General features: G+C 48.5%; 4 protein-coding genes and 2 long non-coding RNA genes across 36 annotated transcripts; 4 read left to right on the top strand and 2 right to left on the bottom strand.

The window, feature by feature from the left end:
* Positions 1-24,577: 24,577 nt before the first annotated feature.
* LOC116661779 lies at positions 24,578-28,521 on the top strand. 4 transcript variants are annotated; one of them, XM_032474325.1, is made up of 6 exons: positions 24,578-24,690; positions 24,775-25,060; positions 25,491-25,806; positions 27,126-27,175; positions 27,712-27,759; positions 28,037-28,521. In XM_032474325.1, the coding sequence occupies exons 2-6, from the start codon at positions 24,893-24,895 to the stop codon at positions 28,334-28,336; spliced, it is 882 nt and encodes a 293-aa protein (XP_032330216.1). In that variant the 5' UTR covers positions 24,578-24,690; positions 24,775-24,892; the 3' UTR covers positions 28,337-28,521. The 4 variants fall into 4 exon arrangements, 2 of the variants coding, with proteins under 2 accessions (XP_032330216.1, XP_032330215.1); XM_032474324.1 differs by having other exon boundaries at positions 24,649-25,060; XR_004317744.1 differs by having other exon boundaries at positions 24,649-25,060; positions 25,685-25,806; positions 26,963-28,521.
* An 11-nt stretch (positions 28,522-28,532) lies between these two features.
* LOC116661778 lies at positions 28,533-36,344 on the top strand. 8 transcript variants are annotated; one of them, XR_004317742.1, is made up of 6 exons: positions 28,533-29,190; positions 33,253-34,067; positions 34,348-34,425; positions 34,664-34,712; positions 34,816-35,720; positions 36,114-36,344. XR_004317742.1 is itself a non-coding variant. In XM_032474318.1 (5 exons), the coding sequence occupies exons 1-4, from the start codon at positions 28,879-28,881 to the stop codon at positions 34,683-34,685; spliced, it is 1,227 nt and encodes a 408-aa protein (XP_032330209.1). In that variant the 5' UTR covers positions 28,533-28,878; the 3' UTR covers positions 34,686-34,712; positions 34,816-36,344. The 8 variants fall into 8 exon arrangements, 5 of the variants coding, with proteins under 5 accessions (XP_032330209.1, XP_032330210.1, XP_032330214.1 ...); XR_004317741.1 differs by having other exon boundaries at positions 34,816-35,540; positions 35,658-36,344; XM_032474318.1 differs by having other exon boundaries at positions 34,816-36,344.
* A 7,151-nt stretch (positions 36,345-43,495) lies between these two features.
* Positions 43,496-45,216, bottom strand: POU3F3 (POU class 3 homeobox 3). Its single transcript, XM_032474294.1, has one exon. The coding sequence runs from the start codon at positions 45,125-45,127 to the stop codon at positions 43,625-43,627; it is 1,503 nt and encodes a 500-aa protein (XP_032330185.1). The 5' UTR covers positions 45,128-45,216; the 3' UTR covers positions 43,496-43,624.
* Positions 45,217-45,257: 41 nt separating this feature from the next.
* Positions 45,258-47,710, bottom strand: LOC116661780. Its single transcript, XR_004317746.1, has 3 exons — positions 47,025-47,710; positions 46,758-46,816; positions 45,258-46,153 (listed from the first exon to the last, which is right to left on the bottom strand). It is a non-coding gene; the product is annotated as an uncharacterized LOC116661780 (long non-coding RNA).
* On the top strand, positions 47,030-103,590 carry LOC106729897 (translation initiation factor IF-2-like). Of its 21 annotated transcripts, none has more exons than XM_032474300.1 (11): positions 47,030-48,179; positions 48,727-49,160; positions 70,000-70,319; positions 74,598-74,685; positions 77,297-77,357; positions 77,690-77,900; positions 78,488-81,485; positions 83,092-83,966; positions 88,611-93,626; positions 94,822-94,960; positions 95,334-95,518. In XM_032474300.1, exons 1-2 carry the CDS (start codon positions 47,035-47,037, stop codon positions 48,836-48,838), a joined length of 1,257 nt encoding a protein of 418 aa, XP_032330191.1. In that variant the 5' UTR covers positions 47,030-47,034; the 3' UTR covers positions 48,839-49,160; positions 70,000-70,319; positions 74,598-74,685; positions 77,297-77,357; positions 77,690-77,900; positions 78,488-81,485; positions 83,092-83,966; positions 88,611-93,626; positions 94,822-94,960; positions 95,334-95,518. The 21 variants fall into 21 exon arrangements, with proteins under 21 accessions (XP_032330191.1, XP_032330193.1, XP_032330194.1 ...); XM_032474302.1 differs by lacking the exon at positions 70,000-70,319 and having other exon boundaries at positions 88,611-93,146; positions 93,248-93,626; XM_032474303.1 differs by lacking the exon at positions 70,000-70,319 and having other exon boundaries at positions 88,611-90,293; positions 90,881-93,626.
* Positions 103,591-127,678: 24,088 nt separating this feature from the next.
* On the top strand, positions 127,679-135,904 carry LOC116661709. The gene is made up of 3 exons (XR_004317613.1): positions 127,679-127,829; positions 132,601-132,608; positions 135,860-135,904. It is a non-coding gene; the product is annotated as an uncharacterized LOC116661709 (long non-coding RNA).
* Positions 135,905-140,765: the final 4,861 nt, after the last annotated feature.

Here is a 140,765-nt window from a genome sequence, read left to right on the forward strand (position 1 = left end):
TCTCCCTTCTCTCCCTCAGCTTCACTTCTAGAGATATTCTTGTTCCCAAGTTCATCAATTACAGCCCTAGGCGGTGAACAGTGTGCGAGTAAACACTTACATGTAGGGGCACTCATGGTTATCGCTGCAAAGATCCTGAATAAAATATTGGCAAAGGGAAATGGCAGTATATTAAAAAGAGAGCTCATAGCGGGGAGGGTGTAGCTCAGTGATAGAGAGCATGCCTAGCACACACGAGGGCCTAGGTTCGATCCTCAGTACCTCCATTAAAAAACAATAAATAAACATAATTACCTCTCCTAAAAAAAAAAAAAAAAAAGAAAAGAAAAGATAAAAAGAAAGACCAAATGGAGTTAATTCCCGAATGCAATAGCAGTTCCATGATAAGAAATCAGTTAATATAATTCACCACTCTGCTAAGTTAATCACCAATCATTTGTTGATCTGAATAAAGGCTAAAACACGTCTGAAAGATGATATCCAATCCTGAGTTATAAAAACGCCTTCCTGTATTGAGTCTAGATCTATACTTTCTTAACATGATCAAACTGCACACGTGCACACATACACATATATTCGTTCCAGCATCTGTGTCATAGAATGCTGCTTTGCGGTAAAACCCCCAAAGAGAACTATTTCTCTGAAAGTCGGTACCAGGTCAAGAGTCCCCATTATCATCAATGTTGTTTATTTTGTTCTAGAAGTAACATACAACTGTACACAATTGTACTTCAATTTTTAAAATATCATATTGTAAAATAAATGCATACATGAATAAAAAATTATAATTTAAAAAATGTTCCAGAAGTACGAGTCAAAGGAAATACAACGACAAGAAAAGAGCTGTAAGTAGTGGAAAGAAGGAGGCAACACTTTTATTATTTGCAGATGATATGATGTGATTTGATAGAATGATAAGATGAGATGATATAATTTGCAGATTGATATGATATGATATGACCTGGGAAACATCATGAGAGTTAAATAAAATCTTATTTAAAAGCAAAAGAAATAGGTGGCCACTCACAAAAGAAAAAATTAATAGTGTTTTTTCATACAAACATAAGAGAGAGTGGGGGGAAGAGGGGAGGCAACACTTTATTTGTTCAACACACTTTTTCTTGAGAGCCTTTAGTGCTGAGCACCGGGGACAAAGACGTCCTCATTCAGGATCTTGTTCTCTGAGAAGCTGCCCTGCCATTAGAGGGAAGACGCAAAACAGAAATATAAATGTATAAATAAAGACTTTCAGACGGTGGCAAGGGCCGTGATGGAATTCAAGAGGGGAAAGTGATGGGACCCTGGAGTTAGAGAGGCGGGGGCCGGTGGTTGGGGGAGCCCCCTGTGACCCAGAGGGGTTTGGGAAGGCGTCTCCTAGGAGATAAGATCTGAGCTGGGACAGGAGGAGTGAGATGCAGCTCACCAGCAAAGAGCCAGGGGGAGGAGCCTGAGGGAAGGAGCTGGGCGCCTTATAGGGGCGGTGAGGAGGCAGGTGGGAGGGCTGGACCTGGGCAGCATCACACAGAAGGCCCGCCTGCGGGAGATGGAGACGTGCTCAGGGCTTCAAGGGGCAGCACTGCTGATGGGACTTAATGTACTGCCGAAACAGGTAACTCCAGCGGATACGCAGAGACGGGACTGCGGGACCTGTGGGTGGAGAGAGTCCTCTTCCACCCAGGTGAGGGGGCGCGGGGGGCTGGCAACCGGGAGGCGAGTCGGTTTGACACATATTCCAGATTCGGGAAGAACCACCAGGGCTCCAACAGATTGATGTGGGAGATGAGTAGGAGGAGAAACGGGTGTAACCCGGAGATTCCGCTCACAACAGAAAACAAACAAAAACGGGAAATGTCTAAAAATAAATTAGACAAGAAACATCAAAAACCTATGTGAAGAAAACGATAAAAATCTGCCGAGGGATCGCTGAAAAAAGGAAAGCAGATCTGAAAGTGGGGACACTTAGAGAGGGAAACACGGCAGCCGTTCAAATTGCTTCTCCCCTCGGCCAGCCCAACACTTTTTTTTTTTTTTTTGATGTGACAAAATGACACCAAGTTCATCCAGAGGTGTGAACAGTTATGCTGGGAATAGCCACTGGGAGAGAAAACAGAGTCACCGCAGAAAACAGTCTCTACCAGCTACAAAAATGCAAATAAAATGACAGCGACGAGGGGGCGGGTGTAGCTCAAGGGGTAGAGCGTGTGCTTGCTTTACACAGGAGGTCCTGGGTTCAATCCCCAGTACCTCCTCTAAAGATGAATAAATGAATAAACCTCCTATCACCAAAAAAATAAAATAAAATAAAATGGGGGAGGAACAACAGTAATGAAAACGGGGAGACACTGTTCTGTCAAAGGACCCAACGGGCAGTGAAGAAACAGACTGACATATATGCAAATATTTTCTACATTATGAAAGTGGCAAATCCATGCAGAAAAGTTGGACTAAAAACATATAGTTGGGCTAGTCGACCAGCCCTTTGAAAAGAGGAAGCCGAATCATTCTTTCTCTCCTCACCCAGATAAATTCAAATGAATCAAGGATATAAAGGGGAAGAAATGAACACCTTGTAATCTTGGAGTGAGGAGGACTTTCTTAGGCATATTACGAATATTTGAATCCAGGTGAGGAATAAGGGCCAACTCAGACTCCAGAAATAGAAAAAATTGTTTGTGTGCTGAAGAAGCAAGCAAGCAAGCAAGCAAAGGAAACCCCCAAACGTAATAAAATTGAACTCATTCCGTTCTGGGGGTTTAAATCCTATTTGCTCCTGACTTTGAAAGGATATATCCAGCCAAATATTTCCACACTGTTGTGGGTTGCAGTGTGTCCCTTCAAAAGATCTGCTCGAGTCCTAACCCCAGGAACCTTTGAACGTGACCGTATTTGGAAATAGGACCCTTGCAGGTGTAATCAAATTAGGAATGAGGTCATACTGGATGGAGGGGGGAGCCTAATTCAATAACTGGTGTCCTTATAAGAAGAGGAAAATTTAGACACAGACACACAAAAGGAAGCCGGCCCGTGAAGACAGAGGTAGAACTTGGTGTGCTGAAGCTATCATCTAAATGTCAAGGATTGCTGGAAGCCACCAGAAGCCAGGAGAGAGACGCGGGGCAAATTGTTCCCTATGGCTCTCTCAACACCTTGACCGTGAACTTCTGGCCTCCAGCGCTGTGAGAGAGAAAATTGCTGCTGTTTCAAGCCCCCTGATGTGTAATGTGTAATTTGTTATTGCAGCTCTAAGAAACTAAAAGACACACGAATGTCTAATATTAGGGCACATTGAATGTAATTTTGTTAGAACAAAACTCTTCGTCAGTTACATATTGACACATACATAAATACAAAATTGGGAATAACATACATCAAGCAGTAACCGTGGATAACTCTGGAGAGTCAGAATGAAAGGACTTGTGCTTTACCCATATTTGTATGGTCTGAATATTTCACAAGCTGCATGTATTGCTTTTATAATAGAATGAAAGTTTCCAAGAAAGAAAAGGTACAGTGAAAGCCTTCCATAATTCCATCAGCTTGATGGAATCCCAAACCTTCAACTGTATGAAATGAAAGGTCGTGGTGTTGGGGGTGACCACGGGCAGCTAGCCAGCTCAGAGCGCCAGGTGTCTGGCTGCTCATTTCCAGACCCATCTTGGTCCCAGTCTGGCCTTGTGGCCGTGATGCTGGTTGTCTGTGCTGGTTAAATATCCCTGGGGTTGATTCCAGGTCTAGGGGCTGGCTAGGATTCCTGGGATCATGGCTCCCTTCCCAGAATCTCCCAGTTACTTGGCATCCTGTTTCACGGGTCCAGCTGGAGAGACTGGGCTTGAGGAATTTGGCCAACGCCGAGATCTGGCCTCTACCTCTCGCCTCCCCAAACTGCACGGCTACTGCCGCCTGTCTGCCTGGCTTCCCAGTCCCTCTCCAGAACCGTATGCCCCATGGTCTTAAGAACTTCAGAGTCTCCCCTTTGGGAACTTGGAATCATAAAAGTCAGGGACCGTGAGCCAATCTCAGTGCACATCAGAGTTTGAATTTCTGCAGGGTGTACCAGGACACGTGTGCAGTGTGTTGTATACTGTACCCTGACTTGTATAAGGAATAGTGTAAATGAATAACGAATGATTACATCTCCGGTCCCACTCTTCTAATGTTTGAGACTCGCTTTCCACGATGTATTGGTTATTAACTGGATTAATTCCACTGTACTGCTACTTGCCTTACATGCTTATTAAAACTTTACCTTTTTTGGGTACATTTTTATACATAAATCCAAAATCTTTGCTTTATCTATTTAAATTCTTCTTAATGTAACCTCACACTGGGCCTGTCGGTGGCATCTGATCCACTACACCGCAGCGGGCTCAGATAGTTGTTCAACCTCCGCTCAGCAGCCCCAAGTAGCTGACCTTCTAACAGCCCCTCACCAGCAACAGAATAGTAGGTGTGACTTTCATAAGCCACATTAGGCTCCCTAAAACACGGGGAATTCCAACTCTGGACAGCTCACTCTTTCCAACAGAAATACTGGTTTCATAAAGCTTTGTAAATGCTTTCCTACAGTTTCCCGCCACACCCTATTTCATATCCCAGCCTCCGCTCCCCCCCCCACCGGAATCTTCTCCATCCCAGAAAAGCTAAGGCTTTTGTGATGGTTAATTTTATGTGTCAATTGGACTGGGCTAAGGGAGGCCCAGATAGCTGGGAAAACATTATTTCTGGATGTGTCCATGATGGTGTTCTTGCATGAGATTAGCAACTGAGTTGCTGGACTGAAGGAGGTAACTGGCCCTCCCTGGTGTCGGTGGACTTCATCCAATCTCCTGGGGGCATGAATAGAACCCAAAGGTAGAAGAAGGGAGAATCCACGCTCTCCTCTGCCTGATGACTTGAGTTGTGACATCAGTCTTGTCCTGCCCTCGGACTGACACCACTGGCTTCCCTGGCTCTCAGGCCTTGGGACTTGGGTGGGAAAGTGACACCATTTGTTTTCCTGGCCTCTAGCTTGCAGACAGGAGGTCGTGGGACTTCTCAGCCTCCGTAATTGCATGAGCCAATTCCTTATAATACATCTTTATATACATGTATATGTGTCCCACTGGTCCTGTTTCTCTGGAGAACCTGACTTATACACCATTCCACAGCCACGGGCTGAATCCTCCCCAAGACTGTCAGTTGCTCCAACCCACCGCAGCCTTTCTGCCAAGTCCTTGAGCAAGAGGGATGCAGAAGTATTCTGTCATTCACTGGAGTATCAGTGCAAAATCAGAACCACCAAAACATCTCCACGGAGCTGACACAAGGGGCAAGGTGCAGAATGGAAAATCCTGCCCTGAGACCCTCAGAGCCCCCGACAGACAACTGGTTTCCCAGCAGCGAGATTACAGAAAGGAGAGGTGGGATTTATTAGCCATTTCCTTGGCCTGCTGCAACTGACTACTTTTGGGCTCAGCAGACTGCGTTAGGCGCCAGACGTATCTGCACGCTGCCATTTGCGTGTCTGTGTTAAAGTTGACTTAATTAGGAGAGTTTGCCTCAAATAAATGCTTAAACGAATTCTCTTAGTGGAGCAACATTTTTGCCAAGTGTGTATCCTTGTGGCTGGAAAAGGACAGGACATGTGAAGCGTGCAGCTGCTATGAAGTCATGTTTACACGCATTGATGTGCAGCAGGAAAGGAAGACGGGACTGGGGTCGAGCGAACTCCTGTAGGATAAATAGAGATAAATAATTCAGATTCTCATTAGAATAGAGGCGCAGAGCCGCGGTGCGTGGGGGCGCCCTGCCTTTGTGCGAATTGGTATGCAGTGGCCGTGCGGAAGCCGTAGCACGTAATCTAGCATTAATATTAACATAAATCAGAGGCAGGAATTAGCAATATTTCTATAGTCTTATAGGCTAACTGGATTCGCACTATAGTGTTCCGTCCTCCTGGGCATTTTGGTAATCGTGTAATAGAAATGTTGAGGTAGTTGAGAGATTCTTTATATTACTCAGTGAAAGGATCTTTAACACAATGTCTTTAGTAGACAGTTTTGATAGAATGCGTTGAACAAAAAGAAATATGCCTATTTTGGTAATACGGGTATGTTTCATTAGCTCAGCCTGCAGCGATGTGACATTACATTCTGAAAGGAATACAATTAATAACAATGAGAGATTTTGAGCTCTCAGAGAGTCGCTGGAGGAGCTAAGCGCGGTGTCAGGGCAATTAAGCGGAGGCACGGCGTTACCTTTGTCTGCACACCCTGAACATCCCCGTGTCAATGTGTTGAATAGTTATTTCTCTAGTGTAGAATTTGTAATTTGTTTTGATGGTTCCCATAATTCAGACCAGTGTTATAAAAAGTGATTTTTTTCCTCTTTTTTATGCAGGTAAGAACAAAAAAATCTTTTAAAATAACTGGCCAGTAGAAATGAACATTTCTTTGGGTGGGCACAGCTTCCATCATTCTGTAAGGGGACAGGTGACCGCGAGAGAGGCACACCTGGTAATTGTTCGGGACAAAACCGAGCTGAACTATCCCATTGGTGTGGCATAAAGGTATCTTAAAATCCTCAGAAGAGTGCATCGTCCATGCCTTCGAGAACCGCAATCCAGGGGGAAACTGCTGTACTTTGAGACTATTAAAATAATCAGCCAGGATATTATTTTATTCAGTGTTAACCTTTATGTTTTATGTTAAATGACAGTGAAGGTTCTGGAACACGATGATTCCCCTGAGTCCCAGGAGCTGAGATTTTTTTATCTCGAAAGAGGTTTCATTTCACTCTGCAGTGTGGAAACAGCGCCTGGCTCCCTTCACTGGTCAGTTTTCATAGGCAGAGTGAAAGATAAAAATGGTTGGAAACATACAAACCCTGGTTTTGAAAAACAGATGATGCAGAGGCTGCTGGAAAATCCCATTGGTGTGAGTCCTCCCTGTGCCAAGCTTTCTGAGTTCTGGATCCGCTTGGGAAAGAGGGAGGTCACAGGTGATAGGCAGTGAGGAGAAGGTGGGGAGGGAGGGAGAGGACCCCAGACAGACCCCCACCCGCTATTCCCGCTGCCCCAAATTTATCCTGACGGGCTCTTCCTGGCCAGCATCCAAAGCCCATGTGCTGGCGTCTAGCTACAGAGACTCAGCCTGGGAGGAGTGAAGGCCGACTCCATTTCCACTCATGAGTAATGTATTAAAATTTTGTAGCTAATAAATTCTTAATCTGAGAGGCTGCAGGGTACTTCTTACTTACACGGCGGTTAATGTAACACCAGCCTGGCCGTCGCTCAGGCCGCCTGCTCTTTCCTGGGCTCTTTTCCCAAGGCTTCCGAACACAGTCGGCCAGACCGCCGACTCCCTCTTCCTGTAACCACCGCTGAGTCCCTGCATATATGCAGAAGCACACACCTCTTCAGACAATTAAATCACACCAAACTGCTCAGGGACTGAGACCTGCGAGGGTTCTGTGGGCTGCCCCCCTCCCCAGCTAAGTATTATTGACAAATCCATCAAAGGCAGTGATGCATTGGTTTCCACCTTACCTAGAAGGACATGAGGGCAGTGGTGACATGCTGTCACCGTGGTAACTGCGGCTGAAGTGAACAGCCTGTTAGGATGGGTGACCTCTGTTGGCAGGGAGCCTGGAGATGTAGCACTCGACCGGCTGCTATGTCACGGGGACCCCAAGGAGCGGCCTGGTGCCCTCAGATTGATTCATTAGGCCCTAAACATATCGATCGCTCCAATTTGCAGGAATTTATTATATTGATATTGGACTGATTAACATTTTGTGCCAGACTGGTTCGATATGTGCTTGTAACAGCTTTTAATGATTAATTGACTTTTATGATTCTATCTCAGGGCTGTCAGTGAGCTGTGAACTGTGGGCAGGCTCGCTTCTGGGCTGTCTCTCAAGTGGTCCAGGGCAGTGATTGAATACCTAGGAAATTAGTGTCCTTGCTGTCTCATTTTATGAAAGATAAATGCTATGACATTTAATGCAGACCTTAGTTTAGAACAGAACGAAGCCGATCATTTTGCAATTTCATCATAAACAGGTAAATATCAAAACTTGTTTAGCATTTTTACAAGTTAAGCACACAGGAACCAGAGGCAAGGTGGGGCAGTCAGCGGGGAGCCGGCAAAAGGCAAAATGAAATAATACGGGCTGGACCGCGCCACATTTTAATCATCACGTAATTTACCAGGGCCGACATCCGAGCCCATTTTTCAGCCCAGAATATACTGCTCTCATTCACTCGGTGCTGAGCCCGGGGCATGCCCGTTTGGCACCGGCCGAAAAGTTAGCATTTACCTTCCCGGCCGCAGGCAGCCCTGCAATATTGCCTGGTGGAGTCGAGGAAAATACATTGACTGATTTGCCAGGAAGGTAAATAGCAGAGGAAGCACGGGCTCTCGTCTAATATGTGCCCCTGACGTGTAATAGGGGGGATATCGCACCCCGCACGGTTTACGTGTTACCGAAAACAACCGTAAACATTATGAAAAAACAGTGGGAGAAGATGAGAGTTTATTGTGCTCTCAAGTGACGGAGCACGGGGCAGGCGGGCTGCGGCTGCCAGCTCACACCTTCCCGCATTCATATTTAAAGCATCCTTCCTTCCTTTCATTTTAATTAAAAGACTTAAGTTAGGGAGAAACTGTCTAAACATCATGTCAAATTATTCATGTTTGTACATAGAAGGAAAGAAATGAAAAGGTTCTCCTGCACACAGCTCTTTCTTCTTTACTCATTCCGGGTTTTCCTATCAGGTGTGCGGAGAATAAGGACACTTTTTTTTTTGATGTGCAGTTGTCAGTTGCTAATGTGTAACCCAACGTTGCGGATACATATTTTATGGCTTTTCGTCTGGGATACGCTCAAACCATGGCGTTTTTATTTTATCGAGCCCTCCGCAGGTGCAAAGTCCGGGGGTCACTGAGTCAGGTGGAACAAAGACCATCCGGCTGCTTTGCTTACGTCGGGCCAACGCCCGGGCCCCTCTCGACCTCGGCTTGTAGACAAACTACCTAATTCCGTCCCCGCTTGTGTGTGGACCCATGGCTTTGGTTTTGTGATTCTTTCGTCCATTGGAAAGCAGAACTTGATTGGCATCTTTTTAAAAATTTTATTTTTAGAATATTTTTTGTCTTGCTTTGCTATTTTTGGGGGGGTAATTAGTTTATTAATTAATGAATTTGATGGAGGGACTGGGGATCAAACCCAGGACCTCATGCACGCTAAGCACATGCTCTACCACTCAGCTATACCCTCCCCAGACTGGCCTCTTATATGTGGGTATCCACAAACATGCACGCGTGCGCACGCGCGCGCGCGCACACACACACACACACAGAAACACACGGGCAGTCTTTGAATGTCACCTGCAAGGTCTGGAGTGCCTTCTCCTCACCCAAATTCCCAATATCCAAGCCTTGCTTGGCACTGGTTGCCGTCGGCTGCGGCGTCATCGCCCCCGCCCTGCCGGGCGCACAGAGCGTAGAAGGGGCAAGAGCGTCAGACACCCTCCAAGGGCCTCTCTCCTGTTTGGAAACTGAGAAAGCAGAAACGTACCTGCTTTTGTTGGATCACAATCCTGAATAGCAAAGGGCGTCTTTAAACATCTGCCCTTCCTTGATTGGCTTTGCACCTTTGTACCTTTTTGGCTACCGTTCACTATTCTGCATTATATTCGTTACTGAGAAGTCTTTTCCAAGCCAATATTTTCCTATGCTGAAGGCTGACTTGGATTCGGGTAGTTAATCGAATCCAGCCCCACGCAAACCCATAATAGACTGTGACACGCCACACAGAGATACCTTCTATGGAGAGGGCTGTGTTTTGTGCCTACGGATCTGATTCTCTCCATCGTGCCGAAAATACCGGGTCCCCAGGCATGGAGGAGGGAGATGGGTCTTTTCCCAGTTTCTCCCTTTTAATAGGAAGGGAAGAACCAGGCCCCATCCCGAAAAGCCTGCCCGGGTTCCTGCTGCGGGGCTGGGGCAGAGTTTCCTCTAAGTGCAAACACACACACACTCAGGCACACACATCGATACCTTGGACCCACAGGTTGTGCGTCGGTTTCTCCAGTTCCCTCCCATCGAGGAGAGGTCCATCTACGGCCTCTCATCAGCATCAGATGCTCACGTGTTACGATTCCAATTTCTTCACCTGGACAGAACCGTTGCTTTCACCCCCCTGCATTTGCTCTGCAAGGAGAATTTTCAGGAGTCACTGAAAGCTCTCTTGCCTCTTTCCTTCCAATCACTAATTGAATAACTTTCTGTATCTGTTTTATCTTGTGACTCTGCTTTCAGGTACCTGTCATACTATTAGCAGGAATTCCATGAAAAATTTAACAGGAAAAAAAATGTTGATTCTCCCAAGTGGACTCCTGGAATGCATTCTCTCCACACCCTGTGGTTATTCACCTTCAAAATGCTTGCCTTTTAGTGAGAATTTTAACTGAGGCAGAGAAAGGTACACAAAGTGTGGGAAATGGTCTTATCCTAAATCTAACACCTGAGGAAAACATTCAAAAGTTCATGTAGAAAAAAGTCAAAATTTCTCATTTTCTAAAAATATTTTTTATCTGTACCTTTTATTAGCAAGATCTACGTGAAGAATCACTAGCACATGCTTTATTTTATTGGAGTAAAATATGCCAGCCATCTGTGTTAGACTACCTCCATATCATAGAGGTTGTAGTACTAAATATGTAACGTTTTTGATACTAGAATTTCTACTATGTATTGAAATGTTACTTAACAAATCCTGCCTTTAAAATTGACGGCATAATCTATCACAATGGTATGAAGATTTATTATTTTACAATCATATTTGGATGTCTCTAGTCTAAACAGCAATATTTTCAGGCTGCCGTCCGGGTTGCCTCAGGCCAGCTTCCCACTGCATCCTCACTTGATGGGAAGATGCGAAGGGTGCGGGCTAGCTCTCAGTCCTCATCCCACGAGGGCACTGATTCCATCATGAGGGCTCCACCACCATCACCTGTCACCTCCTGGAGGCCCCACCTCCACTTTCCGTCACACTGGGGGATACAGAGCTGGGCTACAACCAGTTGGTCCGTGATGAAGGAAGACATGCATGTTCTCAGACTTTTCAGTAGCCACATGGGTCAGAGTTTTAAATCCAGCCACTTTCTGTCTTTGTCCATCTTCTTAAGGCCTCAGAAGGGGAGCTTTTATCGGCTTCTGTGCTTGTCCTTTGCCGGGATGCTGAAATGTCAGTTCATGTCCAGTGTTCTCAAATATTAAGCAGTGGCTGAAATGCATTCAAAACATCTGACGTGAGGTGGGGGTTCACTTTTATCTCAGTGTTCCGGCAGAGTGCAGAAAAAAAGGCTGTCTTCGGAGTCTTCACTGCCTGATCCTCGGTGTTTTTCTAGAGCCCGAGACCACGGAATATCTGTGACCTCTGGGTTGGCAGGGCCAGGCCGGCTCTGGGTGGGTTCTGGCCTTTCAGGGGAGTTTGAGGCTCTCTCCACCACGTGGTCCGTGGACTGACTGCAGGTTCTCAGGGGCTGGTTTGGTGGTTGTGTGGTGGCTGCCCAGGTCGAAATGGGGGAGCAGAGAGGGAAACGGAGAAGAGCCTCTTTTTTCTCTCCCAGGTGTGGTTCTACTAAAATGAGTAGCTCCCAGCACCTGCTGGTTCTGGGAGCCAAGGCCCCGGTCTCCAGTCCTGGGCGAAGGAGCTCCCAGCAGCTTCTGTAGAAACAGAGACTCAGAACGGCAGAGGGTCCAGGCTTTCGGTCCCACTCTTACCAGCAGTGTGATCTCAGGCCACCCTGTTCCCTTGCTGGTTCCCTTCTCTTCAGCATCCAGTGAAGTCCTTCCAACCCCACAACCCTCTGGGTGTTAGCCCTGCTTCTGTCTCCATCTCAGTCTCCTCTGAAGTTCCCATCACAGGTGTGCTGGGATTTTAATGGTGAGTTTGTAAGGAGAGAGGAAGAAACAGGGATGTTTGGGGTGGGGGGCTGGTCCAGGCGCTGGATTCGTGGGCAATGCCCGTGGTCAGGTGTGAGGTTGTCATAAATCCAGCCAGGTTCATCTTGGTTGAAACAGGCACCTTCCAGGAGATTCTGGGCAGGGAGCAGTGAACAGGCTTCAGCCAGGTCTAAGGAGGGACGAGGAGGAGGGCAGGGGCTGCGCAGGGGGCTGGCATCTCCTGGGTCTCCCCGCTCAGCCAGGCTCTGAGCCAGGGATGCAGGCACAAGCTCATTGTCCCTAAGGGGTGTTTCTTGGGTCACTGATGGATGAGGCTGTGAGATGATTTTAAAAACTAAGGAAAATACATTCAATGCAAAGAGCTGGTGACTGATGCAGATGTCATGTAGCGGATTGGACTGTGAGACACAGCGCTATCTCGTGTAACCTTCATCACAAGCTGCCGGGGTCACGGGGCCCTTGTCCTGGAGTCACACAGAGCTCCTTCATCCAGCTGGACTCGGACCCGGTCTGGCCTTAAACCTCTGGACTGTGCCATGCTGCCTGGGGAACGTACCAGCCTGAGAGAACTCGTGGGTGGGGAGGGTGTGCCGGAGACGCGGACCAGCTGTGCCACCAGTCACAGGGCGAGGCCGCCCTCTCCAGCCAGGTTTCGGTCTAACCTGCATGAGGACACAGGAGGGCTGGGAGACACCCAGCTGGAAAGTCAGAGTCCTGAGATCCCTGAGGCCCCGGCCCGCCCCCGCCCCTACATAGCACCTCAGCACTTGCTCCCGCCTCACTCTGGGACTCTGGCCTCTCGCCTCTGCTCTCGAGCTCCCTGCTGCTCAGGCCTCCTGATGCTGACCGTCCACCTCCCAAGCCCCTCTCCCTGAATATCTGTCCCTGCGACGACCTGGCAGCATACACTCAGCTGCCCACCTGCGGGTCAGAGCTGCTCCGTCTCTGGGGGACTGTTCTGAGAACTTCCTAGAGAGGCAGCTGTGCTCCCCGGCCTTTGGCCCTGTGTCTTGGACCAGAGGCTTCAGTGCCTGGTGATGCTCTTTTTGGACACAGCAAACCCTATGTGGTTACGAAAATGCTCCAAACCCCGCAATAGACAAGCTTTCTCTCCAGTGTGTTTATCCTCTGGACCCAACCTTTACTTCCGAGGACCACTGGGCACAGGAAGCGGCAGGTGACACAGAGGCGGGAGCAGGGTGGCAGGACTCAAGCTTCTTTGTCTCCTGCGGCTCTGCTGTTTTCCCGTGTGTTTGGGTAACTGGGCCTGAATTCCTCGAACTGCATGTTAATTACCATGTCCGTGGCTTCCGTAGTATCCGACGTTTTCAGGAAACATTACAGGAACAATTTCCAGCTTAATAAAACTGCAGGCAAATTTGACCCAGTAGATGTAATTTACTGTACTTTTCAGAAAGCTTCTGATAAGACCCCTCATGAAAGGCTATTAAGGAAAATAAACAACCAGAAAGTAGAGAGTAAAATCCTGTGAACTGCAGCATGAAAAGGAGCGGAACCAGGGAAGAGATGTGCGGGGACCCGGCTGCTTGTGCTGTTCCCCCAAATACGTGGGCAACTGGAAGTGAAGACGTTTTTAGGAAGAATAACCCTTGAGTTTCCACCCAGTCTGACTGGCTCTGAAATGGTCAAAACCCTGCAGAGAAAAAGGCAAAACCGGGCGTCTGAGATGTGGTGGCCAGTGATGGGGGAGACCCTGGAGTGAGGGGCTGCGGAGGACTCACCATGGGCCGGGCCAGTGGGTCTAACTGATTGACTGGGATTTTGGGGTCAAGTTCTAGACAGAGTCCCTCCAGAAAACAGCACTTGTAGGGGGAGAGGTGGGCACATGACCAGAAATAAAGGAAACCCCAAGGCCACGAAGAGACCCAGCAGCTCTGGGGGAGGCTTGGGAGCCCCGGTGTCCTGCTCCTCCAGCCTCCTGGGGTGGGGGTGGGGGTGGGGGCATGCGGCTCCTGGATGACACCCGGTGGGGGGAAAGGCCAGCTCCCCGCAGCCTGCCTGCTGTCCGGCCCTGGGGCCTTTGTCTCTGTAGATGTTCCAGACACTGCTTTTCACTGAAATGGCCAGATGCTCTCATGAAAGTAACTCGCCTTATCTACCTGTATGTTAATTCCATCCTGAAGAACTCGGCCCAGCTCGCAGCCAGCTCCCTGGGCCCTGCGTAAAGGGATAACTTGGGCTGACTGCGGTGGACGAAGGTGCTGTCCTTGCCCCTGGTGGATGCAGACCCAGGGGTGGGCCACGCGGGGTGCAGACCAGGAGGGAACTGTCACCATGAGTTGTCCGACCATGAACTCACTGGAACTCACAGGCCCGAGTTTTCACCTGTCATTGAAAATTCCTGGCCTGGATACCTCCAGAGGATCATGAGAAAAAAATAAATGAATCATCTCAGAGAAGTGTATAAAAGCAGTTTGTTTTTAAGTTTATTTTTGACTGATGTGTAGTTGATTTACAATGCTAGTTTCAGATATATAGCAAAGCAATTCAGCTAATATACATATATATACATGTACATATATTTTCAGATTCTTTTCCATTATAACTTATTACAAGAAATTGACTATAGTTCCCTGTGCTGTCCAGTAGGTCCTTGTTTTTTTAATTTTATTTTTCATAAAAGCAGCTTTAAAAGTGAAGTCATTAGATGAAAGCAATCTGACAATATGGTGAATGCAGCTGAGGAGGAGTCCTTGTCGAATTATTAATTTACTAACAATGCGGAACATGCATTGGGTGCTTGCTGGGTGCTAGGTATTTATTGCTCACTGCCTGCACACATCTGATCTCCTTTAACCCTCACAAAAACTTTCGCAAAACCACATTGGACACACAAGGATGATGAGGCAGAAGGATGCTGAGAGATGGGCTGAAGGCTGCGGAGCTAATTCGCAGGAAAAGATTTTCAGTTCGGACAGTCAGATCTGGAGTCCACCGGTGACCCACCATCCTCCACCACAAACATTTAGCACAGTCAATATGCTAGTACCTACAACCATGTCATTTCATATAATACATTGATATGTTGTCTCTAGAACCACGAGAGCTAAGATGATCTAAGCATCATTCATTTACCTCCTTGGTGTAAATTCCTTCCCACACACTACATCTTCCAGTCCTCATTCAGTTTGGTAATTATCATCCTTGTTGAAAGCTGTGCAGACTGTCTGTAGGGATAATTTTGGCCCAAGGTACCAAGCAGAGGTCGGCCGTTGCTCTCTGCAGGTTACCCCAGGGCGGCTGGATTTCCCTGGGGCACCTCACCCCAGCGGCTCTGTCCTAGGTGGACTGTCTTCTCTCCGGTCCAAAGAGCTGATCTGAACAGCTCTCTCTTCGGGGTGATGACCCAACTTTTTCAGGATAAAATCAGACCCAGAGTGAGCCAGCCACCCCACCAATGACAGACACACTCCTGGGGACCATAAATATTTTAGGGATGTTTCTAATTCATCTTTGCCAACATGTGTTCACTTCATTCTCAAAAGGCAAGGGTGAACCTGGCATCGCTGAGTGACTCAGAGGGTCATGAAATTCAGACTGTATGCTGGTGTGTATATACATTGTCCATTGCCTGTAAAACCTAATTCTTCAGAGCCACCCTGTCCTTATGCATTTGGAGTTTTCTGTGAATAAGCGAGCCATTCTAGTTTAAGGTAATAGCATTAATGTTGATGGCCTGAATCTGACCGCAGAGTGCAGGTTATATGTGCAGCCAAACCCCTCTGAGAAGACTGTCCTCTTTGACCTCCATCACTCACTCACCTGCCATCCTGTCAATCTAAAGCTTGCATCTCTGAGATGGTCAGGTCTTCACCGCTGAGATTATTAAGCACTCAAATGACCTGAAATGCTCAAAAGCTGCAGCTCCTCTAATTCTGCCTCTAAGAAGACAAAGCACCTGTGGAGGCAGGTTGAGCAGGAAGTGGGCTGTTCTTGGTGCCAGGGGAAGTGAGCAGACGTTTCTAAGTCGTCCCTCTCTCGGGGGAACCACCTTCATCACTGAACCTGATGATGACAAAATGATGGAGTCAGAACGTCGAAGGTCCGACCACTCCGTCTAGTCCTGCCATCTGGTCAGCGAAGAGTCCGTGGTCCCAATCACAGGGGGGCCTCCCGTCCAGGCCCCCACCTCACCTCGGAGCCTGGGCTCACGTCATCCGTGGGTTTCCTCTGATTTCAGGCGCGCACTTGAGTCGCCTGATGGGAAAGTCTTGCCCGTGATGTTTTTCTCTTCGTTCCTCAGGAAGGCTGCATTCCTCACGAGCTCTGTGCACGATGTGCTTTTGGCTGTGTCTGAAGGATGTTTTTCTCAAACCCTGGAGTGAAAAATTTTGGTGGTTTGTACCAGATTTTTGTATATTTAGAAACAGCTGGTTGATTGACTGAATTTTTAATTTTTCACAGAAATGTTTGATGTTGGGGAGGCTGCACCATTAAAGTACTCTGAGGAAACAAAAGATTTGTATCAAGTTTCTTTTCCCATAAATATGTTATAGTTTACTGAATGACTCTGAGCAGAAACTCTGCTTGACGAGACAATCTTTCCCCACAAGCCAGCTAGAGGTTCGTTTCCCAAAGTCATGACACACCCTCCCACTCTGGGGGTCTGCCCCGAAATCCTTCAGAATCCAGTTGTCACCAAACCCTTCCATCACATTTTGGAATCGGTTTTCAAATACATCTATGATAGTTTGCTACCATATTTTTTTTTAAAGTATTTTTTATGGGGTGGGGGGAGGTGGGCAGGGATTAGGTTTATTTATTTATTTACTTTAATGGACGGACCAGGGATTGAACCCAGGACCTGGTGTATGCCAAGCGCGTGCTCTACCAGCCCTGCTGCCACAGTTTGAAGTAAACAGTCCTGAACATTCTGTCAAATTGCTTCAGTTACCTGAGCGGCAAACAACAGGCCATTTCCTGTCTTCATGCCCTGCATGTGGTAGACACCCAGCCTTTATTCATTAGTGTATATTCAGTCCTTAGAAAATACGGAGTAATTTTCAACACACTAAAATATTAACCTGCAATATGTTACAAAGTAAAGTAATAGTCGTCTAAAATAATAAATAACTAATAAGATAAAATATATTAAATGGGGTTGAATGACATCCCTCAGGGCAAGCGCATACGGGGAAGGAAGATGAGTCAGCCCCACAGGGCCCAGCCTGCAACGGGGATAGGCTCACGGGACGCACCGCAGACGCTAAATGCTCCACAAACGGTCTCATCTGAGCTTTGCAAAAACCTCGAGGGTGGAGGTTCTCCAGCTTACAGGGTGGGACACTCGAGTTCAGAGAGGGGGAGGAACTCCCTTGAGGCTGCACAGCTGGAGGCTGCAGGGGCCTGGGAGTGAACTGAGCCGGTCTGGCTCCGCCCACCCCGTCTCTTCTTTACCCTCTTAGGCGCCCTTGAACCTGTTCTCTCACAGCCCCCAGCAGTCGCAGCTGCCCTGCTCTGGAAATTCCACTGCAGGCTCCTCGGCCTGGCCTCCGGGACACGGGCCCGGTGGCCTGAGGATGGAACGGGTGGGGTGGGCATCTCTGCCTTTGCACCTGGGCACGGAGGAGCACGTCGGGCGCGGAGGAGCAGGGTGGATGCGGAGGAGCACGTTGGCTGCGCTGGCTGTGTCCCACCAGGCACACGCACCCAGACCCAGACGTTGGAACCGACAAATGGACACTTCCCAGAGTAACTGAAAGGCAGGAGACCCAGCACAGCCAGAGAGCGAGAAGAGAGAAACCCCAGGTGCCTTCCACTGGGCACTTACGAGCTTAGAAATAGTCCTGGGTGGCACTGTGTCCTTTCCACGGGTGCTTGGTGTCACTTCCTGTCTCTCATCAAACTCAGGCTGTTCCAGACACGGAGTTTGGCTAATGAGGTCCCTCCTCTCTGATATTCGATTGTGGTCACGAGAGGAAAGGGAGGGAGGGAGGGAGGGTGATCTTGAGGGGTGAGAGCCACAAGAATCGGCCACCAGGGTACCATGGGGCAGGGGTGTCCCTGGAGAAACAGGGGCGTACCTGGCCCAGGCGAGGAGGGCAGGCACCATCACAAACCAGCTCCCGATCACACCCAGCAGGCCGCCCAGGCCGGCTTGGCACCTTCGCTTTGGATCCTGATAAGTCAGTGAGTAAACAGCAAGGCTCGGGATGGCCTGATAACACGCTTGCTGTGAGTTCGGAGCCTCTGTTCACTAGCCACGGTGGGCTTCTTCACACGAAGGACTTAAGAGCTTTGCAAAAGTTGAAAACTAATTCGACTTCACAAGCCTTTCCCAGGTGCTTGCTCCGGGTCCTGCACGGCGCTGGCCGGAAACACTGAGCGGAGGAAGGCAGTTACCTGCTGGGCAGGTGAACCAGGATGGCGGCCCTTTCAGTGTGGGTCTCGGGCTCAGAATCGTGGTTCATCTGAGCCGAGGCCTTTACAGGAGGGGGGGGGTCCACGTGAGGAGAGGGTCCAGGCTTGGAAGGTATAGGCCCCAGGGATGAGCTGGGAGCCCTCCACCAAGTTACCAAATTCCTCTGACCTTCCCTTTTCTTATTTATAAAGTACATACTCTCTCTCGCTCTTTTTTTAATGCACATTTGAGGATTCAACAAGATTGTCACGATCGTGCGTGGAAAACATTTAGTAGCAGTGGAGTCTCTGCTCCTAGGAGCTGCTAGTGTTACAACTGCAGCCAGGAAGGTGGGGCCCTGCTACCTCTCACACCGAGTTCCACACTGTCAGGCAGAGAGAGTCCCCCACGTGCTCACTAGGAGCTGGGTGCAGCTTATGTTGAAAAGCACCGTCACTGTTTGATGATGGTCACTGAGTAGGACCGCTGCAAACAAGCATTTTAGGGCTTTGCAGTATTGATGCAGAAAGTTTTTCCCCTCTCTTCAGCAGCGTGACTTGGGAGGCGCTGACTCCCAGTGTTTGGATGGTGAGAAGGAGGCAGGCGATGAAGCAGAAACGAGGGAGGGCCCTGGGCCAGGGTTTGCAGGCGGTAAACGGAAACCCCAAACTGGTGACTGAGACTCTCCAGAGGTGGAGAGGGTGGACGGCTGGGGAAGCAGCGGCAAAATCGAGCTGGAAACCCCCGGCTCCATCCGATGATGCTCAGCACATCTCCCCTCCGTGTTTTCTTCCTTCTCCTGGGGGTGATATTCACATACGCATTTTCTGGAGTCCAGATAACAAAACCATGCTTTGAGAGACACTTCACTCCTTCTGCTCATAATCAGGACCCGTCCCTTCCAAGATGCAGAAATCCTTGAGCAACAACACACAATGTGCTCACCATGCTCAGAAAGCTTCTCAGATCACAGCGCAGGGAAGGAGGCGGAGACGCCAACATGCTGCCCGCCTGGGGTCCCAGGTGCCCTTCCCCCTGGAGTGTTTTTCTCCCGTATTAGCCCTTTGATTTCTCGCACAACAGGAAACACTCATTTTGTTCCTCGCAAACCTTCACACTTTGCAGAGTGTTTCAGGCTTGCCCTCTCAGAGACTGTAGAAATATGCCCATTTTGCACACGGAGCTAGGCTGCCCCCGGGAAGACCCAGGGGTGCGCTTTTCAGAGGAAAACGTGTCTTTCTCAAGAGCGGGGGTGTTTATACAGAAGGCACAGGACGTCGCAAACGGGTACTCTTTGGTAGGAAGCGAGTGATGGTGAACTGAAATCCACACGTTTTCTTACATGGGACCCATCTTTCTCCATCTCTGGTTGTTTCCATCCTCCAGTTACTCTGCATTTGTTCCCAGTGGATTTCTTTGATTTTGCCCTCCAAACAAGCGTGTTTGGGTTTTCACCACTATTCCAAACTAGTTTCGAGTTGACTTGTGTGCCATCCTTTGGACTCAACCCTTCCTGTGGTCCCTTCCACAGCCCCCTCCCCACCGATCTGACGGGGGTCATCTTGAACGTAACAAGCATGGTCTCTCTTCTTCTCAGTCCCCACAGGTAACAGCGTGTCCGTGTCACCTGCGTGGATTTGAAAGGTGTCACTGAGGAGTCACCCAGGGAAGGCGTCCTTTCCACCCTCCTCCCGCCCCGCCCCTTTCCTAGTTCTGACCATAAGCCTGATGGCCAGCCTTGCAATTCTGAGAAAGTCTCCCTAGGAACAGGGCTCCCCTCAACCCCAAGTGTGTCCTGACTTTCTGTTGCTGGAGGGACAAACAGCCCCCCCCCCCACTACCGTCCATAACCTTCTCTGTGGTCAGAACCCTAAGGATATTTGTTCCGAAACTTTTGCATCTTTACAAGACGACATGCTGATTTTCTGACATCAAACATACGATTGGGATGGGAGGGTCCTGGAAATGTGTTTTCCCCTCTGTTCTGGGAGTGGAGACTTGAAATTGTCAGTCTCCCAGATGCTGGAAGGAGAGAGCTGGGCTGAGAGCGGAGGGGGCTGGACAGAATCCAAAGCTGCTGTGCGATGGCTCCAGCTGTCCTCTGCCAGACCTTCCGCGAGTGACGGTGCACGACACGAGCTCCCACCGCGGGAAGATGGCCCGCTCCAGCCCTGCCTGAAGACTGAGCAACGTGCCTTCATGCCCAATTTGAAGAAAAAAAAAAAAGATGCTGTCAGTGTGCAGCTCCTATGGCCCAGAGCTAATCCAGAGTCTTAAACTGCTTCACAGAGTCCCAAGGCCAAGGCTATACCACAGGTCGGTCGGGGGCAGGTGCTGCTTGCCTGGTGCCGCGTGGCTCGGGCGTCACCCGCCAGGGCGTCCCGCCCCTCCAACACCCTGGCCACCAGGGGCGGGCCTCTCACCTCTCGAGGGTCAGAAAACACAAGCTCTTTTCCTCCAGTGCCTCCCCTTAATCCATTTAGGGGTAACCCCTGTAATTCTCCACAGGAAAGACCTGCTTTCCACGAGGAGGACGCCACGCTGGCCATCCCTCCTCTCTGAGTGGCATTGCCCTGGAAACGGGTGGGGGCTAATATCCCCCCCAGGCCCTCTCCAGGCACAGAATTACATTTGAATGCTGTTATTTTCTGATACTTACCATTCTTGCTTTCTGCTCCCTGTCATTTTCACCTGTTGTTCTGGTAGTCAATTCTTACCCTAAATACACTTTGCAAAGCTTTCATTTTATTCTGTGATATGTCTCCATGGTTCTGTCCTAGAGGAAGAAAGTTAAGTTGAAATTTAAAAAGAGGAGAGGAGAATCCTGGGCAAAGGTTTACACAACTTGGAGTGTGAGTTTGTTTCTGAAGTCGGACGTTGAGTGTTTCGGTCACACGATGCCAGGCGGGGGTGGGGGAACTTACAGGGTTACTCGGACCATCAGCATGCGGGATCTCAAAAATCAGGGCGAACACCGTTTTAGTTCTAACATCTACTCCACGGAGAGACTGGGGAGGCTGAAGGAAGAAAAGGATAAATAAAAACATGCAGGTCTTCCTTCCTCCCATGGAGTGTGCTGATTAAGTCAGACCAGTATCTGAAATTTTAAACTCAGATAAGACGGGAAAACCATACAAAGAAGGAAACCCTGTGATTTCTTAGATACCCGTTCCCTGGCAGTCGATTTCATCGGCTCTCCTAATCTCTCAGTGAGTCCACATCCACCAACGAGGCAACAAGCAAGATATCAACCTGCTTCATTATTTTCCCCATAAATGTGGGTTTTATTTCTTCTTCTTCTCTCATTTCCAAAGAAGGAAGAAAAAAAAAAAAAAAAAGCAACCTGGAGATTCGGTGGAGGGGAGGGGACAGTGGTGGTGTTGTGACAGATATTCCAGCTATAAGACAGCTTTTAGGGCAGGCCCACCCGGCATCGGCCACGCGTCAGAGGAGCTCGGGGAGCCCCCATGCCCAGCCGCCCAGCCAATCACTATCGCCCAGAAGTTGAATCAAGTTTATTTTACTGAATTCGGGAAAATGTATTGATTTTTTTGGTCATGCCTCAGGCTCTATATCAGTAGAAAGTCAAGGCATCCTGTGGAAGAGCCAGTTTGAGAAACTGCTATAAAATATTATATTTGTTCAGACTGTACCCTGACGTGTGGGTACCAGAGAGACACATGTGAGAGAGAAACAGACAGAGAGAGACAGACAGACACAGAGAGGGCACAGTGAACTTCAGTGTGATCTTTGTACAGGAGAAAAAGAGGGTTGGATGTGAATGAAAGAAGACGGTAAGTGGAAGACACTAGACGGGAAATTAAAAGGTTATATGTGACATAAACTAGCTGTCTTCACCCTCTAAGAGTCTAAAACCTCTAGGAAACAAAACTTTCGCCTTGTTCGTGGAATATGTTGTTTTTGATACACTGTCTGTTCCTCATTGACTTTTCAGAGCATTTGCATGACCACCTGAGTCTAATTTCACCATCTCTGCTCAGGGCAAAGGGCAGCTTGTCTTCATTTCTCTAGTGGAACAAAGCACCCACCCCACCCCTGCCCAGAACAGACAGACCCTCTGCCAAGCACATGGCTGTGGGAAGAGGTGGGTTCTGTGTGCACGGGCATCGCTTGGGAGCACAGGGATGGCTGCAGCTTTCAGGGGACTGAGCCAGCCCAGCGCATCCTGATCCTCAGGAGAAAAGAGGAAAGCAGGGGAAAAGGTTTTCTTTCTTCTCTGGGTGCTGCCTCCATCCCTTGGTGTGGGGAGGCGAACACATCAGAAAGAAATGGGTGTCACTGCCCAAAAGAACAAGAGGAGATGTACGTGGACGTGTATGAAGGGGAGGAATCAGTGGCATCAGCAGTGACTACAAACACGGCCACACATCGCAGCAGGGAGCGTGGTCGGGTGCAGAGCACACCCTGGAGCAGGCAGGGGACATGGAGGTACAGGGGGCCTCTGGGCTGTGTCCCTTGGGACCTGGTGCCCCTCCAGCCAGTCCCATGGGTTAATGGTTGCACAGACCACACGCCGTCCAAGCCCGAACCTGGAAGTGGAGCCAAGGGCGTGTTCTCCTCCCGTCATGCTGGAGGGCATTGTTGCAGACTCCGCGGGATGGAGGCAAGGATCTGGCAGCAGGAATCTTCCATCCTCCTGGCTGAGGAGTGAACAGGTGGCCCCAAATCTGTCTATGTGGTGGGGGGTGGAGGTGGGTGGGGAGAGGATGAATCTTAAAATATAATGTCCTGAAACTTAAATTCTCAACCACGTAAAGGAGGGGGAAGATGCTATAAGGCAGAATTCTCAAAAATTTCCACCAAAATACCACTAATGTCAGAAGAAACCGCATGTGCTTGGAGGAGAAGGGCCAGGTATTGGTCCAAAGCCATCGGCTCCAATCACCAAATGCATCTGAAGTCTGGGTTTTTGTTTTTAAATTATATGATGATTTTGTGTGCTATTGGAGGATAGATTCATGCTTGTGTTTCTACAAAGATAGAGTTTGAGCTTATCGGTTAAATTACTTAGCTTGTCCCCTAAAGAATCACGTGGTGCTCTGATGCTCCAGGAAGACAGGCCATACTCATCCTGTGATGCGGCCACATCACCTGCACCCTCGGCAGGTGCAAAGGGAACCCTGGCAGCTTGGGAACAGGATCTCTGCCTGAAGTCAAAGCACTGAGGCTGCAGGGACAGGAGGAGGTCCTAGGGAGAGGAAGGACTCGGTGCCCTTGGTCCCAGGGCACCTCTCACCCCACGACCGCTGCCCTGTCCCGCTCGCCAAAGCACTAGGCAGCGATCTTTAAGTGTTCCGGCCCAAATGTGGGAAGCACTTTGAGCACTGAAGCTCAAACAGAGCTCAAGTCTGTCTCTGCTGCCCACCCCAGAACCCTCCCCCCACCCCAGCAGTGCGAGCTGAGAAGTCTGCTTTTCTTTAGTGGTTGGTCAGGTTGGGATGAGGGGCAGACGAAGTAATCCCAGCCCTTAGACGAGATGCCAGCTCCTATAGCCGGCACCCGCGGCAGTCCTGTGTCCTGTAAGTGTAAGAGGGCGCTAGACTCAGCAAACACCACCCTCACGTCGGGATGCTAGCTGCGGAACAGCACGGGCGCAGCCTGAGCACAGCAGCACAAGAGCACGGAGCTTCCGCTGAGAACGTGGCAGAGGCGGAAGCTGGTCTGATTGAATTATTTCATTAGCCTACCCCGTGGTACAGGCAGGGAGACGTGTTTATATCACAACATCGATGATATACCTTATGCTTTCTCCATAGCACGAGGGAGAAACTGGCTGAGAGGACGCAGAATCCACCTAGTTGGAAATAATTAATCCTTCTTTCCAGACCAAGCCTTACAACCGAATTCAGTCTCTGAAATGTGGGTAAATGGCATGATTTTATTTTCACTGCGACCTTTGGAGTCGGGCTGATTCCCGGTGGGCTGACCTCCCACTAAACTGACCTACTCAAACCCAGCCAGTTCAGCCAGGTGACCAGCTACTAATCAGCCAGAATCTGGTTAATCTTTACTGCTTATGGGTTTCCAGAATTTTCAACTGCCTGCACTCAGGTGCAGGAAGGAGCCTTTTCTGTTCTTTTTGTCCTGTCCTGTGAGGACAGGAAGGACAGTCTTCTGTGGGACACACAGCAAAGAATCAGCGATGGCACGTGAGCCCTGAGGCTGTGGCCTCCCCGTCAAGCCACGTGCAGACGGCACAGCCCAGGCCCGCCTCTGCCACGCCGGGTCCCCCTTCTCTCTCTCCGCTGGGACTGGGATGGAACGGGAAACACGGGTGGCATCGATGACATCGCACCATCGGCGGAGATGCTCGTTGCCGACTATAAAAAGAAGATCCCAGCGTTAAGCACGAGTCCTGTGGGTGGGCCTCTGGGTGTGGGGGAAGGACGTGCTGCAGGCTAACTGTGTGTTCAGGACACACTTTGGCTCTCTCCCCGGCAGGGTCATTGGCGGGAGAGCTAATCGCTCAGTAAACAGAGAAGAGAGATGCTTATACTTAATAAGCCATTGCAAATGGAAAAGGCAAGCTCCTACCCAATGTGATTCTCTCTAGAAGCAAATGGCTTGGATCCAAACACTACAAAGCCGTTTCAGAATGCTGAGAGGCCTCCCAGTCTCAGCGCCCCTGGAACGTAACCCTCTGGCATCTTCTCTCTCACCTGGAAGTCGCTCTAACAAGGGAAGAGGGAAGGGTGGCACCATCGCGATTGTGTTCTTTTGTCTTAAGGTAAGGAGCTCCTGATGTGCAGTGCAGCCTCCTCTCTGGGGATCCCCCGCAGCAATTAAAGGGGAAGGCTGGGCCCCACGGAGCCGAGATGCGGGGAGGTGCCTCCGAAACCTCCTCCCTCCACGCCCCCCCCCCACCCCGAAGCACCGCAGAGCTTCCGCGGCGCAGCAAGTGGCAGACTTGGCCCGGCAGCAGAAGGGAGGTCGAGGTCTCTGCCAAGGCTGGCTGCTCTGGTTTCTCTCATCTGTGTCCGGTGCCAGCCCTCCTGTCAGATGAAAGCAGCAGTGTGGTCCAGTGGCCAAGGCCAAGTTGGGGCTAGGAGCTTGGGTGCAACCCTGGCACCACAGTCTTTTCCCTTGATTATCTTGTGCCCACTCTAGACGTTTTCACTTAAAATGTGGGCAATAAAAACACTGACCTGTCTCCGCAGGCTGTAATATTAAAAAGAAGAGGAAAGGATAACGGAGTGCTCTGGAAATCCACCACAAGTGACTCCTCACAAGGCTGGCTGAGCTCACCAGCAGCTGAGGCCGCGGGAGGGAGCAGAGGGGTGCTCAGCAGTGAGACGGCTCCCAGCCGGAGTGGGACGGCCGCCCTTCCGCTCGCACACTTGCTGTTTCTCAGCTCTTTTCTAGGAAAAAGGACTTCAGAGAGTCCCACCAGTCCATACACACTGCCAACGTTGGGGACACTAGCATCTCTTCCAAATGGAGTAAATCAAAGAATCCAGGCAGAAGACAAGCACGGTATATATTTTTTTCCCTTCTCTTCTCTCTTCCCAAGAGATGTTGAATCTCTGGTCTCCTTCTGGCAGCAAAGACAGGAACAGGGCTGGTTAATATGAAAGCGTTTCAATTTTCCAGCTTGTGATTAGAAAGAGGCCAAAAACAGGACCATCAAACAGTGTTAGGTCTGTGTGCCCCCTCCTCAATCGTTTCTCTTCTCCCCCTTTGGTAGGACTGGGCTCAAAAATTAAAGAGCAGAGATTTGAAATAATCACCAGGATGTTCCCCCTCTACTGAGACCCATCCCCACTTTGCCTTCTTAGTGTTACTCCATTACGTTTGTAAATTTACACTTAAAACGTTTCATAACTACAATTGGGTACCACCTCACACCCCTTATGATGGCTGTCATTTAAGAAGCCAAAACCGAAAATAACAAGTGTTGGTGAGGATGTAGAGAAATCGGAACTCTCATGCACTGTTGGTGGGAACATAAAATGATGCAGCTGCCATGGAGAAAGGTAATGCAGGCTTTCCCCAGATTAAATGTAGAATCACTATGCAATCCAGTACACACCCCAAAGAATCGAAAGTAAGATCTCCAAGAGATAGGTGTACACTCACTTTCAAAGCAGCATGATTCACAGTCACCAAAAGCTGATCACAGCCAGGCGTCCTTCAGCAGATGAATGGATGAATGAAACGTGGTCTATACATATGATGGAATAGGATTCAGTCCTAAAAAGGAAGGAAATTCTGACACATGCTATAACACGGACTTTACGTTAAGTGAAATAAGCCAGTCACAAAAGGACAAATGCAGTCTGATTCCATTTATATAAGGGACGCAAAGGAATCAAGTTCATAGAGACAAAGGAGAATGGTGGGTGCCAGAGGCTGGGGGAGGGGAGTGAGGAGTTAGTGCTGAATGGATACAGAGTTCCAGTTTGGGAAGATGAAAATGTTTTGTGGATGGTGGTGGATTATAGTTGGACAAAAGTGGAAATGTGCTTAATGCCACTGAACTGTAGGCTTAAAAATGGTTAAGATGGTAAATCGTATGTATGCATGTTTTACCACAATAAAAACCATTTGTCCACCTGACATCATGCTCTACTCTCATGGCATACTTGAGAGAGGAACAGGCATTCTGATCTCTGTCCTACCCACCCAGCAGGGCAGGGCCTGAGACTCTCAGTCCCTCACCAGCTCTGTGCCTGGACTGGGAGCTCCACCGCTCTCCCTGAGTTAAGACTCCAGCCGCGAGTTGCATCCTCAGGGCCAGTACCTGGTGTCTCCGGCTGCCCACCGGCCTCCTGCCTCTGGTCCTTTGTTTGCAGGCACGGAGACAGGTCACCCACTCTTCAAAGCATCAGGACGGACAGCAGCTGTGAGATCTGGGGAGGGTGGGTGGTTAGGGCCTTGATCAGCACCTCTCCTCCCTTCTGGTCCTCCTTTCACAGCTGGTCGGGGTGCCAGCCCTTCTAACTTCCCAGCTCTGCAGAAATCCCCTGAGCTGACAGGAGCACATGGCACCATGTGCATCGCCCGTGGTCCCTGGCCCTCATGGTGGCCTGGAACCCTGGGAAGGCCTAAGCACCCTCAGGCTGCAGCCTACCTCTGGGGTGCTGGGTCCCTCCTTCCATCCTTTCCTGGGCCCTGCTTCCTTTGCCTCCCCTTAGGCCCCAGCTGGGCTTCCCCTCTCCTCAGGCTCCTGCAAATAGCAGACCCTGAAGCTCTCCCAAATCCCGTCAGGACCAAATCTGTCTCCACTGGCACTTTTTTGTTTTGTTACCATTATCCTCTTTCATTGCCTTTCCCCATCCCTCTCGAAGATTCTTTGGCTGCACACCCCTTCATTATGTGGCTGATCCTTTCGGAAAACAGGTGCTCCCGCTCAGGACTTCTTGGTAATTTCCATCGCAGGCCAAAAGGAAAAAGGGAGCGCTTGCAGGACACCAGGGTCCCATTAAGGCAGGTGCAAGACGATCTTTTTTCCCCCGCGGCCTGGGGGCATGCGGAAGGGAGGAGAGGGCAGGGGCGCAGGGGGCGGACGCAGGCGGGCAGGCGGGCGCCGCATCACTCCCGTCCCCTCCCCGGGAAGGTAGGCTCCGCGGATTCCCGAGGGTGTGCGTGGTGCGCGCGTTGGGGGTGGCGTCCAGCCGGTGTGGGAGGAGATGCGCAGGACCCGCCCGGCCCGCGCGGCCCGTCCTAACCTACACCCGGCGTCAGCTTTTGCTGCTCCCGTTAGATGGCGCTCGAGACTTTCCGACCACTCGCCAAAGTGCGCCGGGCCGGGAACACAAAGCCCCCGGGCCGGGAGCGGACGGAGCCGGCCTGTCGGGGCGCGCGAGGCCGGCCCAATGGGGCGCTCCCTGGAGGCCTCGGCACGCCGGCCGCCGCTGCCATCTCTTCGCCCCCCGCCCCACACCCACTCGGGTCAGCCCCGGGCCCGGCCGCGCTGCTGGGATCGGAGGAGCCAGGGCGCAGACACGCGTCTCCAAACCGCACCCGGCCGCTGTTCCCGCGCCGGCCGCCCGGCTCTGCATAAGCCGGGTCTCTGCTTTGCAGGGAAGCGGGCAGGTGCGGGTTTTGTTGTTTTAACAGTTTCACTGAAATTGTTGTTCGTTGCAAGGTTTTAATAAACTTGGTCCGCGCGCTCACGTTTCCACCAACACACTCCAAACTTTCTTGCTGCCCCCGATGCCGGTGGAGTTCGAATGAAAGTCAAGCGGCCTCCTTAAAAAGAAAAGAAAAAAGAAAAAAAGGAAAAAAAGCTCGTGAGGATTCTAGGCCGTCAGATGCGAGGGCTTATTTCTAAATAACCGTTCAGCGATCAGGGAGCGAGCTTTCCTTCCGCCACCAAGTTCAGCTCTCCTTCCTCTCTCTCCAAGGAAAGTGACTCGATAAGGCGCTCCCGTTCCCCAGTCCCCTCCTTAGTGTGGCCTGCGCGGGCCCCGCCGCTGAGAGGGGTGCGCCTCCCGGACCTCAAACCCGCAGCAGCGAGCCCTTCCTTTGTGCCTGCCCTTGGCTGTGAACTTTCCCGCGCGGTGGGTTCTCCTTTAAGAAAGTAGCGATCTCTATGAATATTTAATGCCGGGCGCCGGCCGCCCGGGCGGAGGGGAGCCCCGCGCCCGGGTCCCCGCAGCCAGGACAGGAACCGCGGGCCGGGGCGCGCGGCCTGCCGCGTTCATTTCCATAAGAAAGCCGGCCGCGCGGCTGGAGGGAGGATTCGCGCCCGGCCGCCCTCCCCCGGACCCCCGGCTTTCTGCTAGAAGCGGGCTCGGGAGCTCAGAGCCCCAAGTGTGCGCTCGTCTCCGATGGTATCGACAAAGTGTGGTTTCAAATGTTGCCCCGACTGAGGCCGGTTTCCTGTCTGTGTGCGGAGTGGAAGGACCGCGCCGGGTAAGTTCGGGGCGCCGGGGAGCGGGCCGCAGGCCGGGGCCGGAGAGGGAGGGCCGCCGGTGCTCCCGCCGGCAGGGCTCTGGGAAGGGGAGCCAGGCGGAACGAAGACCCCAGCACAGAGCAGCGAGTGTGTGCGCTCGAGTGTGTGTGTGTGTGTGTTAGGGACCAGGGGGTGATGAGGGGCCAGGGGCCGCTGGTGGGAAGGTCTGACCCGCCTCGCGATGTCCCTGTTCAAAGACCCGGGGCAACTTGCCCTCGCCGCCGCGCACCCTCTTCCTGCGAAGGAATAAAGTGAACTTGCTTAGTTACTCGATTCGGCTGGCGGTTCAGTTCTTTCCGCTTCAGTATTGAGTTTCTTCCTTCCTTTCAGTGTGAGCAGCCTTGTGTCCTCAATTCCATAGTATGTGTGTGTGTGTGTGTGTGTGTGTGTATAATCTCCTAGGTACTTTATGATTCCATCTGGATAAATTAAAACCCAGATCTGTAATGTTTATTCTTAGTTTACAAAAGACAGGGGGAAATATGTGAGACACATGTCTACAAATATAACAGAAGTACTTTCCCTTTTGCTTGAAAAAGTTGCAAATGGCCTCCCTCCACTGATCCCGGACCACCTGTACCTCCGGGTGAAACTAAATCAGGTCAGGAATAAAGCACCAATCAGATCAAGCAATTAAATACCAATTATGACTATTAAAGACTTTATTACTAATGATTGGAGTTTAGGACTCCAAACCCGCTCCAGGTGATCACGCTCTTTCAAAATTCTGCTGCGTTGGATTTTTACAGCACTCCACCCCAGTAAAGGGGGTGGGAAGACAGAGGTGATGTTTTCAGAGGGCCAGTAGGTATCCCATGGTCAAAGTTGCATTTATTTCTTTCAGTGAAGTTTATTTCTACTTCTGGTAAATAACGGAGTCTTCATTTCTGGCCGTGTCAAGTTATGCAAAGTGTAATTGATGGTGGTGGCTATTTGGCTTGGATGCAGAATTGAGTGGCTCAAGGCGGGGTGTGTTCTCTCTCCAGTTACTCTGGTAATGCTGAAAGCCCTGGAAGAGTTTAAGAAACAAGTGCTTTAAATCTTTAAGATGGGGTGATGGAGACTGGGATGGCTGGGAGTTGAGGAGGTGAGGGTTGGTGAACTCAGGGAGCAGAGGAGAAATAAGTAACTTGGTCTGGGTTTTAAATTTTCTTTTTGCTCTTGAGTTCAGATGGTTTCGGCCTGTCATAAGCTGAGCAACTGTTCAAAAGAGGAGGTTAGTGAGACTTGTGTCTGTTGGTGTAAAGGTTACTGTGGCTGAAGGTGGTTCACCACCCCTCCTTGTCTCTTTGGTGGTACCCCTTCTCATCCCAAATGGAAATCCATGCTCAGCTTTGGGATGGGAGGAGGTGGCATGGAGGGAAGGAGGGAGGGAATAAATTGCTTTTGGGAATCCACAGCAAGAAAAAAGGAGAGGGCAGCTTGCGGGAGCCCTGGACAGCCACCGTGATGCAGTCAGGCTAAGCAACCGGGCAAGTTGGAGGTGTCCCCTCTGCTCATTCCCCAGAGCTCAGCCCTCCCGACCAGCCTATCAGGACTGTGGGTGAGCCGAGCCGGGGCAGCGAATGTGTTCGGAATGTCTCCCCAGCACCTCGGCTGGCTCTTGGTGGAAGCCCAGGGCAGTAGCACACATCTGGATCTGATGTATTTACCAGGCTGGTATGGAAGTGCCCAGGCTGAACAGCAGAAACCTGAGCTACTTGCGACCAGCAAACTCCTCTGCTCAGCGGTGGAAAAGTTTGCATGGGTTCAGAGTGCTGGGTGGCCGCTGCTCTCACCGGGAAGCACGTGACCCCGCCCCATTCCAGTCTGTTGGAGTTAATTGCCCTGCAGTGAGGGCATCTCACACCTCAGCCAAGGAATACAGCAGAGAAGGGAATCTTCCAAATTGGATGGGGCGGGATCATCTTGGACACCTGAGGGGTCCAAAAACCTCGCCTGAATGAGATGGGCCTGGCTTCTGCTTCCACCAGAGGCCCCTGAGGCAGGGTCAGGGTTTCAGCAGCCCCAGAAGACCCTATAATCCTGCGGGTTAAAGCTCACAGCTCCTTTGAGTGGGCAGCTGACCCCAGAGACAGATCTTAACACAGCAGCTCCATACTCGGCAACAAATTCCCTGCTGACCCTGAGACTCCCAGGAAAGAGGGCACTAGAGGCCAGTACATAGCTCCGGTAACTCAGGGCAGTGGGAGCCCTGCCTACCCCAGAGTCTGGCAGCAGGGAGAGAGCCAGGGCTGGGGAACAGGGCTCCGAAAATCTGTTGTCCCCCTTCCTTGGGTCAGCTGCAGACAAACCTGAGACAACACATGGCTGTGAAGAGGGGCAGGAGTGGAGGCTGGAGCTGGCCCTGGGTCCTACCAGGCTCCGTGCTGGAAGAAAGCTCCCCAGTGAACCCTACCAGGCCGCCTGGGGCAGACACCAGAGGTCGTGTGGTCCTTCCCCTTTCCTTACCGAAGGCCCCCATCATCCCTGAGAAGACTTGCTTTCTTGGAAACCCGGTGGGGAATCTGGTGAGCCTTGGAGGCAAGTTTCCTCAATTTCCTTACAACTTGTTTGGAAATTGACATATGAAGAGGACATGCTCCCAGCTGGAGCCTCTGCGGTGTCAGAAAACCTTTCCCCTCCCAATGAGTCCCCCAACCCTCCCCCCAAGTGGCCCCTTAGATGTTAGGTTAGCCGGAGAAGGAGTCTGGTCTCTCCCCTACACCCAAGTAAATACAAATGAATTTTGTTCTTGAAAAGAAACTTACAATTTGAAACTTTTCCCAGTTAGATTCACCCGGTTCCACCAGGGTCTCTTACCAGCCGCCATAACCCACCCCCACCTCTTTCTCCTTCCTTCTTTGTGGCTTAAAGTTGCATTTGAGGAGGGTTTATATCATGTTGTTCATGTCAGCAATTCTCTGTCTCTACTCTCACCCATCTCCCTGTATGGAATTGGAGTTGGAAACCACACACACACACACACACACACACACACACACACACACACACACACACACAAATTCTCTTTAAAATCTTCCGCTATTCTTCCCGACTGGAGGAGTTGACAAGACGTAGACACATTAAGTTGCAGAAAATACAGTGGACTGATCAGCCAAAATGCATCTCATTTACACTTGTATGTCGCCAGGGGTAGGAGCTAGTGTCACTCAGGGCCTCCAGCCCTCTTGCCATGCTGGGCTGACTGGCTGGAATTTCCAAGCCGGGGCCCCTGGTGGGGTCGCAGGCCCAGCCCAGCTCAGGCCAGCAGGGATGGGGGTGGGGGAGTCAGCGGCGTCTGGAGGCCTGGCCTGAGGGCCGGGGCCAGCCTGGGCAAGTCTTCCACTCTGGGCAGCTCAGGAGCTGGGAGGCCCAGTGGGGTGGACGCTGGCAGCTGGAAGCCCAGGTCAGCAGCCATTCCCAGAGGCCTCCCCGGGATTGAAACAGAGAAAGGGGACACTGCCAAGTAGAGAATCACGGACCACACTTTAGACCTACTTCCACTGCTCTCCCAAGGTTTTGTCCTTGTCACCCACTTTGTCACCGGCGGAGGGTCACCTCGGCCTGATGGGTTCTTCCACCTACCCCTGGTCCTGAACTTGGACCCTAGCTTCTCGCTTCCTGCTGGCCTCACTGAGTCCCACTTCTGGGCCTCCAGCTCCCAGGGAAACTGGGAAAGGCAGGTGGGAGCTGCACTGGGAAACTTGGAACCCAGTGGGAGCGTGAGGGTGAAGTCACAGGTCTCTCTGGGGTTCCCGATCCCCACTCCCTCTCCCTCCTGTGCTGGTCTCAACCCTTCCCGACCCCGACCTCTGTGTTAGGGCACCAATTCCTAGCCGCCAATTGCTACACAGCAGCTGGAGGCCGAGGCTGCGCTGGAGCTCAGGGTCAACGCCAGGGCTCCGTGGCAGCGGGTCTAGGGTGCAGGATGGAGGGCCCAGGCGGAGGCCTTGGGGCTGCCCACCTGCTTCGGCCAGCGACCCAGCATCGCGTCGTGGGAGGCGTCCTTTCCACTGTCTCCTGCTTGCTTTCTTGCCAAGGCCCTGGTGACTCAGATGCCCGCCAGCCCCGCGAGCTCCCTTCTCCAGTGCGCTCGCTCTCGCCCAGCAGGGATGCGCGGGGAGTCCTCAGGGCCGCACCACCAGGCATCGCCAGGCCAGATCGCCGCCCACCACCTTCCCCGGGGCCAACCGAGGGTGACCCGTGTGGCCCAACCAGACCAGCGCCTCCCTGGGCTGCCCGGGGCCGGGGCCCAGCCACCCACCCTTGCCCACGGGGGCCTGCAGGAGCGCGGGGCGCGGCTGCGAAGCAACACCACACCATTGACAGCCCGGGCACGTCCGCGGAGCCCGGGGAACAATCAACGGACTCTCTGTCCTGGGGAGCTGGGGACACGCCTGGAAGGTGTGCGATCCTGTAAAGATCCGTGGTACCACTTTCGTTGGAATCCTTTGTTACAGCTTTGTCAGCTGGCGCGCCTTCCTGGCCCCCCACTCCCAATCACCACCCCCTGCGGAGGGGGCCTGTCGCTGGGGATCTGCTGGGACCCACCGCCCAGCTCCAGATCCCCTCCTGCAAAATGCTTGTCCTTTGGCTTCATCTCCCCTTCACGCTGGGGGCAAAAGAACACGGTTTGCAACGCCTGCGCCTTTGGGGCGAAGTTCTCCCAGAAGAACAGGTTTCTTGAATGTGACCTCGGGCTGCTGCAGCGGCGCCCTCCTCCTCCTGCTGCTGGTGAAAGGACAGCTCTCCTGCCTCAGGCCGGGGTGGCTGGGGTGTGCACAGCAGGGCCTTGGCCAGGGGGTGGCCTGCCCCCCCACAGTGAGGATTTGAGGATTCTGACAGAAAGAGCAAGGTGAGGAAAAGGTGTTCACTAACTTGGTTCCTACAGGGCAACCAGGGCCCAGTATTCCTGGATAGGATTGCCCTCCTCAACCCCCAAGTTAGGTACCACTCCTCTTTAGCCAAATACAGCTAGAGGCAGGATGTTTAAAGATGCCCAGGGCCCAGACAGGATGTACCAGTAAGTGGCTGTTCACATGTGCCTCAGCTTGCATGCATCGGCGTATATGGCCACACAAGTCCCATTTCCCCATGGTTTTTCTATTTAACTTGTCCTTATTCCTTCTTTCTAGTCCCTTCTGCCTGCACGTAGTCATTTGGAGAAAAATCAAGGCTGAGCCCCTCTCCCTGCAGAAAATTCTATATATTAGGTAACACTCACACAGGAATTCCTCGAGTTTACCCATTTGCTCCAAATCAGCCAGCACTTGGTTTCCTGGCTGGGGTGGGGCCATGGTGGGGGTGTCGGGGTAATGCACACAGAGGCTTCATTCCTGGGAGGCTGTTTTTTCCCCTCCTGGAACCCCCAGTCCAAGGCCCAGAACAAAGGGGATAGTTAAGTGACCTGTCTTTTGGTCTCTCCCTTTACTTCCACCCCCTCACCTGCAGGCCCTCCTCTTTGATACACTGAGGAAAACCTGTGGGACCAGGGACACAGGTAAGCAGTGCTGCCCTGTGAGGCCCCCTCATGGAAAATCAGAAACCCTGTTTTAAGTGCGGGCTGCTCAGTGCCTTGAATATCCACACCTCCACTCCCGCAGATGTCACTGGACCTGCCTAGCATCCCTCTCGCATAAAAAACCTCCAGGACAACTCTTAAACAGATCTTGGAAGAGTCAGACATCTCTCAGGTCTGAAACATTTTTAAAGCCCTGTTTGGAAGAAATCTTGGAGGAGCACGAGTTACAATCAGTAGGATTGCCTGAGCAAGTGATGCTGTCCTTTCTGACTGGACCTATTTAATTAATTTTTAAAAATTCTACTGGAGAGTTTTCAACCTTGGAGATGTCAATGAAAAATAGACTCTCTCTCTCTGAGATTCTTACAGGGGCTGAATGGAAGCACCATGCCTGGTTCCCCTTCACTCCTCTAAGTGGTCCTGCCTGAAACTGGGTGGGCTGAGGGTGGTAGGTTTGGGCATCTTTTATTTCAGGGCTGGTGCAAGGCGAGCTCTTTGAAATGAATATCTATTCTATTTCAGTGTGCAAATTTCCAGCCTACTAAATGGGCTTGCCTTGTGCCGGGAGGGAGGCAGCCCTGCAGGACAGAACTAATGTGCGATTTCTCAGGAAGCTCTTCGTCAGAACATCCCTTGTCCTTTTGTTTTTGTTTTTGAATTAAAAAAAGATGTGTTTGCTTTCCTCTCAGTGTTCATCCTGCTACTTTGTAGCTCCAACAATGAAACATAGACAACAGTTAGTGTTCCTTTTGTCCTTTGTAAACTCTGCTCCTTTGGGGACTTCACAAGGCTCTAAACATACCTCAGGTGTGTCCTGTGCGTTTGATGTTTACTCATTTTGGGTCACCCAGAGACTCATACTTGATTCTACCTTCCCCTGGATGTGACCTCTCTCCCAAACAATGCACTTCTCCCAACTCGCAGAGGCAGGGGACTCACTTCAAGAAAACTTCCCAAGTTAATAAGGACCAGACTCAAGTTCTCCAGGTAAGTGATACTGGCTTACTGGTAATGGGGAAGCCAAGAGCCTGCATCACCCCAGGTGTGACTCAGGAAACGGGGGGGGGGGGGGGGGCAGCAGGCACATTGCCACAGACATTTCTAAAACGGTGGCAATGAAGTGAGTTTTACGATAAAATTTTGCTGTGTTCCCAGCCAGCTCAAGTCATTTAAATTTTAGTTTTGTTCACATGCACGCACACGCTCTCCAACTAGGGTTATGTTACCAGTGCAATTTCACTGGGTAACTCTGGGGACAGCAACGACTACCAACAAACTTATTTTCTGAAGAGTAAAAAAGAAAAAAGAAAAAACCCAAAAAACACAAAACCTCTCAATATCTTTTAAATGGTTATTTTATACTGTTTAACGTCCCCACAGGCAGGAATTGGCCAGACACCACTGCTTCTTTTTCTAGGAACAGGTAAATTAGCCACTCTCCTCCCCTGCCCCCAAGACCCAGATATTTTTAAAAGCTAAAATTTCCCTTTCCAACGGGAAGAAAAGGAACGAATTCCATTAATGAATTACGGACATGGAATGTGGCTTGTCTAGAGCAATTGTATTTGTAAATAAATGGCTTCCTGTTTATTATGTAGGTTTTCCTGAGAACTCCGGTGCCTCTGAGCATTTAATGTGGCAAACATTCAACTTCTGGTTTAATATCCACTGTTTTGGGTTTTTGGTTTTGGTTATTCTCTGCAAAGAAACCGAGTTAAATTGAGTCAGTTGGGGGCTTCAGGGTCTTCACGCAGCCAGGCTGACCTGGGGGGAAAGTAACCTCTGAAGTTCTGGCAGGTTTGCCAGAGTGGGAGGAAGGGGCTCGGCTGCCGGGGGGGACGCTGTTGGAACCAATCTAGGGAGTTTCACTTTGGCCCCGCATCTTTCTAAAGCTGACCGCGGCCTCCTCGGGCAGCTTCAGAGGCGGTGCACGCGCAGTCCTCTGGCGGGTGGCCTGGGCACCCCTGCCTCCCCTGCCGCCGCGCTCGCCCACCGCCCGCTCAGTGTCGCCCGGGAGGGGACCGCGACGCGGCCGGGCACACGCGGCCGACCCCAGCGTCCGTGGGGGCGCCCCAGTTCTCCAGCCCGGGCCGGTGGCGGGGCCTGGTGCCCGAAACTCCACCGAGCGCCGGCCTCCCGCCGCCCTGCCCCCGCTCGCAACCCGCTCCGGCCTCGGCGCGCTGAGAACAATGCGAGCGAGCCGCGCACCAGGCCGGGCCCCGCTGACCCCTGCACCCCCGCCCGCGGCCTGCAGCCCAGGGCTGGGCCCTGTTCCGACTCAGTGCGTCCCCTCCCTGCGCGGCACCCTGCGGGAAGGGACACACAGCGTTCCCGATGGAAACCCCAGGCCCTGACCTTGGAGACCCGTGGCTCCAGCTCCACCTGCGTTCTTCCTCCAGGGCCCTCGGGCGTGGGGCCCAGAGACAGTCGGCCAGCAGGTCCGGGGCTCAGCCCTCTCCACTCCATCGTCCGCACGGGGAGGCGGCGACCAAATTCCCGGCAGAGGAGGCCAGGCCCAGGACGGAAAATCCGCAAACGTGGAGCAGAGGGCGATTGCCCTTTCTCCCCTGTGCCCTCCAAGAAGTTGTCTCTGGACGCCCGGAGCCTGAGCCGCTCAGGCGACCTCTCAGCCTCCCCACGAAACTCCCACAAGTCCTCAAGTCCTTAGGTTTTTTTTCCAGCCACGGGCCTTGTCGATTGCTGTGCCAACTGTCCTTTAAGTTCCAGGGCTCCCGAGGCCCGAGCTGTTCCAGAATCAGGGCAGTAATTGTAATTATTAGGCTGTGAACGGAGCGCAGGGTCAGAGGCTGTGGGCTGAAGGATTGAGCATTAATGACGAAGGGGGAAATTTCAACCTGTTTCCAAAAGTTTCAGTTGACAATTATCAGTAACCCCGATAGACAACTCCATTAAAAAAAAGAAGAAGAATTTACTAGTGCTCTTGAAAAGCCGTTATTTTTTACATCGCTTTTAGGAAGATAGATGAACAAAACATCGCGTTTCAAGCCATTCTGATCTGTAATTAAATGGCAGGACCGGTTTGTATTCTCCTACGGCTTTTACAGAAGTTGCAGTGATCCAAAGTCGGGTTGCTGTGTCAGAGTGGCATTTTTATTAATGAGAATACAAAAAGCTTGCATATTCTCAGCCCTGCTTGAATTTAGTTGCTAAGCAACCGGTGTATGGTAATTCATCCGCGAAATTTAAATCTTTGAGAAAGGATCGTGCGTTTTGCTGAATGGTCGCCACGAGGAAAACAGCTTGTGGGACTGTCCGCAGCTGTTCCGGCCCGGCTGCCGGGCAGAGCTGGGCCGGGCAGGGTCGGGACACCCCCATTCCCGCCCCCTTGACAGCTACCGCCCCACCTGGGCGCCCGGCCTCGCGCGGCACCCCGGGGGGAAGCTGGGCTTCGGACGCCGGCGGCCCGCGCCGGCACCCTCCTCCTCCGCTCCTCCGATCCCCCACCTCCACCTGGGCCGGGCCCTGCACCTGAGCCAGCCGCCGGCACCCAGGGGTGCAGAGGCCCGGCCGCGACTCTGCGCGGCGCCCTCCTCGCGCCCGCATCCACGGGCACGCGGCGCGCGCGCACCCAGCCGCCGCGAGAAGGCCAGTTGCCCTCTTCCCAGACCCCTCTGAGGTCACTTCCAGAACGACTCTTCCTCGAGGAAGACCCGACTCATCAAGAACGCAGCCCACGGCCCTCCAGAAGGCCAGGCGGCCGCCGCTGGCCGGCAGTGACATCATAGCGCTCGCCACGCTCGCGCCCACATTTTAGGAGACAGGAACAAACACGGATGTGAAATCAAGAATGAAAGAGAGAGTAATCTAATTAATAGGCCATGAGCCAGGCTAACAAAATCAAAGAATCTGATTACACAAGTATCCTTGCCATCTCCGCCGCCCCCACCCCCACCCATCCCTTCCAGCCTCCGCACTGTTTCCTTTCCTAGACTGGAAAGTTCAGGAGGCAAACCCAGAGCCCTCTGATTTCCTTATTGAAATCAAGATCAAGCCCACGGTGGGGCTCTAGCAGCCAGGAGGTCACGTGGGTGACCTTCAGGCCCCCGGAACAGCCGCCCTGAGAAACGGAGATGACCAAGTGACCTACAGAACTTGGAAAGCTGGAGAGGTGACCCCCACACTTCCTACACGTATCACTCTTACAACAACCGCCACCACCACAACCACACCTGTACAGATTGCTCCTGCCTTCGGTAACAGGAAGAGGAGAAATTGGGTCTTCACTCAGGGACATTTTTAGAGGATCTTTTTTTTTTTTTTTTTTTTTTAAACATCACACAACTCTTTTTCCTACATCACCTTGCTTCTGGGTCACTGATAACCTCAAAGTCTTAACTCTCCTTCAACACCCTTTCCCACCACAGACGTCTGAGCATAGCCAGGTACGGGGTTTTATCACTGATACCTTAGCATCTAGTCTAATCAGTCCAGCCAGCCAGCCACGTGCAATTCATGAAAGAAGTGAATTCTTTCATTTCTATCCTTCTGCCTTGAAAAAAACCAGGTCCACCTCCTAAATAATTAATTTCAAGTCTGCATCCAGTGCTAATACTTGTTGCATCCATTTTAGAGTTTGATTAATTACCCTGGAACTTGGGCAAACTAAACTCCATGTGGAGAGAATGTTTCTTCCTTCAATTTAGTTCTGAAAGCTACAAGTTATTGATGGATCCTCCTCTATTTACATACAAATTGGTGCAAATAGGCCCATCTCTTAAAATGCATTTTGTATACATATATAAAAGTGTCATTTTTGATTTAGCTTGAAGAGGTTGATCATTTATTACAAAAATAAATGAATAAATACAACAATATATTGTTGCTTCCAACAGGATAAATACTTTACAAATATATAATTTAAAAAACAAATTTAATTGTTAAAATTATTTAAAATATTACACTTATCGATAAAACTATCCATAGCATAGACTGCATTTAATTTTAGAACCAAGTATTCTCTGAATGTTGAAAACCATTCATACAAAACAGATTATGGATGTGGTAATACGCAAACACTGAGGCTACAGGGAAAGCAGAAGGAATCTCTAAGATTAATAATGAATAGTTCTGTTTTGGAACGAAGAAGTAGTCCTTGGCTAAGTCCTTAAAAAAAAAAAAAAGCAGATCAACAACAGCAAAGTGACTATTTTAAATACACCTTGAATGATTTATCGCCCAGACTTGCAGGGGAAGAGGGTTGGGTGAATGAGATGGCTGTGGCTTGGACAACTGGTCAGGGGCCACAGGAGACTGCAGATTATAAATGGGCCTAGTTTGGGATTAGCCAGATTGATGGAACAGAACTTTGTCACTGGGTTGGGAGGGGAGGAGGAGGGTGGGCCGAAATGGAGGGAACAAATGGACACTTGACGAAGCACAAGACACTTGCGCTGCAAAGGAACACAATGACCAAATTCATTAAAAAGATCTGGTGATATATAACAATATTTTCATTATTTACATGTGTAACAATATAAGCCTTTGCACAAAACCTCTCAGTTATCTCTGCCCTCTTTTGTTTTCCAGCCATGACTTTCATTTTGTAAATACATTCAAAGGGCTGATTTAAAAAAAAAAAAAATGGAGTGCAAGCCTTAGCTCACTTTCAAAAATACAAAATAATGAAAGAAAGTGGGCCAGCTCTCCCAGCTTCTCGAACTAAGTTACTCTGCTACCCCCAAATCAGGGCTTCTTCCAGAGTAATCAGCAAAGGTTCCTTTTTAATAGAAAACAGTGTGAAATCCAATGTCAGTTCTTTTGTTGTCAGCCAAATAGGTAAGCAGATACCTCCTAAAATGTGAAATAGACCCATTCCCTGTCTGATCAACCACTGCCAGTCCCATAGGGAAAACAATATTTCATCTCACGTGCCAGGAGCGTCCACCATATTAAAGCAACCACACCCAATCCCCAGCTTTCCAATAGGGCCTTCTGTGCTTGCCCCTGCGGACCCTGGAAAAATGATGAAGTTGGTCCCCACCCCCCACTCCAGGTTGTAAATTTGCTGGGCAAAGAGATTACAATAGCAAGAGAAACAGAACACAAGGAGGCAAAGAAAAGTAAATTGTGGTTTCTTGTTTTCATTTTTTCCCCCTGCTCTCTGTTTAATAAATATGGCCTTTTTCAGATTTCACAAATCAAAATGATTGTGATTTTTAGTACGGTTTGGTGTTTAAAATAATGCAACCCAATACATGGCCATCTGGCTGGGCTTGATTTATGAAAGTGGCACAGGGTCTGTCTGGAAGAAATAACTGTTCCTTGTTGCTCTCACAGTTTTCTGGGTTTTTTAACCCCTGCATCGATATCACAGAGAGAGGGAGTGAAGATGAGAGAAGATGCGAAAAGTGAGTGACAGCTCGATGAGATTGGGGGAAATTAATCTGCAAAATCATTGCTTTCTCACTCCAAAAGCTTTTTTTTTTTTTTTTTTAAAGTAGAATACCAACGGACCCAACTAAGCAGAGCCTCTTGCGTCTTGCTGTCTTGTTACTTACAACCTGAGGCATGACACTTTCACTTTCCCACATTGTAAATATTGATACATTAACTTGATAAATGTGACCGCTCTGCAGGGTGTGTCTAAAGAGTGATCAAAAAGCAAAAAACCCCAGCACCAGGAAAGAAGATCTAGAATCATACTGGGGAGAGACCGAAACACAGAAACCTAGAAGCTTAAGTCTGAACTGGTAATCACACTGACAGAAAGCAGTGTGGGCCATAATCAGGATTTTAGAACTACTTTCATGATAGGAAAAACAACCTCCCCCCCCAAAAAAAACAGCTTAATAACTTAAACTTAATTACAGATAATTATTCACCAGAAGTAATTGATATAAAAATATTTCATCGACTTGTAAGCTGTTCTTTACAAGTATTAATCTTCAGAAGAAGAGGAAAGAGACGAAGTGATATGGCGGAGGTGGGGGATGAGAGGAAAAAGAGAGGCTAAACTTTGGGGGGCACTCTGTATTAACCATTAATAATCAGTTGGCATGTTTTTTTTACTGGTGATGTAGTCCAACTTTCTGATAAAGATGATGAAAGGACACAGGTATTTCTGAGGAAAAGACTAGCATTGAGATAATCTCACTGAAAAATACTAAAAACACCCACTAAAATTAAGGGAGAGAAGAATATAGTGAAATTAATGGACTAACAAGGAGTGACTATTTATGTCAATTACTAGCGGTTTCTGTCATTGACCTTTACTCTAGGTTTGCAAATATATCTTAGGTGGAGCAGGGTCCTACTTCCTCACTTAGCACTATCCCTTAAGGATTTGTATTAGTAAAAAAATATTTTCTAGAGGACTCTTTTTCTTCCCACACAGTGTTTATGCATCAGACACAGACTATTTCATTCTAACAAATTTATTTTCTCGATCAGCTCTTACGGAATCACTACTCAAATTAAATTACAATCAAATGATCACATCAAAAGATACCCTTATTACCTAACAACTGTCCATATTTTTTCATTTCATTTTGATTTGTGCTCGTCTGAAAAAAACACGTAATACAAGATCTGGGGAAAAATAAATTACCGTTTTGCAGCAGTTCATAAGTATTCTGAATAAAATATTAAAAGAAGTCATTTAATGAAAATATAAAGCAAATATTTTTAGATCAACAACGGATCTAACAATTCTATATTGCCGTCTTTTGAAAAGTCTGTTTATTAAAACCTACCAAAAACACTGCTTGGAAAGGGCAGTATTATATAATCACTTCCACAGCACCCATTCGATCAAAGTTGGCAACGGATTGAGGAGAGGAGTCCGGAGAAGTGCTGTCTTTCTAACTCCCTTGATCTGAGTCAGTCCAGAAATAAAAAATAAAAAATATTAATAAAAAAAATATTAGCGGTGGCATCTCTAGGCGTCGTCCGCCCGAGCGGCCGCAGATGAGCCGGGGTTGGCAGCCGGGCCTTGTTCCACGCCCAGTCCGCCTGCCCGTGCCTGGACTGGCCGGGGCCTCCCTCACTCGCCGGTGGACGTCCCCTGCTCCCTCGCCCATCCCTCTGCTCTTTCGTGATGCTTTTTATTTCCAAGGTTACGTTGAGGATACGTATTCTTTTTCTTTTGGCTTTGCTATCAGTCTGTTAATTTCAGAAGCTGTGAGTATATATATATATATTTCTTGTTTTCTGGAAACTGTTCTTTTTTCTCCTTCCCGTTTCACAGTCAATTTGTCCCCAAGTGACTTTAACATGGACAAGAATAAGCAGGGTTCGGGAGCGCAGAGTCACCCCTGATTGAACCCAGTGCCTCTGCTTGCTTTCAGGTCGCTCCCAGGAAACAAAGTTTCGGTGGCTCTCTGGCTCTCTGGAGGCGGGGGCCCTTTGGAGGGAGGGGGTGGAAGTGAGGAGGATGCTTTTCTTTATAAAGAAAAAAAATCTTTTTTTTCTTTCAATTTTTAAGAGGAGAAGACGAGGCAGGTGCTAGGTTCTATCCACCGTCGCCATGTAGGATTTCTCAGGGTGGGAAAAACCTCACGAGTGCAGTTTTGGTGCGCTAGGCATCTTCACCCTTCTTTAGAAAGCAAAACAAAAACGAACCACCACCACGGTATAAACGAGATCGCATGATCGCCCCCTTTTCTCTTCTGGTTTTGTCATGTACGCGTATATAAAACAGTCTGGGCATTTGTGATGCTTTGTTTGTTGGTTTGTTTGCTTGCCCCTCCTTCCTTGGACTTCAAACCACGTCTCCTCGGTGCGTCCCTCTCCGTTCCTCCCAGGGCGGGCATGCCTGTCTTTGGGCGGAGGAGAGGGCGGCCCGGCCCGGCCCGATGCGGCGGCGGCGGGGGCGGCGGCGGGATGACAGCGGTGGTGGCGGCGGCGGCCCGCTCCGCGCGGCGCCCGTGCCTTCACTGCACGCTCGTCTGCAGCCCGTGGTGCGGCGGCGGCGTGTCGGCGCTCACGGTGCCCACCTGCGAGTAGACGTCGTCGGGCGTCTGCTGCTGGATCCCCGGCGGCGTCATGCGCTTCTCCTTCTGGCGCCGGTTGCAGAACCAGACCCGCACCACCTCCTTCTCGAGCTGCAGGCTGTCTGCCAGGTTGGTGATCTCCTGCGCCGAGGGCTTGGGGCACTTGAGGAAGTGGCTCTCGAGCGCGCCCTTGACGCTCACCTCGATGGAGGTCCGCTTCTTGCGCTTGCGGCCCTGCGCCGCGATCTTGTCGATGCTCGTGGGGCTGCCGGTGCTCGAGTCCGCCTCCTCCAGCCACTTGTTCAGCAGCGGCTTGAGCTTGCACATGTTCTTGAAGCTCAGCTGCAGGGCCTCGAAGCGGCAGATGGTGGTCTGCGAGAACACGTTGCCGTACAGCGTGCCCAGTGCCAGCCCCACGTCGGCTTGCGTGAAGCCCAGCTTGATGCGCCGCTGCTTGAACTGCTTGGCGAACTGCTCCAGGTCGTCCGACGTCGGCGTGTCCTCGTCCGAGTGCGGGTCGTGGCTGTTGAGTCCCGGCCCCGCGCCGCCGCCGCCGTGGTGCGGAGGCCCCTGCGCGTGGTGCGGGTGCGGCGGGTGCGGGTGCGCGTGGTGGTGGTGGTGATGGTGGTGATCGGCCAGCTCGGGCGTGTCCCCGCGCACCAGCCCCGGGTGTACCAGGCTCTGGGCGCCGCCGCCCGCGCCGCCGCCGCCGCCGCCCGGCCCCGGGGGTGCGCTCAGCATGCCGTTCACTGTGAAGCCCCCAGGCTGCGAGTAGAGCAAACTCTGCGGCGGTGGCTGCTGGCCCCCGGCCATGGACGGGAGGTGCGCAGCGGCTGCGGCGGCGGCGGCCGCGGCGGCGGCGGCGGCAGCGGCCCCCCAGCCCCCGGGGTGGCCCTGGTGCGGCGGCGGCGGCGGTGGCCCGAGGTGCGGCGGCCCGCGATGGTGCAGCGCGGTGCCCGCGTGCAGGTCGTCGCGCCCGGCGCCGCCCTTCACGTCGGGGCCCTGCGGCGGCGGCGGCGGCGGCTGCGGCGGCTGCTGGGGGCTGCCGGCCATGCCCACGGCGCTGCCGGACCACGGCGAGCTCGCCTCCACGGCGGCGGCGGCGGCGGCCGCGGCGGCGGCGGCGGCGTGGGGCAGGGCCGTGACCCACTGGTGCGCGTGGCTCAGCATATGGCCGCCGTTGCTGGCGGCCATGGCCCCCTGCATGAAGTCGCTCTGCACCATCTTGACGGAGGCCGGGTCCCCCCGGTAGGCGCCCGAGGTCACGGCGGCGCTGCCGGGCTGCATGCCGCCCCCGCCGCCCCCCGCGCCGCCGCCGCCGCCGCCACCGCCCCCGCCGCCGCCGCCGCCGCCGCCGGCCCCTGCCGCGTCCGAGTGGACGATGGAGCCGGCCGCCAGCAGGCCGTTCCCCGGCAGGTAGGGGTTAGAAGCCGCCGTGGCCATGCCGCTCCGCTCCCGCCACCCCACCGCCGCCACCACCGCCGCCGCCGCAGCAGCGGCCGCGGCCGCCGCCGCCGCCGCCGCCGCCGCGCCCCCCCGCCTCCCGCCGCCTCCCCCCGCTCCGCCCCCGCCCCCGCCCCGGGCCCCCGCCGGCCCCGCCGCCTCCGCCGCCGCCGCCTCCGCCCCCGCCGCCGCCGCCGCCGCCGGCTGCAGCTGCAAGGCCGCTGGGCAGGGCGCGGGGGTCGCCGGCCGGCCTTGGTCAGCAGCAGCAGCAGCAGCCGCAGCAGGAGCCGCGCTCTGGGGAGGGGGTCTCGCTTCTCGGGGCGCGCTCCGTGGCCGCCCCCCTCAGGGGGGGTCGTGGCCGCCCCCCAGCCCCGGCGCGATCGGCTCGCTCCAGCGGGGCTCGCCGGGCGGGGCGCGGGCCTGCGCTGGGGCTCCGGGCCGGGCGCGCTGGCTCGCGCTCCTCCTCCTCCTGTCCGCGGCCAAGCGCGGACTCGGCCCGGGCCCGGGGCTCGGTCCACCTGCTAAGTGGAGATTTCACGGGAAACACAAAGAAAGAAGCCGCTCCTTTCTTCTTAACCAAACCGTGGACGACCAGCGGCTGGCCGCTCCGTGCCTCCTCCCCAGGAACGCAGCTCACTGGGCTCCCCTCAGAGTAGGAAAACTTTTCCCGTCCTTGAAGGCGTGGTGATGCTGGCTGCTCGCGTGCCGAGAGGAGAGGCTGGCTCCTGCTCTCCCCCTCTGGTCCTCTCCTTTCAAGTTTTGTTGTGTCCTAGGAAAACTTCTTTCGATGGTGCATTTCTCTGAAGTTGCTATTGCTGGAGCTCTTGGCTGCCTCTGAAACAAGAGTCCTTTTTCATTCTCCTCGCAACAGTCACAGCCTGATGCGACATCTTTCCTTTTGGGCAGAAATTAGGAAACAAATATAACAAGGAAAAAAATTGAACAGGAGAAAAACGAGGTTGAGTTTCTCTGTTACCTTGCTGCTGACGGTTGGGGTTGGTGTTTTATTTTTTTCCCAGCAGAGGTCTGGAGGAGGAGGAGGAAGAAGAGTGCATTGGTGGAGGTGTGTGTGTGCATATATGGGATCCTTGATACACAACCAACTCCAGTGGGCACCGTGCGCGGCTTGGAGGGTGCACCGACGGCGCTGGCGCTGGCCGTGCCGGAGCGGAGTTGCCGCGGGAGCTCGCTCTCCGCCCTGGTTCGCGCGCTCGCCCTCTCTCTTTCCCTCTCCCTCCCTCTTTCTCTCTCTCTCTCCCTCTCTCGCCCGCCCGATCCGCTCGGATCTGACAGTTCGCTCTCTGTCCCTCCCTCTCAGAGCGGGGACTGTCGAATGTTTACCCTCCGCCGCGAGCGCGCACCCACCACCACACTTTCCCAAATACAAGGAAGTCGAGCACCAGGGCCCCCGCTGATTGGCTACCCGCTGGGTGATTGGCAGGCCCGGAATGACTGGCTTAGGACGCGCGGCCCCCCTTCCGGCCGTTCCGATTGGTTGCTTTTTAATTTAGGCAGAGCGTCGTAGAAGCTGGAAATCTGTCGCCCCCCCCCCCAACCCCTACGCCTCCCTCCCGCTCGCCACTTTCTCCTCCCCGCCCCTCCCCCGCCACCCCCTCCGCCACATCTTAACTCTTAGTGTCCGGCCGAGACGTTGGTGTTCCCTTCGTGGCGCTGGGCATCGCAATAGGTCTGGGAAGGGGGAAAGAAAGGGGAGAGAAAGGGAGTGGGGTGGGAAGAAGGAGGGGGGGTCAGCAGGAGAACATAGAGGGAAAATCATGAAAAATAGCGACCTACCCACTCCACCTGGTACTGCGTTGTGTCGCCGCCCTCCCCGCCCCCCACCCCATCCCAGAGATTTGTAACGCGCGCGGCACGGATGCGCCATTCACGCTAATACCTATAGGCAGATGTGTCCCCAGTGGTTTCAAAGTTTCCTTGTTCCTTCGCCAGACGGCCCCCGTCCCTGCCTCGGCGGGGGTGGGAAGGGGGAGCTCGCGGCGCCCAGAGCTCGGGTAGCGGCCACGCTCCTTGGAAATCCGCCACCGCAACTTTCCTCAGCCGCTTCGCGCCGGCGGCGGCCCCCTTTGTTTAAGTTCTCGGATGCCATCGTCTGGGAAACCTGCAGCCTGGGACCAGCGCGGTGCCCGCGCGTGCGAGACGGACCGCGGGCTGCCGCGAGCTCCCCACCCCCGCCTCTCCCTCCTCCCGCCCCCTCCGCTGGGATTCCGGCGAGGAGCGTGCTTGCCCTGGCGAGTCCCGGGATGCCGGGCGGCGGAGCCATCGGCCGACCTTCCCCCATAGACACACCGCAAGTGTGTCCACCCCAAAGGCGTCAGGAAGCCCGCCGCCGCGGGAGCGGCCTAAGGAACCGGATCCGCCAGCCGCGCCCTCCGCCGCTCACATTGTGTGCGGGTGCGGGTGTGTATTTATTTATTTCGGTGCGGTTGGTATTGGTGGCGTTTCGCCGGCTCGCTATTCTTAGGCACGGTGGTGCTTTTCCTTTCTTTCCTGCCTCAGCTGGTTTGCGGAGTGGATGGGGCCGGCGGCGCCGAGCGGGTTCTCAGCCGGGCCCGGCGGAAAGAGTTAAGGGGACCGGGAGGGGGAGCGCGCGGGGTGGGCGGGAGGAGCGGGGGTGGGGGACGCGGCCGAGCGGAAACGCGGCACAGAGGAGCCTCAGCGAACCAAGAAAAAAGAGAAAGTGGCAACGAAAACAAGGGCAAATTGAACCCTCCTCGGGGATTTCCAATGAACTAACCCGACTCGGACATTCAATAAATACATCGTCCCTAATGAGTGTGCATGTGCGTGTGCGTGCGCCCCGCACCCGGCCGCGGGGCGCCCGCCCTGCCCGCTGCCCGGGCCTCGGCTCCGGCGGGCGGTCCCGGGCTCCCGCCTCGCTCGCCAACCCCGGACGCAGACGCGGAGCCGCCGGGGTGCTCGGGGCCGCCCTTCTCCCGCGAATGATTCCTCTGCCAAGCGCAGCTAGGGGCACTCGGTTAGAGCCGGAGCTCTGCAGCCCAGCCGCTGTGCCCAGCCCTGGCGAGATCTCCAGGTTAGCGGCAGACGCGTAGCGTTCGTGTAGGATCCGGGGCAGCTCCGGCGTGCGGGCTGAGAGATGCCCTGGTTGGGTAGGTTTTAGCCAAGCCATTACTGCTAAGATACAGACCCGAAGGGCAGCGGTAACCAAACCCCAGCTAGAACTGGTTTTTCCCTCTGCGTCCCCCTTCCAAGGTTCCTTTTTATATTTATGTACGCGTATATGTATAGATGAAAGATGGAACACAGATTTCATTGAATAAATCCGAGATCTCCAGGTGTAGACGTTTGAGTCGTCGGTGCCAACACCCCGTGTTTTCCTTTCCTGCCGATTTTGCTTGGATCCGGCTCAAAAACCGGGAGAGTCTCGTGGTTTTGTTTACACTGAATGGGGAGGATAGGAACAGAGCCATGGGGCCCTTTCATTAATATACAGTGAGGATTTTGTCTAAATTACTGCTATGAATTTCACAGTACACGCTTTCAAAAACAGCCTCAGGTGGCCTGGTGAAACGTGATACAGCGCCTCTGTAGACACATTCACTTTCTTTCTTTCTTTTCAGGGAGGGTGTATGCGCGTCCGGGAAGCCCCCCAAAACGCCGTGCTCCTCGAAATCAGAAATATCCTTCTGTTCCGAGGTCTGTCCCCTTCGTCCTCCCCCTCCGCATACTTAGTTCTCCACTCGCTCCCCAGCCCCACCCATCCGCCCCCTCCCTTTGCAGAGTGTGATTGTTTTGTCTGGAAAAAAAAATCCAAAGTATATAACAAGGGGAGAACAGTTAGTGCTGATTTTCATTTGCATACATTTTCATATATTTTGGTGAAAATAATAGACCAGCGGAGAGCTAGGCTTCGAGGAGTCAGTGTAAGGGGAAGACTAAGGCGGCGGCGTTCTGGTTCTGGGGAGTTGAGACCATGCCTTCCCCCTCAGTCATCTTATTTAAAAAAACAATAAAACATCATTTATTTTAAAGTATAACCCTGGAAGTTTGCTCGGTAAGTGTTTTACATTTTCTTTCCCTGCTTTCTCTTTTCTCCCCCTCCTTTCTGGTTTATTTATGCTCTTGTAGGTTTGGGAGCTTATTTTCCTGGCTTGGGACAAGACAGGATTCACAGAGCAACTGTTTTGAAGGAAGGAAGGGAAAGAGCGTTGGGGGGAGAGTAAAAAAACCCAGCTCTGCTAAAATATTACATAAAAAGATGGACTCATTCCAAAGCTCTCCACAGCAAGGCACTTATTTTTTTGGCGGGGTTGGGTGGAGGGGTGAAGACAGTGCTATTAATTTTAATTGTTGATGGTCAGGGAAATATAAAAGCCCTAGAAAAGAAGTGATTATGAAGCACTGTTATAAATATTTCTTGCTTTTGGATTTCTTTCTTTCTTTTTCTGGAGAATCAGGGCTAGAGGGAAAGAAACCCCCTTTCTGTAGCCAGGGCTGATGTGAACTGTGTGTGCCTGCCTGGAGTTGGGGTGGGGGATTCCTGCTGGGAGCAGGGGGATGGAGGGAGGGAGGGAGGGAGGGGGCTTGGCAAAGGGAGGGCAGAGAGCGGGAGAAGAAGGAAGGAGGGGAGGAGGAAGAGGCAGGAAGTCGGAGCACCCCTGGTTAATGCGGTGTCTGGGGAGCAGGCGGTTGGCTGCAGCCTCCCAGCTCGATAGGGAAAGTCTGTCAGAAAGAGGGTGATCAATCAAAACTAACCAGGACATCCTACACTTTATTCCCAAAGGAGGCTGGGGCTTTAGCATAGCAAACTGCTTTACTTTGTTTCCTATTTTTGACAGCCGCCCTGCCCCCCCACCCAACCCTCACCCTTCCTTGCCACCGTCCCTGGGTTTTGTACAAATTAAGGGTGCAGTTGCTTGCTAGGGGAAGTTAATTGGAGGAATATGGGTGGAGGAAATAGCTAGGCCACGTCCAAGCCCGTGTGAGCACCTTACTTTCGTGCAACGGGGCTGGAGAGGATTCTCAAAGGTTCTTGGTTTTGTTCTTTTTAAAGGAAGTCGCGTCTGGGGCGCCGAGGGGGTAGAATCAAATGGCTGGGATATGATTGCCCTTTTGTATCCAGAACACCTTGCGATTTAAAATTTGTAATTTCTTTGGAAACAGTTGATGCCAAATCAATGAAATGGCTTGTCAGGAGGGAGGAAGAGGTTTTGGTCGGGGGGGGGGTGGGTGGGTGGTAAGAATCGCCGGTTTTCCACTCCTTGTTTGCGTGCTTGGCAGCGTCGCTTTTGACTGAGGTTAACTCTCTGTGCTCCATTGGACCAGATGCCATATAGAGCCGCTCCCTGAAGATCATTTGTTTCCTTGATGGGGAACATTTCTGAGCAGAGCATATTGGTTGCCATAGAGAAAGAAAGAAAAGGAAGAACACTAGTCACATTAAGCTATATGTTTGTGCACTGGGCTTTAGATAAAAGGACCTTGGTTCAGCCAAAGAGAAGAAGCCAAGCTAGAGATTTCTAGCGCCCCCAAAACTAGCTTTATTTTGTTTTGGACTTTTACAGTTGAAACATATAAGCTAATTTTATTGGTTGTTGTTAATTTTATATGACACGGTTTACTGAACAAAATAAACTTTGGAAGTGCCCAGGAGTCGCACTCTTGACTTGTCAGCAGGGGGCGCACTGACTCGTCTTAGCAGGTACTGAGTAAAATGTAGCCGTTTCAAAAGCAAATCTGCTCTCCCAAACTTGCCAAAGGAACAAATGCCCCTACCTTTCTATGCATATTCAGCTCGAGGAGTGAATTCATTGCATAACACAGGGCCTTAAAATAGGAGGACAATGCCCTCCCCATCTCCCACCCAGCCCCTTCTGTGAAATGGCCCTGAAAGAAAAACCGTCCCCAAAAGTGTTCCTCCATTTCTTTCCGTGCACTGTATAGAAGTCTGGAAAACAGTTAGGCTGTGAAAGCAAAAACGCTTTCAAAAAAATCATTAAGGTTATGTAGTTAGCTACTTCAGAAGCTACCTTGCAGGTTGTTGTTGTTTTGGAAACAGTCAAGAAGATAAAATCCACCCTAAAGGTATTATCTGTTAAATAGTGAACGCTTTTCAATTCAATGCATGCTTTGACTTTTCAGTAACACTCATGCTCCTGCACATTTAGCCCGGCATCTTGGACCTCTCTTTTACTCCATTTGATATTTAGTGGTTCCTTTCATTCTTGGTACCTGCTCTGGTTGTAGAAGGATTTTGGACTTATCCTTGAAAGGCTTGTTAGGGAAAAGGAAATACAAACCGGCCATGGTGTAGAGGTAACTGTGGGCTGGAAACTTTTTAGCACAATGTGACTTAACACGGTTGAAGAAAAGTTTTGAGAGAGCACTGGGTTTCTGCCTCAGAGATTTTTAGATGCTGCCAAGGAAGACTGAACTTGATTGTGGCGAAGGATGAAAAGCTATGTGGAAAGCTTCCTAAAATAGTGAAGGGCAAATCCTTCCTGGTTCTGAGGAATTAGTCTGTTTGTCACTCACAATTTTCCCAAGGAGATTTAGAGAGCCTGACTAAGAGAAGCCGGGAGAGGCTGGGAGGGAGAAACCGACTTCGTGGATCAGCAGCTCCCTGCACCTGCGAGTGTGTCCCAGCACCTGCTGGGAAGGGCCCAGGGCTGGAGGCTCCGCTAGTCCTCTGGAGGAGGGGGAAAGACACCTTATTCTTTCCAACTCGACTCCAAGCCAGCCAGAAGTTTTTCTTTGAAACTAACTTGAAAAAGACAAGGTTTGCATTTAAATGGTATTTCATCTAGGAGGGTGGAAAGATTATTAGAGTAACATAAGCAAAGGAGACTTTGAAAACCATTCTCACTCCGTGATTTTTGTCCACGAGCTCTCACATCCAGAGTCGGGAAGTGTAACTGTCAGGTTTGTGCTAATGAAACAAAGTGGAAAATGGAAGAAACTATGTAATTTGAGTCCAAACATCACTTTTTCTTCAGCTCTCTGGATGTTTCGGACAAAAGACTTCTGGGGGAGGTCCGCATGCACTGGACCAGTGCCTCAAAGCTCTAGGTTAGTCTGCATGCCCCGAGCTGCTAAATGCATTTAAAAATTATGAAGAAGAAGAGGAACTTTTCAATTTAGGCAGGCATTTTGCAAAGCATAGCTGAGTACATATATAGAGCATCATTTTTGGTATCACTTTTCATGAGATCTGGGATTGTTACTATCTTGGCTGCTACGTACGTACGTTCCTTATTTGCAAAGTTACTTTAAAAAAAACAACCCTGAAGTAAAAAAAAAAAAAAAACAGTGTGCTTCTCTTGATATCTACAGTCTTAGGTTATCGAAAGTAAAGAAAACCAAAAAGAATAATTCTGGGTAAAGCAACAAGTTAATTTCAGGACTGACATTATTATAGAGAGCGAGTTAGCATATTCTATAATGATTTGGAGGTGGAAATAATCAAGCTGGGTATGAATTAAGATCCAGAGAGCTGGGCAAAGCTACAGACTTTTAATTGTTGGGGATGGTGAAATTGCTTTTGCCAAATGAGAGAATGAAGAACATTACCTGGGTCAAATGCACAAAATACGAAGTGGGTATTTCTTCATTTGCGTCCATTTGAGAACGAGAAGGTGCTGTGTCTGATACTGTAGCAGCTCAGCTCAGATTTGCTGTTCGCATTTACAAATGGAAGTGTTTGGCATACTCACAACCCACTGTGTGCTGGGTACACTCTCTAATCTCTGTGCTATGTGACCACTATCCATGGGGCTATATAATCACTGTAGGCCATACACAAAGGAAAGGGCTCGTGCACGGTAGCTTTTGGGTGGAAATGAGAATTTGTTGCTTTGGCAGTGGATAAGTTGTTTTTAAGTCTCGCGAAGTTTTCTGAAGCGTACCGGTGGTTCCTCCCAATTCTTTGTATCACTTTGATAACTGGTTTATCTGATCTGTAGGAGAGGAGCGAGCCCTTCGTTGTCTTAGATGGGCTTGAAGGAGCAATTATAAATTCAGACAGCTGCGACTTCTCACCCGAAAGTAAGAAGCTTTACATCTGATGCTTAGAGGGCAGCTTTAAACCACAGGCCATTTCAGATTGTGGAGTCTTGAGTTAAGAAAGCCCGATAAGTTGGTCATCAAGTGGACGCTTTAAAAACGACCCATTTCCAAGTCTGCCCACGGTAGCTGCATCTGTACACCCGACAAGTCTGGTAATGAGAGCTACCAATCGCTGGGGAAGTCGTGGCTGGCACAACCGATGAACTATTCTTGCCTGCTCCCCTCACCCCCCACCAACACAATGGTCTTCTTGGAATTTAAATTCACAGGACGAGGTAACTGAGAACCCGGCTGATTGACCAGAGGGATGATGATGATTTATTAACAAAAACATGTGGGTATGTCTAGCTAGACAAATATTCCAAGGTCAACTTGGTGTTTTTGCATCTGTGTTTTTAAAAACAAAATATTAACTCAGCTTTGCCAGAGGGGTGGTTGGATTTTCCAAGCTCATGGCCCTAACAGAATTAACTCTCCTTTCTACCTGGGAGGACACCCTCCTGCTCCAAACCCCCAAATTCTCTATACAGCTTCTCCTTTCTGGATTGGAACTGGCTAGTCTCCTGATAGAGAAGAGCCTTTGTTGCAGACCTCTGTTTTTTTTTATTAATTATTATTATTATTAGATTTTTGACACTTGAACTTAGCTATTGTCAGAGGAACAGGGTTCAGATTGCAGCTCAGGCTGAAGGCTGCTCTTTTTTGGGTATTTTTTTCCCAAATGATGCTCCTGTGCTGTCTTTTCTCCTGTGAATACTGAAGCTCCCACTTCACTTTCCAGCTTCCTCCCTAGGCCCATCCTGGACCAGCAGCCCAGAGTTGGGGGTGGGGTGGTCTTGAAGAAAATGTGGCTATTTTGTTCACTTTGAAAATTCAGTACCAATATTCACTGATATTTGATACCTCAACTACTCCATGGTTTGCAGCAATAGAATTTCAGCACTAAAATATCTGGCAAAGAGATTTTGGTGGTTGAACCAAGTGACCTTGCTCACTGTAACTTCATGCAACTGGGGCTTGTTTGCCCCAAGTTAAAAGTTACGTGTCCACTCACACCCTCCTCCTGAATTTCCCATAGGGAGCCTGGTTACTCAGTGAAGCCCAAGGGGAGGATCTCAGGCTTACAGTGGTGCTGGGCAGACGTCAAATCTTAATTTCATGTATGTCAGGGTGCAAAAAATCTCCAGAAGTGCAGGCATGTATTGTCCAAATGGCACAGGCCGTGCTCCCTCTTTTTGAAATTCACATCGCAAAAATTAAACAGATAAAACTTTACTAGGAAAACTACGGACTATCCAAGTAAGCATCTGAAATTCGGAGGCACTATGATTTCAGGGCTAGGGTCTGGCAAGCGATTCCTTTCCAGGGTTAGGAAATGAGGTTTGGAACTTTCCCTGGAAAGGTTGCACTGGGGGTCTCATTTCTGCAGCGGTGGGGTCTCCCTGCCCACCTCTCCTGTGATTTGTGGTCCCCAGAAGCAGCTTCTCCCAACTAGGCGGTGGCTTGTGGAGGTCCCAGGGCCGGACTCCCCTTCCTTAGACCGCATTTTATTTTACAGAGAGTACAGTTTGCATAATAAAATTAAGAGGCGTCCATTACTCTGCTTTTTCCCGTCCGCACTGCCCTGCAAGGCTTCCGAGCTGTTAATCTGAACACCCAGAGCGGCCTTCAGAATTCGAATTAGCATTGCTTTTCTATAGAAAAGAAAAATGGGAAGAGATTAAAAAAAAAAAAAAAAAAAAGGCCAGGGGAGAAGGAGTAACGTAGAGCGAGTGAGGTGGAGAAAGCAGGGAAGAGAGCGGGGCCGGAGGCACCGGAGAGATGGAGACAGGGGTGCGGGACGAAGCACGAGGTAGACGCTGAGTCACCCTAACAGGTCACCCGGGACGCAGCAGCGAGATGCCGCCGCCCGGGAAAACCCGGTACAAGTTGCACCCCATCTTCTAGGCCTCCTTCCCGCCCGCCGCCGCCTCCGGAGCGCGGACGTGGAGCTCGGCGCCGCCGCCTCGCCATTGTCACCGGCTCGGTGCGCGGCCGCGGGCTCCCGCGGTGGGCTTTGTTCTGGCGGAGCAGGGCAGGACCCCTCGCACCGCCGCGTCCCCGCCCTCCCCGAGCTGGGGACGGTGGGGGTGGGGACTGGGGACCAGAGGAGCGTCGGCGGGCGCCTCGGAGCCTGGGATTTCCTTTCTGCGCTCCTTTTCGTAATGGAGCTGCTCTCCTTCGGGGAGGGGGCCGGGCTGTGCGGGAGGAGGGAGAGCGGGAAGGGGGCTCCCGCTCTCAGCCCGCAGCAGGGGCGAGCGCAGCTCTCGGGGCCTGCGCCGGCGGATCTGTATTGTGTGCACGGCTGGGTGGGTGCATGCATCTATGCATGAGGAGAGCCCTTGAATTTGGCCCTGCGTTCTAGCTTCCAGGCCGAGGTTGAGGCAGCTGCGGGGCGCCTCGGGTCGGTGCCTAGTTCTCCCCTAAGATCTGCTCTCGAGGTGCTTTGGGGCCACGCGTGGGCGCTGTGGACGCGCCCTGGGTACGGGGGCTGCCCCCGGGGAGCGCGCAGATCTCCGTCGCCGAGGCCTGTGGCGAGGGACAAAGAGACAGACCGCCTGAGCGAGCAGAGGGCAGGCGCGCACAGGCACCCACGCGGGCCCGCGCCCGGGGGCCCTCCCCGTGAGCCCCCGCGCCTCGGGGCCCAGGACTCTGCGTCTGGAAAGTTCATCCCTTGCAGAGCCCGCTCCCTCTACTCACCCTTGCATTTAGCAAACGGCGTGTGATCGTGTGTCACCCTCTTTCCAGCCACCCCCCGAAGGTGTGGGCAGATTGCAAGAGTTGCTGCTCTGTTATTGTTTGTCAAACAGGCCCCTTTCTCTTGGGAGAGGGGCGAGGGGCATGTGGCGGATCCCGGGCCAGGATTACATTAATCAAAGCATTATTTCCCTAGAGAAGCCAAGCACAAATGAGAGTAAATCCTAATAAAATTGAATCGCGGAGAAATGGTACGCTTTAAGTAATCTGTGCGGCCTGATAAAAATCTCACACTTACACGATGTGAGTCTTAAAAAAAAAATCTGCACACCTCTGGCCTTGGGTGCTGGGTCCAGATCAGGACGGGGGACAGTCACCAACCCAAGCTCAGCTGAACTTCTGGAGTGAGAAAGGGACGTTGAATCACCCCAGAGTCCGAGGTTCTACTCCAAACGCACTTTCGGCCCCGGCGCCCTCCTGGAGGATTTGCAGAGGCCCTGGGCGGGACCGAGCCCCCTAGGTGCCCCCAGAGGACGCAAACTCCATTCCTATGGGATCGCGGCCCCCATCGTCCTCCTCTAGAGACGCCGCAGGGCGGGCAATCCCCGCGGGTGGAGGCGCCGAGCCCACTGGGCGGGCGGCGGACTCCCAGGTCTCCGCGGCCCCCGGCCCAGGGCCTGCGGCGTCCACGGGGCCGCTCGGCCAGGGGGGGCGGTGACTGCTGGGGAAGCCGGGAGCGCGGCTGGCCGGCGACACTTCGGGTACTTTCGGGTCGTCCCGGCCTGGAAGCAGGCTCGCACTTCGTCCGCCTCCGTCCCCCAAGTGGTAGGAAACTTTCCGACGCCGGGTGCGGCGGTGCGAGAGCGAGAAGAAAAGCCCCCCTCCCCACCCGGAGTACCGAGCGGGAAGGCAAGGCCACCGGCCAGGAGGCGCCCTCCCTCGGCCAGTTCCCGAATCCCTCCGGCCGCGGGGCCCGACTAGTTGGTGACAAGTGTGAAAACGCCGTCCCCGTCCGGCGAGCGAGCATCGGCCTCCGGGATCCACGCGACCTTCCGGAGATGCGCGGCCGAACGCGCTTCGGTGCCGGCCTCCTCGGCCCCTCCTCCGCGTCTCGGGGCCCCGCGAGCGCCGCGCCCCCTGCAGGCCGGCGCCGGAGGAGCCAGCGCGCCGCCCGCGCGCGGCCCGGCCCGGGTGGCTTCCCCGCGCTGCCCACGGCCGCGCCCGGCCCGCGCGCACGCGCACAGCCGGCGCCCCCTCCGCGCGCGAGCTGCCGGCCGTGGCGCAGGAGGGGGAGGGAGAGCGCGCGGGAGGAGGCGCGGGGGCGCGGCCGGTCCCCCCTCCCCGGCCCTTCCGCCTCGCTCGCGTCCCTCTCCGGCCGGCGTCGGGCCGCCCCCGCTGGAGCCGGCGGACGCGCGCCTCCTTCCCGCGAGCGGGCGGGCTCCGGAGGCCCCAGAACCGCGCTGTCCGCTCGCGGGGCAGTGCCGGGCGCGGGGAGGGGCTCGGCCGCCTCACCTCCCTCCGGCGCGTCTGGCGAGGAGAGCGGCTTGGAGCGGGGTGCGCGTGCGGTGTGTGTGCGTCCGGGTGTGTGCATGTGCGGTGTTTGGGTCCGGGTGTGTGTGTGCAGGTGTGCGCGCATGTGCGGGTGTGTGTGTGTGTGTGTGTGTGTGTGTGTGAGGTGTGTACGTGGGAGTGCGGTGTGCGCGCGCAGGGCAGGGCGGGAGGCGGTGAGGGATGCTCTGGTGCAGCCTTGAGATCTAAATCGGCCACCTAGAGTTCCCCCGCCCCCCACGCGGGAGTCTCGTTCCTTCGCCTTCATCCCATCTGCGTCCCAGAGAGATCCCTCTGTGGCCCAAGGATGTTCGGCGAACACCCGGACTCACGTGAGCGAGGGTGAGCCGAGAGGGACAATGTTCGCTGACAGATGCGCCCGAGAGCATTTTTCTAGCCACCAGTCTGCCCTGGAGACTGGATTCCACCCACCGGGAAGCCACGTTTCTGGGGCTTATGTATCTGCTACTTCTCTGTCCTGGCCTTTAAAATGGCCTGCGTGGAGGTTGTTTTTTAGTTTGGGAGGCGTCGGGTGGAGATAGGAATCAATTGAAAAACCACTTTTTGGGTCTCTTTAGCTGACCAGCCAGCCAGTTTACTGGCTCCTTTCCAGTGATGGGAAATTTGTGGGGAGGGGGCCGAATGAAGACACTCGCACCTTTTCAGTTCTGAAATAATGACTCCCCTTTCTCCCAGTCTGTGATTTCCATAATTTCATACAAAACAGGGCTGTCAGTTATCTCTTATTTGAAAAAGAAAAGCAGACTAGCAGAAGAAAACTTGGACCGAATGAAATCCCTCCTCACAACATGAACCAGTCTCATCCAGACCGTTCAACGCTGGAGGGGAGAACAGGGCAGAGGGAATTCAGAAAAAGGCTAAACATTTCTCTCCATCACAGAATATGAACCCAATCGCCCAACTGTATTTTTGATGGCATGAGTTTCGGAGGATCCTAAAAATAAACTTTATCAATACTGTTAGTTGTCCTCCTTTTGCCCTAATGTTTGCATCTGAGAGCTTTCAATAACTTGGGAAGCCCAGTGGTACACATATTTTTTGTTTCTTGGATTTAGATGGACATCAGATGGTTTTACTGTTAGCCATGATCCTTTATAAGCTCTTCTGTGCTGGCGAAAGGCTCTAAGTGAAATTTATACACACTCACCTCAAGAGACCCTCACCAGCCAGTGTCTTCAGACTCTTTCAGAATCACTCCTTTTCATAAGATAATGTATAGACAGCTAAATCTTAGTAAAGAATGTTAATGGTAAAATGTTAATGTTTAACCAGATGAGCTTTTGTTTTTGGAATCAAAGTTTAGCTTTTCTTTGAATTATTTATCAAGCTATTTGCCCATAGGCCTTCCTAAGAGAAGGACAAGGTGAAGGCGAGGGCATTACTAATTTATTTAAAGCATATGTTGACATAAGATGATAAAACTAGCCTTTTGGAAAACAGGAATAACTAAACCACGTCTATACACGCCCACCTTTGGGACTGTGAAAAAAGAAAGAAAAAAGAAAACCTAGTTACTTTCATAGAAAACAGCCCTCAGTTAACAGTTAACTAAAATATTGTATGGCAGTCCCTAGAAACTCCTCCTCTTCAGTATAGGACCCTTTGGTAATATGCACATATTTACGCATGATGTAAATATGCATATGCACGAGGGTAGATGTTTATGTACATAACGTAACAAAATATATACATACCCCACTGAATACATTTGCATGTGACATGCCCATGTGTAATGTACCAAACTTCCACGATTAACAATACATTCTATAAGAGTCTTAAAATAAGAGGCAGAGTTTTTATTCCTGCTGAAAAAAAAGTCAGAATTTCTTTTGAAATCTGAATTGTGCCAGCTGTAAATGACACCACAGAAATCAGCAAAAAAAAAAAAAAAAATCTGTGCACACATTAATATTTTCAGCACACCTCATTTAAAAATACTATGAACCTAACTTCCTTTGCATAAAATGAAAAGGGCACCATACTTCAGAAGGTACATTTAGAATGTAAACATCTATCTAAATTCAGTTACTTTTTTTCTTTTTTTTTTTCCCTTGCAAATTAAATACTGTTGTCTTAGAACCAAAATTAAATCCGGCACGCAGTGAAAAAGAGCGTTAGTTTAATTTTCCTTTTCTGCTGTCAAGAAAACATTTTTAAGTAGTTTAATTTTATGGGCCTTTGTATCATTAAAAAAGACATTCAGTCATCGAGTGATAATTCAAAATGTAAAAGCAAGTTGTAAGCATATATTTATCCTTGAAGTGATTTGTAGAATATGGGATGACATGTTACTTATTTGCTTCTTTTTAGGTAGTATTTTTGAATCTTTCCATTTTCAAAGACTTTTTTTGGGGGGTGAAAGTAAAAAGTACAGTTAAAATGAATACACCGGCAAGAATCCAAATGCCCGTTTGTGCTGAGCAAATGTAAAGAGATGTTATACCTGAATGTTATGCTTGAAAATTTCTTTCTCCTTATTGATAGAAAGAATCAAAATGATAAAGTTTTGCATCTTTCTTGAGGACCATGATAGAAGGAGCTGTCTCATGTCAGAGTTATTTTTACTAATATTACAAAATATTTTGTTAGCTTTTCTATGTTTATGTAAATGTATATTTCTTTACTGAAAAAACATATACGATGTTTATGATGACATTTATTCCCACATATAATTTATTGCTTGTTTATTTCAGAGAGAGTATTTCAAAGACTGATGACTCATCGGTAGTGTCTAAATATTAGTGCCGAGCTTGTGAAAATAAAAATCAGTTTAGCCCAACTGCTTTTTGAGGTTTGTTTTTTAATCTCTTAAAAAATTTGAAGTTAACATGATGGAAGTACCGCAAATGAAAAATTAAAAAAAAAAGAATATTACTTGGAAAGAAGTAAAAACATTTTACTCTAGACGGGGTTTAAAATCAACTGTGAAAATAAGCTAGTCCTTTTATTTTAGAAAGTTTTCTATCTAATGGTGTGGTGTGATATTAGGAAACAGGCTATATAATCTAAAAATCCACAGTGTAGATTCAAAAATTTGGATGAAGCGTCATTTACTACAAAAGTGTAAAAGAATCTTTTCTGTTGATTTAATCAATGAAGTGAGTGAAGGACTATTTTAGTAGGCTCAAGTTACACATATAGAAAGATTTGTAAGAATAAATACTTTGGTGTTCTGTGGCCAAAAAGCAGACACAACTATAATATAGCAAATGACCGCCACCCCCTCCTGGCCCCTGCCCAGAGTTTGGGCATCTGAGATCCAATTTTATTAAAAAAAATTGTCAGTTAAAGAAAAGAAGGAGAAATGCTTATTAACTCAGGGCAACTATAAAATGTTGGCAGATCTCAAGTTTCATATCCAACCAGGCTTTTAGGAAACTGCTCGGATGTTGGTAGAGAGCAAGTTATTCTGTGAAACCACTTTTCAGAGTGAATTCTCTTCCCAATACTTTCAAATTAAACTCCAACTTCATAGACTAACAAGTTCCTTCCACCCCACGCACAGGTAACAACTACACCCTCCTCTTTCTTCTTCTTGCCTTCCTTCTTTCTTCTTCTTTCCTGGGAGGGATTTATTCAGGCTTCATAGAGGTATTTTTTGCTTTCTTCTTTCGTTTCGTCTTCTTATTTCTTTTCTTTCTTCTTTCTTTTTCTTTTTATTTATTCTTTTTTCTGTCTTCTTCTTCTTCTTTCTTTTTCTTTCTTCTTTCTTTCTTTCTTTCTTTCTGTTCTTTCTTTCTTCTTCTCTTTCTTTCTTCTTCTCTCTCCCTTCCTTCCTTCCTTTCTCTCTTTCTCTCTCTCTTTCTTTCTTAGACTAAGCAGTTGGGTGAGACTGCTCTAGTGAGGTTCAGAGGGACCCCCAGGGGGATTTCAGGCACTCAGCCTCACTGTTGAGACACTATGACCGGTACCCATCGAGGTGAGAGGGTGTCTGTGCTCTTAAAACATTTATTCTCTTTCCTTATCCAAGTACTAGCATCATAACCGGGTGATGTCTACCAAAGGCAAAATAAATTGGAGAATTTAATTAATTATTTGAAGAATTCAGGCATTGCTGTCTTCCTTTCTGCCTAGCTATTAAGGAAAAGAGAGAGAGAGAGTGAAATTTGAGCAGTGTAGATTGACTATCTGTAGTGGTTAAATTTGTAAGCTGGCAACTGATTCTGTAAGGTATTACTTGAGCCCTCATTGTACCAATTCGGAGAGGGGAGCACACCCCTGAGTGGCCCTCCAGGTGACAGTTACTAGATTTAAATGAGAGAGTGGAGGGGCCTGACTTGCCAGTTTGGCTGAGAACATTGATTGAAGTTATTAGATAATTGTTCACCTTCCTACTTAGCCCCACGAGAGGAGATACACACACATATTATAAAATACGTTAAATTAATGTTAAATAGTCCAACTGGGATTGCTAAAGTTATTTACATTCAGCAATGGATTAAAATGTTAGCATTGTACATTTAATGAATTAGAATGGGAGTCTCCTTGTGTGCTCTGACATGGGAACGTTTGCTGAACGCATTTTCAGGGGTCTTTTAGGGAGGACCATTTGCTCAGGGCAATTGGGCAAATTGAAAGGTGCAACACTTTTACTGTCTTGGGGGACAAAAATATGATGTGACAGTGTTACGTGCTGTAGGTGGTAGACAATTTTACAGTAGCCTTTGGTAGAAGAGGATAAGCTTGAGCATGATTTGGGTTCAGTTTACAGGACATTAGTAAACATTAATTACAGGCAAGGTCTAAAAAGATATCTAGTTGCAAATATTATTTTAAAAATAGCACCTAGAATCTATATGAATAAGCTTGGCTTTCTTTCTCAAAAATTTCTGGGAAATTGTGTCACGACATCTTGCATTCATCTAATTCAACAACTGAAGTATTGTTCTGACGCATAAAGCATGACTCCTCCAAGAACAAATAAAAATGTAGGCTAGATAAAAAAGAAACACTGAGGGTTTCACGTTTGCTGTAATAGCAGGAAGGAGTGGCCAGGTGAAAACTCTGGGCTAGTAATGCTTTTATACTTATTTATAAAGTTGTTTCAGGTACATTAATGGAAATTATGTTCTTCGTATTAATCTTAGAAAAAGTGCAATCATTTTTTGAAATTTGTGGTGATATGCTATTTCTAGATGCACATGAAAATAAGGAAGCATTTAATAGCTATAATGTTTGCTTGTTCAGAAATTAAACATCTAGAAAGATTTAATGAATAAATGAGTGAAGGCTGTTTAACAAGTGGGCAGTTAAACTGAAGATGGTACTTTTGCTGTTTACAACTATTAGTCAGTCGTACAGGATTTTTTCCCTTGAGCCTCCAAAAACTTAGACAACGTGGAGTTGTTACAGAACCACTAATTATTCCTCACCCCAGACCCTCGTCAACGAAGTCACACCATCACCGAACATTTATGGCCAAACAAGATAACAGACATTATTATTAGGAAGTTCTCCTGTCATAAGAATTTACAAGATTTTTTTTTTTTTCTTTGGAAGTAAGTCCTACAGCGATATTTATTTTGCTTCTTTCTTTTCCCATTTTAGAGTGAGGGCCTAACTCTCCATGTTGGTCATCGATCACGGTGGAGGCTGCCGAGAGGTAGCCGTGTAATTTCTTTATCTTTCACCTGCAAATTACACACATTATTTTGCAGCTCAAAATAAGCATTCCCAATGAGTTGCATTCAGTAAATGTCTTTCACAGCATTAGTACAGAACTGAGGTACAAAAGAATATTAATCTAATACATTCCAAAATTCAAATACTTGTGATTAATAAGCATTATTATCTATAAATAAGGCCCTAATGATACTTTGGCAGTGTTGTAAACACAAGAATCAGAGGCAATTATTGTCATTATTGTTCAGCAAGCACTTCCCATGAATACCAAGTGGGGACTGCTGTCCAGCCACTTGGCAAGTAAGGTTCCCATAAAGAAGCAGATGTTGGCCCATTGGGACTGGCTACTGTTAACCGCCCTTCGCCCAGAATGCAGGCTCCCTCAAGAAAAGGAGAAAAAAAAAAAAACAACCCAAGACGTCAAAAGAGTTTTGATGCGATTTAAAAAAATATCCTTTCTAATAAATACAAAAGCATCTTGAGAACAGCGCTGCTGCGAAACACTGACACTGGTGCGTTAGATACGTGAGCAACCACTGTGTTAGCCGGAAGGAAAGGTCTCATGTGTGAGGCTCTGGGCCCCGTCTGATGAACTGCCCTGGACGTGAAATCAGCGGACAACAGGAAATAAACTGCAGTCACGTGAGTGGCCCTTTAAAGAGCGGGGGCAGGAGCACGTCCTTCTCTCTTCCCTTCTCTCAGGCCCCACGGGGCTCACTCCTCTCTGTTGAACAGGCCCAGCCCACCGGGCCCAGCTCTCACACAGGGTGTGTGTGTGTGTGTGTGTGTGTGTGTGTGGGGTGAGGTGGGGGACTGCTGAGGGCAACTTGCTTTACAAGTAAAGTAAGTTCCTCTCGTTCCAAGGAGACTGGACGCAGTTCCCCAGTCACTCAGGCTTTCTGCACTCTGGGTCTGAGAGGTCAGTGCGGCACCTGCTTTGGCTGTGGCGGTGAGCTGATTTTTGCTTGCAGTCCTAGTCAATTCAGTGGCATTGGTTAACAGCTAAATTGGTGGAGAGGGAAAAGCAAGTTTTATTTACATTTTCCTAAGGGATGGTTGAAGTAAGCATCGAATAGAGGGTTGTTGTCTGTTTTTAAGTTTTCTTGTGCCACGGCTTGGGCTTTGAAGATAGGGTAGGATACCCTGGGGGATGGAGAAAGCCTTGAACTGGTTTCCCAAGGCGCTGGAGAAACTTGGACGGGAGGGGTGGTGTGGCAGTGGGGCAGGTGAAATCGGGAAGAAACCATTGTTGGCAATCAATTTGAGTGTGGGTGGGGTCTTTATGGAGGGTGAACCGTGGATTCGCTGGAGGTGAGCAAGATTGCTCAGCAACGGACCCCCCACGCCCAACCCCTAACATCCATCACTTCAAGTTTGATGGGATTTCCCCCTCTTGACCTCAGGGAAGTGAAACAGAAGGGATTCCACTGTCCTCACAATAAACTGGGAGGGCGACCGGGGCAAGGGCCTGTCTGTGAGGTTTGCCCCCATCTCCTTCTGAAGATGTTCTTGCCACCCTCGGCCTGGACTTTGTCATGGGAGCGAGGTAACCATGCTTGGGGATGCAGCAGCGGGTCAGAACGCGGCCCTGGGCATCCTTTTCTCTGTCTTCCATTTTGAACTCCTCTGAATGGGCTGGAGGATGGGTGGTCCACCAGGATTCAGCAGCCTGTGCTCCATCTCTGAGTTTGGGGAGATGAGAAAAGGTGAGCGCTTGCAAGCAAATCTTTTCTCGTTTCCAAGCATAGACTCAAAAGAGAATTTCTATGACAACAACAACAATGACAGCAGTAATAATAATGGCCACGCTTTACTAGGGACTAATCAAGTACCAGATATTGAAACATTCACCTTGAGTGCATTGTCCTATTTGAGCCTCTAAACGTCATCTGCTGCGGAGGGCATAGCTCAGTGGTAGAGCACATGCTTAGCGTGAACGAGGATCTGGGTTCAGTCCCCAGTACCTCCATTAAGATTAAAAAAAAAACACATTTTGAGGTGTAGCCTGTATCCAGTCTGACCATACATTCTGGTCTGATAGATGAACCAACCGAGGCTTCCAGGGGCGAGGTCACGTGCCCAAGGTCACGAGTGCTGTCGCCCAGTTTTGAACGTTGGTCATATCTCTTGGGGACAGTGTGCTTTTAACAGAGGTGCCTTACTGTTTTCCCAGTTCTGGGGACCCTGTTGCTTTCTCCCCTTCTTGGAGCTCCCCAGATGTCCCCCGTTTAGGGATGCCTCTGTGCCTGCTTGCAAAGCAGTCCTGTGGCATTTGTGAGCGCAGCGCCCCCCGCCAGTCTCCTGTCAAAACAAGGGTGGTTCAGGCTCTCGCAGCCCCGTCTGCACCAGGACCAGAGGTGGCCATGTCTCCCAGCCCTCGGGGATGATGAGAACAGAATAAGGCTCACAGATAAACCTGCGATCAGTATTGCAGTTTAGTTTGGGTGGTCCAATTACACTGAGGTATATAGCAGGGGGAAGGCTGTCAGACAGTCTATAAATCTTGCACTAAGTAGACAACAGTGGTGTGTCCATTTTTCTGTATCCGAGCACCCTGGGGAGGAAGCACTGTCCCTAAACTTGACGTTGGCTCTCGCATCCGGAGATCCTGTCTGCCTGCAGGCTGATGGAGGAGCCGTGGGGCTAGTTCTGCTTCTCACTCTGCTCTCAGCTCACAGATGCCTTCCTAAGGGCTGGGCGATGCCTCGCAGCTACGAGCAGAGCCACTGTCTTTAACCTTCTCCCTCGTCCCGGTGCTGTTTGGAGACAATGGAGCTGTTTCCAGGGAGTCCAGGATACATCAGCGAGGCTGCACTCTGTGCCCCCGGGAGTGCCGTGCATCTGGGCTGAGAGCAGAGTGTGTGCAGGCAGGCTGGTTCCTGGTGAGACGGGGAAGGATGGGGTTTTGTTTAGGGTCCAGGAGGAAAGACAGTCAGCTGTGGAACTCTGAGAAACACTGGGACTCCACCGTGACAGTGACATAAAGGTTGGAAAAAACCTCTGCAGTGATTTTATTCTAAGCGAAATCTTCCTTACGGCCACTGGCCCCCAAAGGGTGAGACGTTATTTGTAAAGGTCAAAGGCTTTCAGAAAATGACTTTCACCCAATAATTAATTGGTTATTAATTTGTTAATATTCTGCCTCATTCCAAGACAAGATTTGAGGCAGTTTATAAAAATATGAGACAGAAGGAAATGAATTTGGGAGAAATGAGCCAGGGTGAAGTTGCATACCCTTAAATTCTTGCTTAGAGATATTAGAAGGTCACATACATGATACCCAATAGGGTTTGCATTCTCCATGGCAAAAAAAAAAAAAAAAAAAAAAAAAAAAAAAGAGAAAAATTATAAACAAGAGTTTTATGGTCAGCTCTCAGTCTATGTTCACTTTTATTTAAAAAGGCACTCTTTTCAAGATGAACTGTCAATTACAGATGGCTTGAATATATTTCCTAAACATCTTTGATAGAATATTTTACCTCAAAGAAAATGTTCAGAAAAGAATTTACTACCGTTATCTTTTATATTAAAAATATAAAAGCGAATTTCGAGTCTATTAGAATTTTATACTGGAGAAATAGTGCTGTGATATTTTTGGACAATTTTTAATGCTATAGCAATTGGCATTTTACTTCCTGTATTTTACTTCCTATAAGATAGTTTGACAGTTTGCAAAATATAGATCACGTCTGCTTCCTGGTAAGTCTCGGGAAATCAGTAAATGATATGTTTTTGTATTTTCTATTTTTTTGCTTTGTTTTGTTTAGGTAGTCAGGAGGCAGAAAGTACAAAGAGATCAGTAAGGCTCCTCCGGTTTCGGGATCTATAAATCCATGCGCGAAGCCGCAAGTAGGTTAGTGACCTGGGTGCCCAGTGTTGCCCTTCTGGTCTCAGCTTTTCATCTAGTAAATCAGGGTACGGGGTCTGGTTGATCTTTGAGTTGCCTTCTAGTCACAAAATTCTGTGTTTTGGATTTTTCGTCATTTAGAGAAACCATTAATGTAAGCATGATTTTTAAATACCTAGTTATATTTCAGTTGATACAGAACTCGCATGGAAAGGAGAATGCAGGGCATTCTATTATGCAGTGTAAATCAATAAAATGAAAATGTATCCATTGACAACATTTGTATTTTCACCTATTACAGAGCCGTGCCATCTCTTTGAATACAATATACTTTTATGCCCCATTAAAGCATGCTTGACATAGCTTTCAACTACTTGCAAATGCTGAGAAGTTGAAAAACATAACATTTACAAAAGATACATCTGGTGTATATTTATATGACTTGGAATAAGGAATCATTTAAATACTGCTGAACCATCTCTGTATTAGGAGAAACCATCTTCCAGGTCCATATGTGAAATTGGTAGTAAAATATATGTAGGTTGAAATTTCTCTGAGGCTTTTTTTTTTTTTTTTTTTTTTTTTTTTTTTTTTACTTAATACGTTAAAAATATGGAAATGTTGATGAAGGCTTAATTCCTCTCTTTGAGTTGTTGGGATTGCTTCCCCCCGAACTGTATAGATGACATCATTCACTCTAGTTTACATCCTCGAGGAGATAAGTTTTTAAAGGGGTGGAAAGGAGCACTTTCTACTTAGAAAATTTGCTTCTGAAGGGCTAGGAGTTCTTAATCTGGGGACCATGGCCCGTCAGGCAGCCAGAAGTAGACACTGGGGTCTCTGTGACCCTCCTGAGTTTGTGTGCAAACACTGGTGTGTGTATACAGGAAGAAGGTATTTTTTTCTCCCTCTCTGGTAAAGACCTGCCTTATACCAGTATCTCAAAGGGGTTTATGACCCGCATAGAGGAAAGACTTGGCATCATAAGAAATACTTGGGGTTCTTCCTTACTAATTGTTTAATCCACCTTCTCAGGTCTTAACCTGTGAAACGAAAGGATTGCACCAGACCATCTCAATGCCCCTTCCAGCACCAGCATTCTCTAGTTCCGAGTCAGAAATTTGCCGCCATCTACCTAAGTGCTCAAGTCACCAATGCCCTCAACATTTATCCTGCCTTCATCTTTAGGTTGTCACTGTGGCATTTCTGTGTGGCATCTAGGCGAGGCTCTGCTGAATCGTGTGCATGGCTGCATACATAGCAAGTTGGGGGAAAAAAAAGCACACCTAAAAATTGTACAGTGCTTCTAGAATGCCATGTGGCACAGCATATGAAATAGAACTTGTACCCTCCAGCTCACACACACACTTTAATTAATGTTATCGGCTGTGCTTTAAACTGGGAGAAGTGAGAAAATCAAGGTTAAGGATGCTCTGTTCTTTCCTGTGTAGAAAGGGAGAGAGACAGCTATGTAAATGAAGGGTTTCAAGTCTCCTCGTCAATTTCTTATCTGTTGTCAGTTTGAATGATTTCTAAATCAGAAGAATGCTGAAGATCTGTTTTCCCATCAGTTTTGAGCCGAAGGAATTTGGAGCTGGAGTTCTGAGCCAGGAAACAGTCCTGTTTTGAATTCAGAGGCTCTGCTGCTGAGCACAGATGCCAGGCTGATGATAAATTCCACGAGGTTCGGCTCGCTATTTCAACCCCAAGGTCAGAGGGACTTCCTTGGAGGAGGGTAAATGAAGAAGGCAGGTGTGGCCAGGGCATCCCAGTGGGAGCGCAGGGGAGGAGCACTCCACCAGGCTGCGGAGACGCGGTCAGCGAGGAGAGACCCACCTTTATGAGGAGACTCTTGTGGTAGTGGGCACTGCTGGCCTCAATCTCCGTATGTTTCACAGGGTGTAGCTCTGAATCCAGAAGGCTTCCTAGATTTTCACTTTATAATTAGTTATTATGGTGTCTTATAGACCCAACCTCCAAAGACAACACGATCTGTTGTGCAAAAATTCTTAATTTGAGAGGTATTCGTTGGATAGATTCCCCCAGATGTATTCGTCTGTTTCTGAGCCCATACGGTTGGTAAGGGCCCGTGTGGGCTAACTCCACATGCACGCTGCAAGCCAGATTCCAACCTCAGAGGTCGGCACCCACCCCACCTTCCTTCACTCTCATTCCCCAGATACTCTTCTAGCCTGCAGACTTATTAACAACTGATTTGACATAACAAAAGGCGATAACTTTTTTGGAGTTCAGATCTCCACGGAGACTGTTTTTCAGGTGGAGGGTTTGAAAGGGTCCTCTAGTGAGATGTCTGAAGTTACGAGCTTCATATGAAGTCTGACAAATCACATACTTGATGACGTATCCTGATGACACTAGGAAATCTGAGAACATTGAGATTTATTTATTATTAATTCATCTTTCGAATGGTTGACAGAATGTTTCATGACCAATTGAAATGACAAAAACAAATGATGCGATTAAGGATTGAGATACATAAACGAGATTTCAATGGCGAAGGAAACAAAAGTGTATTTTTTCCCTAAAGGACCATAACTGTAATGTTTGAAGCATCAGTAAAACCAAAAATACATCCTGCACTGAGTGTTTCCTTAAGCAGTTCAATTAAGGATCTGCTTCTTAACCATTATTCACCTTGATGGGGAGATTCATTGACCCAACCTGAGTCCCAAGTGACCCCAGAGGGTGGGAGGTAAGAGCAAATTTGGGTAACAATGTAATGTTTTCATCTTTGGAAGGAAGGGAAGTAAGAGACTGCCAGTGTTTGCTGTCCCTTTGTCTCTACTGGGAGAGATCTGAGTGACCATGCTGTCCCCAAGACATCCATGTCCTGTCGCCTCCACTTCTCCCCAGCCCCTCCTGGCTCTGCTGAAGGACACTTGAACTTTCTACCTTGGATTATTCTCCTGTCAAACTCTCTGAGCACATGGATAAAGCAAGCACAATAAAACGGAATGGCGAGCCATCAGAAAACCTTAGCTGGTTTAGGTTAACTCTAACCCCTTCCGTCAACAATGTATTTGTTTATTCGTAGGTGTTCAATATTTGACTTCCATATCATAAGGGCTTCAAAGAAGTGAAATAAAGTATGTCCAGGGCTCCTTAGAAGAAACCAACTTATGGGTCAAAAGCATTGCTACCTCCACAGTGACTCAGTGTTGCCGTCCGTGGGGCATGGTAGACATCCCACGAAATGGAAAGTGATGGAGAACAAACAATGGAAAAAGATCTCTGACACTCACGAGATGCACCTTATTCAGACTTTCCTGAGTCCCTTCCCTAAGGCTCCGGGAGCTCTCACTGTGCTTAAGTACCCACGATATTTTGATTTGGAAACACCGTTGGTTTTGCATGGTAATTTTGGGTTTGGATAGTATATTTCAGAACTGGGGATGGAATTTCACCTTGGAGAGTTTATGCATTTGCACAGATGACAGTTGAGACCTTTCTGCTGGGATTTCGCATCTGGAATCCACCTAGAGAATGTTTTCTTTTGTCCTTATGGCCTTTATATTTATTTAATTAACTAATGATGTATGTGAATTCCAGGGCAGTTTTGCTAAGTGAATATGAAACAGGCATCTGGATGGAGGGAAAAATAGTCCTGCCACCTTGCTCCTCGCCAGTGAGGCACTGACACCAGAAATCTAAATGATGCTTCTACAGGTGTTATTTAGAAAACAGGACCATGACGTTACAAAGATAACCAGGACAGTTTCCTAAATTATATTTTTATGTTCTGGGATGGATAACATTATCATTTTGAATAAAGAAACATTTCCTTCTTTACAAGTTGTTCAAAGAATCCTACGCAAGATCTTTCCACATATTATCAACCAGGAAGATTTTTCTGATGGAAAAGATTACTAAAAGAGGTCAGAAAATGTGCTTTATAAAGGCATAATTCCCCATCCGAAAAGGCATGGGCTACAAATTATCCAAATAAAGTGGCCTGGACTCTTAAATTATCCTTTCAACTTTGGGAATTTAGCGGTGAACATTCACTGTATGACACTGAATGTTCATGTTGTAGATCCAGAATTTAAGAAAAGCCATTTTGTCAATGATATGCTGTGAAGAGGTGGTGCAAATTAATTAATATTGAGGAAAGGACATCAGGTGTCTATAGCCTTAAACAGTTGACCTGTTTGGACCAAAAGGAGTGATAATTCAGCTCTACATTCCAATTAAGGTGGTGAACCAGTTAACTCGGTAAATAAATTAAGTAGAGCTAAATTAAAAAAAATAAATTGGATGGTTCAAGTAGGTCAAAGTCAAAGAACACTAGAAAGGAAGAGGGATGTAGCCCCCCAAATGAGGAATTTCTTGTGATGCCATTTGCAAAGAGGTGAAGGAAGAGATTACAAACTTTTTTTTGGTAATCATTTGAGATGAATGCATAACTTTTGGGATCTGTAAAGTAGGAAAGTAAGTGGAGAAAAAGACAGCTAAAAATCTGGAGGTTCACAACAAATATATATATATATATATATATTTCATATATATATGTGTGTGTGTATATATATTTTAAAGAAACCTGCATGTGTTTTGAATATTAGAGCGCTTTCCTTTCTCTTCTTCTGATTATGCCTTTTTTTATTTCAGTGGGGGAAGTAATTAGGTTTTTTGTTTTTATTTTTTAAATGGAGGTCCTGGGGATTGAACCCAGGACCTCATGCTTGCTAAGCAGGCTCTCTACCACTCAGCTATACCCTCCCCTATTATGCCCTTTTAAGTAGCTGATGGTTTTATCAGCATTCTTAACCTGAGTCAGATGATCTGGCCCTTGGTGAATTTTCTAGTGCCTCTGGTGCCTGTTTCAACTTGTTTTCTAAGAAGACGGTGTGTATATACTTTTTGGCAGACGTAATCTTGGTCATTTCAACCCTGTTGGTTTTAGTTTTAGTTCTAGTTTTTTTCACTTGGCTCCTTGGCTTTTCTTCCCCTTGGCCCTGGCCCCCCTTTTACTATTCGCAGTGGATCTCCCATCCCCACGTTTGTTTTTCTTTGCTCTCCTCCGTGGGTCTCTTCTTCTCAGTGATATTGCTGGATCTCTTCCCTGCCCCACTCTCAGGTTTCTGCTCAGTGTCCCTCGTGCGTTGTTGACTGTCCTTTATCCCCAGTGTCCTGTCACCTCCAGTTCTCGTTGCTTCCATAGATAAGGTACGTTGTCTCCTTCCTACAGAGATCTCCCCAGCTATTGGGATTGTAAACCAGTCTATGTTGATGGACAACTAATTTTCATCCAGTTTTTACTGACTTTGTAGTTGGCCTTGCTCCCTAATTTCTTTTCCACGGTTGCTCAGTCTTGTCCCTTCCTCCTCGTGGGCACAGACCCTGCCTTTGCTTCATCCCTTACCTTCCTGGGTCCTTCCTTGTCCAGCGGGCTTTGGTGACATGTAGGAGACTCCAGGTGGAGAGTTCTGTGGAGCCGACTTCACGCGGGCAGTTTAGGGCAGTCCTCTCATCCACTAAGTAGATGGTGCGAACAGACCCGTCCTTTCGGAACAGACTTGGCTGGTCGCAGGAAAACTGCCCCCACCCACCCAGATGGGAGGTGGCGCTGTGTGTGTGCGTTGAGTCAACGGACACACAGGAGGGATTGGACAGGCCCTCCCTATGCCCTGGCTGGCCCCGTCCTGGGTCAAGGCTGAATTCTCTTCATCTCTTTGCATTCTTGGAGATAATAACACCCAGCTCATAGGGTTTTTGTGTGACTTGTGTACTTGGAGCATTTCCAGTGGATGCTAATTTCCTCTGTACTCAGAGGCTGCAGAGAACTTAAAGCATGTCAGTTAGACGCAGCAAACACCGTGGATGTGGTGGGAGAAATAATGCCCTGAATGTAGCACTTCTTGGGTTACAAAGCGTGTTCATATCATCCATTTCGTTTCATCTTTACAAAGACCCTGAGGGCTGGTGAGGACTCCAGGCCCCTCAACAGGGGCCCTCTTTGGGCTACTGCGGCCACGTGACTCATTTCAGAGGAAAGAAATGCCCACTAAAAAGACACGTGGATATGATGAAGGTAATAGTGACAAAGAGATGGTCTTGCGTGTAGAAAATTGGAGCCATTCAGCCTCGTGGAAAAGAGGAGTTTTATGTTTCACTCCCAAGTTCAGAGAAAAGAAAACCTTTCCTTTTCTTTCCTCTTTGCTGTTGTTGGCAAGCCTCTGTAAGACTGCAACTCACATATAAGGCACCCTGGGCCAAATTTTCAAAGAGCCTCTATGCTTTGCATGTGTTAGATTTTTCGTGCAAAGCTACAGCTCTGGGTGGTGGGGAAGTTTGTGGGGTGGAGGGGAGGGTGGGCACAGATGGCTTTTCACATTTGCCACCTCACTTTGAATGTGGAAATGTACTAATTTTGTGAGACTTGGTTTTCTTAAAAGTAGAGTTCCTTAAGGAGGCTTAGACCGCTGAGCTGTGCAGTCTTTAAATGAACAGTTCTGAAAATGAGAAGGAGTTGGTGTCTGCTGGATCCTGGTGAGAAGGTGGTTTGTTTGAAGTAAACCTCAGGCAAAAGTGACCCTAAAGTACCTTGCAGTGTGTGTGGGTCACAGCGACTTCCAATTGCTTATGGGTCATATCAGACCTTTATCCTTGGCACTTTTTGCTAAAATAGACCTTTGCCAGGGAAAGATGATATGTCTCAGAGTTGGTGATTGGATAACAGAAAGCCTTGAGGATTTGGTTTATTCTCAGAAAGATGCAGAGTCCTTTCCCATGTGACCAGCAGTGGCTGTAAATGCTCTTGTTTTGGCTCCTTGCTGGCTATGTCTGTTCGGATAGAGAAGGTGAGGCTGGGATAGAAAATTAACCATCCAAACCTCAGTGGCTGATCTATTTCAAATACAGTAGTTAGTATCTGCAAATCTCGAACTCCCAATTTATCCCTTCCCATCCCCTCCCCACCAGTAACCGTAAGTTTCTTCTCATTAAAAAAAAAAAAAAAATATATATATATATATATATATATATATATATATATATATATATAAAGGGGGAAAACTCTCAGTGGCTTAAAACAAGAAGAGTTTGTTTTTTGATCCCATTTTGTGTCCATCCTGGGTTGCAATAGGTGTCTGCCAGTTGTAGACATTTAGGGACTCAGAACGAGGGAGACTGTTCTTTGTACCTGGGGGAAGGGAACCTGGTAAAGCTTGTCCAGGCTTCTACAGCTCCTGTCCAGAAGTGACACCTGTCACTTCTCACAGTTCCTTGGTCAAAAAGTCACATGACCATGCCTGTGAGTTTGTGTCAGGGACTTTCAATCCTATTCTGAGCCTAAAAGGAGAAGGAGAAAAATAGAAATAACCTGCCTATGACGACCTCACCCTTGATTAAACAAAACCACCCAGGGAGGGGATTTCTCTACGTTTATGGTAACTAGCACTGCCAGTGCCCATTTCTAGACATTTTTGAGCCTTGCGAACAAAGTATCCCGTATCTCCACAACCGTCTCCATGCATTGAATGTTCTGTGTCCTTGGAATCTTATGATACTTTGAAATGCTTTCAGTGACAATGATTATAATGAAAATAATAGTGAAGAATAAAAACTCACTGCAGAGAGAAACACATCTCTCACTAAGATGCTTTAACTCCACTTTTTTTCCCTTTCTTTTGAAAGTGCTTTTCAGGTCTTAATCAAAGAACATCTTTGTGATCAGACTAATCAGCAATTGATGGATAAAAAAGCTACAACTCAGACAAGACAGGTAGAGTTCAACTTTCAAGTCTCTAATATATGAGTTCAAGTGTTTAATTAATTTTGGGGGGATTTGACAGATCATCAAAACCACATCCACCACCTCCATCACCACCCTCACCACCACCATCATCCCCATCCCCATCATCATCACCACCATCTCCACCATCACTACCACCAACACCACCATCACCATCATCACTACCACCACCATCACCATTGCCACTATCAATACCACCACCATCACCACCACCACCACCATCTCCACCATCACTACCACCACCACCATCACCATCATCACTACCACCACCATCACCATTGCCACTATCACCTCCATTATCACCACCACCATCATCCCCATCATCATCATCATCACCACCACCATCTCCACCGTCACTACCACCACCATCACCATCACTACCACCACCATCACCATCATCACCACCATCATCACCATCACCACCACTACCTATCATAAACACACACTTGTGTGACGCATATCATGTTTCTCTTCAAGCCATCATGGGGACAATGGCATTGGTAAGCTTTTTAGTAATTAAGTTTGCTTTCTTTTCTACACATTGCATAATCTAGGAATTAAAAAATCATGGAAGAAAGGAACCATCTTTGGGATTGAGTTTGGATTAAACTTATCACACTCTTCAATTTGACTTGTTTTTCCCTTCCATTTTCTTCCAGTTGTACTTTCTCTCCTCCTTTAAACTTGAAAGAGAACCAGAGCTAAAAATGACATGATCCATGACCTTCAGGTCCCAGGGAGGGCGGTATCACTACACACCTTTAACTCCTTTACCGCATAGGCCACTCAGATATGTCCTTTTGAAGTGCACAGGTGTGGCCAGAATTTCCAAAGTTGGGGCGATTTTTCCTGCCAAACTTTGCTCAGCAAGCCAGCAGGGGGATGCTAGAAGGACCAGTTCAAAGGAAAGTGGCACCATTACCCAGAATGATTTGGCAGAATCATTGCAATTGGCAGGTTTCACTTCATGAGTTCACCTGTCTGCTCTGATTTGGGTGTGATGCTCTGGGCCTCTGGGAATAGTGTTCAGAGTGGGCTTTCTTTGGAGGTGATTCCATTGCCCACTGCCCTGAGGAGATCAAGGCTCTGTTGTAGTCTCTGGCTTATGTTGCAAAGATGGCATCTTGGATACTTGCCCATGGCCTATGTCTTAACAATCCCTTGCAAAGCCTCCAGGATTTGTGCCTTTAAACACCATTGCTGGCTGAAGTAATGGTGGAGAGAGTACAGGGAATGTGGCCCAGAGCTAAAGCCCTGGAGCTTTACCCGCCCTGCCCCCACCCCCATCCAAATATTAACAAAACAAGGATGTTATTAAATTACCAATCCTTGCTCCAATTGAATATACGCCAAGAATTCCATGCTTCCACCTCACATACTGTGTTTTATTTTTCTTTTGGGGATTTGTTTTCTGAATCGGTTTACTTCTTTGTGGTCCAATAATCACCAAATGGAATTCTCTCCATCTTTCATCCTTCATCATTAGGAAAAAAAATACAGTATCATTTTCTGGCAAGAAATAAATACCTCAAAATGAAAGACAATATTTAGTGACCAAAAAAAAAAAAAAATCCCTCAAGAGTACTATTTTTCTGATGAATCAGAGCTGGAAATGATTAAGGGCTCGGTGCATTAAAACAATGAGCACTCACGTCCATTGCTCCATTTTTATAAGAAAATCAAACATCCTCTTTTAAGTAAGTGTGGGGGGTTTCTGCTTAACAAGTCTTCTAAGTGAGCCATAGATAAGTGCATTGGCATGGTTTGAGGAAATGCATAGAGGAAATTAAAAATATTTATTTTATTGAACTATCCCCGCTGGAGATTAAAGTAGCAAATGGAGCCCAGGACTGTCAGACAGATACTATTCAGCAGTTTTGTTTCCATTTATTTAGTTCCTAATGGTCAACTGGAACTTGGGGAGAAGTTTTAAACTGTAACCTACTAAGTGTTTGTACGAGTGCTCCTTGAATAGAAAATGGGGTTGTCTCAGATTGTGTTTTCATAAAAATATACTTAGCCTAATTCGATTTGAATGGGTGGATTTTTAATAATACATTCAAGCTTTGAAATTCTTGAGAATCTCTGGGTTGACTAAAATTCTGGTGTGCTGGAGAGCTGTAGAAATACATGTAAGATTGTGTATTTTGATCATGCCAGTTTGGAAAGTTCCTTCTGCCGTCTTATAATGTATTCCACGAGGAAACATTTTTGAAGGCATCATGTAGAAACCGGGGGTAGCTCTTTTCATTGCAGGCCGCCACCTCTCAGCTGCTTGAATCAGAGTGCGCTATTTCAGCTTGCCTGTGGTCAGCTTGAGCGTCAGTATCTTCTTCATGGGTGGACAGCTACAGCTGTAGGACAACTTAATTTTTATTTTGGGTTTATAAAGGAAAGGCCATCTGGAATGCAGGCCCGGGCACGGAGGGCGCCATGTGTAGGAGACAGGTTGTAACTGCAACAGTTAACTTTCAGTGACTAGTTGCTAGGTTCCAGGCAGCCAACTAAAGAATTTCATGTCCATTATATCATGTGGAGACAGTTGCTATTTGCAGTAACTGTAATTCTCATCATTTCACAGGTGAGGAAACTGACAACTCAGAGAAGATACTGACTGTCCCACGGCCCCTCCCACCGAGCTGGTAAGTGGCAGGGCGGGGCTGCTCCCCAGAGGTCAGGCTGGTCTCCCCGGGGATGCTGTGGGGCTTCCTCACTTACAGCGGGCAGACGCCTGGATATAAAGGTGATCTTCAAGCTCCTTTCGTGCAAAATGCAAGGCTGGCTTCCTGTCCTTTCTCCGTTCATAGAAATTCTCCCGCAAGACATGTGTGCATTTTCAAGCAGGCTTTTCTATGGAAGAGCTCGCAGGGGCCCATGTTCAATTCTCCCAGGGGCTCTTCCACAAGATGACAAAGGCTGGGAACTTCACCCTTCATTATTAATCTTTTAAAAAAGTTATTCTGGCTTCTTTCAGGGCCATATCATTTTCAAAGCTCGCTGTTGGGGTGGGAGCCCCCGAAGCTGAAATGGCCTGAAAGTGGAAACTTTTCTTGGGAGTTGACTAGTCAGTGAAATATTCATAGAAACGTAACACGACACAGGATGCTGAGCTGGTGTCTAAACTTTGTTCCAAACCATATTTGCTATTTGTAAAACTGGCCCCTCAGGGACTAGATGGGGTTAAGGTAAGCGGGGAGTGGGCTGAGACAGGGCTGTGGGTCTGGGATCCCAACCCCTGGAGGGAGGGACTTCTCTCCATAGGAATTAGGGTTCTCAGGTTGGGGGGAGAGATAATGGGGTCCAGCCACTCCCACTGTGGAAGGACCATCTCTGCCTTGGATATGGGTACCTTTCCTTCAAGTTGCCACCTGAGTTCTGTGCCTGAGTTTGAAATAGGAACTTTGAAGGAGTCAGTACAGATTCACAGTGCAGTGTTTTTGCAAGTGTGGAAGTGACATCTTTTGGTTTTTCCTTGAAAGTCTCCTGATCGGATATTGACTGAAAAAAATCATGGTGGGGCAGGGGGAGGGTATGGCTCAGTGGCAGAGTGTTTGGCATGCCGAGGTCCTGGGTTCCATCCGCGGCACCTCCATCAATCAATCAGTCAATCAATCAACGTAACTACTGCCTGTCCCCTGCAAAGTCATGGCAGCATGGTTCCTGATGAGTGTCATCTTCAGATGTTGGAATCATATCTTAAAACTCACCAAAAGGATGATGACCCAAATTTCCTTTCAAGAATTAACAAATCTCTCTCATTCTTTTCCCCCAGGAACTCTACTCATCTGTAGTTAATCTAAGAATTAACATTTAGCAAATTACTGCCTCAGTGCCTGAAATGAGGTATGTGTCTGGTGGCTCCGTTGATTAGAACCCTGTGCTAATGAGGTCACCAGGTAAGTCCCCAGGAGGGCTGGCTCACTTCTCTGTGGTCCCCCTCGGAACCCCAGCCAGGCCCCCAAATGAACACTGGTCACAAGTGGCCTTCTGGGGAAGAATCAACAAATTCTTCACTATTCGTGGGAAAAAAACAGCTCAAAGCAGATGCCTTGAGTTGACTTGGAGTATGGCAATGATCCCATGGGGTGACAAAATGGTACCCTAGAGGCTGCAAAGACTTCTTGCAGACGGCAAGTGCCACGCTTCCCGGGGTGGCTTCCATGCTGGGAAAGCTGGCTTTGGTGTGTGTGGGAGCTTCCATCCTGCAAGGAAAGGGGAGGGTCATCTGGGAACAGTGGGAGGCAGGATGCTTGTTCAAGAGGGAGACTCGGGGAGGGGGGGATGCTTTAGAGGGAATTTTGTTGAATTTTTCACTTACCACTTATTCAAAAGATGATCATTTTGGGCCTGCCAATTACTGTCTGTTGTCAGACACCCCCCGGGACCATTTCTCTGGCAGCCACGCCACTCCACCAACTTGCCTCAAGCTGGCAGGAGACCCACGCACTGAGAGCTTTCAGAGCACGGGGGGTTCTCACACTCAAGCATTCTCTCCATTTTTCACTCTCCGAAACCACTTTTTTCAGGTCCAGGTCCATTCTGAGGCTAAATCTCACCCAAGCAGGGCCAGATGCATCAACATCCTCTGAGGCTGTTTCTTGGGTTTAGGAAGGAATAATGCCTAATGGCCTCAGCTGTGCCTTTGGCATTCCCAGTCTAAACCAGCACCCTCACTGGCTTCCTCCTGCTTACCAAGAGTGCCTTCTCCTGGGCAGAGGCCACCTCTCTCTCTTTTTTTTTTTAGTTGAAAAATTAAAAAATCTCTGTACCCTTATCCCCTAGCAGAATGCTTTGTATACAGTAGGAGTCCAGTAAATGTTCACTGAATGAGTGAGTAGATGAAAGAATTCCGCCAGAATGGAATCTGGTTCCATTTAGACAAAGGCAACTTTTTAATGTTACCATTTTATTGCTTTTCTCTTTAGAAAATTATATGTGGTTATTAAAAATATTTTGGAAAATTGAGATGTGTGGAACAGAAGAAAATACCGCCCCCCCCCAATAATGGCATTACTTGGAGATAGCCTTTCTTAACACTTTGGGGTACATGACATTTATATCCACATGCAGATCTATCATATATGTGGGACTCAGACAATACATATTCTTGTGTAACTTTTTAGAGTTATATCAGAAAGCTTTGTGCAATATTGTATCTTTTTACACGTGATTATTTTTATTTTTTCAGAGTATCTTATTGTATGACTTGATTTTGACTTAATCTGTCACATATTTAAACATCCTTGTAGCTTAAACTTTCCACATCATTTCATTTATTTCCTGGGGATAAGTTCCTACAAGAGGAATCGCATAATTCCATGTTTTTCTAATTCATTGTATGTTCTTGGCAAGTTATTGGTCAGAGAAGTGCCACCGATACATAGTCCTACCAGCAGCAGGTTAGTGTCTGTCCACTGTCCTCCCTTGGTAAACACTGAGAATTGGCATTCTTATAGATATTTGCTAATTCATAGGCAAAAAGTATGTCAGTGTCCTTATACTTTGCATTTCTTTTATTAATAGCAAGACTGAATATTTTTTCATGTGATCATTTTAATGTCTTCTTTGCAAATTGCTTGTTAATGTTTTTGAAGACCCATGTCTGTTTCATGGGCTATTGTAAGAATTAGTTGAAATAACCTATCTGAATACATTTGAAGCCTACACAGCAAGAAACAAATATGTTAACCAAATTTGTGACCTGACCAGACCTGTCCCAGGAGGGTCAGAAGGAATGGTTACCTGGAGTCAGTGGGTGCCCAGTGAAGACTTGCACAGCTCTGCCCATGGACGGATGGGGAGAGGTGCCTGCGAGAAAGGGAAAGAGACGTTGGTATAAAGGTTTGTTACTGAGAGAAGGCCACCAAAAGTAGACAAGGTTGGAGGCGATCCAGGGCCTGGCAGCTCGAAACGGGAGCAGAAGGGACCAGGGAGCAACAGGAAACTGAGACCCTGCTCTGGGCTGGTCTGAGTCCCCCCCAGGGCGGGGGGTGTTGGGGCAGGCATCTTCCCAAATGTCCTCAAACCAGCAACTGACAAAACACCAGCAGGGCCGCCCCTCTGGGGACTCCCCTGCGTTCCAGTGCGACCAAGGCAGGTGTGTTTGAGAACAAAAATGAGATGGAATCCGCCGCACACAGGTGTGGTCCTCTGGCCAGAACACACCTGTGCTTTCCGGGAAGTACTTGGAGTTGCCATGCTTAAGACAGGCAAACCATATACGTAGATAAGAAGTAATCCAGTGAAGACAGGATTCTGCACTAAAATTCCACCAGTGTTTAGACCCCACTTCTGTAAAATTATATATAATATAGCTATGTATTAATATAACTATATTATACACATTGTACAGGTACACATACAACACATGAATGTAGGCATAAGCCTGCCCGTGGTCGTCTCCGGAGAGTGGTACTGAGTTGGGATGAGGAGAAATAAGTATCTTTGCTTTTATTCACATTTCTAAGCGTTGTTTCACTTGTTACCCTGTATATTCACTTGTTACAACTATATACTTTCTGTACTTTGAAAATGATCTAATAAGGAAACAAAATTGCAACACTCCACCCTGCAGCAGGAGTCCACAACTCACCAGGTGACCGGAGCTGAGTTCTGCGCTGTCACTGGCCCCAGTGCTGACTCGGACAGAGGAGCCCCAGGGAGCCCCTGAGAGTCACACCTGGGCCCCGCAGGACACTGAGCTCATCGCCACCTCACACTTAGATGACGGGGAAGCCTTGCCTTCTTGGCGGACAGGACCCTGAGAATAGGTAAGACGTTCCCAGGCTGGGAGTAAACACTGGCCTTCCTTCCAGATCAGATGGACGCTGCCACCTGGCAGGGAGGAGGCAGGGATTAATTGCAGGGGAAAGAACTTGAGTGTGTGCAGGAGGAAACATGAGATCCTCCCTCCTTCAGTTCAAGGGCAGCCCCTGCAGCTGATGACACAAGGTAGAGACCTCTTTTTTTTTTTAATTGAAGCCTAGTTAGTTTACAATGTTGTGTCAATTTCTAGTGTACAGCATAGTGATTCAGTCATACATATGTTCCTTTTCATATTCTTTTTCATTATAAGTTACTACAAGGTATTGAATACAGTTCCCTGCGCTAGACAGAAGAAACTCGTTGTTCATCTATTTGATATACAGTTAGTTTCTGCAAATCTCGAACTTCCAATTTATCCCTTCCTACCTCTTTTCCCCTGGTAACCATAAGTTTGTTTACTATGTCTGTGAGTCTGTTTCTGTTTTGTAGATGAGTTCTTTAGTGTCATCTTTTTTCTTTTTTTTTTTAGATTCCACATATAAGTGATATCATATGGTATATTTCTTTTTCTTTCTGGCTTATTTTACTTAGAATAACGATCTCCAGGTCCATCCATGTGGCTGCAAATGTCTGCCTGGGGTGTTACGTTGTTTCGCACCAGGTAGACCTGCTTTAAGGCAACACCATTTCCTGTGTCCCTGGTGTGCCAGGCACTGTGCTGGGGCCTGGGGACAAAGCGGGGGGTAGACTGAGATGATCTCTGACTCTCTAGAGGCTCAGCTGAGTTCAGGAGATGGACGGCACACAAGGGACCAAGCAAACAGAGTGCATCACACATGGAAACGATGCTCTGAGGGAAGTCGAAACAGGGGTGCCGATCAAGGCTGGGGATTTTGGATCCCAAGGCAACACAAGGTCTTTCTGAGGAGAGCACATTTAAAAATGAGGAGACAGGCCAGCAGAGGAGGGACAGCAGACCCCAGAGGTGGTGGGACTCAGCTCAGCCTCTCCCCAGAGTGGCGGGAGAGCCGTGAGCTGGTTGAGCTGAGGTCTGGGAGGCCGGCAGGTCATGCCTGGGCTCAAACATGGTTCATGTTTTGAAGTTTGATTTTTATCCTAAATGCAAAGGCAAGGTAAAGTGTTCTTAGAAATCCAAAATCACAACGCCTGACTGAAACCTCAGCTTGGCGTGTGTAAAGATTTCTTGAGTGAATGCAAATAAACAAATTGATGTTTCGTGCTTGGAAAACATCCTGTTTCATTTCATTCTATTTTTTTTTTTTATTGAAGCATAGTTGCTTTACAATGTTGTGTTAGTTTCTGGTGTACAGCATAGTGATTCAGTTATGCACATACATGTATATTCCTTTTCATATTCTTTTTCATCATAGGTTATTACAAGATATTGAATATAGATAGTTCCCTGTGCTGTGCACCAGGACCTTGCTGTTTATCTGTTTTATATGCAGTAGTTTCTATTACATGAACAATCACTCCCATTTAGATTTCTTTTCACAAGAAGACCAACCTACAGTGATGAGAATAAAAAGTCTGAGGTTAAGAAACATGCCTGAAATTAAAGAAAAGGTTAACGAGACTCTGTCTCCACAGCAGGGACTGTATGAAGAACTTTCAGAAGTGGGGTCCCAGTCTTCACCATCGCCCATCGCCCAGATGAGGAGACAGCCTCGGAGAAGTGGAAGAGGCTTGGCAAAGCCACCTCCCTGTGCGCAGTTCCTGGAACCTTTGTCTCTGTTCTGGTGACCTTTCCGTGAGCCCAGGGACAGTGATGGATACAGTGACCTCAGGGAGTTGCTTGGGCTCTTTTCCATGGCTCCTGGGGACTCCTGCTGCAGGGAACAGGAAGGAGCCTGTGGGTGGTCAGGGGGTTCCTATTACTCTGTGGGGCAGCCAGGCCCCTGTTCCATGTCTGCCCACAGGTAGACAGGCTCAGCCCCCGATCTCACTCTCTGACCACCTAGTGTCCACATCTCGGACCTCACCGGGGCTCCCACATCTTGAGATTGGGGAGCATCCAGGGAGATCAGTGGAAGGTCCAGCTTCCTCCTCCCGTCCCAACACTTAACAATGTGGGCTGTGATGACTGTGGACATGCTGCCTCTACAGATTAGCATCTGGGTCCTCTGTCCTCCTGGAGTTCTTGCCTGTTCCCGTCCTTCTTCTCAAACTTGTCTCCCAGGGAGTTGGCAATGATGGCTAGGACCACCCGTTGTCTGAGGTCCATCTGGGTGCACCCGCTTTTGGGGGGACACACACATGGCACTCAAACAGGCTCGTGTAGCTCTCTGGCCACCTTGGGTTCCACACTTCCTGGCAGGATCCCACTGGGAACTCTTTGGGGCCAAACTTTTCTTTTGCAACTTAATCATCGGCACGTGGGCTACTGTGCTCCCTGCCTGAGACTGACTGGATGGAACTCATCAGCTCTGAGTTCCAGCTCTGGAGAATGGCAGCTGCTGGAAGAGGTGAGCATGACATTTGAAACTGGCTGACACCTGGGAGTTGGTGTCAGGTGGAGAAACAGACAAGGGCTGTGGGGTTGGGAAGATCTGGGTTCCAGACCAGCTCTGCACTGACCATTGTGAGACTCTGGAGTGGACGACTTGTAGGATATCCGTGAGGCCCAGTTTTTCCATCTTTAGAAGGGGGGTCATGCAATCTAACACAAGCATAATATTTTGGTGAGGATGCAAAGAGGAGAATTAAAATATGTGGCACACGGGACACGCAAAATATTAGTTTTTATGTTTCTTTATCCTCAATAATGTAATGAACCCTTCCCAAAATAGAATCCTTCATAGTAGACCCCTACCCATTTTATGTTGATGGGACACCCAAAAAGGTGCAGGAGTCCTTTGGTTTGTGGTAAATGGATTTTGCACTTTAAATGGGGAAAAAAAAAAAAAACAACCCTGCGGTCCCTCAAACAATGACCCCTTTTAAACCTACCTTGGACTCCAATTTCAAAGAATATTCTTATTAACATTCTGTCATAAATAGTGCACTGCTCATCAAATATTTATAAGGAGTAGCCTGAGAAGCCAGCACAGCGCTTGGCAAGCCTGGGGACAGTCCCCCATGCACTGTGGGGTGGTGTAGGCAGGGGACACCCTCTAATTTTGTGGCATGGTTCGGGGGCTCGAGTGCAAGCTAGTCTTGGCATGGTTTCTCCCTGCTCTGGGCCTGCTCTGGAGATGCTCAGGACTCCCACGTAGCCTGTGCTTGCAGTCAACCCTCTTTGAAGTCCCCGGGAGCTCTTTGAATGGAAAACACACACAACGGGGGGTGTGATGGAAGTAGGAATCAGGCCTGACGGTACGCGGGAGAGTAAGGGTGCTTCCCACCCCAAGTATTAGCTCTTTAGCTCAGCAACTACGGTTTGATCATTAAATAAAAGAGCCCCTCCTCACCTCAAAACCCCTACAGCCTACCACCAAAGCCCACTGTCCATTTGCCCAGAAAATGATAAACCTGCTAATTACCTGAGAGTTTTAATTAAGCAACAGATATAGACAGTGCAGGGCTCTTTTGACTTTAACCATATTAATCAAAAAAAAAAAAAAAAAAAAAAGAGAGATCTCTATTCCAGGGCAACTTGTAAATGATAAAAAATGAAACCCTACCATCTTTTGAAATATCACTCATTGAGTGTGATAATTTGGAAAAATATCTCTATTAGAGACAGTTAGAGATGTTTTTGGGTTGAAAAATGCAATCACCGCTGAAGTGCAAAGCGGCAATTTGTAGACAGGTTGAGTAAATTAAATCACTCACTGCCTTTTTTTTTTTTTTCCAATGGCTTTAAAAGTTAAAGGTAATTTGCAAAGAAAATGCTCAGTTTGAATTGGTTTGTAATATCTGTTAATGATCTTTAAAAAAAAAAATTCACTTATTCACAATCCTGTCCCTGAGGGAATTCCAGCGTGCTATCAGAAAAATTTCTAAAGTCTGAAATGTCATTAGCTAGTGATTTCTTTGAAGTAAAAAGCCCTGAAAAAAATAAATTATAGAAGGTATACAAGTGTGCAGGACAATCACTTTGATGAATAATATCTATGTGTTTTGTGCCGAAAACTACAACAATTGAAAACCCAAGCTGCTAAATTACTGAGCTGTCTTTTGAATTACCTCCGTAGAGGCATCCCTGCCTTGTTTATTTCACACATATATTGAGTTCTTCCATATATTTATAGACTGTTGATATAAAAACAGTAGTGTTAGGAACAATTTGATTATATTCCTTGTGTTTACCTTTTGGAAACACAAGGTGTTTTCTAAATACGGGCTACAGGTGTTGTCATCCAGGAGGGAGACAATAGCCGGTTTGTGTGCAGCCGCCGGGATCCCAGAGCCAGGTGCCGGGAACCGGGGTGCACATGCCAGGCACCGCCTGGATGGTTCACTCGGAGATGACAGAGCGGTGAGGTACTACACCAAAGGGGGAACTTCCTTCCTGACCCCAGCTGGCTGTCTGTTATTGCTTGGAAGCAGGGGCGACTTTGTAACACAATATTAGTCAGTGTAACTGCGGATGCTGGTTCGGCTGCTATAAATAGCTAATCTTTTTTTTTTTTTCTTCGAGGGAGGAGTGGGATTTGACTAAACCATTGGGTAGAGGTTAATTATACATTTCGCAAAAGTATTCATTTCCTTGTAGATGGCCGAAATTTGTTACCTTTTAATTCTGCTTTATATGATAAGGCTAGAAATATATGAGACTCCCCGGGGGTCCTTCATTAATGCCATTAGTTTATACATTGAGCCTTTAATTTCTTTCTTTTTTCACTCATGCATTCCTCACCTCTCAGCTAAACTGCAGAGGGTCCCGGTTTTATTCATTTCTCTGGCAGTCTCTTCTTCCCAGCCCCACTGACCTGTGATCGTACCCCCGGTTTCTTTCCATTTTCTGCTCTGACCTCAGGACAGCAAACTGAACCCAGGTAAAGCAAGTCACTGATTGATTTTAATAAAGAGATTCTGTACTATTTTCTGTTAGTCCCTCCATTGACTTCCCCTCAGAAATGGAAATCAAACTATGAAACTTTTTTTTGAAGCTTTGTTGCAGTTCCACGAAGAAGCATGCAGTTCGGTGTGTTATCCTGGGGTGAACACTTCCCTGTAACCATCCCTGGGTGGAGAAAGAGAACGTAGCCCATGTCCCCTCCTGTCCCTGTGATGGGTCCCCTCCTTCCTCTGCAAAGATAACACCATGCTGATTTCTGACACCATAGATTCTTTCTTTCTCTCTCTCTCTCTCTCCCTTTCTCTCTCTCTCCCTTTCTCTCTCTCTCTTCTTTCTTTCTTCCTTTCTTTCTTCCTTTCTTTCTTTTGATGGGGGGGCATCATATAAATGGAATCACATGGCAGCTGTTCTTTTGTGCCTGGTTTTATTCTCTCAATGTTATTTTTGTGAGCTGTACCTACGTTGCTGGGTGGAAATACAGTATTTCTCCCTCCTTGTATTTCCTTCCATTGTATCAGTTCCATAACACAGTTCACCCATTCTATTCTTGATGAACGTTCGGGTTGTGCCAGTTTCAGGCTATTGCAGAGAGGGCTGCTGTCAGCTTTCTTGTGGAAATCTTTGGTGGGCGTGTGCATGCACTTCTGCTGGGTGTGTAGACCAGAGGGGAACTTAACTACTTTCTAGGGCATGGCTGTCATTGGCTTTCATAAGGGCGAATGGTTTCCCAAAGAGGTTGTGTCTGTTTCCATTCCCACCAGCAGTGGGTGAGAGTTCTGTTTCTCTGCGTCCTTGTTGAAGTTGGCTGCTCTTAGTCTTTTTGATTTTAGACATTCCACGGTGTGCAGTTGAATCTCATTGTGGCTTTCATTTGATTTCCTGGATTATTAATAAGTTGAGCATCTTTTCATGTACATTTGGGTATTTTGTGAATGGGCTCAAGGGTCCTACTAATTTTCCTCTTGTAATGTTCATCTTTTCTTACTGACTTGTAGAAGACACTGATATATTCCAAATATGATTCTTTCTTGGTTATATATATTGGAAACATCATATACCACTCTGAGCTTGACTTTTCACTCTCTTAATGCTGTCTTTGGCTGAACAGAAGATTTTAATTTTAGTGTAGTCTAATCTACCAATATTTTCCGTTATAAGTCATGCTTTCTATGTCCTATTTAAGAGAGCTCTGCTTGTCCTGAGGCCACGAAATAGTCTTTGATGTTGCCTTCTGGAGGCTTTACCGACTCACCTTTTACATTTAGATCTGCAACCCCCATGATATTGACTTTTGTATATGGTGTGAGGTTGGGATCAGGTTTGTTTTTTTTCTCCATCATAACCATAGACTCTACACCATTAATAGAAGAGATTTCTTTTCCCCAGTGCTCTGGAGTCACACTTTTGTCATAAATCAAGCACTCACTTATTTATAGAAGAATCACATGACTGTTTCTCTTTGTTCTGTTAATGTGGGGAATTATTCACTAGGTTTTTGAATGTCAAACCAATCTTACGTTTCTGGACTAGACTGAACTCTGTTATGCTGTGTTGTCTATTTTATGTGTTACTGCATGTTGTGATAACTTTTACAACAATACACGTGAATAAAATTTACCTGTAATCTCCCTTCAGTGCAGTGTCCTTGCCAGGTGTGTTACTGAGGTTTACTTGGCTTATAAAATGAGGTGAGAATTGTCCTCTTTATAGTCTTCAAGAAATTAAAACACAAATGAATCTAATCTCATATAGTGGTTAAACATATATGTCATTTGTCCTGCGTATATTAGGGTTCTATATATTAGAGAAATGGAACCAATAGAATACACATAGATGTACAAGAGGAAGCCTATCACCTAGCACAGTTAGAGGCCAAGGAGTCCCACCATCTTCAAACTAGGAACCAAGAGAGTTGGTGGTGTGACTCAATCCAAGTGTGAAGGCCTGAGAGTTGCGGGGTTGGGGGTAGAGGGTGGGGGCAGTGGTGTAAGTCCTGGTTGTATTCTTTTTTTTAAATAAAAATAGAGTTGATTTACAATATTATATTAATTTCAGGTGTATAGCATAGTGATTCAGTGTTCTTACAGATTATACTCCTTTAAAAGTTATCGCAAGAGAATATAATACACCTGGTTGCATTCTGAAGGCCCGAGAATCGGGAGCTCCAAAGTCCAAGGGCAGGAGAAGATGGACATCCAGCTCAAGGAAGGAGAACATTCACCCTTCCTCTGCCTTTCTGTTCTATTCAGGCCTTGAGTGGATTGGGTGGTGCCCACCGCAGTGGTGAGTGTGATCTCTTCTCACCCCAGTGGTCCAAATTCTCACCTCTTCCAGAAACATCCTCACAGACACACCCAGAACTCCCTTAGCCCAGTCAAGCTGACACATAGATTCAACCATCACAGTAAGAATTCACCACAACCAGTCTTTCATTCTAGGCTTCTGTAGATTTTACGTCAAACTTAGGGCAGGAAGCTGGTTTTGTGTGAGTTTTGCATGGGAAGGTAGATGGAAGTGAGACCCTCTTCTAGGACTTCTGTGCGACGCTTAGCAGTCATATGCTCATGTGCCTAAGGCTGAGATCTGCCGCTGCGTCTCAATCCTGGGACTCATGGTCAAGGCCAGTCCAGGGTTTAAAGGAGAACCTGTAAGATGCGAACTTTCTGGACAAATGGCAAGCATTCGGGTAAAACACCTGACCTCAGTGAGACTCTTTGAAGCCAGTTCATCTCCTCCTTTTGACCTCTCAGTCACTCACTGTTCCACAGGGTTGCTTTTTAGAGTCTCCTTCAATGGTACACATCTCATGACTCGCCCGTCTCTGCACTCCCACTTGTCCTCTGGGCTGTTGCATTTGTGGGACATGCCTTCATTTCATCCTCTTCTCAGCTGTCCACATGCTCACTCTACAGTGGAAAGCTGGCCTCCTTAGCCCCTGCTGAAACCTCCTTGGTGGCTCTCCGTCGCTGTGCAAGGTGAAGTTCAGGCTCATGACCACGCTACGGAGTCCCCGTGACTGGGCTCTTCCTCCCCAGTCTGGTCTTTGGCATCAAACTCCATCACGTTCAGCTGTTGATGGCTCCCCCTGGGCACCACGGGGCTCTCTGCTCCAGTGTGAGTGTGTGCTGCTCTCTCCCTCAGGAATAGACTGTCCTGGTCCTTCTCCTGGAGAATCCATCCTTTAACAGTCAGCTCAGCCCAGACAGCCTTGACCCCTCCCAGCTGGGGCTGCGTGGTCTCCTTCCTGCCCGTGCATCTCTCTGTGATGAGACTTGCAGGCAGGGTCCAGGTCTCAGCCATCTGCATATATCCATGGCTTGCTGTGTTCCCTGCATTACAGGTGCTCAGAAAACACCTATGGACTTGAACAGACAGGACAACACTGACCGGCTGGCTGGCTTGAGTTTCATTTCTTTTTGGAAGCCTGGGATGGAATAAAATTGCCAAAATGCCGTGACCAGAAGGAAGGCCAAGGTTTTGGCAAATCCACAGATACAATCTCCTCCTCTGTGACTGAATTCCGTTCCAGTGGTTAGAACTCTCTAACGAGGGCCTCGGCTTTGTGTAGACGGATTAGCAACAAGGGTTTTCTATAGAGATAGATTTTTCCAGAGTAGCAAATTTGAACAATTTACTCTTAGAATTTCAATGGAAAAAGAATAATCCTACACAAAAAGCAAATGGACCAAGATCCTTCCCCCTCTTCTCTGGTTAATCAAAGCATTTACACAGAAATGCTGTAAGGACTTGTGTAGGAGATGCACTGGGATCTTCAAGTCTCTCCTCGACGCTCACTTCACTTTGTCAGAGTGGCTCTGCTCTCCGAACGGTATCACATAAAAATGGATTTTCTGGGGCTCCTGGCTATGAATGGGTTTTAGTTGCACAGTGGTGCCATTCATTTTATTTGGCCCATTATCACAAGTACGGTCTAAATTTGGCCTTAATTATTTTTCCTTTCACAAAAATATTTTGTGGGATCTTTTTGAACCCCGACTACTTCCTTCTTGTCCCTTAAAACAGAATCCAGGAGTGTTATTTTTTTGTTCTCTTCTAATTAAAATAATTGCTTGGTTCCTTTTAACTAGATTCATGCCATTAGGGGCCTAATACATGGATGGGTGCCCTGGGGTGCTTGGGAAACAGAATGAAAAGTGATCATGTAGCTTCACATGAAAAAGGTTCTGCGGTGCCAAGAAGCATTTTTTTCCCTTTCAGCTGGCGTTTTATAAGGGCCTTTAGTAAACCTGGCCCCCCATACCCTTACTAAAAGACGATTAAGCCACAGAATAGTTCTATTTTCTTTATTAGGTGTGCAGCGACCTCGGTCCCGTTTGAAGAGGGGCCCTTGATGTGCTGGGACTGGCACGAGGACTGGGGTCTGGGTTTAATTTCTGCCCCTGCTTTGTCTTTCAGAACAACTGCATGTGAAGGGTGAGTGCTCCAGGTCCCTGCTGCCAGGGGGTGTTTCTCAGGGGACAGTGGAAGACGAGGGACATGAGGGCCTGGATAGAGCTGGAATCCAGAGTTGTCAGGACCCGGCCTCTAAGAGGAAGGGCTGAAATCATGTTGACATCAAGGCTTTTCTCCAGTCCTAGGGTTTGGCAAACAAAGGCCCACAGGGGGCATCTGACCTGTTGCCTCTTTTTGTAAGTTAAGATTTATGGGACCACAGCCACACCCACCTGTGCACGTGTGGTCTGCTGCTGCCTTTGCGCTGCAGCGTGGAGCAGCGTGACAGAATGTACCGTCCAAGAGGCCGAAGAGGTTGACTCTCGGGTTCTTTACAGAACAAGTTTGCTGACTCTTGATATAACCCATCCAGTGAATGCGCTGAGTATCTGCTAAATATCTACTCCATGCTGAGACACGTGTGTGCAGGGATGCTCAGAGTGGTCCTCACTGGATGGGAGGCTGATGGCCTTTGGTAACGTGCTTGTGTCACGGGTGTCCAGGACAGGTGTGTAGGTATCAGGGAGTAAGAAGGATCTGGTGGAAGAAGTCATGGTTTGAGAAAATGTTCTGCCATGATTGTCTTGGTGGCAAGTCGCGGATCACGGCTGGGCTCTTCCTTTGTCCGCTACCAGGAGGAGATGCTGACGCGGCTGGAACTTCAGGCTTGGGGCGCACCTTTATGAACTACTTCAAGACCTACAGCCAATATGTGGACTTCTGGTTCCAGGCCAAAAGATGGGTACCTTCTGCCACCAGTTGGTGGTAGGGTGGGTCAAGCAAGAGGATGTGAATCCAAGTGTTTTCTGGGCCACAAGGTGCTGTGTTTGTGGCCTAGACATTATCTATAAAAACGTTAGGATGAGTGTTGTCTCTGTTGGCACACGAGGACATGCAGCCCATCCAATATCAAAGAGCAAAGCCAGTGGCAGAACAGGAAGCTGAGTCTCTTGGTTTCAGTCGCTGCTCTTTCCAGGGCACCGCGTGATTCTGTAAGTCATGCTTCTTTCCATGGCGTCAGGAATGCTCAGATCTTTAGTCCACGTGTTCCTTCCTTCCTTCCTTCACTCACTAGTCAACACTATCTAAGAGCCTGCTGTGAACTGGAAAAAGGACTGAATTTTTCAGGGAGAGCGATGACTGTATAAAGAGTTGGAAGACTCAGAATTATTTTGTTCTTGGATCCCTAAGGCTGCCGTCCTCCAGAAATACGTAGATTTCTCCCATGCTGCCCAAGTGGTTGGCCCTTATCTGTGACACGAAGAAAGAGAGTTGGTGGTGTGTTGGGGGGGGGGGAGTAATCCTATCACTCAACAAACTGTTGCCTGAGATGTTGTTCTGGGTAGCGTGTGTGTGCGTGTGTGTGTGCATGTGTGTGCATGCATGTACGTACCAAGAAAGAGGATGAGAGATACTGAAATGTCACTAGCAGATTGTACCAGCAGCTAAAGGATGGAGACAATCTAGGTTTGGAAGATTTGAAAGTTAGGCTTTCGTACAGAAAGTCCAAGGGAATCCACATCAGAGACATTTTCAAGTATCAACTGTCAAATTAATCGAGTCTATTAAACCTGCCAGCTGTGGATTTCCTTTACTATACTGTTCCAGACGGTCTTCGTTCAGATTGTATTCTTTCAATGATGTCTCTTGTAACTTTGGAAGTGATGATTATCAAATGTGCCCAGAGGAAGCAGCTTCCACCAGAATATTGAACCTGCCGTGTCGTGATAGGGGAAGGGGAAGTTCTTGAAAGTTTCCGTGTTTGACACTTGCCCATTTCATGGGGAAGTTTGCCAATATTTCCCTCTCACTCAAAGTCAGTGTCATTGGCTACTTAAGCTCTTCAAATTCTGTGAACCTGAAAGTCATATGATTCTCTGAAACAAGGTACCAGTGAAGTGGCCTCCTAAAGACAAAACAAAACAAAACCTTCCAGAACCTTCCATCATGCAGCTGTCACCAGCAAAGCCCTCTGGGAGGTACATTAGAAAATTCTGCCTCGTTCTCTTCCTTCTCCTGCGTCAGTCAGTCATGACCCTGTGGACTGAATCTGGAGGTGGTGGCATCTGATTCTGCGAGTCAGCTTTGGGTCCGTGCTACCTCTCCGATAGGTCCAGGACCCAGGACGCTGCTGTTGTAACAAACGTAACTTGTTTCAGCACAAAACGTGGTGTGTTCATTGCAGGGCTTAACACCGATACAGACAACGCTTCTCATCTCGAAGAAATTTGTAAGCATTAACTAATTCATTTAACTTTCTTGTGGTGAAGCGAGTTTTCTTCCGTTTGCTGTGGGAAAACCCTTCTTTTTCTGATTCTAATCCTTGAGCAGGTATTCTACTGAGAAGTAGTCACCACGCTGGAAATGTTTTGTAGAGGGGAAATAAATCTTTCAACACAGCGTAAAATTCCACTGAAACAGACTACCTCCAATTCCTCAGCGTATAAGCCTGTTTTTAAGTGATTAAGCAATGCTCTGGGGAAAAAAGTTAAATCTCGCCGAAAACTGCAGGAACCCTTACTGCGTTGTTACCACCGCTGCCACCACCGCGCCTGTGTGCAGAGTTCTTAATGGGTCACATCTACGAGTTTGTGGGAGAACAGAGAGCTGGAGGAAGGGCTCCCGTGCTGTCTCCTCAGTGGAGAGTTCAATCCAAGTGTAGGATGTGACTAAGGATCTAGAGATGGCGAGATTACGCTGGATTATCTGGGTAGGTCCTAAATCCAACTGTAACTATTCCTTTTTTCTTAGATTTAATTTTTATTGAAGTGTGCTTGATATACAATGTTAGTTTCAGGTGTACAGCAAAGCTATTCAGTTATACATAAATGAATATATATATATTCAGATATATATATATATATATATTTCAGATTCTTTCCCATTATGTAACTGTCTTTATAATAAGAAGGAGGCAGGGGGAGATTTGACGCACAGAAGAGGAGAAGGCAGTTTGACTGTGGAGGCAGAGGTGATGGGGTCCCAAGCCGAGGAATGGGGGCAGTCCCCGGGAGCTGACAGTGGCCAGGAAGAGACCCGCCCCTAGAGCCCCGGGGGGGAGCTCAGCCCGCGCTGACAGCTCCACGTGGGCCAGCGATACTGAGTGAGCACTGCTGGCCTCCAGAACATAAGCCAATGCACGGCTGCTGTTTCAAGCCCCCATGTTTGCAGTAATTTGTTATAGCAGTCACAGGGAAATAATGCAGGGACCATCCTCTCAAAGCGCCAAGTATGAGGTCTCGGGAGAGACTGACTGGGTGGAGGGAGGGAGAGGAAGAAAGAGAAAACAGTTATTTGCAGGCACCAAGCTCCAACTGGTCGACGGTTTTCCTCCCAGGACATTAATACCCCTTCCCTTCCCCCTCTTATTTCCGGGCTGAGCATGGTTGCTCAGTTTTGTTGGAGTGTCCCATGCTCCAGGGGTCCCAGGGGAGCCCCAGAGTGGGAGGGAAGAGCCTAGTCATGAGCTACACAGAGGGGCTCCGTTGGTTGCTCCCTCGGGAGTCTGTTGCTGGGAAGTTGAGCTGAATCTGGTGGGGGCAGCCCAGAGCAGGGTGGCCAAGGCACCACCCATGACATGCATAGCAGGCGTCTGAAGCCACGATCTCCTGGTCCTCATCACAGCCCTGTCAGCAGGTGTGATAGGGCATCCCCGTCAGGAGCCTGTTCCCTAGTCTTGAACACCGTCAGCGTTTGGAGCTCACTGTGGCTCCAGGCTGTACGTCTTACCTTCAAATGCAGTAACTGAAACCTCTTCTTTCAGTTGACTCCAAACCCATCTTCACGTAGACTCCACGACTGGCTCTAGTTTTTCTTCCTGATGCACATAAAATAGGGCTCATTCTTATGCCCGAAAGCACTCTCCAAATGGTTGAAGACACTTTTTCTTCTTTTTCTCTTACCAGGCAAAGCACTCTCCATTTCTTCAACTCTGACGCTGTGGAAGAGTATTCTTTTTGTGGCTGGTGGCCACCAGTCCTTCCTCTGGACATGTTGTTGCCCTCTGCCTCACTGGGAAGCTTACGTGATGCAGCACAGCTTCAGGTATGGTCTGCTCAAGCACACAAGAGTCTTGCCTCCTGGGTTCTTACATCACGAAGGTAGACAGAGACGGTTTCTATTTTATTTCATTTTTTGACAAGCACATCATTTTTAGTTGTACTAAAGATAGTGTTGGTTAGTGTCACAGATGTTAGGACACAAGGCTTAGGCTCCAGGGCTCACAACACAGGGGTGTCTTTGGCCCTACAACTATTCGTGAAGTGCCTTCTGGGTCTCTTAGACCCAAACAGGACAAGGATGGAGGAACAGAGGCCCTCAGGATAGTCTAGTATAGCTGGGATCAACCTTCCAAAAGGAAACTCCCAAGTGCATCCTTTATAAATGACAGCTTATTGCCTTTGCTCGGTTCTAACAGTTAACCCCTCCTCCTCCTCATCGTCACACCAGCAGGCTCGCCCCCACCCCCGAAAGCGCTCATGACAGCGGGTTTCACTCCACCGCTCAGAAGAGTCGTGTTCATGCCTTGCGTTGAAATCATATTTCCGGGGGACGGAGATGGATGCTGTGTACTTACCTGATTAAACTGCCTGTTGTTTTAAATCTCTTTTCCCAGAGACTCTTTCCCTCCAGGAGACAGCCAGTGACATGACACGTGACACATTGTATCTATCAGTGCCTTCCTGTACTGTGTTTGTATAGCGTGTGCATGTGCGTGTCCACGTGTGCAGGCGTATGTATGCGTGTGCCCGCGTGTGCAGGCGTGTGAGCCACTGGTCCCTTGCTGTGATTGATGTGTTTTCAACAATTACGAAACAATTGCAGTTTTTTTAAAAAAGGTTGGATACATATATTTTTAACAGTTAAAAGAGGAGAGTTGTGCGAAGCACCAAATACATAAATTACATTGGAATGAAACAAGGAAGCGCGCTCGCCCCGGCTCTCCGCCTGAACTCCAGGCCCTCCACCGTCACCTGCAGGCCAGCCACAGGTCTCTCTTCCGGGCCATTTTCCTAATATTTCTGCTTTTCAGCCAGGCCTGGGGGCCAGGAAGGTGGGGCTCAGCTCTGGCCCCCTGCCTGCAGTAGAACCTTCTTTGAGTTCTTTCCCCCACTTTGCTAAAAGAACAATGTGTCCCCCAGAATGACACAAAAATCAATGGCAAAGTTAATTGAAATCTGGATCTCTTAATGTTTTTCCCTTTCTGAAGCGATGGCTTGTCTTCGGCAGAGTGAGGCCGAGCTCAAAGGATGGCTTTAACTGGAGAGAGTGAGTTAGGAAGAGAAAGGAGATGCAGATAATTTTCCAAGTGACAGAAAGAGAGTGTTTACTTTGGGGATTTCATTTCCTTTCACGTTTTGAGTCGGGGCTTAAGGAATGCTCCTGGATGGGAAGAATGACCAGGGCCTTTCCACGGCCCCGGCTCCGGCTCTGCCATCTCCTTGAAGGGCTAGAATGCTTTGAAGGAGGTGGGCCTCCCCCCAACCCCCGGGGCCGGGGAGAGTGGGAGGGGCAGAGGCAGTGGCGGGGTGGGGGGTTGCTGAGCCCTGGGAATAAGGCGGCCAGCTGCCTGACGAGTGAGGCATTTGTGTCGCGGGGACTTGGCCTGTCAACTGGCTTGATACCGTCACACATTCCTTGTTGACAGGTACAGTCGTGAACACGCTAAGTGGACGCTATTTCAGCGGATTCTCCCGTCAATCTGCTGAGGCAAATGGGGCTGATTTCTTTTCTCTGTTTTGTAGAGGAAGAAACTGGGGCTCCAATGGACTGGAATTTGTCAAAAGTGACCCAACCAGTGATGGGGGCCCAGAGGGGTGGGTAATGGGTCTTCAGGCTTTTAGGGGCAGAGAAATCTGGGTGGAGGGCCAGGCACTGACCTTGATGGAGTTTCTTGATGACAGGGTGGGCAAGGCTCATCTTCAGCCAGTCGGGACCCTCAGAGGGTCTCCAGAGTGCCAGCGGGGTCACTGGGCGCTGCCATTCAGAACGCTGGTTCCGACTCGCCTTGGTGTCTGTAGCTTCCAAAACGTCCAGACACAGGACTCCGCAAGGCTTCTGGTCAAGCTTTGCAAAGGGAGAGAACGTAGCCTGTGATTCCTGAAGCCCTGAAGTCAGGGATGTGACCACGCTTATCGAGGTCTCAGCTTCCACCGCTCCAAATGTGATTAGTTTCGTAATTAGTTAATGTCATTACCTGTCATCAAATCCAGACAACGCTGGTCTCCAAAACCTCCTGTGGTGGAGAAACCCACAACCTGACATCTTTCCACCGCTGAACACAGGGTTTCTTTAATAATTCTGGCAACTGTCCCCTCGTTCCTAGACCACAGGTCTGAAAGGCAGGAGAAAGATCTATTTCTTGTATTTTTTTTTTCCAAGGCAATTTAAAATTCTTCGGTCCCCTTCCCCAAACTTTTCTTCACTCCAAGCAAAGTATAAATACAATCTTTTCAGCCAATCTTACACTCTCCCATATTCCCCTTCTGATATGTGTTGGCTGGATTTTGCTTTGGGCAGAATGGCCAAAATAAGAAGCGGTTTACCGGAGGGAAACGCCCTGTTAAGGACTATTTTTACCTTTTTATAAAATGCTGCTTGTCTTCTTGCTTACTTGCTGTTAAATCCTGGGCAAGTGGTTTTCTTCTTTGCTCCCATTCAGTTATTTGGCAAATATTCTCCGAGTGCCGACTGTGTGTGGGTCCTTGGGACACAGCAGGGAACAGACCAGCCGAATCCCGGCCCTCCGGGAGCGTAAGGTCCAGTAGGGAAGGAAGAGGCTGAGAAAGTAAACAGTGTGCGGACTGGACGTTTTCCGTGTGCCCCTCGGGAGCCCTAGGGAGGGGGGTCAGCAAAAGCACATCAATGGCCTCTTTGCCCTCGGGTCTGGCTGGGTCTGGAGCCAAAACTGGGGAGCAGGATGTGGGGTCAGGGTGCTGGTGCCCTCGTCCCTCCTGACACCCGAGGGTGACACCATTACTTTTCTGTTGGGCGGGACTCAGCCCTTCCCAGGGCTGCTTCAAGCCCAGGGTGATAACGGCTCACCCTAGTCTGGGTTTCCTTAACCCTAGGGACCCCTCCATCCACAGACCGCCCCTTGCGCTCTCCCCAGGCACCCATCTGAAGGTGCCTTCTGTTTCCACCATGGGCAGGAGGCAGTGCCCTGGCCAATGCCATATCTTCCACGCCCCCAGTGTTGCATGTGGCCAGCCGCACACTTGTGGACAAACGTCCTCGGACTTCAAGCTGCCTTGCTCCTGCAGGACTCAGTTACTCCTTGGTGAGCACGTGACCAAGCCACCTTTGCTGTGACAAGTGTACCTCCGTGTCCTCCGATGCCGCCTGCCTGTTCACTGCTCAGGGCCTCACCGAGTGCGGGGCCGACAGGGGCCCGCCCATCCACAGACCAGTTCAGTGAGCTCCCAACAGCCTGCACCGAGGGGTCCAGCATCCTCGTGGGTTTGCTGAGACCCCTCCCTGCAGTCCTGCCTTCCGTGCTCCCGGTCAGCCCTCCCCTTGCTCGGTGCTCAGGGGACCACTTGTCCCTTCCCAGCCCACCCCCCACCCCCTTCATTCCTCCTTGATGAAGGCTGAGTTCAACAGTCCTCTTGGGAACCGTCGCCGGTTTCATCATTTTGAAGAAAGAGGCGGGGCTTTATCGTTTTTTAAAGGTTGTAATTTTAATTTTTTATTTATGAAAAAAATGCATGTTGACCATAGAGACCATGAAATACAGCAGTTAAAAATATGTGTCTCACTGTCACGAATCAGCACCACAAACAACTGGGACAGACTCGGGGTCTTCGTCTTTAGCTTGTGGGGGATCACATTGTCCCTGGCCAGGTCACCTCTGCTGCCCCGAGCCCGTCTCTTCTAAAGAATTTTACTGGATTCTTGGGCTCTCCTGCCTGCCCAGTTCACGCTGGCCTGAACTGTCCACTGAAGCCAAACCAAGCATTTTCCTTGCCTGCTTTAAGCTCATTGCTTGGGTTTGGGGAGTGAATCTGGGCTCCGAGCTTTGCAGCCCACGGCGACGCCTCCTCTTGGAAACAGGGTCCAAGGATTCCGATGCGCTGGAGCACGCCCACGTTGGTGGGTGGTTTATACACTCATCACTCTGCTTCTGGAAGGCCCTGATGGATGCCATCCGGGCAAGCGCTGCTGCTGTGTCCAAGTTTTCCAGGGTTGCTCTGTAGCTCCCCCCTTGGGGACGTCAGTGTGTGTTAAAGCCGTGCTAGGATTTCCCGTGCAAAAAGCCCTTGAAATACGAAGTTCCCCATTTCTCTGGATGATAAAAGCATTGCAGAAAGAAAAAAAAAAAAGCGAACAGCTTCGTTACTGGTGGTACTTATTAGCTCGCTTCCCTGCAGGGAGAACACCGAGGGAGTCCAGGTGGATCTGAGCTGTGCTCTGGGGAATTCGTCGGCGCAGGACGCTGAGTGGCCGCCATTCCTGTGTATGTGTTTTTCATCCATGAGAGATGAAATAAGGATCATATTCTTCATTTGATGACGCCCTCGAGAATCCTTCCATAGACGTTTAAGTTGAAAATTCTTAGTTTCCAGCAACTTATTAAAAAAAACACACACACACACCAACCAGTCTGGCTAAAAAGTATCCTCAGGAAACCAGGCTGGAGGAGGAGAGGGTGAAGCAGGAATGAGCTGTTTAGCTTTTCTTGGAACGTGGCATAATTCTCAGAGGACTGAAGGGCCGAGCATTCCCCAGATACCTCTCAGGCACGTGTGCCAGTCCACAAAGTGCTGGAACCCCAGACACAGAATCTGGATGGATTTCAATTTCAGTGATTCAGGTGTTTGTGGCATAGAATAAACACCACCCAGGAGGCGGTATCCTGAGTTACCAGAAGTTCCAGTCTGCAGTATAATTCTGGGCCATGCTTTCAGTGTCTACACGGGGATAGCAAGTCAGCCATTCAGTCCGCATCGGCAGACCAGCTTACTGTTTGAAAAGGAAATCCTAAATCAACCGACGTTTGGGACTGAATTAATGTCTTTTTCCAGGGTCGGGCAGACCTAGCTTTGATCTGCTCAGCTCTCCATTTCTACGTTTGCTGAGTGACTACTGTGCAGTCCCATTGTGTTAGATGTTATGAGCCACTGGGATCCAACATGGTACCCAGAGCTTTCAGGGAGCTTGCAATCCAGCCGTGGGAATGGACACACACTTAGGACACAATCAGTGGATAACACGAGGCATTCAATAAAAGGATGCGATGGGAGTTGAGAGGAGAAAGACAAACGCTCCTGGACTCTTTCAGAGAAGACTTTAAGCAACAGGGTGTGGTCTGGGGGACTTTGAATAGGCTGAAGGAGAGAGATGGCTTATTAGGCTGGGACTTGGCAAGAAAAAAAGCCACTGACCAGAAGAAAAAAAGAGATCGAATATCTATACTCCACGTGTTTCTTAAAATACAAAGATCTTTACTTGTGTGAGCTAATTTAATTCTAAAAATGAGCATGTGACAAGGTGTGTTAGCTCCCATTTTAGAGGTGAGCAAAATAAGTCTTAAGGATATTAAGTAATTTGCTCAAGGTCACACAGAAGGGGGGTGCTAAGCCAGGATTGTCTCAGGACACGGAAGAGGTCTGCCAGTCTGTTTCCTGCCCTTCAAGTCAGAGCAGCGGGCGCCCTGGTTCCCTGCTGTTTGCTTGTCCTTGCCTGGTGAGTGAAGAGCTGAATGGGAAAATTCAGGTGTGAAAACAAAGGGGAGGGCTGACTATGTTGGCATCTCCTGCAGCGCCTGCCACCCCTGAGGTCCTGCCCCCTCCAGCTCTCCGGAGCTCCGCCGTGTGGCTGGGGGTCCTGGGTGGGAGGTCCTCTTCCTCTGATCAAAGACAGTCCGCACACAGGCTCTGCTCCCCCTGGACAGGCCCCGGAATGTTTTCTACTCAGAGAGGAGTTGAGGAACACGCAGCAGATGGCCGGCTTTCTCCAAATCTGTCTTCCTTTCTCCCTGGACATGAAATCATTCAGCTGGAGACTTGACTTTCCAACCGCCCTCTCAGGACATGAGACGACATTTTCTGCTGATGAAATGTGAGCAGAAGTGACGTGGGCCACTGCCGTCTCATGTCTTCCCAGGGCGTCACTCTTCCTAGCCCCCCTCTGTCTCCCCGTGGGCTGGAGCCGGCATGTGCTGAAAGCCCCATAAAACCAAGCAGGTGCGCCGTGCCCTGCAGGCCCGAGAGGCGACAACAGGCAGAGAATTTCTGGGTCTCTTCACCACTGCGTGAAACGCAGCATCCGCCAGCCTGGACCCACAACTCCAGAGAGTGAAGTGAAAGAGGAAGCAATTCCATCTTGCGTAGTAACATCAAATAGTAGTTGGAAGAATTAAGCCGCAAGAGGGTTTCTTAGCGGACATCTGTCCAGCTGCAGGCAGGCTGGGGAAGGCTGGTTAGCACTCGGCAGCTGCTGCCCCGCGGGCCACACTCACAGTGCGGGGCCTGTGGCTGAGGCTATTGAAAGTGTTTGCAGGAGTTGTGCTGGGGCTTTGGAAAGCTTCTGAGGGGCCCGGCCTTCGGAATTTCTACCTCTGGTTTAGGAGACAGCAAAGGAGGAAATGGAGAAGTGAATTTGTAATAGCTTCCCAGACCGTTAAAGCTACTTACCTATTTCTCTTCAGCAAGTCAGGTCCGTGTCTAAGGACCACCTTTCCCTTCAGAGATTAATTTTTCTAAGTTAGATGTTAGCTCTTAATGAGCAATATCCTGACTCCTTGGGACATGACTTTGAACAAGTAGTTATTTCAGGAAGGGAACGACACAGCTCCCGGCCTTGCTAATGTGAACGCCATTATTCCTGGGGTTTTCTTTGGAAGGTTTTATTTCCCCTTGCTTTGTTGAGATACATGGACACAACGTTGGTGTCAGTTTAGGTTTACAACGTGTGGGTTTGATACACTTACTGCAAATGTCTAAGGTTTTTAATATTGTCCGAAAAATAGGAAATTGTTAGTGGGGAGGGTGTAGCTCAGTGGTAGATCATGTGCTTAGCACGCACAAGGTCCTGGCTTCAATCGCCAGCACATCCATTAAAATAAATAAGTAAATAAAAACCTAATTACTTCCCCCTCCCCCAAGAAATAGGAACTTGTTTGATTTATTGCTTTTTTCAGATGAGTGATGTCAGGGTCTGGAGGAGTCCAAGCTGAGTGTGTTGTGAGACTTCCTTTGCAGGGTGAGTGTTTTGCATATCTGAAGAGTTCAAGGAGACAGGAAGCCCAGGTTTCAGCGTCTGCACATCCGGAAATGGTTGTGGGCCCAGCCTGGCCTTGCAGACCTGCTGAGGAGGGAAACCTCCCCTTCTCCCCAACCCTCCTGTCCATCACTCACCCTGGAGGCTTCTCCCAGGACTCTGGGTCCGCCTGACTGCTCTGCAGAGCGGCTGGCGCAGCTGCTCCGGGGCTGGGCCTTGGAGCCGGGCCCTCCTGGGGGGCTGGAGGAGGGAGGGAAGAGTGGGGTCAGATGTGGCTGGATTTCCCGGGGCAAGGTTTCCCGGTGTGCGCCCCCTGAAGAAGCCTGGGGAGTCTGGTCAGATGTGCTGGCCCTGGAGCCTGCGCTCGGCTTCTCTGGGCCTGAGGCTCAGGCCGGGAGCTCTGGATTCTCACACCTTCCTTTCTGCCCCCTGGAAACTGATGGGGAATGTTAATGAGATTAACGTGGCCAAACAGTGCAGGCTGCGGAGAAGGAGAGAGCCTGATCCGTGCTGTCCCCTGCAAACACTGCCGCCAGGCCTCCCAGATGGGGACTTTTACTGAGCCTCTCCTCCAGGAAAACGTGACTGTCTCTAACAGGCAGCTCAAAAGTAGCATGTGTTCCAGGCCGGCCAGGACAGCAGCTGCTCAAACAGCCCCGCCACCGAGTCCCGGAATCAGTACAACATCCTATGTTATCGCTCTTCTGACCTTCGCACCAGCTTTTCCCCTTGCTTGCCACCTTTCCAAATACACAGACGTTCATATTTTCGAGGCGAGGACTTTTTACTCAAAAAGGAAGTTGTGTCTATGGTGGTGCATGGTCAAATGCAGAAACAGCGAAGGACGAAAACCAACCACTCCGGGGAGCAGAAAGAGGAGAGACCGCTTTGGTTGGAGACTCTCTGAAGAAAACATTCTTGAGAAACACGAAGATGAAAATGTGTGTGCATTTATGAATATTTAAAAAAATGAACTCCAAGGGGAAGGAGGAGAAGAAAGAAGAAGTGTTGGTCCATCTATAAAATGGCCACAATTTATGAGAGTTGAAAAAGGCAATTTCTTTTTAAGGGGCCAATTCCTAATTTCCCACATAAAAGTATGGGAATTGAATGGTAAATCCTTCTCTGCCGACAAGACCCCTGAAAAGAGGGAGGAGAAAGAGTTACTGTTCCCTTTCCATTCATGTGTCTTGAAAGCCCGTGGCGGCGAAAACTGCCCGGGACCGCGGAGGCCTGGGTTTCAAAGCTGCCCGGTGACTTTTCAGAAATGATCTATTGTGCTGCTTTGTTTGGTCCGGGTCGCCCTCGTTTTGTTCTGCTCAGGCTGTATCGCTCTTCTGCCGCTGCCATTAATCCACCCTGTCTGCTCCTCCCCATTCAGAGGCACATTTTAACCCTGCCCCGCACAGGGCGCCGGGATGAAAGGCTGAACAGCTGAGCATCACTGTGGGGAGAGGGACGGGCAAAGGGGTGGGCGGGGAGGGGCAGGGCCGGGCGCAGGTGCACAGGCTCACCTGGGCCGTCCGGGTGTCCGGGAAGCAAGGACAGGGGAGCAGGCGGTGTGAACCCGCTCTGTCTGTCTTGCTGCAGGCGGGCAAGTTGGAAAAAGCCCTTTTAATTTTTCGCACACTGTAGCCGCCTGACTGGGCAGCTTGCTGGGACACAGGGACTGGGGCTCCTGCAGCCCTCAAATGAGACTGCTCTTATTTTCCACTTTTGATTGGATTTCCTCCCTTGTCGTTAAGTAAATCGGTTCCTTGCAGCTCAGGGGTTGTCAGACTGGAATATGACCGCAGAAGATACAGGGATTCATTACAATGATTAAATCAGAAACCTGTTGTCTGGTTAGTAATCCAAATCTGGGTCCCCTCCTTGCGTTCTCCAGGAAATCCTATTACATTCAATTATATTCTAAATGGAGAAGACGCTTCTTCTTTACCTCCTCTCTGTCCGACACATCACTCACTTTTAACGGTGCCAGAGGACCGTCCAGAAGTCCCGAAGGGTCCGGTGAGATGCCGGGTTGTAAAGCAGTAACAAGCGTTCGCCACGTGCCTGTGGCTTAGCGGCTCTGTGGTCCTCACTGCACACCTAGTGAGGATCCCCGGAGATTCTGCTCCTCATGGTCCTTCAGGAACCACGGTGATGGAGGTGGTGCTGGAGGGCCGGTGGTTCTCCACGCGTGCAGCCATGGTCTTCACGGACAGAACACGGTACCTCTCTGGGCTCTGACACTGGCTGTTAAATCTCCGGCCCAGGCAACCTAACCCAGAGTTTTGGAAACCCAGAGTTTTCGATTCAGCAGGCCTGCGGGGAGGTGGGGACAAAACCGCATCTCTAACAAGTTTCCAGGTGATTGTGGTGTGGCTGGTCCAGGGAACACACTTCGAGATGGTCTCTAGAGGAACGGGAGGGTCTGATGTAGCTAGGAATCCCCGTCCTTCCTAATGGGATGAGGAGGAATTGGCCATGTGTTGACTTCCGGCTGCAGTCTAGTTTTCACGTGGAAATTTGACTGGAAAATAACTCGCCAGAGCATCACCAACCCTTAACCTTTCCTGAGAGCTCATTTGCATGTTGGGTTGACACACGGAGTTTAAAGACACATCTCAATTACAAGACGTGGTCCAGGCAGCTGCCCTTGTGGGGACAGAGGCGGCCACTCAAGTCTGAGCAATTACTTAAAATTAGACTTGTCAGATTTGTTTAGGGTGACCAGGCGAATACACACATTGACCTGATGTCACTCTTCCTGGAGAGACGGTGTAATGATTTCGTGTATCAGTCAAACTGTTCAAATACTAATGCTGCCTTCACGCCTTAATCACCATTCCAGTCAGATGTCATCTTTAGAAGCCCTTGGGGATTTGCACCCCTTAATTATTCTTCAATACCCAAACCAAGCATTCTTTAATTGGTGTAAATTGAGCTGCTGTTCCAATGCAAACAAGGAGAGGGCACCTGATCAATGATGCCGCTGCGTGTCTGGCGATTGGAAAGCCGCTGCTGTTAGATCAAGGAACACGTCCTCACCGCCATTCACCTCCCAGGAAACACCAGCTCGTGCAACTGGCAGATACCAGAGCAAGCTGTGGTCCCAAATCTCATCTTCTAGAAAAAGGGTTAAGAAAACCCATCAGAAAAATACTCTCTGTTCTAACGTCAGGGACTGGGTTCAGGAGCCTTTTGTGAAAACTCAACTAGGAGCAAAGCATTTCTATCCTCTGGTGACTTGGTGTCTCTCTCTCTTCCATCTGTGGGTTGGAAACAATATAAAATTTTTGTTAACTTGACAAGCTGGTTTTTGCCATGATTTTTCACTTATCTTTTCTTCCTGATGGGGCTTGATCCAGCTAATCGTACGTTGGAGCTGTGGGCGGGCAAAGTGAAGCAGGTGACCCTTCTCTCCTCCTTCCAGTACAGCCGAAAAAACTGCAGGGCACTGTACTTACGAAGCCCAGGACAAATCCTTCTCATAAACGTGTCAGGCCACTTTTCACTCCTGTCTCCTTCCATCAGCTCCCTCAAACTGATTATTTATTACTGGGATGGGAAGGAAAGGTCGCAGACGGCCGGTCACTCACCCCGGGCCCAGACCTGCCAGCCTCCCGCTCCCAGTGCTCAGCAAACTGGGCTCGGTTTCTGTGGAGGTCCACTGGCTGCTGTGCTCATTTTTAACGTAGCTGGCTGTTGACAAAAATGCTGGTTCTTGGGGAGAATCTTACAAGTCGATTTCAGTTGCCATTTGAGAGTGTCCAGGGCAGAATGTACATCATGAGCTGGGGGAAGGAGGAAGAGGGCTGTCAGCTTCCTTGAGCATCTTTGCTTGAAGAGCTTAGACATAAAGTGGAGCTTTCTGTGGGGCAGTGAGTTTGGGCAGCCTGTCTGCACACAGTGTGCTGTAATCCACACACAGCCTGACGAGAGTGTACTGCTGCATTTACAGCGCTCTGGCCAAAGGTTTTGAGGGCCTTGGGGTAAACTTTATGGGGGTGTCTCAGACTCTAGGGACCACTTGTTGAGTGTGGCTGGCGGGATGCAGACAGAACGACACCTGCTATCCATCGTCCTGTGCCTTGGTCGACCTCACGGACCAGGATATCATCCTTATGGTAAAGGCACACCCATGCTGGGAAGTCAAAGGGGGTCAGGATTCCTTTATCTGGATCAGCTTTCAGGGAGTAAAATAGCAGCCTTGGAAGGGGTAGCAGAAGTCGTCTCCCCCCATATGCTGGGGGACCCCCGAGTCTGCAGCAGTGTGGCCCCCTGTCCTGCCTGTTTCATTCCTGTCCCCCTTTCTCTCATGGACACTGTTCCCTGGCTTCCTTCAGACCCACAGTGAGAACACCGAACTTGAGAGCAAAATCCTTGATTCCAGTTCTGTTTTTTTCCCTGAGCACATCCGATCTGGGCTTCGATTTCATCATCTGGAAAATGAGGGAGTCGAATTAGATGGGTTTTGGATCCTCTGAGATCTGAAAGCGGAAGAGTTACTTCCTCCAACGCCAGCTCTCATGAGAGTCAAGGGCGGGGAGCCCACCTTATGCATCTTCCGAGTCCCTGGTCTGAGTTTCACTCGTGGGAACAAGCATCCAAACTAGCGTTTCCCAAGCTCGAATGTGCGTCCAAATTGCCTGGGACCCTGTTAAAGTGAAGCCTCTGTTCAGCGGGTCTGAGCTGGGGGCTGAGGTTCTGCTCGTGTGCAGGCTGTCAGATGATGCAGCAGGACTGAGAAACAAGCACAAGGCTCTGGAAGTACAGTGCCCTGAGGTTTCTCAGTTGTCCTGAAAGTAGGAGAGAAGGGACACCGGCTTCACGTTACCCGCCCACAGCCCGGACGTACGATCAGCTGGGTCAAGCACCATCAGGAACAAAAAGGTAAAAAAAAATCATGGGAAAAACTGGTTTGTCAAGTTAACAAAAATTATATATTGTTCCAATCTACAAATGGAGAGAGAGAGACACTAAGTCGCTAAAGGATAGAAATACTCTGCTCCTAGTTGAGTTCTCTGCATGAGAGGCTCCTGAACGCAGTCTCTGACATTGGAACAGAGAATATTTTTTCTGATGGTTTTTTTAAAAACACTTTTCCTAAAAGATGAGATTCAGACAAGAAGCTAAGTGAGACCTAGAGGCTGGTCAGCTCTGCTCAGCCCTGGACCCCGGCCCAGCCTGGCTCAGAGTGCACAGCTTGGCGAGGCTGGGATCAGTGGAGCCTGCAGGTGTTCAGAGAGAAGGTAAATCATGGCCTCCTGATCCCTTGGCTGGGCCACATCCTCACCATCTCCTGTTTTACTTCCGACGGGATTGGAGGGTCTGGCTGCAGACCTGGCCGCTTGCCTCATTGGGCCCGTGCGGCTGTGGGAGCAGGAGGCAGGCAGAGACTTGGGGGGATGCTGGTGGGGAGAAGTGGGTGCCTCTGCCCTGTAAGTCCTGGCTCCAGATCCATCACCCGGGGCCACAGTGTTTACTGAACATACATTCCTCCGTGCTTTCTTCCCCTCCTTGCTTGGTTCCTCGTCAATGTCCATTTCAACCTCTGCAAATTACTTAGAGGGCGTGGAGGTTCCCACACAGTGTCACTGTGGCTCCAAACATCACCGTTTTATGGAAGGAGCGTTGGTCTGGGAGGCAAATATGAGTGTCTTTCCGGCTGGCCCGTGCACCACGGCAGGGGATGCAGTCACATACCTGAGACTGCAGGCCTCTTCCCTCCTGTCCACACCCACATGCTGACCCGGAGAGGGGTTTGCATAGTGCACGGGGTTTTCTAACTGAGGTGAAACCACACAGCATGAAACTGACCCATTTCATGTGTACGCATCAGGGGCGTTTAGTCCCAGTCATAATGATACGTGACCACTAGCAGCCTATTTTCAAAACTTTTTCATTGCCCTAGAAAAACACACCATGAGTATTAGTTACTCCCATTCCCGGCTCCCCCCCAGCTCCCAGAACCTGTAATCTGGTTCCTATCTGTGGGGATCTCAGTTCTGGATATTTCATATAAATAGAATTGTACATACAATGACCTTTATGTCTGGCTTCTTTCACTTTGTATCATGTCTTCAAGATTCATCCCCTCTGTAGTGTGTTTCAGTGCCTCCTTCCTTCGTGTGGCTGAGCAATATTCCATCGCATCTCTGCTTGCTTTTGTAAACACAGTTCTCCGGGATGAAGCACAAAAACGGACAACCTGTTGGTGTCTTTTCATATTATTTATGGTGCCCTTTGCTGTGTGAAAGCTTTTAAGTTTAATTAGGAGCTGGAGGAACCAAGCTCCCTGACTTCAGACTATACTACAAAGCTACAGTAATCCAAGCAGTATGGCACTGGCACAAAAAATGACACACAGATCAATGGAACAGGATAGAAAACCCAGAAATAAACCCACACACTTATGGTCAATTAATCTACGACAAAGGAGGCAAGAATATACAAGGGAGACAGTTAATTTACATACTATCTAGGGTGCTTTTGACCTTCAAAGCCAGAGTTAAATTGTGAGGAGAACATACAGCCTGCAAAGACTAAACTAGTCACTATTTGATCCTTCACAGAAAAAAAAAAAATGCTGATTTCTGTTGTAAATAACATTCCTGCAAAACTTTATTATAATACTGTGTATGGAAATTCTGAAGTTTCAACATAGTTTATTTTTTTATAAGGACATATATTAAAAGTTCAGCTGGATAAACAAAAAAGATAGAAAGGCCATGAAAATTTTGAAAAAGAAGAGTAGTTGGGGAGATGCCTTAGAGGAGAACATAAAATGTCACAGCTGTAATGGCTAAGGGACAGAAATAGGCAGGCCCTGGGAAAGCCCAGACAGAGACACATGAGGTGGCTTTCCAGGCCAGTGGGGAAGAGATGAATTTCTCAGTAGGCAGTGCTGGCTGGTTCTCCCTGAGACCAGCCACATAGACATTGTGAGGCTGGGTCCCCTGTTACTCCTTCCAAACAAATTCCAGAGGCATAAATATTTAAATGTGCAAAAAGGAAACTAAAAATATTGGAAGAAAAGACTGATGGCTACCTTAATAATTCTGCAGTAGAGAGATTCTTTTAAGCTTGACAAAAAACGGTCATGCAAAAGTGGATGAATTTAATAAAGCTGGCTAAAATGTAACCTTTGGCACGGCAAAAAATACTGTAAGTAAAGCTTAAAAGATAGAACAAAATTCACCTGAGAAAAGTTTTTTTTTTTTTTGGTTATAGACAAATGGCTGTTGTCTCTAAAAGTAGAAAACCCCTGGCAAATGGATAAGAATATGAAAAGCACAAAATAAATCAGGGGGAGATTTACCAACTAGCAAGAATGCAGTGAATGCGATGGTCTGTAAGCATGACTCTCTGGGCGTTCAACCTTGCCAGTAATTAAAGTAAATTCAAACTCGATGTCATTTTGTTGCTGTTTATTTGCTTGATGAAGATGAAAAGAAGTTAGAATCTCCAGTGATGTTAAGGGTGTGGCGGAAAGGACTCTTCGGTATTTCTGGAGGGAAATTTGGCAACGCAGGGCACACCTATAAATGCCAGTACCTTCAGGTCCAGTGACCTGGTGTCCTGGACCTCTAACATATACAAAACTAACTGTAGAGATGTTCCTTGTGGACCTCCTGAGTGAAGACTAGCACCCAAAACGCCAGAAACAGAAACCAAAGGTATTCCTTTCTGCCCTGAAAAGCTGGAAGCCACCTCAATTCTCATCAGGTGGTTTTTTAAGAACACTTTATCCAGGTGGGGTTGACACGTGAACATATTTGACGTACACAACTTGGTGAGTTGGGGTAAGTGTAAGCTCACGAAGCCATCCCCAACATGAAGGCCACAGACACCCATCACCCTCAAAGGTTCCTCCTGCCTCTTTGATTATTATTATTATTATTATTTAAAAAATTTTTTAGCGATCCTTCATTATTATTACGGGTCTTTCTTTTCTTCTGGAAAGACCACTTAACGTAAGAGCTGCCTCTTAGCAAATTTTGAGCGCACAATACAGAATTGTTGGCTGAAGGCATTGTGCTGTATAGCAGATCTCCGTTATTTAACTTGCATAATGGAAACTCGGGGGCCCTTGGACCATCACCTCTCCATTCCCCCCTCCCAGCAGGAGCTGATAAAGTAAGTTGTGACACATCTATACGATGGACTTCCAGGAAGCCATTGAAAATGAGGCAGACACCTGGGAACACGAGCACACGGAGACACATGTTTCTGACGGCCATGGGGCCATGTTGTGCTGATGGGGGAACTGGAACGTCTGGGCCCTCACGAAGGACCCTGAAGCCCTTGTCGCATGCTTGCCCACTATCTGCTCAGTGAGCACCATCCTTGAAGGATCTCTGTTGGCCCAGGGAAGTGAGGGCAGTCAGCTCCCTGCTGCTGCTGGAACTCCCCATCCACACGTTCCTGACCATCAGAGTGTAACCCTGAGCACACGAAGCCTCAGGGGACCCCTGGTCAACTAGCCCAGTTCAGGAACCGGCTATGTGTCCTGGCAGGGGTGGTGAGGGTCATAGGTGTGGGCGACCCCACCCTCTCTCTCTTCTCTGACAGCTGAGTTCCCCGAATACAGCTGCTGGGCCACCTCCCCGACATGCAGGCGTAAGTTTGGCCGCAGCATCTGGGGCAGTCTCCTGTAGTCATCCCCGGAGGCTGAGCCAGATCACTGGGCTTAGCAAAGTGGGCTGACTAGACTGATGAAATATTTATTGTGATTCCTCCTCTTTTTTTTTTTTTTTGAAGTTCAAAAATCCTTGGCATCCATGGGCTGAAGTCTGTGCACACGAGAGGAATTCGTAATTAGCGCAGAGGTGGCCACTTCCCGCTTACTGACGCTCTCGACCTGAAGCAGGAAGGAGGCAGGTGGTGGTCCCTGCCTACGTGCTCCGTTTAGTGGTTTTTTTTTTTCTCTAACAACACAGAAAAGTCTAGGAAGCAAAAGAAAACCACCCTCCAAACAGCCTGTTTGATGGTCTCTTATTAGCTCTTGGTGTATGAAATATTTTCTCACATGGGTGAAGACAGAGGCAAATAACTTTGCTATTTTAAAGTAGACTTTTAACATGAATAATGCTTAGTCTTATACTTATGTTTTATTTGCCTTCAGTGTCGACTAAAAGCAAATGAAGAATTGTGGCATTATTTAGATAATTCAGACCAAAATGCTGAGTTGCTTTAAGTATGTAGACAATGGAAGAAAAACGTAGCCACGTCTGATGTGCGTGGTTTGGGCACCCTTTGGGGTTAGTTGATAAGACCTTGTCCTTTCCCTCAAGCCAAGCCGCCTATCAGTGGAAAAACATCACATGTTTGTTATAAAAGGGCTTCAGCTTTCTGCCAAAAGTGGACAACTGTTTTTCTTCAGTGTTTGCACTAATAAGGAATGTGGCGTTTACATGTGTCCATCAGTGAGTAAAAAGCACTGATCCCAGAGAAAGACGAATGTTCCCATCTGGGTACAAGATGCTCCCGCTTTGGATCCCCCTACCTGTCTAGTCCCAGCTCTGGTCACTTCTCAGGGGGTCTCGTGCTCCAGTGGAACCTCCTTGGTGTCCCCAAACCAGTCCAGATCACTTCCTCCTCCGTGGCTGTACGGCTGGGGTACGCTCCTGCCGTTGCTCTTGTGGGCAGCTTCCTGCGTGTGCCCTCATGGGAGCCCCGTGCTTCCGCCCTCCCCTTCTCCTTGGTGCCTTTCTCGCCAACCCACCTTCCACTGGGCCCTGTGCTGAGAAGAGCATCCATCCTCTGGACTCTCATTTCCTCCTCTTCACATCTCCAAAATACCACACTTCTCCTTCCAACAGCCACAGATGTTCCCTGAGGGCCTCTCTCGCAGTTGGCCCTGCTTGGATGCTGAGAATACAGACACAATCCCCGCCCCCCTGGGTCACATTCCAGTGCAGGAGGAACAGTGAACACACGTGTGAAACGACGCCAGGCAGTGTGATGACAGAAATAGGCAGAAGCCTTCCTGTCTGGCTCTCCCAGACCGCTGAATCCCGGAGCAGGTCCTGGGGGACTCAGTAGGGACCAGAGCACTCTCGTGGGAGAGGTGTCGGTAGGCGGTCAATGGATGAGGAGTCGAAGGGAGCATTTGGTGGACTTTTAGCCATCTTCTCAATCTTCGCAGCACCGGAGAATGCAAAAAGAAAAAAAAGAAAAAGCTAATTTTAACGTCTTTATGGGTGGAACATTTTCTCTTCTCAAAGGACATCTTGGTGGCATTTTCAGAGATCATAGGGAGATTCCCCTCTGAGTAGAAAACCACCACCAGTTCATACAGACAGATATGTTGCCTATAAACAAATTCTGCCTACCATGTATTTGCTGGTTGAATAGATGACCCACCGGCCACATAAAAAAGATGCTTCCGTTCTATGGGTTTTCATCTCTATTAAACTCTATGGCATATGATCTTGAACAAACATTTGTAGTCAATATTTGATAAAAAGTCCGATTCAATCAAGTAAATAAGGCGTTAGAAGACATAATTTCATTCCTTTGCTAAACTAAATCCATTAAGACTCTCACACAAGTAGAACCGAGGACAAAGGATATTTGAAACAAAACAGAACAAGGGAGACCACTGCACATTTGCATTTTAAAATTAATTGCTGCCCTAATTATTCATCAGGAGAAGCGTAAATTAAACAAATATGACTTAGAGTAAGCTTTTGGACACCCACAGGGTTCTCCCCTCAAGAGTCCGTTGTCATGATGGTTCAGCGTGACGGTTTACTTCTGCTGTCTTTCGGTGATGGAGGAAAGAGAGGAGATAGAAATGGAGCCGTGGAAACGAAACTGACTCTAGAGAAAGAGGCAGACACAGGTGGGTCCCTGTGGCTTCCCCTGTAAGGTGTGAGAAGGTAGCAACCTATGAAGCATGTTGGGACCAGGAGCTGCTTTGGAAACGTTACTCTCAAGTGAAACTCCTTGACCCCAACATGGAACCCAAAGGTGAAAAATGCAGGAGCTGTTGGTCGCCTTGCTGACATAAGTAGGACTGAATGGCTGGAGTACCTTCTCCATCTGCATCCTGTACACCAAGCCCATGGAGCTAGAAGCCTGAGGTGTAGCTGAAATTTTTTTCCTGTGGCATAATTAGGCCATTAACTGTTGCCCCTTGTTGGGACTTTCTCTCAGAAGTGTACAAAGCCGCACAATGATGCTTAGTAACAAATAGCCCTAAATCTCAATGACTTAAATGAATCTCCAGTTTGGCTTATGTCCCTGGGCTGCGGGTCATCTGCGGCTCAGCTGATCCAGGCTGGCTCCATTGGGCAGGTCACCTCCAGGGACGTCCGCAGGTGCATGGGCCAGTTGGGACAACTCTGCCATGGGCTGCAGGAGTTCTGTTCTGTTTCACCTGCCTTTTATTCTGCAGGGGTCCTCTGAGGTCTCAGAAGTGTCTGGTTCATGATCTTTTCAAGGTGGAGATGGAAACTCTCTGAGTTGGGAGAGTGAGCACGTGTGCCTTAAGGTCTAGATGCCAGATTGGCACGTGATCGTGTCTGCCCACATTTTATTGGCTAAAGGAAGTCTCCAGGTCAAACTCAACATCCATGCGATGAGAGAGTAAATTCTTCCCATGGAAATCAGTGTTGTGTGTGTCCAGGGTGGGGGTGAAGGTGGGGGAGTGAATATTTGCTGAACAATGATCTACCGTGACCACCTCCATGTAAAACGTCTTCATTTTCTGATGTGGGCTTTTATACATGCATCATGTAAAGCTTTCCTTTTTTGTTTTCCTCTCATGACTTTGTTAATCAAAAGTGTGTTAGATTAGCCAGAAAGAACTTCTCTCAGGAAGACGGAAAATTTAGACAGTTTAACCTCCAGCGAGAATGGCCTGGGACGACCTGGTTGAGTCTTCATCCTGCTGTTTGAAGACGGGGTCGGTGAAATGTGCGTCTGCAGGTCTTAATTTGGCTTCGAGGCCGTGCCTTGAGCTGCCTGGTCCAGGCCAGACGGGCAGGAAATCCACCTCAGCAGATGTGTGCGTGACTTCCCTCTCCGATTACAGCACCCCCTCTCCCCTGTCAGCAAGCGGCCATCCACGGCAAGGGCTGTTTTTCTGATCATTTTGCACTCATTAAATGCAGCTGTCACAACACTGGATGCGAGGATGCACGCAAAACTTTTCTGCCACGTCAAAATCAGGCTGAGGAGCTTTTGAAAAAGGAGCCGAATGCTTTGAAGCCTATTCTCAAGGAATATTGGAAATACTGCCTTTTGTTGTTGACAATTGAAAGTGTTCCATTGCCACACAAATGAAATCTTGGCCCAGGCTAAAGAAGAAGCGTCATTCATCAAAACGGCGCAGCAGGAAGCGTTTGGCCGACCCGTGGGGGTTCAATTGTGCTACTCCTGGGTCTGAGTGACTTACAGGTTCCAGCCTCACTGGGCTGGCTGATCCCTGCAAATGGTTTTAATGGGGCGGAGTAGATCCCTGGCTCTCGAAGGAATGTTCTGGGAATGAAATAATTGGACACCTATTGTATACCTCATTAGAGAAGTAAAACAAACAGATGGATTCTGGGAAAATACAAACCCCTAGTGGATCGGGCTCTCTGGGTGGAGGGGAGGGTCTTCCGTGAGTTGGGCGTGGCCAGCAAAATCCAGTTCTCCAACACCAGACCTGCGAGGGAACCAGCATAAAGGACCACACGCTTATGAACGTGCTTCCTGATGCAGCGCCTCCTAAAATTCTCTGCTGTTTGCTGAGCGTCAGTCTTACCACTTGAGCAGCTCAAAGATTGACCCTGTGTTGTGCTCCTCCAAGAAGCCTTCCATCAAGCTCACCCGCCCCCGGGGCTGGGGAACGGGGTCATCGACTGTGCTCCCTCCCACCCCCGTCCACCTCGAATATGACCACAGTCTTGAGCACCTTGCTCAGGTGTCCCCGCTAGACTGGGATTCTGAGAGCAAGCGTTTATCATCATATGTGTGGTCCTGATGCTGAATGCAGGGCTGGGTCCCCAAAAGGGTGAAAGGCAGAGGGGAGGAGAAAGGAAGAAGGGGTTTTTGAGGGGCGGGCAGCACAGCCACATCAGATGACACAGACACTGATGCTTAGCCTCCCCTCAGCCTGCTCCACCTCGAGGCGTGCAGCCCAGGTTCCTGTGCACATAGGTGGTGATTATCAGTAACAAAGAGGGGCACTTGTCTCGTGGGTGAGTGTCTCAGTCAGGGTCCAGCCAGGAAAGTCCTCATCACTAGACATTCCCTACCGCTCAGAGTCTCCACCCAAGTTCCCCTCTGGATGTGGCTGGCTGGGTCCCAGCCCCACAGCTCAGGGAGCAGAGGGAGGAGGGCAGACAGTGGCTTGGTGATGCAACCCTGGGAGACAGGTGGCTGGAAGCCTGTAGCGTAACGGACACACGTTTCAGTGACCCACAACACAAGCTAATGGGGTTTGAGGATGGTGTCCAGCCCGCTCTGCATTCTCGTGATGTGGGATGATCACATGAGCGACTTCAAGGAAGAAAATGTGAGAAACTGAAGTGCTGTCTCCACCATGATGCCATGCTGGTGAGAAAACCCGGAGTCTGGACAGAGATGATGTATTTAAAAGGATTGTGGATGAGGACCTACAATTCTCAAGTGTCTTGGTTAGTGTGCTGGTCAGAAGGGAGGGGCAAAGGAGAGAGCTGAGGGTGGCACAGCCCCGAGCTGGAGTGTGGAACCCTGTCCTAGGCGAGCCTGCGATGCTAAGTCCTACGTCCTCCTGCAAAGCCAGGAATCCACCTACTGCTCGCTTTGTTTATACCCAAGCATGTTTTGACTAGATTTTCTCACCGATCTGAATGCACTAGATCGACTTTGTCAACTCTTCTGGGGCGTTGGTTGTGTGTCTGCCGCGTGCGGTGGCCCTCCGCCAGGAACGCCGTCCTCCCTGCTGGCTGCATCCTCGCCCCACTCTCTTCCTTCTCTGCACCCCTCCCCACCCCAGGAGGCCCCCTCCTAGGAAGCTGTCCTTGGAGATCCGATTTGGAGTTGGTCTCCTCCCCTCCGTCAGTTCCTATCTTGTGCTCTCCTTACATTCCCTGCTAACACTAATTATAATTCGTAATTAGTTTGCTTACCTGTTTAATTACTTGTTTGCCTCCTCCAGAAAGATAGCCTCTACGTTCTGAAGGAAGCACAGAGCCTGGCGCACCATGGAAATGACACGGGAGCACGACTCACTAAATGTGCATAACGCGTGTATAAAACAGAGTGTGACCCTCGCCTTTCCTCAGAGACGTCCTACTATTGGGAGCGGCCGTGGACACGGATGGCCTCAGGACACCGCAGAACAGCTCCTATCTCGAGTGACACCACAGGGACTCTAGCAGGAAGGGTGTGGGGGGACATCCTGCCCTTCCTCCTGTGAGGAGAAGGATGAGCAGAGAAGCAGAGTGGGTTTGGGTAGAAACAGGACCGGCAGTCTACCGACATCTGAGTGATGCTCTCTCCACTCTCTGGGTTTCGAGCTCCAGTCAGCGTGTGTGTGTGTGTGTGTGTGTGGCTTCAGCCTGAAGTGGCAGGTAACTGGTGTCACGGGGCAGGTGCCAGCCTTTTGGAGGGGAGTTGCCGTGGGGGTCTTCTGGTCCATCGCAAGTGTTTCCACCCCAGCTGCTGCTCCCTGAAGCCAAGCTGACTGCGCTGTGTCCCTCCCCGCTCCATGGTGGTGCCTCCCAAGCCCAGGGAGTGACAGTGGCTCACACCCATTCCAGAGGCAGCACTGACACACTTAATTCTGTTACTCATGCCTCTCATAGCAGGGCTGTGGCTACACCTTTAATGTTGAGAAGAAAGCATTCACAATTTGGGATAACTGGAAACATTTTTGAGTATTCTGAAAACTTGGGAGGCGAATTCAGGGTGCTCTGGGGTGTGGTGAAACTAAGACTGGGCCTCAGGGGGTGAACACAGTGGGCCTGGGAGGGGACCGGGACTCGGCTGCTCCAGTGAGGAACGGGCCAAGCTCTGGGAATTAGGGCCGGCAACCCTCTAGCGAGGGGAGGACCACCCTGGACTCAGGAAGCTGGAGAATTTATTCTCTCATTAATGAGTGCTTCCGAAAGTGCACTGTCCCCAATTCCCTCCTTTGGAAGATGGAAACTTTAATGTGCAGTTAATTAAACATTGTGTTGATTTGCAAGCCCTGAGCTCTCTGAGGACTCAGGGAGGTGGAGGCAAGTTTAGAAACCAAACAACGGGAGGGCTGCTGTCCCCATCTGACCGCAGAGCGGCCGGCACTGTTTACTCCAGATGCCCGGGAGGTGTTGGAGGCGCCCGGCGGCCGGGACCTGCGCTCTGGGCCTGGGGCTTCCCCGCTGTTTACAGTGGGGACCAGCGGGCCGCGCCCCGGGGTGGGAAGGAGGATGCTGACCCAGCCCTGCCTCTCTCTCCGCTGCCTGGCTTTCAGAGGCCTTCTTTCTGCCCCTCCCCAGGGCTTCAGCCCTTCTTTGTACTGAGAGGAGCTGTGTCAAGCTGGAATTCTTTTCGCAAAAACTGAAGGAGCAGAGGGGCGGGGGTGGAGGATAAATTGGGAGTTTGGGATTTGCAGACTACTGTATATATGAAATAGATAAATAACAAGGCCCTACAGTATAGCACAGAGAACTATATTCAATCCCTTGTACTAACCTAGAACAAGACAGCACACATATAACAGACCCACTGTGCTGTACACCAGCAATTAACACGACGTGGTAAATCGACCCTACTTCGATCGAAAAATAAATAAATAAGAAAAAATACAGAACCCGGCTAGGGTGCTGGGTGGAGCCCTGCGAAGCTGCAGGCTTCTCATGTGCTGGGATTTTGGTGGGGGGACAGCTCAGCCCCCTGGGTGGACTCGTTGTGTCCAGTGGGGTGCCCGCTGGCTGGGCGGCGTGGATGCTGTGTGCGGGTGGTTCATGGTGGGCTTCTCAGGAGAGTGGGGGGGGGGCGCGGGTTTGCTGGAAATCCAAGCAGGCAGGATGGGAGGCTCACAGCGCCCACCTGCCCTCGCTCCCATTTGATGGATGGGGGGGGGAAATGCAGGCAAGAAACTCAGTAGCTTGATTTTGCAAGAGAAAGCCTGGTTTGCTCCAAATAACCAGCACCTGTTAACAGTGACAAACTTATCATCCATTTGGCCCTGGCTAAAGGCTTAACTTCTGTAGTCACCAAATGACAACTTGCAGGGTTATCTTCTCCCAGAGCACGCTTTCCTGAACCCCACGCCTGGCAAGAGTGAGGCACCAGGACCCGATTAAAACAGGCTGGCTATCATCTGGGCATCCAGCTCCTTACCTGCAACCCTTCCATGTGGTCATCTTATTTGCGACGCCCTAAATTGCTGGCAAAGCTTCTCGGACTGACATTGGAAAGTGCTGGCAGTGCTACTGTTCTCTTATTATGAATAAAAATTTGAAACCCAAGCTGATAAACATATTTTTTTTCACACTGAATTCATCAGGAATACATTAACATTTTCTAAAAGGTAAAGACAGAAAAAAAATGAAAAAGAATTGAAAGGAGAACGTCAGGATGTATTTGGCCATTAGGATCCCTGTTTCCATCAGCTCCTGAGCCAGAACGTCACCCTGTATAACTAACACTCGGGGAATTAGCCGGTGGAATAATTATCACCCCCGATGAAGAGAGTAGGAGCGTGTTTCCGTGTGTGCAGAGCCATTCATCCTCAGAAAGAAATCTGGAGTGAAAGCTCACAGCATATTTTGCACAGGTCCTGTAAAAGGATCCAGGCAAAACAGGCTTTGCAACATTAGTTATGATCATATATGGAAAAAGCAGTTACTTTCTGGGGTGACATATGGCTGAGTTGGTACCATGCCCAGGAATCTCAATGTCCCCCCCAGAAGGGTGAGCCCAGGCCTCCTCCTTCGCCCCGTTGTCATCGGGACCAACATCACAGGCAGCTTGCGGAGAGATCACCGGGAGAGGAAGATCTCAGCCACGTGTGCCAAGACGGAAGAGGCTGCTGGGCACTGGCTGCTGGCAGGTGCCAGTGTCCCCGTCTGCGATGATGATTTTTCCTAAATCAGGGAAATTATGAATGGAACCCAAACCCATCTGCTTAAAATTCAAGTGCGGTGACAAGCTGGAGTAAACAAGGACCGCGACAACAATGAAAAAGCACAAAAACGCCTTTGTCGTGAGGATGACTCCACCCTTAGTGGGGGGAGCTGGGTCCTGCCCTGATGACATGCCACCACCAGTAAACTCACTTCCAAAATTTCTGAGGTGGCAAAGCCAACCCTTTGAGTTTTATTACAGAAGACACAGAGGAGTGTGACCACTTTGAATTCAGCACAGTCATCCATCCACTCACTTGTTTATCTGACCGTCACTCGATTTGTTTAAACCTCCCAGTGTCAGCTTTGTGCTCAGCCTTGGGGACACAAAATGACCTTTATCTTTAAAGAATCAGTCTTGCAGGGAGGACAGACACTTGGAACTAAGCCACTGAGCGACACACACCCTAGTTATAAGGGCCCCTCAGAGGGAGGGGGAAACCTTTTGCAGTTGGCCCTGGGAAGGGGGGGAGGACTGAAAATTCCTAAGTGACACCGGGTGCTGAATAGAGGTGGGAGAGGGCAGTGCCTTGGGGACCAGGTCCGTCTGGGTGGGCCTCCTGGCTGGGCTGCTTCCTGGCAGCAGGCAAAGTGTGGGTCTCCCCACCTGTGAAGCTGGGACGGCAGGGCCTCCTCCCAGTGATGTGATGCTTCACTGGGAAATTTTGTGGGAAGAGCTTAGTGGGGGACCTTAGCGGGGGACTGGGGTTGTAGTGAGGGCAGATGGTGGGAGCTCCGTGTTACTGGGGGAAGGGGAGCCCTCCGGGGCTGTGGGGGTGACTGAGGGTCTTCAGCAGGGGGCAGACACATAACACTTGGGAAGGGTTTTGGTTCCTAGATTAGGAGTGGAGGGTGGGAGATGTGGGTCCTGGAGCAAAAGCAGGAAGCGGGTGCTGAAGGTGACGGACACGTGCTTATGAAGACCACCTTGAGCCGGGGAGGGGGAGGGGAAGAAACGGAGCGGAGACACGTTTTTAAAGTGAAATAGGCAGAACTGAGACTGGAGAGAGACAGAAACAGGAAAAGATGGAGAGAGGCAGAGGGGAGACGGGGGATTTCGGTGATGAGGTTATGGTGACGACTTTGACATGAAGATAAAGGAGGAGCAGATGGGGAGCAAAGGGATGAGGAGGCGGCACCTCCCTTCGGAACCGGGCAGCCGGGGCCCAGGTGGGTCCCGTTTGCGGCCCCCAACCCGGCCAGGTTCCTGAGGGCTGCGCCCGGATCTCAGCAGGGCTCGGAGGGTGCACGTGGGCCGGGACCTCTGAACCTGGAGTACTGCCGCGTTGGGGGCTGAAGTGAGCAGGGGACCGCGCAGGGAGGACTGTGCGGCTCCGCTGGGACGGGGGCCGTGGCGTCACCAGGCTGCACGCGCCCCTGCGGCGCTGCTCCTCCCCTCGGGGCCCTGGGGCCTCCAGGTGCCACGGGTCGCGTCCTTCCTGCCCGCCCGCGGTCATCGGTCCTCAGAGGGCAGCCCCTCCTGCCGGGCTCGGGCCCCGGAGGGCGGCGCTGTCCCGGCAGATGCGTCCCCGTCCCCGACCCCGCGCGGTCTAGCCCTTCTCTCCAAGCGCGGCCCGAGGGGCCCGCGCTCCTGTGCAGGTGGTCCAGGCGGTCCAGGCAGGGCCAGGCTGTGACTGCAGACCACGGAGGGGCTCGTCCTCCGCTTTGCAGCCACAACCGCTCTGCCTCCCGGTGGCACTTCTCTGGTCCTCGGATTCCAGGGTGCCTGGGACCTGCTTTCGGATTTTCCCACAAAACACAGGTTCCTGGGGAAATGCGAAGAGTGTGGCCTCAAAGAAGAGACGAGGGTGTGGCCGCCTCCTCCACAGGTGGGTGCAGACCCTGCAGAAGTGGAATCCAGTGACTTCTGCCGGTGCTGGTGTGACTTAAGTCTGCGCTGCATCACTGCCCCGCCGTCTGCGTTCATCCAGCGCTTTCAGTGGCGGCGGGGCCTCACCTCCGCTCAGCCCCACACGGAGTCCACGAGGCAGGAAGTGTCTGGGGATGTCTGCACGGCAGGCGGGGGAGACCGGATCTCAGACAATTCCCGGTCACACAGCTGGACGTGGAAGGAGATGGCTTTTGAACCCTGATCTTTGGGTTCTGAGAACAGGACTCGTTACCTTATATTATTCTTGCTATATAATTATATTATGTATTATATTTATATATTATAAATCTGCAAGATTACAAATTTCTTTAAAAAAGTATTTTTTAAATAGTGGTACTGGGGACTGGACCCAGGACCTCGTGCGTGCTAAGCAGGTGCTCTACCACTGAGCTACACCCTCTCCCTTCTACATTTCTTGATTTGCAAGGATTTTATTTTCTACTCTTGTTGGGCACTTTGGCAAAGGAGTAAGAACATAAGGGATGCTCAAGGGAGAGGAAGAAGTGGAGGGGGGGGGCTAGTGCTAAATTCACGGGCTACTGGTCAACCGAATGCCCCCCCCCCACATCAGAGGGGCACACGCCACCCACCCGGGCTGCTTTCCTCTAAAACACTGAGGAACAATGCACAGTCCTCAAGCCGTGGCAACACACCCCTGATCTAGGAATTGCAGGAACAAAAACTCAACCTCATGAATGCACACAAAGTCATTCAAGTTCAAGCATAGCTGGCCCTCCAGCTGTGATGACCCCAGCAGCCTGGGGATGCCTGGGGACGGGACATCTGCTCCCAGTCCCAGAGGAGCTCTAGAATTTGCCTGGCAAGCCAGGGGGCCCACAGTAATGGGCATCTTACAGTTGCTCTGCCCTCATCACAAGCCTAGGAGGGATATGTGGTTATTGTCATGCTTATTGTGAGGCTGAAAAATTGAGATGGGGCAGTTAAGTGACTCTCCCAAAATTTCATGACTGGCAAGTGGCTGAGCTGGCCCTTGCCCCTGGAGGGCCCCCCTTCACCACCCCACCCATGAGGACGAGGAGGGGGTCCTGGGAAGATGTGGGGTGGGGGACCTCGGGGAACTGCCTCACTGCTTTCCTCTTAATCTGACTCCTTTGAGAGGATGGTTAGTGTAGAGAGATGAGGGTCTGAAGGACGGGTGACGCCCTCCTGGAAGGATGTCAAAGCTCCTTTTTGGCAACCTCCCCTCATGTTCTAACAAGCTTTGTTGTCAGGGCCTCCTTTCTTCCTACTGAACTCAAATCCTTCTCCCTCGAGTTTCAGCCACTCGATTCTTACTCCCTACTAAATGGAGTAAGGAAGAGCTGGCTGAAATCTCCTGTGTGTAAACACACAGTTCTTTGAGAAACGAAAACACACACACACACACACACACACACACAAAACCCAGATCCTCTACATGCCTTTGCTGCTAGAGTCACAAGCTCAGAGTTCTGCCTTTAGGATGCTTTTTTTTTTTTTTCCCTTCGGAGAACATTCCCCAGATTAAATATAAATTAACTTCCAATTTTTCAAAAATAGTATCTCCTAGTGGATACAATCCGCATATGTGTATTTACAGTGAACAGTGGCTCCTTAAATTATAGTGTTTTAGAGTCTTGCCGATAAACTTGAAATTATGAGCTGGAATATCTTCCTATAGAAATACACGCCATAGACAGTGCATTTTTGGAAGGAAAGTGTCCACAAACTTAAGAGTTTTGTCATATTGTCTCCCTGAATCTTAAGGCATCAAGACCAAACATAAGTTCCAAGGCAGTTTCTTCTCTCTAAGAAGACAGTGTTTGGTGATTGACTCTGTTCTGATTTCCATTGTGGATTACTTTTATGCATTTTTATGGGATTCTATTCAGAAAGGAGCCAGGATTCTCCAAGTGCACAAGTTGCTTTCCATTGCTTTTCTGAAGCAATGGGCTGGGGGTGGGTGGGGGTGAGGAGAGGGTGGCGGGAAGTCAGGAGGCATCCCTGGGGACAAAGCACCACGTCCCTGTTCCTCTCGGCCGCTCTGTTCCCTTCTGCTCCGGGCCCTGACCTTTGCAGTCACAACTACCAGCAAAATGCAGAGGTATGCAGAAGCTTTTAAGTTTAATTAGGTCCCATTTGTTTAGTTTTGCTTTTGTTTCCGTTACTCTAGGAGATGAATCCAGAAAATATTACTGTGATGTATGTCAAAGAGTGTTCTATTTATCCTCTAGAAGTTTTATATTATCTGGTCTTACATTTAGATCTTTTATCCGTTTTGAGTTTATTTTTATATATGGTGTTGGAGAATGCTCTAATTTCATTCTTTCACAAGCAGGTGTCCAGTTTTCCCAGCACCACTTGTTGAGGGACTATCTTTTCGCCATCAAATATTCTTGTCTCCTTAGTCATAGATTAATGGACCATAAGTGTGTGGGTTTATTTCTGGGCTCTCTGTAAAGGGTCATGTAGTGAATATTTTACTCTTTGCAGGCTGTATGTTCTTTTCACAACTTCACTCTGGCATTGAAGTTTGAAGGTGCCATAGATGATGCATAATTTAATTGTCTCCATTGTACATTCTTGCCTGGTATGTTGTAGATTAATTGACCGTAAGTGTGTGGGTTGTATTTCTGTTGCATCAATCTGTGTGTCTGTTTTTGTGCCAGTGCCAGACTGTTTTGATGACTGCAGCTTTGTCGTAGGGTCTGAAGTCAGGGAGCGTAATTCCTCCAGCTCCTAATTAAACTTACAAGCTTTTACATAGCAAAGGGCTATGAAAAGATAACCTATGGAATGGGAGAAAATATTTGCAAACGATGAGAAGGAATACAATCTACTATGAAAAAGAAAAACACGAAGAAGCCTGAGGAAGATGGGAAAACCTCAGAGGGCCCCATAAGGAGGGCACAGATTTCTGGGAAAGGGAATCACTTCTGATTTGGGTCCAAAGGAGAGACGGTAAGAATGAGGACAAGGAGGAGAGGAGAGGTACAAAGTGGAGGAGAGGCAGAGGAGGAGCAGACAGAAGGGGAAGAAGCAGAGGGAGGGGGGAGAGCCATGGGGCCACAGCTGTCAGTTTCTGGGAAAAGTGGCAGAAGATAACAGTGCTGTCTCAGGGCAGAGGAGCCCCAGGGCTGCTAAAAGCCTGCCTGGTGGATTCAGCCACTAAACCAGCTGGCGGCCAGGCAGCCACCACTACCAACCTCACTCTGTCCAGGCACTGAGGGTGGCGTTAAGGTCACACAGGACACTGTGCTCATCTGCATCCTGGACATGTTCATGTTCACTGCCACCCTGATGGGCTAGGCCAGGACCTCCTTAGGCACCTGTCCCACCCCAGCCCTGCCATCTAACCCCACCCCACTGTAGACCCAGGTCTCCTGGGCCCCAGAAGCCCCCAAAGCACACAGCAGGTGCCCCTGACTGCCTCCCTGCCTCTCCTGCCACCTTGACCTTGAACAGAAGTGTCTGTGATTTCCCCAAACAAACCGAGCTTTCCCCTGGAGTTACCCAGGCCACTGTCTCAGTCAGGAATGAGAAAAACAACAGATCTGTAGAGTGTGTGTGTGGGGGGGGCTCTGATGGCCTCCGTTTTCCAGGGAATTTCCAGGACCGAGGAGGCTTCTTGCCCATGTGGAAAAGGTGTTCCAGATCCAAGATGCTGTGGTGTGCACTCCAAGCTGTCAGATTTTTCCAGAACAGAGATTTCTGATCAGAGTTTCATTGGAGGAGAAACCTCCTGCCTTCTGCAGACTGGACTTATCTGTGTTTTTGGCCCTGGCATCTCCAGAGTGATAAGGTGGGGGCTCCCCTCCCTGCCGCGCTCCTCTGGGTGGTCAGTAGTTTTTGCTCCTTTGCATGCAGATGCTGTCTGTCTCTGAGCGACAGGAATCCACTGGCAGGAAGAGCACTGGAGAGTCTGGGAAGAAGGAAGGGAGGAGAGACAAAAGGTACTCCCCACACCAGCCCCTGAGAAGCAGGGACACACAGGAGGATAAAGGTCTTCTCCAGTGTGTCCCCTGCAGCCTGGTCAGGGAACGTTTCTTTAGATGGCTTCCCTCTGCCCCTCATGCCTCGCAGTTCCTCATCATTTTTTACCATCTCATGGGGTCAGGGCCCCCAGGGGACAGGGCCATGAACACTACCAGCAGCCGGAGTCCGGGGTTGGGGTTCCGGGTCCCTTATCTGGTAGCCTTGCCCGGCCTCTGTGCCTGAGCCTTCCTTGGAGCAGGTGAGGGGGCGGGCTCACCATTCCAGTCACGTCATGGCTCCTGGACCACAGCAGCACACCTCCATCCGCCCATTTACATTTCAAACTGACGCCCGCCTGCTCTTGTTTCATTATTTAGTAACGCTGGTCACTCGCCAGAACTTCTGAGCTCATGTTTCCCGTAAAAGGTCCAATCCTTTTTTATCCAAATCTTCTCTCCCTGAGTCCTTGGGTCATTTTCCAAATGAAACACCGTGTATTCCCTTTGAGGCACCGGCATCTCCAACCCCGTTTGCAGAGCAACCTGCCTGATGGTCAGTTCCCAGGAGCAGAAGCCCCTGCCGGGCTCTTCCCTGCCCACCTCCGACCTTGGCCGGCCCCCTCCATGGGAGCTCCATTTTAAAATAAGCACATAAAGGGGTTTGGAGGGTCTTTCCTATCTTTACTGATGGAAACATGAGAAGTAGCAGAAGGGATATGGACTTGGGAATTTAAGAGAATTTGGAGCGTCTCCTGGCTCTGGCACTATTTACTGATGTGTGAGACACTGGGTGATTTATGGACTCAGCTCGACTTTCCTCATCTCTACAATGGGTGTGAACGTGAGCAGGAGGCAGGGTGCCAGGACTGATGCACGAGGAACACCTCCACCAGCACGCGTGGAGTGTAGACGGCGGGATCAATGGCACGGCAAGGATTTAATGTGGACACTCTCAAACAGTGCAAATGTGACAGTGGCACTGAATCAACCCTCAAGAACGGTTAGAGGATTTATCGTGCTGTTACCTTAGCCGTGTGTAAAATCCTTACCGATACCGCAGTGGGCCGTGGGGGATCTGCCCTGAGCTTTGTCCTTACAACCTTTGAATCTCAGATCTAATGCTTACTAGTTGTGTGATTTCAGCAAAAGTATTTCATTTTCCCTGGGCCTCAGTTTCATCATCTGCAAAATGGTCCCAATTCAACCCACCTCAGGAGGAACAGAGCGAAGAGATTAAAGGCTAACATAGTCGACTCCTGGCACTGAGCGGCCGTCCAACAAGCAATTCTACTTTCTTAACATGATAAATGAATGTGTTCATGAATCAGCTCTGATCAATTCTCTAAAAAAAAGAGGGAAGGTTCAGATTTTTCTACTTTGTTACCCAAAGTATTATTAGACTTTAAAGAAAACGGAGCATAGCCTTCATCACACAAGAAGAGTGAATTTACTGTTTTTTTGGCAAAGAAAAAAAAGGCATAAACACAAATGACACCGATTTTCCGTGCAGATTGCATCTTGTCTCCCTGCTTCACATAAGTTTTCGGAAACCGGAAGTCCATCTGTCTCTAAAGACCTTTCTAGTTTCTAGAAGAGAAAACACTGCCTAGATATGGTTGTGCTGCTTCGTTTGGCTGACTTGAAGGCCCGGCACTCCCTCCTCCCGCTGCCTTGCACACGCAGCCAGGATGCTGACCGACGGCCGCCTCTGCCCTGGCGGGTGAACCCCACCACAGGTCACCCCGCTCTGTTAATTTGATGGTGACCTTCCCCCAGCGCTTCAGCAATGAAATCACAGCAGAGGGGAGCACGCGGCTCGCCTGCACGTTGCCTGTTGATGCCCCTGGGAAAAGAAGCAGCCAGGACGTCTGGGGACCGGAGCACACCCGTCTGCAGGGTCAGACAATCCCGCACCCATCGGAGGACTGCCCACCTCTGAAGTCTGCTACCCAGACAGCGTGCTGTATTCCTGGATGGAGAGGCAACAGCACTGTTGTTCACAGCTCCTTTCTAAAAGGTGTTCTGAAGAGTAAATGCAATAGTACCTGTTAAGGCGGGTGAAAGAAGAAAACAGCATAAACGTACGGGTGTTTTTTTTTTTTTTTAAATCACTGCCAATGAAATAACAGATGAGTTGGAATCCCCTGGCCAGACTCTGGTGCCCGGCAGCGGTAGTCACGGGGGTGGGGGCCTGACCCCTGTCAGGTGACCTCCCATCTGTCCTGGAGGATAACAGCCTAGAACTCCCAATTTATCCCCTCCCATCCCCTTGCCCGCCCCACCCCCTCCAGCCCCTGGTGACCGTAAGATTGTTTACTATGTCTGTGAGTCTGTTTCTGTTTTGTAGATGAGTTCATTAGTGTCTTTTTCCCCCTTCTTTTCTTTTTTTAAGATTCCACATATGGGTCATATCACTTGGCATTTTTCTTTCTCTTTTTGGCTTACTTCACTTAGGATTACAATCTCTAGGTCCATCCCTGTTGCTGCAAATGGCATTATCTTATTCTTTTTTATGGCTGAGTAGTATTTCTTTGTATAAATATACCACAGCTTCTTTATCCAGTCATCTGTCGATGTCTTGGCTATTGTAAATAGTGCTGCTGTGAACATTGGGGTGCATGTATCTTTCCAAATTAGAGTTCCCTCCGGCTATATGCCCAGGCGTGGGATTGCTGGATCATACTGGTAAGTCTATTTTTAGTTTTTTGAGGAATCTCCATACTGTTTTCCACAGTGGCTGCACCAACTTACATTCCCACGAGCAGTGTAAGAGGGTCCTCAGGGGATGTTTTGGAATTAGAAGAAAGGAAGGATTTTCTGTATCCTTTATGTATTTCTGTTTTTTTCGCTTTGTTTTGTTTTTTCTTAAGTGGCTATCATTTTAAAGAGTCTAGGTGATAAGGGGACAGGTGTGGAACAGAAATAACAGCAGAGAGAATTGGAGAGAAGCATCTAGAAGGATGGTTTCTGAGCACCCCACCGCCCCCCACCTCCCCAAGCGTCTGGTGCCTAACAGGTACACTGTCCTGGAACAGTTCCTCCCACCTGACACAGGGGTCCCGCAGGCTAGCGGGAAGGGAGAGGTGGTGTGAAGTCTACGTGTTTCTGTCCACCTTTCCCGCAACTGGGAGTCCAGGCTCCACCTCTAACAGTCATCATCAAACAGAGCAATTAAACACATGTCACAACAGCCCAGGAAAGCTGTGGACACTGTGTGTCCATTCTGGTCAGGTCCACTGTCTGCTCTGAATGCCAGCCAAGTGGGACTGCTGGTAGAGAGGCAGGAGGAGGGAAGGCAGCCCCCAGGGTGATCAGGGTGTAGAGAATTCACATATTTGCTCTTGGAAGCTTAAAGAGTGCTGAATACAGTGCAGAATAAAGCACTAAGTGACTGTATCTTGATTGAATGGTGACGATGAGTTAAGAAGGACCATGCCAGTTAGTCATAGAGACTGCTGTTTAGAAAGTCACGTTGGCAGTGGAGAAAAAGCACGGGGTCCTGGTCAACAACGTCTGCTCAGCGCAGCTCACCCACTGGCACCAAGAACCACAAGGTCTGGGACGGCTCGTCCTGTGTGTTGTGTGTGACTCCCCACGGTGACCCATGTCTAAGTCTCCATCCCGTGTCCTTTGAGGTTGCTCCTGTGGCTCGGACATCCCACCAGAGGGGCAGCTGGCGCCACCTGGATGCGTTCATTCCAGTAACAAAGCCAAATTGCGCGTGAAGAGCAGGTGGGTGACCCTACTCAGCTGTGTCGTCTGTCCTGCTTCTAGGAAACCCCTTCACAGAGACGGAAGCGCAGAAGTAACGCTGGGATAGAGGAGGATTACTTCGTGAGAAAGGAAACCTTCCAACTGCCCGACAAAGAGCCCGAGGGTCTGTCTAACTAAATGCCACCTTTCTAAGCTGGCATTTGGAGTTCCACCTTTGAAGAAGGAGAGGACCACCCCAAGCTGACACCTCTCCCAGACAAAAAGGCTGGTTTTGATCCCCTCAACATGGAGCTTTAGGGCTGTCTGTGGGTTCAGTGACCCCGTCCCTGGAAGAAGGATGCTCACGGGTCCTTGGGGCTGTTAATCCCGTTTTCCAGGCGGGTGGGCTGCCAACATTGACTTGTCTTATTGAGAAAAGAGAGAGAAAATGCAATCTTCCCTCTTTCTTTCTTTCCAGGAGACTCCAAGAAGATCCCATTAGCCTGACTCAGAAGGGCTGCAGCCTGTGCATAAGCCCGTTTCCCTGGAGAATCTTCTCTTCCTTCCATGATGCCTGGTGACTGGCCACATTTTCCACTGCCGTGACCTCCTCTTAGCTTTGGAAATGGTTGACTACAAACTGAGGTTATTGCAGCATTGACTGTGGGCTCTCAGGATTGGCACAATGAGTTTTCCTCCAGATGTGTATCGGGAAGGTTTGGCAGCAGGTTATGTGATGAGAGTGGAGCCCTGGAAGGGGCGTCCGAGGGGGCCGTGAGCTGGGGCAAGTCGCTTCCCCTCTCTGAACCTCATTCTCACCAACTATAGAGAAGAGGGTGGACTGAACATGCTTCTAATTACCAGGTCCTCTAAGTCCTAAGAAACTGTGCTCTAGAGGAGAGAACGCACATTGCAAGACATGCATTTGTCCACTCTCCCGCCGTGACTTTGTAGACTAGTTTGAGAGCATTCTGAATTCACCTGGTAGTTGCACCATCTTAATTTCATATGGAGACACAGTTTCAATCACTTACCTGTAAGACTTGCACACTGGCTGGCTTCCAGCCTTCTCTGAACAAAGTAGATTAATTCATCCAGACAATTACTGTCAAGCCTCTGTATCACAGAGCAAGGGAACAAGGTTGGAAATTCTCTGAGAAATCCTGTTTTTGTACAGTTGATATGGTTAATGTGAGAGACCTCCTTGGAATATGTTCATTAATGATTTCATGACTATTATATTTAGATAATGCTGGATGGATAGAAATCTATTAAAATGATAAAGTGTTTGTCAGTTTACCAATGGGAAGCGGAAGTAACATTCTAGCCTTTTTTTCTTCTTTCTAGACCCATAGCAATTAGAGGAGTCATATCACGAAACCGGGCATGCTAAATCAGCCACCCCCAGCCCAAAGGCAGTGGAGAATCAAACCGTTAAACCATGCCCCCCCCCCCCAATCAAACAGAGGTTTCCTGGAACACAATGTGTTAAAAGAGCACATTTATGAAATGAAATAGACAGGATATAAAATTTCCATGTACAAAATCCCTCAGCTGGGACTTTTCTGACATATGTCTCCATTGCCTTGATAAAATTGAGAGTTAAGCTGTGGCTGTTTAATTTTAGAAGAAATAGGGACCATCAGGTCCCCAGGATACATCCTCACAACTCCTTTACTTGGTTTAGATTCATAATTTTCGATTTTTCTTTTATATTTTCATGTTTATGGTCCTTAGATGAGGCTGACTGCTGCCTCTTAACAGAGGAACCAGAAAGAGCTACAATTCTAGATTCTATAAATTCCTCTTGCCCACAGAAATACCTTAGCTTTAACTTTGATCACTGTTCCGTTGGTCAGTCTCTTTCAACGGCCTGTACCTTTTACTGAAAGGTCAACCCCCCAAATCCGAGTTACTGAAACACTTTTCAAATGTTCAAATTGTGGAGGGCTTAGTTATGTACTTTATCCCCAAGATGAAAATTCTGGCATTCTCATCAGCCTCCTCACAGAGCAAACCTTTAAAGCTTCCCCAGCACATGTGAAAACCAAATTTTATGAGAATCCGAGACCAGCCAGGAAACTTTAACAAAGACTAGATTTTAGAACAGCAGATCTTTAGTTGTGCAAAGGACATTGGGTTGGAAATTATCCTGATCTACCTAATTCTATTTATGAAACTGCATATGTGCTTTGAAACTCCATTTAGATCCAGCTCTCTCAGCTGGAGATGGAAACCATATGTGTGTCGAAGGCCCGTATGTTTGGGTTTGAAGGGTCTTAAATTTCGTTTTGATTTCAGCATCATTTGCAGGACTTGGAAGCATCCTGGGTATGTCCTTGACCCTCTGGGTCACGCAGCAATATTTTTATTATCTGATACTCTTCTTCTGAGATGAATCCTATTTCCATATGCTCAGAAAGGTGTTGTGTCCTTTCGTTCTCAAAAGGTTGGTCCAAAGGAAACAGGGATTGGCAGTAAGCGGCTGGAAGACTCAGGCTCACAGTCACACGTGGGGAAAACAGCGTTTTGTTTATTGTGTATTTGAGTTCCTCAGGTCTTCTCTCCTTGGTTCGTTGTTTCTTTTGTGTAGTGTGGACTTGCGCTGCATACGCTTACACCCAGGACTGTGAGCACACCCCCGTGTGAAGGCAGTTGGCTGCCCACCAAATCTGTGCTTCCATTCTCGCAACGTGATAATCTAGCTGTCGGCGGACGTGTGGCCTCTCGGCGAGGGACCGTGTTTCAAGCCTCACTTGCAGAACTGTGTTTAAGTTCTTGCCAGTGAAACGTGAGCCGAAGTGATATGAGAGATTTCCAGGTCTACCCTTAACACGCAGCCCTTTCTGATAGTAAAACACAGAACAGTCTACAAGCAGCTTTGAACATGCAGATGCTGACAATACCCTGGGGCATGTGGAAGGAATCCAAGTCTCCTCATATCTGGAGTGGGCAGAGATGCTGGGTTAGAGAGGAAAAAAACAAAAGCTTCTTTGTCCTTAAAATCAGGTTTTTACCCTAAAATCATATGTAGATGTCAGGGCTCCTGCATCACAATGAAAGGAAAAGAAATCCTTTTCTGCACAGAACCAAGATAGACTCATAGACTGTGCTGACATGGATTCAAGAGGAAATCAGTTCTCTGAACAAAAAATATATAGATCCATTCAGGAAAAAATGGTCCGTCTGGTTATCTGGTCGCATGATACTGGATTCAGAAGGAATGTTTATTCAACATTGGAAGTCTTTTTTTCTTCTCTGTGTTGGTGGTCATTTAAAACGTGACTCAATGAAACATAAAAAAAAATCAGATTAACGATGAAGATCATTTTATATATATACACATGATCATACATATATATGCGATGGAGATTATATATATATATATATATATATATATATATATATACACATATACATAACTGAATCGCTATGCTGTGCACCAGAAACTAACACAACATTGTAAATCAACTATACTTAAATAAAAAAAAGAAGAAAAGCGTCTTTTTAGTGAAAGTGTGAATAGATACCAATGAAGAGCCAAGAGCACAGGTTTCCCTGTGGGAGGACGGTCAGGGAGCTGCTGTCACTGCCCACCTCTAGGGGGAAGGCATTGGCGGGAGCGCCCGGGCTGTGGTGGGTGGAATCCCATGGGGTCTGGGTGGATGCCTTCACCTGGCCCAGCCTCAGTTCCCTAAACTAAAACGGCATTGATGAGACCCACCTCATTCATTTCCATGCTCGACAAGCTGTATGAAGTGACGTCTGTGTGTTATCCGGTGACCATGTCCTGAGGCTGGTGGCGACTTCTCATGTGTTCCTGCTGCGGACGGGGTTCCCACTGCGGACGAGGTTCCCTGGTGTGGGTAGTGGAGGCAGAGCCAACATCCTGGTTCCGTGATTGTGAAGGAGCTGCGGCTGGACTTCGAGGTTGACTCTGCGTTCTCCGGGATCTGGAGGAACCAAGATGGGCCCAGGCTCCGAAAGACCTTGGAAAATTAAGATGTCTTTAAACACAAAAGATAAAACATGCTATCTATTTTTGCATTTTTCACATTATTTCAGTTTTTAGGTTTGATACTGTGCATCGTATTTGATTGGCGCAACGTTGTCCAGGGCACGCTGAGTTAGGAGGAGTGACGGTGGAGGCTGGATATAAATATACAGCCACCAAGCAGAAGGCAGCGGCAAAGAGCCAGGTGTGTTGTTCTGTGCTGCAGTCTGAGTGATTCGTGACCGAAACTGCCCCGCGGCGAGAGAGCACTGCATGGTCATTATTGGGATGTGATCGCTATACTGAAATGGCAAAATTCCCTGGTACATTTGGGAATTGGAATCTTGACTCCAATTATTATTCTAATTCTCAGTTTTAATTCTGGCAAATCACGGAACTGCCTGTGGTCTCCGTTCCTCCTTTTATTTTTCTCATGCTGGCTACATTAGAGTTGGGTTTTCAGCAGCAACTTGCCCTTTTGATTCTCAGGTTAATTTTTAGAAAAGCTCAAGGTTGGTTAATATTTAAAAATTTAAAGTCACGTGCAGCAGAACTCCTGTTTTTGCTTATTTGTAACTTCCGTACGATTGTGCCTCTTCACCAACACTTCCAGGCTTGGTTTTTAGGGGATGAAGGGTTCACTCATTTCAGATACTTTTCAGGTAGGTTGAAGAGGGACAGTGTTTGTGATCTGAGAATAACACTTAAGGGTTTTTTTAGTTATTAGCGACTCGAAACACCGAAATCTAAAAGCACAGAAATATGAGGATATAAAGGTAAGAGAATTTAAAATCAAAGACTCAAAAAGAAGAAAATAGCGTTAATCTTCCACTTGATAATTGCTGAATAAATCTGAATTATAATTTCTTATGTATTGTAGACCCACCTTCCTCCCCAGTAAGGCTGTATCAACATTTAATAGGGAAGAATGCAGTGAAACCAATAAAAGTTAGTGTACAATCATGGCCTCTTTCGTTCAGTTCAGCAGACATATTTTTTAAAAAAATAAATACTGTATACATTTAAGGTGTACAAAGTGGAGATTTGATTTATGTAGTGAAATGATCACTGCCATCAAGTTGATGTATCATCTTACATGGTTACCATTTTTTGTGGACATATGTGATGAGGGCCCCTGAAACTTACTCTGTTAGCAAATTTCCAGTATTTAATCCAGTACCATTAACTCTTGCCATCATGTTGTAAGTAGGATCTCTAGACCTACTTATTCTATGTAACTACAGCTTTATACCCTTTGACCAACCTTTGACTTTGACTTTTGACCAGCATCTCCCCTTTACCTCCCCACCCTTGGTAACCGCAGTTCTACTCTCTACCTCCACTGAGTTGACTTTTTTCAATTTCACATATAAATGAAATCATGAAGACTTTTTTCTTCCTGGGTCTGGACTATTTCAATTAGCATCATGTCTTTCGGGCTCATTCGTGTTGTCACAAATGACAGAATCTTCTTGTTCAAGGCTGAATAATATTCCACTGTATAGCTACACCACATTTCTTGATTCATTCATCTGTCAACAGACACTTGGGTTGTTTCCATGTCTTGGCTGTTGTGAATAATGCTGCAATGACCATGAGGGTGAAGATCTCTCTTTGAGGTACTTTCACTTCCTCTGGGTTTATACCCAGAAGAGGGATTTCTGGATCATAGATTTCTGGTCCATTTTTAGTTTTTTGAGGAACCTCCATACTGTCCTCCATAGTGGCTGCACCAATTTACATTCCCACCAGTGTTCCCTTTCTTCCACATCCCTGCCAACACTTCTTATCTTTCGTTTTTTTGATAATAGCCATCCTAATTGGTGTGAGGTGATATCTCATTATGGTTTTTTTTTAAATGAAGTGTAGTCAGTTTATAATGATATATCAATTTCTGGTGCACAGCATCATGTTTTAGTCATACATATACACACATATATTCCTTTTCATATTCTTTTTCATTCTAGGTTACCACAGGTTGTTGAATATAGTTCCCTGTGCTATACAGTAGAAACTTGTTGTTTATCTATTTTAAATACAGTAGTCACTATCTGTAAATCTCAAACTCCCAATTTATCCCTTCCCACCTCTGTCCCCTCTGGTAACCATAAGTTTGTTTTCTATGTCTGTGAGTCTATTTCTGTTTTGTAAATAAGTTCATTTATGTCATTTTTTTAGACTCCACATATGAGTGATATCATTTGTATTCTTCTTTCTCTTTCTGGCTTGCCTCACTTAGAATGACAATCTCCAGGTCCATCCATGTTGCTGCAAATGGCATTATTTCATTCTTTTTTATGGCTGAGTAGTATTTCATTGTATAAATACACTACAACTTCTTTATATAGTCATCTGTCGATGGATATTTATTTTTAAAATATTTTTTAACATTTATTTTACAATGTTGTGTCAAATTCCAGTGTAGAGCACAATTTTTCAGTTATACATGAACATATATATATTCATTGTCACATTTTTTTCTTTGTGAGCTACCATAAGATCTTGTATTTATTTCCCTGTGCTATACAGTCTAATCTTGTTTATCTATTCTACATTTTGAAATCCCAGTCTGTCCCTTCCAACTCTCCTCCCCCTTGGCAACCCACAAGTTTGTATTCTATGTCTATGAGCCTGTTTCTATTTTGTATTTATTTACTTCTCTACTTATTTATCTATCTACCTATCTATTTATTTATATATTTATTTATTTATTAGATTCCACATATGAGCGATCTCATATGGTATTTTTCTTTCTCCTTCTGGCTTATTTCACTTAGAATGACATTCTCCAGGAACACCCATGTTGCTGCAAATGGTGTTATGTTGTTGGTTTTTACGGCTGAATAGTATTCCGTTGTATAAATATGCCACTTCTTCTTTATCCAGTCATCTGTTGATGGCCATTTAGGCTGTTTCCATGTCTTGGCTACTGTAAATAGTGCTGCTATGAACACTGGGGTGCAGGTGTCATTTGGAGTAGGATTCCTTCTGGATATATGCCCAGGAGCAGGACTCCTGGGCCATATGGTAAGTCTATTCCTAGTCTTTTGAGGAATCGACATACAGTTTTCCATGGTGGCTGCACCAAACTGTATTCCCACAGCCTTTTCTCCACAGTCCTCTCCAGCATTTGTGATTTGCGGACTTTTAAATGATGGCCATTCTGACTGGCGTGAGGTGATACCTCATTGTAGTTTTGATTTGCATTTCTCTGATAATTAGTGATAATAGATCATTTGTATTTCTTCCTTGGAGAATTGCTTGTTTAGGTCTTCTGCCCATTTTTGGATTGGGTTGTTTGTTTTTTTTTCTTAGTAAGTCGTATGAGCTGCTTATATATTCTGGATATCAAGCCTCTGGTGGTTTCATCTGCAAAAATTTTCTCCCATTCTGTAGGTTGTCTTTTTGTTTTACTTATGGTTTCCTTTGCTGTGCAGAAGCTTGTAAGTTTAATTAGGTCCCATTTACTTATTCTTCCTTTTATTTCTATTGCTTGGGTAGACTGTCTTAGGAGAACAATTTTGAGATGTATGTCAGATAATGTTTTGCCTATGTTTTCTTCTAGGAGGTTTACTCTTTCTTGTCTTATGTTTAAGCCTTTGATCCATTTTGAGTTTGTTTTTATGTATGGTGTAAGGGAGTGTTGTTGCTTCATTTCTTTACATGCTGCTGTCCAGTTTTCCCAACACCATTTGCTGAAGAGCCTGTCTTTATTCGATTGCATATTCTTGCCTCCTTTGTTGAAGATTAGTTGACCAAAAGTTTGTGGGCTCATTTTTGGGCTCTCTATTCTGTTCCATTGGTCCATATGTCTGTGTTTGTACCAATACCATGCTGTCTTGATGACTGTAGCTCTGTAGTATTGTCTGAAGTCTGGGAGGGTTATTCCTCCAGCCTCTTTCTTTTTCTTCAGTAATGCTTTGGCAATTCTAGGTCTTTTGTGGTTCCATATAAATTTTATTATGATTTGCTCTAGTTCTGTGAAATATGTCCTGCATAATTTGATAGGTATTGCATTAAATCTGTAGATTGCCTTGGTCAGTGTGACCATTTTAACAATATTGATTCTTCCAATCCAGGAGCATGGGATATCTTTCCATTTTTTAAAAGTCTTCTTTAATTTCCTTCATCAATGGTTTATAGTTTTCTGTGTATAATTCTTTCACCTCATTGGTTAGATTTATTCCTAGGTATTTTATTACTTTGGGTGCTATTTTAAAGGGGATTGTTCCTTTACTTTCTTTTTCTGTTGATTCATTGTTAGTGTAAAGAAATGCAACTGATTTTTGAATGTTTTCTTGTAACCTACTACCTTGCTGAATTCTTCGATCAGCTCTAGTAGTTTTTGTGTGGACCTTTTAGGGTTTTCTATATATAGTAACAGGTCATCAGCATATAGTGACACTTTTACTTCTTCTTTTCCAATTTGGATCCCTTTTATTTCTCTCTCTTGCCTGATTGTTGTGGCTAGGACTTATAAGACTATGTTGAATAGGAGTGGTGATAGTGGATATCCTTGTCTTGTCCCAGATGTTAGTGGGAAGCTTTTGAGTTTTTCACCATTGAGTGCTATGCTGGCTGTAGGTTTGTCATCTATAGCTTTTATTATGTTGAGATATGTTCCCTCTATACTCACTTTGGTGAGAATTTTTTTTATCATAAATGGGTGTTGAATTTTATCAAATGCTTTTCCTGCATCTATTGAGATGACCATGTGGTTTTTGTCCTTTCTCTTGTTGATGCGATGTATTACATTGATTGATTTGCATATATTGAACCACCCCTGTGTCCCTGGGATGAACCCAACTTGATCATGATGTGTAATTTTTTTATGTGCCATTGGATTCTATTTGCTAATCTTTTGGTGAGGATTTTGGCATCTATGTTCATCAGTGATATTGGCCTATAATTCTCTTTTTTGGTAGTGTCTTTGCCTGGTTTTGGTATCAGGGTGAAGGTGGCTTCATAGAATGAGTTTGGGAGTATCCCCTCCTTTTCAATCTTCTGGAAGAGTTTGAGAAGTACTGGTATGAGTTCTTCTTTGTATGTTTGGTAGAATTCCCTGTTGAAGCCATCCTGTCCTGGACTTTTATTTGTAGGGAGGTTTTTTTTTTTCTATTGCTAATTTAATTTAATTTAATTTCTAGTGATCGGTTTGTTCAAGTGGACAGTTTCTTCTTGGTTCAGCCTGGGTGGACTGTATGTTCCCAGAAGCTTGTCCATCTCCTTTAAGTTATCCATTCTGTTTCCATATAGTTTTTCATAATATTCTCATATGATATTCTGTATTTCTATGTTATTTGTTGTAATTTCTCCATTTTCCTTTCTTATTTTGCTTATTTGTGCTCTCTCTTTTTTCTTCTTTGTGAGTTTGGCCAGAGGTTTGTCGATTTTATTTACTTTTTCAAAAAACGAGCTTTTGGTTTGATTTATTTTTTCCTATTGTTTTTTTAATCTCTATTTTATTTATTTCCTCCCTGATCTTTATTATTTCCTATTTCTGTTTTATAAATAAGTTCATTTATGTCATTTTTTTAGACTCCACATAGGAGTGATATCATGTGTATTTTTCTTTCTCTTTCTGGCTTACTTCACTTAGAATGACAGTCTCCAGGTCCATCCATGTTGCTGCAAATGGCATTATTTCATTCTTTTTTATGGCTGAGTATTATTCCATTGTATATATACACCACAACTTCTTTATATAGTCATCTGTCGATGGACATTTAGTTTTGACTTAATTCGGCAAACATTTCAGGTTCTCCTCCTCTCTGCCCAATACTGAGAGAGTTACTAGGGCTAAAAAATGGCTGTAAATTATCTCTATTTTTGAGTATCTCTGAGTCACCTGGGTTACTTGATTTCCTCCAGCTGCTGTCACAAAGGATCAGAAATTAAGTGGTTTACAACACTGCACATTTGTTATCTTACCATTCTGGACTGTAGGATGTCTGAAATGGGTCTTGCAGGGTGAACAGCAGGTGTCAGAGGGCCAGGTCCCTTCTGGAGGCTCCAGGGGAGACCCCATTCCTCGTCTTCTCCAGCTTCTCGAGTCTGCCTGCCCTCCTGGTCCCCAAGCTGTGTCCCTCTACATGGCTTTGAATCTGTGCCATCTTATCTGAGTACAGCCCCCACCAGGCTCTCTAGCCTTACAGCTACTTCTTGTGTTCACCCACTGAACATCCACTAGTCAGTCCTGGGCATTTGGGGCCTGAAATGTAGATGAGTTAATAGCTTCCATTGTCTGGGGGGTGTCCAGATGCCATTTGATTCTGAGTATGCCCTGGGTGAGTTGGGGTGGTTGAAACAATGCCCTTCCCTCAGCCTGTGTTGAGCCCAGAGCCTTATGGGATTAGCTGGGAGAGAGGAGAGAATAGTAGGGGTCCTGGCACACTCCCAGGGCCGGGGTAACCTGTGTGTGAGAAGTCCCTGACCTGTGTTCTAGGGGGCGCCCTGTGTACTGGACTCTAGGTGGAGGTGTCCCAGGAGATGCACAGTGGCTCTGCGCCGGGACAGGTCCCAAGACAGGTGAGCTCTCATGGGCCCCTGTGGCTTCACCCACAGGACTCAACAGCCCTCTCTGTCCTCTGTTTTCATTCTTTCAAGCTCTTCGCTTTAATGGCCAAGAAGCTACTTCAATTCCTAATTATAGACAGTGTTTTGTTCCTTTCAGGGTGTACATTCCAGTAAGCTGTCTGCAGCATACTTGCTTCCATTCGATAATGATCAAGATTGGAAAGTTACATGGTCATTGAGTCTTTTTATTTTGGCTTAATGACATGTGAGAGATAACATGTTGCTCATATATATATATACACACACACACACACACACACACACACACGTATATATGAATTTTTCCAAATATTTCAATTATATGATTTTACTGAATTGAATCTTTCAAATAATTTTTAATATTTTTATGATTAACTTAGTCCAGTCAATCACTTTCTTGTTAAGCTTATGAGGAGATCAAAACACATCTTGGTTAACCATCCTAGCAATTAGGACTAGGTTGAATACAGATTACAAGCGTTCACAGATTAAATAAAAATTGCAAGCGACTTAAGATGTCTGTGCTCACGATATGTTTTGAGATGTAAGACAATCTGATTCTAGATCATAGTAAGCCTAGATCAGCTAGAAATCTTCTTTGCAATAAGCTGGTGTTACAACACTTGCTAGGATAATAGATATCATCTGCCTATTTCACCAAAATATTGGTTTTTTCCTGTTAAAGAAAAGAAGGAAATCCATTTGTCAGCCATAATGAGTTCTAAAGCAGTTCTATCAATGCGGGTGTGCCTCGAATTAAGAAAGCCAGACATTTAAATAGTTTACCTTACAGAGCACATAAATTAGAGGGTAATTACTTAAATGTTCTTCAGTTTGTGAAAGGATTTACTACAGGGTTCCTCTAAATAGCTAACTCTGTGGTGAATTTAAATTACTGTGTGTGTGTGTGTGTGTTTTAAAATTCATTCCTTTTTCTTTTTATAAAGAAACACACCTGTTGCTTGAAACAAGGTGTGTCCGAATTAAGAAAAGCTGAAGGGTTTGTCAAGCATGTTTGTGGGCTGAATTATAACTCCTGTGCACTAAGCCTCCTTTGGGAGGGGGGATTTCTCAGCAATAAACTGCCAAGGTGATGCTGAGCTCACTTTGGCTCTGGCTTCTTGGAACTGGGGGAGTAGGGGTTTCCAGGTCCATCTGGGTGGTGGGGGCATCCCTGGGGACAGGGGTGAGGGGAGGGGGCCTGTCTGAGGACCCTAGGGCCATCCTGGGCTGAGTCTGTCTGTCCTGGGATGGGATTGGGAGTGGGGGGTGGGAGTGACCCAGATGGTGAAGACCCCAGATGGTGAAGAACAGGAGGAGGAGAGGCCATTGACCTTGACTGGATTCACCTCTGTGACCCCGAGCAGAAGTATAAGCCTTCCTGGTCTTTGTTACGCCATCCTTCAAAAGCACACAAAAATTCAGCCAAGATGAGAAACTCTTCCTTTTAAGTCTGCTTTTTTCAATG

This window comes from Camelus ferus, chromosome 36, assembly GCF_009834535.1.
Source record: "Camelus ferus isolate YT-003-E chromosome 36, BCGSAC_Cfer_1.0, whole genome shotgun sequence".
NCBI classification, from domain to species: domain Eukaryota; kingdom Metazoa; phylum Chordata; class Mammalia; order Artiodactyla; family Camelidae; genus Camelus; species Camelus ferus.

Bases quoted from the DNA above. Each gene is read 5' to 3' on its own strand.
- LOC116661779 (XM_032474325.1), top strand. From the start codon at position 24,893: ATGGCTTGGATCCAAACACTACAAAGCCGTTTCAGAATGCTGAGAGGC. The intron at 25,061-25,490 runs GTAAGGAGCTCC...CTGTCTCCGCAG, and splicing joins TTGTGTTCTTTTGTCTTAAG to GCTGTAATATTAAAAAGAAG. The intron at 25,807-27,125 runs GTATATATTTTT...CTTTGTTTGCAG, and splicing joins CCAGGCAGAAGACAAGCACG to GCACGGAGACAGGTCACCCA.
- LOC116661778 (XM_032474318.1), top strand. From the start codon at position 28,879: ATGCCGGGCGCCGGCCGCCCGGGCGGAGGGGAGCCCCGCGCCCGGGTC. The intron at 29,191-33,252 runs GTAAGTTCGGGG...TTTCTTGCCAAG, and splicing joins GAGTGGAAGGACCGCGCCGG to GCCCTGGTGACTCAGATGCC. The intron at 34,426-34,663 runs GTAACACTCACA...CCTCACCTGCAG, and splicing joins CAGAAAATTCTATATATTAG to GCCCTCCTCTTTGATACACT.
- POU3F3 (XM_032474294.1), bottom strand. From the start codon at position 45,127: ATGGCCACGGCGGCTTCTAACCCCTACCTGCCGGGGAACGGCCTGCTG.
- LOC106729897 (XM_032474301.1), top strand. From the start codon at position 47,035: ATGTGTCCCCAGTGGTTTCAAAGTTTCCTTGTTCCTTCGCCAGACGGC. The intron at 48,180-48,726 runs GTTAGCGGCAGA...CTTTCTTTTCAG, and splicing joins AGCCCTGGCGAGATCTCCAG to GGAGGGTGTATGCGCGTCCG.